Raw genomic sequence first — 137,098 nt, forward strand, 5'->3', positions numbered from 1 at the left:
GGTGGGTTGTGCTGTCATCCTGGACCCCCCTTTGGCTACAAGTAGAAAATATGGCATCAGGTGCTATTTAACCTGAGCTTGCCAGTATCAAACTTTCTGTTTTTTTGTTTTGTTTTGTTAAAGTTGTACTGAAGAAGGCTGCTTTAGTACTTCTTCTGAGAGCAGAAGCAGCTGCTGACTGTAGAGTTTCTGATGTTCCAGTAAAGGAGACTTGGTATCATAAAATCAATTTTGCTGGTCCTCCACTGTTCAGCAATCATTAGTCAGGGCACCCCAAACCCTGTAAACAATTTAAAAATGACCAGTAATGTGTTCTTTTTACTTTTATTACTAGTTTTCAGGTGTCAGGGGCTGGACTTTCCAGGTCTTCTGAGCATCAAAGAGGGACCCAAACTTGCTTCTTTTTTTTTTTTTTTTTTTCCCCCTCCCCTCATAACCTCACTACTGCTGATCCTTGAAAAGAAATGCAAGACTTGGTAACATGGTTCAGTTCATCAGCAAGGCAGTTGTAGATATAATGAAACATCATTGGAGTGACCTGAAACTTTCACCTAACTGGGAAAAAGCTGTGTTGCCTTCACCGAGAATTTTGCTTGACAGACTGCCCCAAAGAGTGACTCTGTGGAGGAAGCTGCTTTTCCGTGAAGAGACAGATATTCTCTTCTCTTGTTTAGGGATAGTAGCTATGTTTCAGTCCCTGATGCTCTTTTTTCAAGATAAAGCTGTGGTTGTGCTGCGTGTGCTTGTTCTTTGGCTGGAGGCTTTTCTGAATTGGTTTTGTTTTCCCTTTCCAGACTTAAGCAGAAAGGCATGTTAAATGCTTTTTATGACTCTCCGGCCATAAGCTGCAGGCATCTGACATCAACCCAAATGGATACATGGGAAGTGGGTTTTCAGAAATAATTCCTATAAAAGCAAAGGCAGAGGCATGTGGAGTTTGAGTCCCTGTAAAGTTCCCTTACTTTCCAGTGTGTGCCAGCTAAACAGGGAGACTTCTTCTTGCTGGGTCCCAGCCAAGATCAGAGGAGTTCAGAGCAAAGCAGGGTGCAGCCTTCTTGCAAAAGGAGACTGAGCTTAGGGCTGCCTGCATGTGGTTCACAGGAAGGGAATTTCCATCCAGTTTTGTTTTTATTGACAATAGTGCAAAGTGCCAGATGAAATTATCTTTGGGTGAAGATGAGGCTAAGTCCTGCTTCATAAACACAGCATCCCAACTTGATTTTAACCTCACTGTGGCTTCTAATAATGTGTCATCATTCAGGGGCCAAGCTATTCTTCCTCTGAAGTGCTGCTTCTGCCTTCAGTATTGCTTGTCTCTGTGCAGGATAATCTCCCTCTTCCTGTGTGAATTAGGAGAAGCAGCAGAGGGGCCCCTAGACCATCCTGACTCCAAACAAAACACCACTGCTAATAACCCTCTCTTCCCTCCCTACCCTGTTTTCTTTCCACTGCTGCAGAACAAATGTTTTCATCTTGGAGAGTGCTTGAGTATTCAGTAACTGTGCAGAAGGAAGTTAGCACTATGCACATCAAAATCCATTTCCAAGATAGTTACCTGGGGGAAGGTAAGAGTGCTTTGCCAGGACCCAGAGGCATTTGAGAAAATATCCAGGCTGTTCTTTTTCTCAGCTGTTTGTCATCTTTTTCTAACAAGACAAACATGACAGATTCCAATCTTATATTTTGTTTCAGTGATCTCCCTGCTTTAATTTAAGGTGTTTTCTGCAGTATGGAAATGCCTTGCCAGGGCAAACCTCAAGGGAAGATGAAAGTAGGAGAGGAATTTTCCAGGTTCTTTGCAATTTGTTCTGGAGCAATTGATTGTAAATGGTTGCTAACTTGCTGGAATTAAAGAAAATTCCTGTTGAAGGCAAGGCCGCAATGAGCACTGAGTTCTTCCATACCTCTTTGTTGAAAACTGTTCTTTGATGCTGTAGGCTTGCAAATAACAGCTCTGTTCCACCTCAGAATTGGCTGCATTTCAGCAGCAGTGGGTGTTATGAAATTCCTGCATTTTTAAAGCTGGTGCATATGCTGTTTTCCACCTAAAGATTTGGCAATTAGCTGAAATTGTAAGGATCGTGTTGTCCCTTTGTCGGACTCTAGGGAGTGTTTCCCATTCAGGGTTGGGAATCTCTGGGCCAGCTGGAACTTGGGAAGTATTAATTTGAGCAAGTGATTCTCTGCAGAGATCTGCAGTGTGTAGGGGGGGCTCCTTCCACAAGGTTTCTAACATTCCTGGGATTCCATGAGAGGGGTCACAGTAAAGAGAATTTCAGATTGTCATGAACAGGAACAGTCACAGCTGGGAGACTTGAAGAAAAATCTTGGTTTCAACTTTACATGAAAATCCAAAATCTACTAAAACAATTTAACTTTTACATTACACTTCCTTTTTTTTTTTTTTTTTAAACAGGGATATTTGCAACCCCTTTATTAATCTTTGGAAAAGCTTCTCTACCAGTTCTCTACTGGGCACCAGAATGTGACCAGATCTGCAGACTGCATCAGATCAGGTTACTCAGCCAAGAGGCTGAGCTGTTCTCCGTATGGGGGCAAGCTGCTCAGTACCCCATGGACCCCTCCTGAACTGGTGCAACCAGAAAGACTCACAGAGCAGTCGAAGGGGGAGGGGGTAGGAGAGGGGGGATGGACACGATGGGTATCTATCTGATCTCCTTGATGTTACCAGTGTTCAGTACTCACTTCCAGCAGTACCACTGTTGGAAGACATATGAGCTCAATCCTTAGAAAGTGCTAGTGTGATACTTTCAGGTGTGACGTGGGGTTTTTTTTTGTTTATTTGTTTTGTGCAGGTAGCATACTCTTGATGATTAAAGAAAGGGTGGGACTATACTGGGCCCAGTCAAACTTCTGTATATCATTAGGTTAGAGACATAAACTAAATGTGCCTCAGTTCCTTCAAATATCCCCAAAATGTGAAAATAAAGAAACAGACTCCCAGACTTCTGTTATGAAGGGAAGTAAAGTTATTTTCTTGATTATATCTAGACAGGGGGTCTAGAAAAATTACTATTATAAAGGCCATGACCTTGAATTCCTAAATATTCTTTCACCTCCCTATGAAACCAGATATTGTCTGTGACAGGCCTACATGAGCCCTGGTGTCATCCAATGTACACTTCTTATGCCCCAACTCTTGTTGGGGACAGAATCACAAACATGCTCCTGACCCTTTATCAGCCCTTGGTGCTACAAACTTGCTGGGTCTGTCTGACATGTTGATCTATTGTGATGAATTGCCGACACTTCTGCTGAAACCAGTTATGCTGGGTGGTTTGCCTGTTTGCTGTGAGTGTTCGATTGTTTATGAACATGTAGCCTCTAAAGTGCTCAGTGAGTGCCGATATGAAACCTTAAAGGCACAAATAAATCAAAAGTATTTTTAGACTGCTGCCATCCCAAACTGCACAGCTGCAGAACACATGTGGTTTTGTAACTGTCTGAAGCCTGTTCAAGCCAGTGATGCTGCCAAATGGTTGCCCTAACCTGGCTTCTCTTTCTCTCTGCTCCGCTGCTTGTGCACCAGTGCACTTAAACCCATTGGTGGCAGCATGAGTACTGGAGCACACCGAAGGGTGGGCAGGGGAAATGTGGGACTGCTTTATTCAGCAGCAGCTTGGGTTTAAATCTCCTTGGCTGGTCTTAAACTAATTGCATAGGCAACAAGCTTATAACTGACTCATGGGAAGGCATAGGATTTGAAGGCAGTGAAAGGCACTTCCTTCAAATTTGCAATGCCTTCTTGTAATTACAGTATTCTTGTAAATCTGTGACCAAGGGGCCTAGTCACTTTGAGTATTCCTGGCTCTCCAAGTCAGGACCTGACTTGATACCTTGCTTGTTCTCTGCTATGAGAAAGCAAGTCTGTTAGAATTTAGATAGCCTAAGAAAGGACTCTGGAATATGTTTGCACAACTTTGTCCTCCATGTATTTCTAAAATGCATATAGAAACCTCTCGAAAAGCCCCTGCGCCTGTGTCTTGTAGATGGCATCACCAGTCGAAAGCGTACAATTTGCAAGAAGGTGATGATTATAGGTTCTTCCTGTGTGTGTGTGTGTGTGGGGGGGGGGGGTGTTGTAGCCTGCATAACTTTCTGGCAGACTTTTCTGACGTGATTTTGGCCTTTTGGGGCTGCAGGACAGAGAAAATACAGGGAGCCTGAGGTAACTTTCACTTTCTGTAGTACTCAGTACTTGCCCCTTTCATATCAGTGGAATTACTGTCTCAGCCTGTCCTATTCATCCATCCTTACTTCTGTCAGTGTTATTAGTGACCTGCTCCCATTTATTGGCTACCCTGCTCTGTTAATGATTCCTCGGGTCTTTGGCCCTATCTCTTTCCCTTTTGTGTCAGGCCCTCTTTGTAAATCTCTTGCCTACTTTACATAACACTGCTTGGCTCTGCCAAGCTCCGTGAAGTATTTGACTGGCAGTAGATCAGGGCTGTGCTTTGTGATAACATTGTTCCTTTGGGAACAGATGATGGTAGGAGGAGGGTGGGAGAATAGGAAATTGGAGTAGAATGGAAATTACTGGGGCCTCTTCAAGATCAGCAGGCACGAATCAAAATGAATGGATGTTGTAAACTTGGTGTTTTTTCCTTCACAATTTATACAGCTGTAGTTTGTTAGCACTAAGTGTACTCATGGTATCTATACAGTACTTAGCAGGTAAGATAATCTTAGTGAGATGTGTCAAGGACCAGCTAGACAGACATATCGAAAGTTTGAGCTCTTTTTCTAGCTTTGGCATCCGTTACACCAGGCTACAGTGAGGAAAACTCTTCTAGTCTGTGCCTCAGTTTCCTTTATGTCTCCTGACATCGTTCCTACATGCTACCATGAAAGCTGTCTTATTCTCCCCTTCTTACCCACCTAGTTCAAGGTTTCTTGTGTTGCACTGGGTAAGTGTGGCTGCTATAGTGGATGTGAGGGCCAGATCCTGACCTAACAGCCTGCTTGGGATGTGAGTATTCAATACTGCATTACAGTTGCCTGGAAAGGGAGCTGTCCCAGGTCAGGCCCTCTTTCCAGATGCTAAGAAAACAGACTTTGCTCCTCTATCAGAGGAGCATGCCTGTTTTTTCAGAGGAAGACCTACTCCACTGCTGCTGTGGAGCAGAGGCTCTGGGGTAGTGGGCAGAGCACGAGTGAGCAGTCACTGTGGGGTGAGCTGGTGCGGTGGCAGCAGTAGGGCCAGAGGATGCCAGCTCTGGCGGAGCAGTGCCGTGCTCATGCTCCTCCTGCCAGCAGTGGGATACCGGCAGATTGGAGCAAACTTGTTCCAGCTAGCACCAGACCAGTCGCTCCAGGACCAGAGGTGCTTGGAAAATGACTCTGGCCTCGATAAAGGAGGCAAGGACTCGGGTTACAGTTCTTGGGTGGATCGTGTCTCCTGTCGGGCCGATGTGTGCGGCCTGGTAAGGCCCGCCTAGGGGAGGGCCCAAGGAGGGACGGGCTCTTCAGGGCTCTTGCAAACTTGCCTCTCAGCAGCAGTGTTTCAGAGCTGTCCGTGACACACTCTGGGGCTGTAACGCTTCTTTTAAACTTTCCTGTAAAGCCCTTGGCTCTCTTGCTTGGAAAGCACCTTTGTCCTCCAGAAATGAGGATCTCCTTGCTGAATAGCTGCCCTGGTTTCCTGTGGTGGGGAGACCAATGCTAAATGTCAGGTTTGGATGCAGTGGTTGTGCTTTCAGGTAAGAATGCTATTCTTTAGAGTAAAACCTTTTACTGTTTATGGCTTAAACAAAAAGAAGGAAAAAAAAGGGGGGGGGGAGCAGGAACTTGAATGTCTGGCCATGTAAATTCGTGTGCAGTGGGCAGTGGTAAAACAAGCTGGATTAGAGTCCCTATGAGCTGAGTTAGCCTCTAGAGATCCATTGTTCTGTTTTGATCAGCACTGATTGTGGTTATTAGTGGGAGAATAAATTCAGCCATTCATCCCTGTTCATTTCCACACTACATTGGCTATCGGTCTGCTCACAAGTATTGAACATCTTCCCAGACCTCAGACAGCTGAGTAGCATTTTACACTTTTGCAAGCAAAGAAATAGAAAAAACAAGGACACTTGCATCTTTACTTTCCGTGTAAAAAGAGTCTGAACTTACTGTGAACCTAGTGCAGTAATTAACTGAGTAGGAAGGAAGATAACTTGTGTATAGGGATAACAGCTCAGGCAAGGAGAAGAGATGCATTCTGCACTCATTTTGTGTGCTCATGCAGAGCAGCGATTCCTATCCAGTACTGCTTTGCAGGCAGTGTTTGGTTTTAAAGAAGAGACGAGCAGAGTTTGAGGCAGTGTGGTTAAAGACTGTGGGTTTGTGTGTTCCTCAGAAAAGGGGCCACTGAATTGTTGCTGCATGTAACTAGTATCTTATTTTACCAGGTAAACAACACTGGTAAGGAAAAATCTTGAGATCTTGAAGAGTGTAAGCCCTTGAAGGGGGGTGCTCAGACACTGAACAATAGATTCATCCAGCTCCTTTGTGCATCATGGCACCAGCCTGACTTTCTATCTGCTTGCTGCTGTGGCTAGGGTTTTTCTTTTCCCCAGCCTGTCTGTTAAATTTTGATTTGTGGCATTGTCTGCCCTTGATGCAGAGCTCCAAGGTCAGTTTTCTAATTGCAGAGTAGCACTGAAATGGCACGCAAGCTCCCAGGACCAGTTGCAGGCTTTTACCTGTCTACCTCCTGGACCCCACCCAGCTTAGTCTTGCAGAGATCTAGTTTGTATCCTCCGTACATTTTGGAGGGATTTGCTAACTCTCAAACTTTTTCCTGCACTCAAACTGGGTGTTGTCTAAAGTAGCATTGAAGACATTGTCATTAGGATTAATGCTGGGGGACTGTTTCTCTAGATTTGAGTATTATACATGCAGAACACTGCTCCTTAGTGGGTTTATACAGCTCACTAATCCCCACCCCCGCTAAAAGTACCATTGAACCAATACTTGTATAGTGTTTTGAACAAAACGTTCACAATTTGCAAGTAAGCATGCAGTCTACGTAGGAAGTTTATGGGGCCTGTCATAACTGCTGAATCCTTAATTTTCACACACACAAAAAAAAGATTGCTCTCCATAATGTTAGATATTAAAGGTAGTTCTTATCCAGATTTAATTTGTCATGGTGCTGGCTTAAAAATGGCTGAGACTAGAAACCCAGATCCATCAACATGTTATTTCATCTTGATATTTCAATACTTGTTTTAATTTAAAAAAAAAGGGGGGGGGAACAATGCATGGTATAAGCTGTCTTCGTGCTACATTGTGCACAGACAAGTGCCTGTTCCCTGATGATCTTCACTGTATCAGATAACTCTTTCTATAAACTGGGGGGATGGGGGTGAGGGGAAGGAAGACACTTATGCCACTCCACAGCAAAAATGTGAACGGGGCTAAATGGCATTTGACACCTGCTTCCTGTTTATACAGCTGGATAATGCATGGGGTGCTCTGTACCCAGATGACACCTTATTCTCTCTTCCTCCAGCCTTCTCTCCCCTGCTGCCCTGCTTTCCTCCCTAGGCATCCACGTGTGTAATCTTAAAAAGTTGAAGTGATTCATCTAACTTCGTCAGCAATTTCCTTCTTGATTTGGAATTTAAACTTTCAAAAGTGGTTAGAGGAAGCTGTTTGCCAATCAGAATAGTATAGCCTTGGATGTTGTGTCTCCACATGAATGGAGATATGACCACTGCCTCCCTGAGATGCTCTGCACTGGTGACCATCTATCTGCCTGCGATTCTTAGTGGTTGTTCTTTCTATTCCTAAACTTCTCTTCCTTCCTTATTCTTCCATCACTTTCCATTGTTCAAGCCAAAAACTCCAGTCATCTGCCAGCTCACCACACTGTATGTCTGCAGAACCTATTTGGTTGCTTTCATCCCCTGAGCTGCACTTGGACCATGTCGTTCTCCTAAACAGTTCTATAGCTTGGGATCTATAGACATCCTATTACCTACTGAGGGCTCAAAGGAGTGGAAGGGTGAATGTGTTGTTACAGTACTAGTTCATGATTGCCCATGAGGCAGGTTGATTCCTCTATCTCCTTTTTCTTTTTCCCACCAGTATTTGTAAGAATAATAGTATTTCCCTAATCTGCAGTAGGGATAGGTTTTTAAAGTAAATTAGTTCATGGCTGTATAGCTTTCTCGTCTCATGGTAAAGATAGCCATATACTAAAGCAGGCTGATAAAGAATCTATTAAACAGCTGAGATCAGAAGTTCAGCTGCAGGTTATGATATGCTTTGCAGGCCCAACCATCTTGTTTGCACAAGCAGGCATGTGTGCAGGCAGAGGTGGGTGCGGTGCAGGTGATAATAAGCTGGCCTGCCTGTGATGACCTCACCTGCCTGTTACTAACAACCATGTTGCTATTGCACCAAGAGTTGCTGCTCAAGTGTCCAGGAAAACTGAGCAGCTGCTGTGTAGCGAATGGAGGAAGGCACAACTAATTAAGATTTCTGAGCAATATTCTGAGTTTTGGGTTCAACTGTGATTAAAGTGAATTGCAAGTCAGGAACCCTGTGATTTCTTCCTGTCTGAAGAGGATGGTACTCTTGCTGCATGGCCTCAATTATGCTTTCTCTAAAATGAGAATGACAGTTGAGCTCATGAAAGGACATGGAGAACCAATGACTTAATGTGCAGAACACACTAGGGTAAGGAAAAAATGTGTCATATTACAGCACCTCATAGTGCTGCGAGGAGGGAGGCTCCAAACTGAGTTTGCCCTTTCTCAGAGGGATTGCAGCCAGCCCTGACTTGAGGTTTCCAAGCTCTTGGTTAGGAAAGGAACATGAGTTTCCGGTATGTTGCAGGGCGTAATGATCAGGGTTGTTCTCATCCCTCTGGTTTGTTCATGGTGCTGCATTTTTTTTTTTATTTTTATTGTTATACAACAAGATTAGTCTGCTCAATGAACTCAATTATTATAACCCATGTGGCAGGGGAAACTCCTGCAGCCAGGTGCCAGGGAGTTCTTTGACTGCAGAACCCAATCACCAGCTCTAAGAAAGCAAATGCTGTGTACTTGCCGACTGTCCTGAAACTGTGATTGGGCCCACTGTTCCCTTCCAGTTCCATTCCCTGGGCTGTGGAAAGAGACATTGTAATTGTGCGGGGTTGCAAGTCATTCGTATATTTACATTTAAAAAAGGTTAGGAGGTTGAAAAGAGATAGAAATGAAGTGATTTAGGCTTGACCAAAAATTGTTTGAGTTCTTTGGGGGAGGTTTTTTTTTGTTTTTGTTTGTTTGTTTTTTGGGGGGGAGGGTTGGAAAACAAAAGGGCAGAAAAGGGGGTAGCTCTGGAGTAATAATTGCATATATGAAGGTTCTTTATCCACAGAAGAAAGGGAAATTCAGCCCCAAATAAGAAGAGGCATACCATGATGAATTGATTTCCTCCTTCTACAGAATCCTGATCACTTTGTTTCACTTGGTGTGGTAGGGTAACTTCACAAAATGTATTTCTGGACAAATAACACAAGTGTCAATGACCATGTTTAAGTTCACACTGTGAATCTGTAAGCTAAAGCATCCTCTAATTTACTATCGCTTCCTGTTTGGTCCTCCACAGGACAGAAAGTTAGATTATCAGAGAGGTATATGGGCTTTGAAAATTAAGCCTTACCATTCCGATAGAGACGAATAGCTCATATGGTCTTGTTTCCAGCAGTGCCTAGTGCTTCAAAGAAATGTGAAAAGCCCTTCTTGATACTTATACATCTTTTCCTATCAAGCTTTTCCAGTGAGTTCAATGAGTTTTGAATTGCAGCCTTGCAATGCCTTCCAGACCTGGAAGGGAAGGAAGGAGTTGCTTTCTGCCCAAGTGATTTACCGGTTGATGCTCTGAAGCATGGGGTGCTGACCCATGCACTGTTGCGTAGCCTAGGATTGCTGCAGATGTTAGAGACTATCCAGCTTTTCCAGAGATCCAGCCCCATGGCAGTATGTGCTGACTTCTTCCTACCGTTTACTATTCTAGGCTAAGGAGTGTTTTCCAGCCCAGCTCTAGATAGTCTCTGCCTCTTGGTCCCAAGTTTGAGAAGTACTTGTCTATTTTGGAAGGATCAGCAAGTACTGCAAGTAGAGCAGTGTTAAGAAGCAGCTGTGAGTTACATTAGACTTTAAGATAAAATTACCCCAAGCAACATAAGATGTGCTCACTGAACCAGGAGCAGCAGTCCTGGGGACTGCAACAGCTGCAAAGACTCATAGTCTTCATCAGAGTAGTGCTTAGTGACTGACTGTCTGATAAACTTCTCTGCTACTGCTTTGTTTTTACATTCCTGAAGTAGGACAGCTGGGACAAATGAAATAGTTATGTCTATCACCCACACAAAACTACTTGGACTGGGGCAGGGAGAATCTTTTATAAGATTGGGGCAAACCTCCTATCCCTCATGAGCGTTCAAGGTTTCACTGCATCCTCAATATAACTTTTAGGACGGATGAGGAGTCTGCCCATGAGATATATAGTTCTGTTGCAAGCACAGAAGTGGTTTCTTGTGGTTCCTGTTGATGTTTCTGTATGCTTCAAGCTCCACCCCCACCTCCATCTGTGTCAAAGGCACTTCTGTTGCTCTGCATCTCCCTGGGTTGTAATAGCTGAGTGTGTGTGTCTATGGACACAACAAGCAAATGAGACTCTCTTCCCTCTTTAGGACGGCAGCGATGAAGCACTGTTTTTACAATGAGACTGTGGGGTTCTTCTACAACAACAGCCGCAAAGAGCTGACTACATACTGGAGGACGAAGGATGTCCTGGTGGTTGCCCTGGGCTTGACAGTGAGTGTCATTGTGCTCCTGACCAACCTGCTGGTCATCACTGCTATTGTCATCAACCGGCGGTTCCACTATCCCATCTACTACCTGCTGGGGAACTTGGCAGCTGCTGACCTCTTTGCTGGCATTGCATACATGTTTCTCATGTTCCACACGGGGCCCAGGACAGCAGAGCTCTCCCTGAAGACCTGGTTCATCCGCCAGAGCCTGCTGGACACCAGCCTGACCGCCTCTGTGGTGAACCTGCTGGCAATTGCTGTAGAAAGGCATCAGACTGTTTTCACTATGCAGTTACACAGCAAAATGTCCAACCAGCGCGTGATGATCCTGATCTTCTGTATTTGGGTCACAGCCCTGCTCCTGGGGCTCATCCCATCCTATGGCTGGCACTGCCTCTGTGCCCTGGAAAAGTGTTCCAGCATGGCACCACTCTACAGCAGGAGCTACCTGACCTTCTGGGCCATCTCCAATCTGGTCATCTTTCTGATCATGGTGGTCGTGTACACACACATCTTCATCTATGTCAAAAGGAAGATGACACGGATGTCCAAGCACACCAGCTTCCACCCCCGCTACAAGGAGACAATGATCAGCCTTGTCAAGACGGTCACTATTATACTCAGTAAGTCCACCTGCTTTATCTAAATTATGCTTTGTGCTTCCATCCTGGGTTGTGGAGGGCTGGAGAGGTGAAGGTGCTCTGGACAACCAGGATGACTGGGAAGCGACTTTCTGCTTTGCTGGTGTCTGAAGCTGCTGGGGTGATGGTTTGGTTTGGCTGTTGGGTAACTCAACAGTTTCAGGACTGCTCTAGCGCATGGGTGGGAGCAGCAGCTCCTAATGGAAGTGTCTTGTGGAATACTGGGTGCCAGCATTTCCCTGGATTCTTTCCCAATGCCTCCATCCTGCCCATGGCATCATCCACAGTGACGCAGGAGTTATGAAGGTGACCAGCTGCTGCAGGGGACACTTCCAGTCCAGGCAAGCTCTCAGCTAGTCAGTCTGCTCGCTTCTGACTCTTTGCAGTAGTGCTATGGAGGATCCTTTTTCTCAGGAAGAGCAAGAAATGTTCTGGACCAGCATTGTAAGTGGGTACTATAGGACATACACCGCAGCTCCGGGGTTGTTAGTTGCTTGCTGGGATAACCAGTTGGTTATCTATCTGTTTCTACTGCTTTGTTTGTATTGGAAACTGTTAATGCGCTGTTAGCCCATCCTATTACTTTCTTGTTGTTGGGGAAATTATCATTGTGTGTTCTTCTCTTCACCACTTGTCAGGTTTATTTCTTAAATGAAGCTGAGCTAAAAACATTGACTTAACTTTCTTGAATTTGTATGAGCTGGAGCTGGAGCAACTGTACAGTTATAGGGGAGTGCAAACTTCTGAATCTCTTCATCTCTTCTCCTCTGACATGGCTGTGCTCAGGAGCTGCTCCTCTGATTAGCAGAGACAAGAGGGACTGTTATTAATTTGACTTCTTAATGTCTCTGGCTACTGAAGTGCAGATGCTTTGGACAAACAAGAGGCTCTTTTATGCATTCTGCTCTCACATGGAGGAGGCACACTAAAGGTTTGCATGGAATTAGGAGCTATAATCAGGCCTTATAAAGAAGCAGCACTTTAAATGTTCTTTAAAGGATGGAAAGCATGATGAGCAGAGGACAGACATTACAAGGTGACAGGAAAAGAATATGGAAGTTGTGTCCAAATTCTATAGACTGTTTACTGGAACAGAGCACTAAACTTCTGTCAGGTGTGGGTGTTTCTTTGGTTTTTTTTTTTAAAACAGCTTAGTACTGGGTCTCAAATCTGCTCTGGTAAATATGTCACTGAAAACTCTAAACTCTTAGTCAAAGCTACTCTCCATGATCACTGGATCTCCAGCAGAGTGCTAACTGCCTGTGAGTTACTCTGTCTACATTAGCAACTCATAGTGCAATAGGAGTAGATCAGTAACTGGAAGTGGTTGGCTTTGAGGCTCTACCTCTCTAGGATATTTAGCTTTGTTCAGATGTATGTTGTTCTGCCCAGTGCTGTGCATCTTAGTAAGCTGGCTAACCTGCTGATATAAATTGGTAAAGCTTCTCTGAAACAAACGGTTCTGCTCCGTGTATCTGAGGAATCTGGCCCCAGTTTTGTCCTTATTTTATAGGTTCTTTGTGTGGAGGCTTCTGCTCTTTAACCCACAAGCAGCAGCATGCCAGTGTAAAGAGCTTGTGGGTGTCTCTGAAAGACGCCGTATGTCTGTGAAATACTAGCAATCTCATAACAACAGAGCCTACTGCACCCCTGCATCGTGCTTTCAGCAGCATATCATTCATGATTTTTCTTAACTGCTTTTGTCTCATGCTTTAATATATAGAAAGTTTTTTTTGTTTGTTTTTAGTGAAATAAATCAGTGTGTTCAGATCTTCTGCAGCCCAGCTCAACTCTGGGCTTATGGTCACAACCCTTTGCTTGCAAATCTTTTCTGATAAGTGCAGAATTTGCTCTGTCAGGAAAACCTCGTAGCTGCAAACAAAGACTACTACTCCCTTGCAAACTCCCGCTGGCAGAGCTGGGCTCGGCGGGGGAGGGGACGGGCGGGGGCAGTGGGGAAAGAGCTGTCTGGCTCCTCTGTGCGTCCCTGTTGGGGGGACATGAGCTCGCGTGTTCTGTCGCAACTTGTGAACAGCGAAACTGGGATATTTGCCTGTTCCTGTCTGTGTGATGTCCTCTTCCCTTCCTTACAATCGCTCCATCTCTCTTGTCAGCAGGGAGTTCATAGCTGCCGTGGAGCTGATCAGATGCAGCCGAGAGGTTCAGCAGAGCTAAAGAATTGCTACTTCATGTATTTTGCATAGTCAAGAGTGGAGGAAAGCTTGTTTTGTTTCCCCTTCCTTCCTGAACAGTATTAGAGGGTCACCCAGTGGGGTCAGCAGGATTGCTTAATTTTATGGGACCTCACAAGATCAACCAGGAGGAGAGGGTCAGCAGGATGGGAATACTGGCCTGGAAGAAAAATCTCCTTGCATCTCCTTGTTCTGGGAGGTCCCTTTCTTCTCGATGCCTATACTCCTGACTTGGCCTGCCTTTGTCTTCTGCCTTGAGCTAGGAAAAAGGCTGGGTCAGAGGAGGTTCAGAACAGCTGCTGTGGTTTTACAAGGAATTGGGACTGGTGGCTGTGGATGGACAGAGCAGGCAGGTACCTGATGTGGAAAGTGGTGAGGGACAATGAGGGGTGGTGGTCAAGCCCTTGTGATTCTTGTAATGTAATCCAAGCTTTTTTTTTTTTTTTTTTTTTTTTTTCCTCCTCCGTGTGGCAGTGTCAGAAGTGGTAGTGAGTTGCGTACAAGTCATTTTGCAGGAGGAAATGCAGGCAGAGGGAGCAAGCGAGAGGGTTTAATTGCTCAATTTGGGAAAATACCTTTCAGTTCAGACTGGGAGTACAGACAACTGTGACTGCAGAGAGTTTCCTTCCTCCTTATGAAAGCCCTGCTGTAATTCTTCCTCCACCCTAGATCCTTGGCCTTCTGCAAAGTTGGACTCTGCACAGAGGAATACTTTGCACCTTATGCATCAGAGGGCGTAGCTGCTGGTGAGTGTGTGAGGAAGCTGAGGGAGCAGCAGAAGCTGTGTGTATGTGTCACCTCATTGGAAGGCAAGGTACCTGCGGTTTATAATCCTGTAGGTCATGAGCATTAAGAATAGGTATGGAAGCCTACCTGAAAATCAATAATAAAAAGTCCAAGGTACATCTAGAAACCAACAGCAAATTTTCCCACAGATTAGTTGTGCAGGACAGGATCTAATGATGAGCAAATAGCACAGCTGAGTCACTAGTGACCACACTGGGCAGAGATTATTAAGAATTTGGATTTCTTTCTGAATACTGTGGCTCCCATTAAGGAGCAAAGAAAACAGCTAGACTTGCAGGCACAAGCCTAAAACTTTAGGTACCTGTCCAGTGCTCCCATCTTTGATGTACTCCTAGCTTTACTTAATGCTGCTGGGAGCCAGTCTGTACAGAATCTGGCTTTCATTGTGGATGCTGAAAACCTGGCTCTAAGTGTTCTTAAGCAAGGAGGTCCCTTTTCTGCAGGCCCGCTCAAATTACAAGTATCAGCATCTCCTTTCATGACAGCCAGAAGTCTATATTTTTGCTAAATTTAAAATGGGAGAAGGCAAAGTCATGTCTGCGAGTGCAGAGAAAAGCTGCCTGGCCCAGATGTGATGGCTGCTGTGCTGGCCCTCTGGGGGCGTGATTGGCTTAAATAAAAAGGGTTACATGATACAGTTGCCTGTAATCAGCAGGGAACATATCCAGAAATTTAGGAGATCCTTTCTCTGTGTTTCTCTGACTTTCCACCAGTGCAGCATTTCATTTAATGAGCGCCTTAAATTCAGCGCCTCATTCTGGTGCAACTCTTCTGGCTGTTTTTCTTTCCTGTCAGCTGTTTTTCAGTAAAGGGTGTAGTTACAAAGTTCCTAGTGAGTCCATTCTTTTACACCCTTTCCCAGCAGACACAGCAGGGTTCAGCTCCTGTGCTTTAAGATATAACCTTATGCATGAGTTCCAGGAGCACTGATGGGTGAGTGCTCAATTTACGTCAGCCTTAAAGTTAAAATCATGACCGTAAAAAGCAGGGTTTTAGGAACTGCAGGCACCTCCCACTCCATCATGCAAAACAGCAATTATCCTTTTGCTAAAGAGCTTTGCAGGTGGTGGCAAGAACATAGTATTGGCCTGACTGACTCAGTCATGGAGCCTTTCCAGCTCAATCTTCATGTTGGCCAGCCCATTGTTTGGTTACTTTCTGCCCAGCATGCAGTGGTACGAAACAGACTTCACTGAGCTGCCCTAAATGTTGGCTAGGACTCTTCTGAACTTGTACTATTAACTGAGAGCCCCATAACTGTATGAACTGGAGAGACGATTCCATTCAAAATGTACTACTTTGACTCTTAACTTTATGACCCATTCTCCTTTTTGGAGGGAGTAGGAAATATGGATGCTTTATCTTCTACTTTGTAAATGGAATAATGGGGATGCGGGGAGGTAAGTGAAGCTACTTGAAACTTATTTTTTCTGACTGAAAGTAGTTTAGACAAAAGAATCAGTGCCTCCATTTTCAATATTTTCTGGTTGAATCCTGTCTTCCTCCTCTAAATTTTTGCTTCATGCTTGGGGAAACCAATTTTTTTCCTTTTCCAAATGGTGTTTCCATTTCCATTGGTGTTTCCAAACAGCAGCGATTCCCTTGAGCATCTCCAAGGTGAGTGGCCAGGCAGGGCCAAGAACCTGCTTGTTCTCTAACAAGGGTTCTTCTCTTCCCAGGTGCCTTTGTTATCTGCTGGACTCCGGGACAAGTTGTACTCCTACTGGATGGCTTGGGCTGCAAGAGCTGCAATGTTCTAGCTGTGGAGAAATACGTCCTTTTGCTGGCAGAGATCAATTCGTTGATAAATGCTATTGTCTACTCTTACAGGGACAATGAGATGCGCAGCACCTTCCGGAGGATCCTCTGCTTCATCTGTTATAGGAATTCCAGATACACCCCTACAGTAGTGAAGTTAAACACTGCAGACCGCAGAACACTTTCTCAGAATGGGCACTTTACTGTGGACTCCTCTATTTAGTTCCTCAGTGCCGTGCTTGTCTCCACTGGTCCACAGCAACCCTTTTCTGACCAAAAGTGCAGAGACTGAGTGACCTGCTTCCAAAGCACTACTGACTTCTTTTATGTTCTCAAGCATAAATATTTGTATAAAATACTTGTCATCCATACGGGGACAAGAAGCTTTTAAGAAACTGAATGGTGCATTATTTAGGACAAACATACTTTGAGTAGTATTCTTATTAAAGACTGCTGTTTTTAATGCAAAATTGATTTAATTTAGCAGCATCTAGAAGTATGCTACATGCAACAAGAATCTCGTGTGGCCTTCTCTCCATGAGCAAGGTATTTTCTTGGTACTTCAGTATTACTGCTTTCAGAAATAGTCATTCCAATGGTAGCATATTCCAGAGTCAAAGCCCAAAGCTCTTAAGCTCTACTCATTGCTTCCTAACCAGAGCTGCTTTCTGTTTCTCGAGGGAGTCTTGTTCAGGTTGTGCTCTACCACTTTCAGAAGTCACATTCTTCTGAAGGCCTCTTCAGAGAGGAATCTGTTTGTGAATTACTTCCTGAGAAGCAGATTATTGCTTTCCCAAGTGTGTGTTACTGAATTTCAAAGTATTTTGGGGCTTCTGTAGGATATATGAGGAGCACTTTCCTAAAATGTGGAGTGGTGCCTCAACTAACTGCAACTGTTTGTTCTGCTAAGTGATTCTAGGTGGTATTCACAAATTGATTGCCTTTTTATAAATGTGGAGTGAGTCATATTCCCATGAAACCATCTTTCTACTCACTGAAAGCCCTTTGGGGACAGGTTTACATTAGATTCCAAGGCAATCAGTATTTTGCCTTAGGTTTTAATGTGCAGTTTGTACCTTAACACTCGACTGTTCAAATAATGTGTTAACAGTCTGTTCAAATGTAATCTTTCTCTCAGCAAAGCATCATAAGAAATTAGCAGTATTATTTAACGTTAGTGCATGTAGGACCTAGTTCTCTGCTGAGTAAATCCATTTACTGCACCTGACATGCAGTGTAAACTGTCACTCTCACTTTTGAGACCATGACTGGAGAAGAGACATTTTGCTGGCAAGAGAATATTCATGACTTGACCAAGAAATTGTAAATACTTCTCCAAGTTCCTTTTACCCTAATGCTTTGTTAACAATGTGAAAGTGCCTGCAACAGCCAAATCCAAAGCTAGTCTTTTACCATGGGCTCCAGTGGGAGCAGAGGGCCAATAGGAAGCAGTTCTTTAAAATTCTAAATTTAAAGGCTTTGGTACAACATTTTCAGTGTTGTGTTTTTGTTTTTGTTTTTTTTAATTTAAAAAAAAAAAAGGCCTGGTTCTGTCAGATGATCAGCTCCCTGACAGATCAGCTCAGCTGACTTTGCAGAAAGAACACACAACTTACCTGGGGGACTGTTGAGTCAACGTGGACTTCTATTCATATATGTCTACAGACTTTCTTGCAGAACATGGTCAGGAAGAGACTATGTTAAGATGACGGTACCCTGGATTGACTAAAACAGTCCTGGAATACGGTCCGTGTTTTGTTGTCCCAGAAACTTTCTTTCAATCTTCCCCCACTAAATCTCCCCATTGTGAAGGCCTGGCTCTGGGGAAGTACTATTTCCCAGTCTTGTGTTGTGATGCTGGAAGGGAGAGATACTGGCCTCGATGCTTGCGCCCATCGTGACTTGCTGTGGAGGGGCCTGCCATGCTGCTGATCTGCCCTTTATGTAGGTTGCCTGTGATGCCACATCACAGGCCTGCGGGAATGTGCACGTGTATCTGGGGGGTGTTAGCCTCTGGGAAGAAGTGGTGAAGAGAAATTGGAGGCAGTAACTCTTTCGGTCAGCTATTTGCAGCCAGAGTAGGGTGTACAACTACAGCCTTGGTCAGCTGTTTTCAAACACTAGACCCAGCTGGTTTTGGAAAATTTCTCACCATTAAAACCTACCAGGTAGTGGAGCTAAGAGAATGGATAATGTTTTCTTTTATTGCCAAAGATTCCTAAATATAAATATTTTCCAGTGAAAACGAATACTCAGGTATCAGGCCATGTGTACACACTGCAGCTGAAGTATGTGGTCAGTCTGTTGTAGCAGGGGGAAGACTGTTGTGGACACCGGGAAAATCATTACTGCGTGGAGCGGTGAAGCTGGCACAGAACAGACCTAGACCTTTTCTTACTGCTTTCATGAACATCCCCAAAGCACAAAGTGTGTAAGTCCTACTTTACGCAAAGCTTATTTTACAAGTAAATACATGTCAAGTTTTTTCTCATTTATTAACAAAGGGAAGGAGGAGAATGTGAGCGTTCCTACTCTCTAGGTGTGGGATCAGTACCAGCATGATTTAGGGTGGTGGTGGGGAGATCTGACTATGCTGTGTTTGCTTGTGAATGAATATTTTTAGTGGGCGAGATGACACATGGCTCGCAAAAGAACTCCAATTGGCTTTTATGCCCAATTGGGCCTTTAATAAGCTGTACACATTCTTCCCAGAGGGCTCTGGTAACTAGCCTGACCTCGCTGTTCTGCTGGGTTGCAGCTGTTGAGCTGTGTTACAGCAATATGATCCTACTCTCCAAGTACTTTTATGTAGGTACCCTCAACATAGGCAGACTTTAAGTCACTAACAATTGGCTTCTGATGTTTTATGAACACCATGTACAGGTGATCTTTGAGGGGTTTTGGGGTATTTTAAATGGTTTATTTAAATTTATGCTGGTTATCAAACTAGTGTGAATACTAAATAACTCTTGTAACACAACTTTGCTGGAAAACTTATCAATGATTTGACCAGTTTGTACCAAGCAGACACTTTCCTGGGAATATCCTCTGGGAAGTCAGGATGTCAATGCTTCCTATATAAAAATGGAGTCTGCTTAATAATGGTAACTGAATGTGCAAATGCAGCTTGTGGTCTAGCCAACTTCAAAATGCATGTTTTTGCAAATGAAAATAGCAACTGATGAGTGTAAGGAAAAGAAAAATCCCAAACCTTTAATGGAGCTTGCCTCCAAGTGATAGCTGCCACCCATGAGGAATGCAGAGAGGTTGCCTGGAATTCTTAAACGTGATTTCTCTTCCTGAGTGACTGCAACCCTTAGAATTCTAGCTGCTTCCAGCTGGCTGTAATAGATGAGAGAGCAGGAAATTAGGAGGCATAGAAAGTAGCCTGAGAAGTGCTGTTTTCAGTGAGATTTTAAAAGAGATGGTGAATTGATGAGGCAGAAGAGATAGGAGGAGGATTTTAACAAACCTCCCAATAATGAAGATGGGGGGGAAGGGAGAGGGAGAGACATAAATGGTGTGTATATAGAACATGCATCACAAAATGAGATGACTAAGTTGTTCAGTATTCCACACGACACCTTTACTTTTTAGTTTTCTCTGGAAACACAAGTCCTTATCTAACTACATGGAAGGAGAAATCACATTGCAGTATGTCTTCTACTCACTTTTGTGTACTAAGCAAGACACTTCGCAGAAAAGGGTGTGTTGTTATCCAATTACATGTTAGCTTTCCAAAACAGCTTAGAAGACCTTAAATATAACTTTATCATTGCATAAAGAGTTGGATGCTGTCAAATTTATGGAGTTTCTGATCTTTTTTTGTTTTTAATTCATGATGTACAGCCTCTGATGCATCTTAGCTTAGTGTGGAAGACACAATGTGGCCATTTCCCTCCTTCTGTTCAGTTTGAGAAGAAAAAAAACTTTTTTTAATCACAGTATGAAACTGCCTTTGAAAGTTCATCGCTGGTTTCTTCAACCTTCTTTTAATGTGCAAATTTCCCTGCAGACTGAAATTAGCATCATTATTATGATTATTTTAATGGCAGAGAGGCATGCAATCATTCTAGATTTACTGTGTGTTGGGTGGGAGGAAGGGAGAGACACCTAGGAACTATTTTTAAGGGATCAAATACGGGACGAGTGAGAACACACAACTTGATCAAAGATAGGGCCGTATGGTTCCAGGAATGAGAGGTCATGCCTTGCTGACTGGTTGAAATTCCTTAAGCAAGCTGCTGCCAAAAGTAATACGGGTTTTGGTGTGTTTGTGGGGAGGGTAACACTTTGGAGATTAATACTGTAGGGACTGATGGACTTTGAAAGGTTTATTGAAAGAAAAAAAAAACACTGCAGGAAGGAAGAAGACAGAATAAGGGCAAACAATGAAATTAGTAGGGGGAAGTTGGTGATGGTAGGGTTTTTTGTTTCGTTTTTAAATTTTGGTTCTTCATCATTCTGACCTTCTGAAACATGGAAAATGGAAACTAAAGTGGCTGATACACTTACTGTAAGTGTAGCCAATGCAAAAGATGAGTTCTTTGGAGGCAGTTGTGCTCTTGTGGGTCTTGAGCAATATTGGAATATCAGGGCTAAGAGTTTATTTTTGATGTGCAATGATCTGGTCTGCATGATATGATAGATAGTTTAGTAGCCCGCCCATTCATTTGAATTGGGCTTCCCCCAGTTTAAAGCCAGCAAGAGCCTAGAAGCTTATGGTATGAGTAATTCTTCCTGACTTGGGGCACGTGTTAATGCAGTGGTGAAGTGAAGCCTGGCGGTTCCCCCCTGCCCTGCAGTGGATGGCACATGTAGCTGAGATAACTTAGGAAAGAAAGGTCACACTGAGGATACAATACTTACTTCCCATGGTACTTCTGGGGAAAAGCTTTTCTACAAAAAACATAAGGCTAATAGCAGAGAGTAGTTTGGTTTCATGAGTCAGTCACTTCACGGTCTACTCTTCTGCAAAATATGTGAATGTGACTTCCCTACTGTGAGCAAAAGTGAGAAAAATCCAAGTGTCATTTCATGTGAAAACTGTTATAGCTCTTAGTCCAGCTTCAAACTAAGTTTCTAGAAGATGCTGCTTCTTTGTTTGGTCTTGACCAGGTTTTGTCCTTATGCTGTGAGTGTCACAGGAGAGAGTCTTAATTACACTGTGACAGTCAGAGGTAGGTCTCCAAGTTAGAGCATTTTTGTGCTAGCTCGAGATCTTTGCTAAATTGAAAATTAGTCTCAGGGTTAATTACCACATTCAGCTCTGGTCATTGACTGGACTCATGTTCAGTGTTCTGTGTGTTCAGCAGCTCTGGAAACTAGGCTTCTTTTTTTGAGTCTGTAGCTGTTCTGCAATCATTAGAGTTAGTAATCTTACATGAATGTTGTATCACAGGTTTTTAGCCAGTTATTTTCATCCTTCTTGGCATAAGCTGATTTCCTTCAGCTGTTGGGATGTTGAAGGGAAATTCATTGCTTCCAGTTGATCCTATAAAAACCCCTGCAGAATGTCTGAGTCTTTCTGAACCTGTTGCTGTTTGTTAGTGTAGCTTTTTGGTCTCAACACCGATTCCTTTTGAACATGAGTGTCTCTTGCATCATTCTCACGGTGTTAATCATTCCTGGAAATTTAATGCATATGTATATGATAGAGCAATATAAACTTTAGATAATGCAACACACAGTGTGCACATTGGATGGAGCTATCCCCCATGCACCCGGCGCTGTAATAAAGAGAATGCCTGCTTCTTAATGCTACATTGGTGTTAAGGAGTTTTTCCTCCCGATTTCGGTGACAGTTTCAGGAAGCTGGTTCTTCTCCAAATGTTGCCAGACACTGATTCCAAAACTAAGTGTTCCCTTTGTGAATACCATTACCAGTATTGCTCACCCGACCCAGGTGGGGAATGACACAGCAAGAGGACCAATAATTTTAGGGTGAGCAGAACAAGATTACAGCAGGCACCAGGAGGAAGTGGTAAGGAGAAGCTCTGATTTGCCTGCATTCCCCAGCAGGGAAAATAACTGTCCTTTAGTAATGCCCATTTGCTGATAAATTTCAGCCTGCAGTTTCCTCAGAGGAACTTGTACTGGTAACAGAGAGCATTTGCCTGACTTCTGCTTGGCTTGTACCCAGAAAGGAGTGAGCGTATAGTTGTGTCCCATGGCCCTTTTAGAACTCAGTCTTACTCTCCAGGTTTTTCCCTCCTTGCTGAAAGCAAGGAATACAAATTGGGGGGATAAACATGCCTATGGCTCCTCAGAAAGATTTGCCTCATATTATGCTAGAACGTGCCTGTAAATGTCTCTAGTACTGTGAAGTGTTCCAGTCATGCCCTTGAGTCCCGAGCACTACGTGGAAAGAAACTCCAAAGACAGTAGGAGAATATCTTTCTTCTAGGTTTCACAGATCATGTGGTCATGTGGATTTAAGTGCCACCAACCAGGGTGTGAGGGGCTTGCACACTGAATTTTGCCCCACTGTCACGAAATGTTTTTTCAGTGCTACCCAACTCCCATGTTGAGCACTTACTACCTGCTTTTGTCTCAGTATGAATAACGCAGCAAAGTAGAGCAGTGGGATCTGGAGATGCCAATAGCTGGCCGACTGTGCTATATGGTGGCACAGAAAGACGAACTTTTGGCACAGCTGCTCTTCTATTCTCCCTGCTTTCTCCATGGCTTAGGGACTTCCACTGAAGTGGGGTTTTTTTTTTCCTCTCTCTCATTTTACTTTATTTATTTATTTTTATCCCTTCCCCTCTCTGGCTGTTTGAACTGTTCAGGGAAATTGCACTCTTTATTACAAAGAGTTCAAAGATACATCCTTGTATCTTGATGCTTTCTGCTATGGGCTGTAGTGAGTGTAATGCAGCTTTCTGTTCTAGAACAGTTTTAATTTACCATTTTCTTAATCTAGATGTAAAAAGCCATTAAGTTCACAGTGCATAGCAGCATTTGGAAATGTTTCTACCAAAAACCCTGACAGATCACTCCAAGCCCAGGAGGCGCTTCAGAAACACAAAGGCTAAAGCCAGAGAACTAGGAGGACGCTGTAAATCTAGCGCGGGTGGGATATACTCAGGGTGCTGAGGGTTAACTGTGCCTTCTGTCACACTGCCAGGAGACAGTGTGTTTTGTCTGACTTAAAGCACAGAGCTGGCTTGAATGGTGAACGAGGCTGCTCAAGAGCCAGCTTAGGCTGCACACTCTTTTTAACCTCTTGCATTATCAGCAGCATGGCTTAGCGCTGCATGGGGTCTGAGGTACAGACTGCAGCCGCCTTCATCCACGCAGTTACTGTATTTGGCATTACTGAGGCTGTTGCAGCAGTAGCAAAGAAATATATAAGCAATTTGAAGTTGAGGCTTCATGAATTAACTACAAGCAGAAGTCAGGAACAGGATAACAGTACGCATGATGGGATGCAGCTCTCCAGAGCCCGCAGAGATCTTTACAAACGACGTTTTTAAATGGTGAGTGTAAGATCCACCTTGGAATTAGCCTGGCAGTCTCCTTACCGGCAGGAAAATCTTAACAGCTGCTACTGGGATGAATCTAGCTGTTCTGCAGTGTGTTGTAGCATGTGTCCACTGGGAGGCAATACAGGTCAGTTTTTTCTTTCACTGTGTGTCTTCCTGTTCTTTGCCTGGTGCTTGGTGTCCCCTTCTCCCCTGAGAAGAGGATGTACAACCTCCCACCAGGAGGCTGTCCTTGAAGTTGGTATGGACAAAGCCAGTGGAGTTCGGCAGCTTTCATATTACCTACGGTGGGTGTTTTCCTGAAACATGTCCCTGTTACTTGAAATGCTGGAGTAAACAGCCACTGGGGGACTTTGTCCACCAGACTTGCTGGGAGCTGAATTTTATAACACAGTAGTGTAATTGCCGACACTACTGCTATTGGCCATATGCTTGCCACCTTGTCTGGTGGCGGGTCGGGGGAAGGCTACTGCAGACTATCAGAGCACTTTGTTGTAGCTGAAGCCCAGGGCCTACAGGAAATTGGCTGTGCTGTTACAAAAGAGCAGACCTTGTTCAACACCATCCATGAGAGGAACCTAATACTGTTCAGTTCCAGCTGAGCAAGGTAGTAAGCAGAGCTGTTTATAAAGCCATCACCAAACACATAGGTCTTTCACAGCACCGGAGAGAGATTTTTATGGGCCAGAAGGGACTGTTGTGGTCATCTGCTATGACCTGCTGCACAGCACAGGCCATCAATTTCCATCTGATGAGTCATTCCACGAATCTGCACCTGCTGCTGGAGTTAGAGCACCTCCATTAGAGAGGGATGCACAGTCTTGGCTTAAGGCGATGCAGGTCTGGTTCACCCTTTGGTAAACTGCTCTGCTTCCATTAACCCTAACTTTCAGCCATCAGCTCTCACTTTGGCTTTGCCTACCTCGTTTAAGCAGGTCTCTCCTATCTTACACCTCAGTGGGAGACAAGACATGTCACTCATTTGCCAACACAGCATTTACATGATTTCTGTATGCTGCTGCCTTGGACTGCAAACACAGTGATCACTGGTCCAGCGGCTAATCTAATCCCATCACAACACAAACATTTATTTTTGAGCTGTAGCTCTTGCTATGGAAATTCCTAGCAGTAAGGCATGGATCATAGTGGAGGTGAATCTCCATGTGAATTTATGCTCTGTAAGCTTCAGACTCGGCTTATAACTTGTCAGTTGGCATCTGAAGTCCTGGCTTTAGTTTCCAAATGAACTCCCCCCCCACACACACACCTTTTTGTGCTGACAGGAGAGAATTCACTTGCTAATTATACCCTAGTCCATTTCCTATCGAAACGTGCAGGGTGATTTATCAGAGGACTGAAGACAGCTCTCCCTATTCCCTTAGCTGCATCAGCAAGAACTTTTGAGAGACAATTTAATTTCTTGTCATCTTTTAATCCAGCTCCCTTTTCCTCTGTAGTCAGTTTGTGAATGAGAAAAGATGGTCTATTAATCATTTTACCAAAAGGCTGAAAAATACAGCATTTCTTCAGTGGTGCTTGCTCTATATCTCATCAGTCAGCATTCCCAGAGTACTCAGCCACAGGGTCATAAACACTCAACCCTTGACATGGGAAAATCAGCTCCTTCACTGTGAAAACCTGACAAGTGTAAACGCATGGAGCCAGATTTTTGCCTTCAGTTACCTTCTTTGGGATTTTAATGCGTGTTACTAGGAATTGGATTAGGCCCACATCTTTTATGAAAGATGCTGCTTAAAAAGTCTGAGAAGACTTATTTGTATGCTCAGCTTCCCAAAGTAGGGGGTCACTACCTTGCTGAGTTCAGTGGGACTACGTACAGCTCGTAAGGCCAGGCATGTGCCTAGGTGAAGGCTCCAAATCTGTGCTATAACATTGTAATAGATGGAAAATTCTAGGGTGGTACAGAACTTCTCCACTAAATGGTTATGAACTAGAATCCTGCCTAAAGCTCCAGGATAAATACTACTGGCATTATCAATTTACTGATGAGCAGGGCAATTTTGCTGATTTCGGCTAGGATAATAGAGGCGGGGAGGGGTTGATTGTTCGGAGCCAAGTCACTATGGAGGGATTGTGGTGTTTATCTGATTCTTCTGCCACTGTCATTTTCTTCCTTGCCTCACTCTGTCTCTCCTGTCTTCATCTTCCCCTCTTCCAGTACGGTGCCTTTGCAAATAAGCCATCCTTTATTTATGAAACTATTTTCTGTATTATTGCTTAGTAATTTTGGCCAGAATTTCTTACCTGAAATAACTAAGGCAAGGCATGTAAATCTGAAATCAAGAACCTAGATAGATTTTGTTATTCCTTGTATGTAGATGTTAAGGCTCAATTATTCATATGTGGAAATTTTAACAGAAAAGCTACAAATCATATTGCTTTCTGAGCTGATAAGAACTAAAGGGTCAAAGTTAATAGCATGGACAAGATTTTGAAAATTTGTGAAGAAACACCCTCTTCATCTCATTCCCATTAATTTTACAGAAATGAAATCTTTCATTGCAACACAGGGCTGAGTAGAACATAGTCATCCATCCTGTTTCTGCTAAACTAATTAGAACAATTTCCCTAAGAGGGAGAGGAGCGAAGTTGCTGCCAAACAGGATTAAGACTGGATGTAAAATACTTGTCACAATTACTGTATCTTTTCTGGAGTTATCTGGTGAAAGAGGATCATTATGTGGTGTCACTTATTTAAAAAAAAAAAAAAAAAAAAGGCAAGAAAGCAATTGCTGCACAAGAGCTATGCTCATTCTGCTCAACTCCAAGAATAAGAAGTCTCTAAATAGGAGACTGATGTAGAAATAAACCTATGTCACAGTCTTTGAAGGCTCAGACGATCAAGGTGTGGTGAACTCAAGTCTCACAGCGGGGTGATAAGAAGGACCCTGCATATTACCATAATTGCCACTTTTAATAAACTTTTTGCTCAAGAACTTCCATGAATTTGCTACAGAAAATGGAAAAGGTGTTTTAATGTTGTCAGAGCACAGTTACTTCAACTGAACAATTGCCCATACGCTGCGCTCATTCTGTGTGGAACATCCCCGGAGGGTAAGCTCCATATCACTTTGCAGCACATTCATCATTCATCATCTTGTCTGGGAGGGAGTGTTTTGCTTTATAAAGATTTTGCTGAGCGGCCAGAGACGCTGATGTGTCTGGTTGGTGCAGAGCCCTGGACCCCAAAGTCTGGGAGAGGGATCAAATCTGAATTTTGTGTTCTGAAGCAGAATGTACATCTGCTTTAGAATATGAATGCAAAAAATAGTTTTTGCAGAATTTGTCATTGTTATGGTAAACAATACTAAAACTGCAATATGGAATATTAAATTACCTTTGCCTAAGAGGTGAAGATTCAAGTGTTGGGTCACTAGCAATCAGGAGCATAGAAGATGCTTCTACTTGAGATGCAGCTGTAAAAAGACATAAATTCTATAAGCATAGTATACTACTGGAAAGTAAAACTTTGAAAGAGAGAAACAAACAATGACTGATGCAGTCAGAGAGAGCACTGCACTTCCACATAGGCACAGAAACTCGTAATATAAATGTTTTTCTCCTTTTTTAAATTATATTTTTTTTCTCAACCGTAGGTCTAGATACATTGCAATAATTTAAAGTAGCAGCTTAGGAAGATATCTAAACTTCATATGAAGCTATCTGGGTGACCCTCCATAAAAAATAACTTTTTCTGTGCTACTTTATGGCTGTGAACCTTATTCAGCTGCAAATGCATGAGAACAAAGAGTCTTCTAATGTTTGTAATGAACAAACTTGGCCTCTGGTAGAGCAGAAAGGCAGTTTTACAGACAAGGACACTTCTCAAACAATGGCTGCAGACAATCCCTTTGCTCTTTAAGCTGGTTATTGATATGCTGCTTAATCACCTGCACTCTGCATTAGCTTTGGTTTTGAAACCTCTGCAAGTGTAGGGCCATGTATAATCACATTAAAGCATTATTTCCAAGGTGATAAAGCAAAGACTGAACATGACAAAGTACAAATTGAGAACACTTGCACTTTATGCCATCTGCAGATGGAATAAAGCACCCTGTGCATGGCAGTTATACAGCCCTTTGGTGTTTGTGGTGTTGCTGTTTCAGGAGACTCGTAGCTCAGCTGCTTTGCTGAGCTGCATCTGGCTGGAATAAAGCAGTTCAAGGTGAGGCAATTTCCTCAAGTCACTCAAAAAAGTGAATAGCTGAACATGTGCAGGTAACAGTAATGAAGGAGAAATATATAGTCTGATTCTTCCCTCACTCGTGTTTCTTACAGATGACATTCCATTAACATTGATCAGAATTATTCTGATCTACTTGAGTGTAAAAAGTGTAGGATCAGGCTGAAGTATAGGGTTTGTTCAATATTTGGCTTGACAGGGGGTAGATCTAAAAAGGACTGGTGTGGCAAAGACGAGAACCCTTGCATCTCACTTAAATGAGGATTTGCATGTTAAGATTGTTATTTTTTCTAGACGAATAAGAAGACTGGAGAATCTCAAAGCTTACTTGAATATAGCTTTACACAATTATTGATTGCAGTGACATTATTCTGCGCGACACGGAATTTGCTGCTGTGAGGTCCTCGCAGATCTCGGGTCATAAAGAACCCACAGCTGCTAAATGCATTACAGGATGGGGCTGCTGACTGAGAGAGAGGCAGAAACAGCGCTGCGACAAGAGCGAGCAGGACCGAGGAGAGCTTTGAGGAACGCGGGTGGCGGGGCAACGCTGGTCCCCGCGGGGTCTGCAGGCCCGGGCACAACGGCGGACCGAGGCGGGAAGCGCAACCCCAGAGCCAGAACCGAAGCCCGCGAGGAGAACAGGCAGCGAAAGGCCGCAGGCGGCCGCGGGCCGGCAGCTCGGAAGAGGGAGCGGCCTCGCGCGGCGCCGCCGAAGGCGGTCGGAACCGGCGCGGGGCGGTCGGTGGCGGCGCGAAGGGCCGCGCGCGCGCTGGGGGCGGAGCCTGGCGGCGCGGCGGGGGCGGGTCACGTGGCGCCGCGCGAGGCGGGCCGGCGCGGGGGGTGGGGCTGCGCGGCGCCGGGCCCTGTTGTGTGCGAGCCGCTCGGGCCGCGCCGGGTGCCCGCGAGAGGCGGTGCGGTGCGGCCCGGCCCGGCCCCGCCGCCGCCCGCCATGGAGGACCCGTCGCGGCTGCTGGCGGCGGCGCACGGCGCCGGGGTCGCCCTACCCGGGGGAATCCCGCCGCCTCCCGCCGCCGGCGACCCGGCCGCCGCCCCCCCGGCTCCCCCGCCGCACCCGCCGGGGCCGCCGCCGGGGCACCACGACACCGGGGACGTCCTGCAGCAGATCATGGCCATCACCGACCAGAGTCTGGACGAGGCGCAGGCCAGGTAGCGGCGGGCGGGCGGCCCGGGGAGAGGCCCGGCCCGGCGGCCCGGCTCCGCCAGAGCGGCCGCGGGGCGGCAGGGCCGCGGGGGAGCCGCGGGGCGGCGGGAGCTCGCCGCAAGCCGCGGGGCCGGCCCGGCGGGGCGGCCGGGGGCCGCGAGGCGCCAGGGGGGCCCCGTGCGCCGGCAGGAGGCGGCGGGGTTCGCCCGGGCCCGGCCGGGGCCGCGCGGCGCCCGGGCACCGGCGCCCTTCCCGGTGCCGCCCGGCGCCGTGACTCAGCTCCGCTCCGCTCCGGGGGGACCCTCGGCTCCGCTCGTCGGGTTGTGCTGCGCTTTGCCGATTGTCTGGCTCCTGCCGGGGGGGCGGTGGGTGAGGACTGCGCGTAGCCAGAGCTGGCACCGCCGGTCCTGCGCGGTAACTGATGCTCATCTCTTGGAAATGACTTTTGCTCACGACTGTGGCTTTGGGGGAGCGAATGATCTTGAGGTGAATAGTTTCAAATTCCTTTCCTGATTTTGTGGGTTTCTGTATCATCACTTCTCTTCAGCTAGGGTAGACTTAAATAGTTAGCCAGGAGGGTATGCTGATTCTTCACAATTAATTTTCAGACTCTCCTTCCTTTTCAATACAGCCCATTAACAAATTGTCTAGGCCGTCTAAATACAGATTCAAATTTTGACCATCTTCCTGAATAAAAGTGATATCGTTTCCGTGTAACGTGACCTAGAACTAGAATTACAAAAGAGTGGCTGTCCCTGAGGACTGAAGTGCTTGGCACTTAGGTTGGTGTTTGCTTGGCAGGGAAAGAGAGATGAGTTAGATGTCGGTCTAGCCCATTACAGTTCAGGTATGAGATGCGTGGGGATGCAGTTGTATGGGAACACTTTTCACAATGCTGCTAGCATTATACTAGATTCTTGTCTGTGCTACCACCTCCTTACTGCTTTAAGAACTAAGTTTCCCTATAATCACATTAAAAGGAAAAAGTTTAAGGACTACATTCACTTTTTTTTTTTGAGGGGGGGGCATGCTGTAAAGTCTACTTGACTTTATTGGGATGTAAATAATTGCAGTGAATGACATAACCTGATGTAAAGATATCAACACAATTCAGCATCTTTTGGCTTATTCTTTTTGCCCTAGAGGTATCTCTGCCCGTGATTGGTTCTGTATAATTACATGCTTTGCTTACTTGGCATGTGCTGATTACAAGAGGAAGGCAGCACAAATGATGAGGTGGTTTGGAAAAAAAAGTGGAGGCTGCAATGGAGTGGGTTTATAAAGTCAGCTAAATGATTTTTCTAGCCCTCATATTCTGGTTAGTGATGTGTGACTTTGGTCGAGTGCCTCTTTGACTTTCTACTGTAAAATCCCTCAAGAGGATGTTTTGCACAGACAACCCCTCCCTGCCTGCCCCCCAAGTCCCCTAACATATCAGATTGTAATGGCACTAATAAAACCATTCCAGTGTGGCTTTTTTTTCTTTTAATCTCTGCGTAAAGTTTAGCCATGTTCAGGTACACCTGTTGCTGTCATATGCTGTCGATGGCTCAAAAAGTGACTAAAGTAGTCAAAGCAGTAAAATGCATCTGTAGAATTACTGAGGACAAATGCTAGACTCATAATGATTCACAGTTTTTCACTCAATCCTTATGTTTTTGGAATACACAATTATTTCTAAAGAAAACTCTTCCAGGTAACTTTCAACTGTCGTTTGCAGGGAAATTAAATCTGTAGATAGGACTTGCTTGGGGTAAAGTATATTACTGACCTACAGAATGCTTTCTGGATAGTCTTCTGTTGTGGAAGGCTGATTAAGAGATTTTCCCCCCCCTCCCCCCCATGTTTCATTACTCTAGAACAATTTTTCTGTATTGGTATAAAAATCCTAGGACCTGTTAGGTTGCTTTTATTTAATATTTTCATTTATTGGTGGTGAAGTAAGTCTTTCCAACACTTACGTATTTTTTCTTTTCCACCTGGCACTATATCTCAGAAATAACTGTCTGCAGTTCCTGTATAGTTTGTATAGGAATAGACTTGCCTGTATCTTGCATAAGAGAAAAGAAAAATGCAGGTCTTAAAATGTCATCTTTAAGATACTTTCAAGCAAAACAAACTTTCCAGGAACTTCAGTTTCAAATAATAGTTGAATAATAGGTTTTGAAAAATGGCTTGAACTTTATGTTTAAACCAAATTACTTTAACTGTGCTCATTGTCTTAAAAAAAAAAAAAAAAAAAAAAAAAAAAAAGCTGTTAAATTCTATTTGAAGCACAGCAGACTTAGGCCCCAAAATTTTAAAGCACCTTTACAATATTTTCATGTACATACATGTTAAATAAGCTCTTGTATTCTAGACAAGAAGTTTGTTTGGTTTACTTTAAGAAACCTATACCTCATTAAGAAGACTTACTGCTGAGAAAGTAAAGCTCAGCCTGGTTTAACAAATAGCACAAATGATTCGGCAACATGGGTAGGGAATCTAGGACTTCCCACCTCTCGGTAAAATCGCAATGCTACAATTAACTGCTTTATTTGTTGGGGGTTAACCTTATTCTTTTGTATAAATAAATAGTTTGTATATTGAATATTAGAGGGTTTCTTTGAATTCCAAGATTCTTTTAGTGCACATAGCTAAAATTTTAAACTATAACCTGAAAATATGTTGAGTGAAAGTTTTATTTAAAGGAAAGTAATCTATCAAGGATTAGTTTAATGTTACTATTAAACATGCTACATCAGCTTACTGTTCTTCACAAGAATAAGTGGCCATAGTAATTATGGAATTATTTCTGGGAAGCTAGCTTCTTAGGACTAGTATCTCTAGCCTACTGCTTTATACATAAAGAACCACTTTTCAAACCCAGGTTGAGAGTATAGTTTTAAGGCTTGCAATTCATTCATTTCTGTCTGTTTCTATTTTTTTTTTTTTTCCTCCTTCCCCCTTCCTCTTCCCCTCATCAGGCAAGGACAATAGACTCCACTAGGCTGTCTTCTCAGCTGCCTTTGTTCTCAGGCTGTTTGTCTTTGGGTTGATATTATCAAATATCTAAGTAGATGTTTTGTTTTTTGGTGTTTTTTTTTAACCTCTTTTGGCTGTGTGCTGAAAGAAACTGGCCAATTGACTTCAACTTCTGCTGCTGTTGTTAAAATCTAGTATTCTGATATTCACTGGCAGTTCAACCCTTGCTGTAAATGTTACTGGTGAAAGCTTGTAAGGAAACTGAACACCTGTATATAAGTGTTTCTCAATCGCTGGAGAACTGATTGGTATGTAAGAATAAAGGCCAATTTGTTTTTATATAAAAGTCATCAATGTACTGAAACCTAGCTATGAAAATGATTTAAATATATATTTTTTTAATTACAGAAGAGGTCACAAGAAGCAAAAGAGGCTTTTTTGAGGCATATGTTACAGCTAGATACCTCTTTCCATTGGAAGTCAGTGGAAGCTGGGCATCTAACTACTAGCTGCCACTGAAAATTGATGGTGGCTCGGTATCTTTGGGAAACACTGCGCACCCTCCTTGAAAAATATCAACTTTTTCATTTATACGCTGATTACCACACTTCAAGTGTGTTTTCAGCTAAGCAAAAGATATTCTCAAAACTTATTTCTGTATTTTGATTAGATATTAAGATGGACTCTATAATAGCTACTCGTGTAACTTACATTGTTTCTTCTTGGAGGAAAAGAAAAAGCAACAAACTAAGAGCTTCAAAAAAGCATTACTAGGAGGTGTTGTAAAACTTGTAATAAAATGCCATTAAATACGGTCTATGCTTTGCATTTCCCATCATACATTCTGTAGTACAAATGAGAAATTCTGGCATTATATTAATCTTCTTGCACTACAGTCTAATCTGATTTAAACAGCCTTCCCTCCCTCCCCAAGATTCCTCTTTTGAAAAGTGTTCTTATTTTTGTCTTGCTGTCAGAAGTATCTGAAAACTTTTTGTTGTTAATTGGTGGGAGTCCCTTAGTTCCCTCTCAGAGGAAAGAGATACTCTTAATCAGACGACTGCTTGTTGTTTAAGTTTGGCAAATCAGTGGTATTTGTATTCTGTTTTGTTCTAATGTTCAGGATCTATATGCTATGAAAATACTGATGTTTTTCTCTTTTTAGATGGATTACATTGTTAGATTATATAGAAGAGTACTAAATCGAGGAGCTTTTTATCCCCGTATATAAAATATGCTTTCAATAAAACTTAAGTTGCTTGCAGTTAGGATAAGCTATGCAGAACTTTGAATTTAAGGCCTGCATGTTTTTATGACAGCTTGCTTCTAGCGGTAACTGATTATGGCACTTAAATGAAATATGTCACCAGAACTTGCAAATGTATTTCTTCATCTTAAGCGCTAACCTGCTATTCCTGAAGCATGCGCCAGTTCTGTGTAAGTTTTGGTGTCTTTCTCTCTGTCTTCATAGTTGGCATTCACTCATTCTTCTTTAATTTCAGAAAACATGCCTTGAATTGTCACAGAATGAAGCCTGCTCTTTTCAGTGTGCTGTGTGAGATCAAGGAAAAAACAGGTTTGTTGATGTCTTTTCTGGTTTCAGCTTTCCAAAAAACCATTCAGTGATAAGCTTGGCATTCATTTAATGTGGCCCATGCCTTCCCTTATATGTTCTATAACTTACGGCTATTTTTTTGGCTTAATATTCTTCTGTAGGCTGCAAATTGTTTTGATTTGCTTTCTACAATACTGTGTGCTGATTTGGAGAAAACAATGCTGCTTATTTAAGCAGGTATTTTGGTTTGGGAGAGGAGAAAAAGAAAACAATTTTTTGTGTGTGTCTGGCTAGACACCTAGAATGACCAGAGTAATGTTGCTATATTGCTGTGGTTTGTTTGGTTTGGTTTGTTTTGAATTGGTACCCAAACTATGGGGGTAGTAAGAGTTTAAAGTCAACAACTATATTATAGAGAAAAATTGACAGTAAGGAGAAAGCTTAGGGAAATTGGAAAAGATAGAATTAGCAGGAAATAAGAGTTGGCGGACAGATGGTGCAACTTGCTTTCTTTTTGAAAAGCGGAAGTATTGGAGGCAAATGGATTTTGATTTTTAACACGCTGTGTATGCTCATATATAAACTCTTGAGCAGTATTATTTGAATGTCTCATTTATATAAACTGTAGTGAATTTGGATGTTTTTTAGAGAATAGCTACTTTCATTATCTGTGACTAAAACTTTTTTACTTACAGTTTGATTAATGTTTGACATCCTAAACCAACTTTTTTTTTTTTAAGTGTATTGAAACTTACGATACTTCCATCATATTGCCAAGTGAATGACCATATAGTTGTGTCCTCTGTGGTGCCCTTGTCATCAAAGGCAGCTTTGAGGCAGACATGACATGTTCCCTTTTTAGAGGGTTTGGTTGCATATATTGCATTCTCATGACAGCAGCTTGCTTTTGAAGAAAAAAGTTGTGGTAATAAAAGTCTGCGTGTGCTGTTTGGATATGCCTTCATGTCTGTCTTTCCTTCAAGCACTTGTATCCTTAAAGAGGATTCTTCAGCTGATTTCTTTTCTACGCTGAAAGCTACTTTCTGTGTTTTATTGATTGAAAATGTAACTTCTCTGAACTAAATATGCTTGCAGGAACAGATTCTGATATCTTGGTTGTGCTGGATTTGTTTTGGTCTCATAGGTTTTTGAATGTCTGATGGTCTGTCTATTCCTTATTTAAATTATGGGGAGCAGATGTTATGGCTTCAAGCAAACAAAAGCCTGGACATACTGTAGCACAAGGTTTTGGGCTTTCTTTGTGACCCAGGCACACAAGCTTCTTTTCTAGCTCTGAATTGGTTTAAAACATGTCTCTTCTCCCCCCCCCCCCCCAAATCTTTCTTTCCTTCTCTTTGTTGGAGTGTTAGTGTCATTCACAATAGCTCAGGATAAGCTGTATGCCTTTGCAATGGGCAGCCATCTGAAGGGTGCAGAAAAATTCTGCCCCACAAAGTGTTTATTAATTAAAAAGGAATTACAAGTGTTTCTTTGTAATTTAAATGAATTCAGCCACATCTAATATTTTATCAGGATACTGTTCAAGTTCTAGATTTTTTTCATAGAAATGTATTTTCATTTTTGATGTAAACCATTCAGTTATGGGGAAAACGGATATTTTCAAGTAAATCTTAAATATATGCCTGGAGCGTATGTAACTATTTGAAGGTACGCTTAACCCAATAATGCCTGCTTCGGTTTTTAGGAGCTCATGCAAGTATTTGGGGCATTTTTAATCTGTGCAGCAAATATAGGTTTGGTATGTTGCTGATTGAGTTATGCTTCAGATAACAATTCAAATTATATGAGTTCAAGCAGGGCATAATTCTGTATTAAAATCAGAATTAAACATCAGTAGTGTTAAAGATGTGTGTGTTTGGTGCTGAATATTAAATTTCAGAGTTCTTCTCAGCTGATTATACTGTGCCAAGAAAATACTGGACCCTAATGGGTTTCAAGTTCCTTGGGGCAGGGAAGGCATATTTCTACATATTCTGTGGAGCATGTTACACAGTGGGAGTCAGATCTTGATTATAGATTTCTGGCCTGTAGTATGGTATATGTTTGTAGGAGAATTGTAACATGGAGCACTATATTTATGTCATTGGGAGCTGCAGTCCACTGTTTTTCCTCTAATATGCTGGCACTCAGCTAGGTTAATTCAGTGGGTACCTTTTCATTTGGTTATAGAACTTGGCAAGTGCTGTGGCTGAAGAACATGCTTTCTCTTTGTTGCTAACTTTGTTGACATTCTTACATAGCTGTGTCTCGTTCCTCAGCACTCAGAGCCCTGCTGGCTTTTGTTTTCCACTTCAATTAGTTTTCTTCTCTTTCTCTGAATGTACAAGAATGACTTGAATTGAAGTCTTGAATTTTAAGAAAGCTCTCTCCTGTTACAGTGCTTTGAGACCAGCTGACCCAACAGGGTTGTCATTCTCTGTAGTGGGACTCTTGGGAAGCTGGTGGATTGCTAACTGAAAAATGTGATCCCTCAAGTGGGTAAGGATAGCTCTTGTGGCTCCTGGGTGAAAAATCTGTTTGGTAGTGCATCTGTGAGGGTTTTATTTTGGTAGCATTGAGAAGTAAGTTAGAAGGGGTTCATGGTTGCTTTAAGCCAGTCTAAAGGTGGCCTGCTACTAAAAAAAAAAAAAAAAAAAAAACAAAAACAAAAATTGTCCTGCCTTCTCACTTAATTGTGTAATTTACTACGTGGACTGCCAAATTCAGGGAACCCTTCTGTCTGACAAAACATCACACAAGTCAGTATTTAGCACTCATTAGATGATAAATACTTGGCAGCACAACATAGGTGACACGATTCCCGTCTGGGAAGGCTCGGCTATAGATGAGGAGGGATGTGGGTCCATGGAACTATCTACATACAACGTTAGTACTAACTATTGTATTGTCTACTTGCACTACTGATGCTCTGATGGTGAAATGTTTTAGTATACTTTGGGGGGGGGGGGCAGGAAGCTAATGTCAATATTGGCCAACACAGAACCCAACTTGACTTCCTTGCACTTTGTGTAGGTATTTTTTACTTTATTAAGTATGGGCTGTTGGCCCTAAGTTTGTGATTTTTTGGTTCCAACTTTGTATATTCTTAACTTATGGATGGATTTATCCTGCTCTTCTGCGCTACTTGCCTTATGAAGGAAAATCTGGAAAGGAGAGCGAGTCTAAGCAAAATTAGTATCACTTATTTTGGTAACAGTGATCTTGTACAGTTCATTACTGAACTGCAAATCTTTAATTAATGATATGTAAATATATTGTAATGATCGCATTTGCATACTGAGTGAAGCTTCAGTACCTTAGGTTGTGATGTATTTTAATTAAAGATTAATTAGAAATGATGGGAATTTCACTTTGCTTAGTGTAATTATTTTACATATTTGATGAATATCTTCTAGCTGATGTGCCAGGAAATACACAATATTATATTAGTACATCTGACAGGAGTGGCTCTTAAGGCTTTTTGATGCACAGTAGGGTTTTTTAAGCTTTCATAAAAGTGATGGATTGCGAAAGATTTAAGCATACTGTTAAGCAAGGGCTTTCTAAATTATGCTTAAAACATTGGCTATGCTATAACCGTTTTAGTGGAAGAGCAAGCACTTATTCAGTGTTTAGCTTTCCTCTCAACAGGTAGGAAATAAAATGGATAATTTAGTCTTAATTTGTATCTTCTTGAAGCTTGTATTAAAAACAGCCAAAGAATTACATAGTTAATGAGTTTCTATAATTCTGTGTGTGAACTGTTGGGAGCGGCTGTATTTTTTTTCTGATGTTTTTACTGTACCCACACTTCAGTGCCTTAGCGTCTTGACTCAAAGCCTGGAATGTTAATTAAGAGTCATCATATGTTATGTTTCTTAAACTATGGTGGGAATTTCAAAAATCTGATTACTTTTTTTTCCTTTTTTTTTTTTTCCTTTTTTCCCCCCTCCTTCCCCTGTTATTAGGGACATGGTCAAAAGGCTACTAAGAGGTATGCTTTCTGGAGAAGCATTCTTTCTGGCCTTCCTCCGAGTATTGTGAGCCAGTAGGTGTTAAACAGTGCTTAAGGGTAGGCATATGTAACATGTTGGCATTAGTTCACATGCTTTTTTTTTTTTTATCCTGGTAACTCTTTTCTTTTGGAATCCTTTTTGTTTAATGAAATCTAGTTCTGACAGAGGCCACATAGACTGCAGACTCCTGTTGGCATAATTATCAGGACCTTATGCAGAAATGTGATGCCTGACCCAGAGAGCATGCCAGAAATTTGTAGGGTAAATGTGGCTACCTCAACAGCATTTGTACCTTTACAGCATATACTTCTGGAATTGTTTTTACTAGACTTTCAAAACGCAGTTTTCTGGTATCTTGTGATGGTGCATGTTCTTGTTTCCTTGCTCACAGTCTATGCATTAGATGGGTCAGTAAGACTACGAAAACTGCAGCCAAAACTTTTAAGCTCTTGATTGGTCTCCAAGGTAAAACGCATACAGTAAGGCCTTCTTAATAACTGCTTTTATTTCAGTAGAAAATGCAGGGAGCTTTAAATATTCTTTTGCTCATTTGTGAATTTTCCTAACCTGAGGTGGAGGGAAGCGCATTGACCAGCAGATTTTTGTGGTGTTTCCATTGAGTGCTGCCCTACAAAGTCGTGAATGCCGACATTGCCTTTAAGCGTTCTGGACAAACAAATGTGTGTGGTGAGCACTGGTGGCAGGGGGTGAGACTGGCCTACATTTAAGCAACAACAAAAAAGAGAAGTACCTGCTGCTTAACAAATAACAGCAAAGGGAACGAGTACTGCTAATATTTTGGTAGTTTGTTTTGAAGAATTTCTGACTTCTGCACTAACAAATGGACTGTTTGTTACGTCCAGACAGCATCATTGACTGAAGGGACTCAAAGGCTGTAGCTAGCTAAATAGCCTTGCACAAGCTGCTTTGAACTTAGCACTCCTCAGTGGCTATAGTTTTTCACTCCCGTTTTGTCATCTTTTGGTAAAGAAATGAATATAGCCGTTGTACTTGAAAATTTGAACGGGATACTAGTTACAGCAAACAAAGTTATGAATTCATTGAAAGGTAGTTTTAAGTGAATCGATAGTAACTTGTCATCTGTACAAATATCATTAGTTGAAAAGAAGATATGAGGAGTAAAAATAAAGTTCAAGCCAAAGTATCCTTCAGGGAGTTAATAGCTTTAATTTAAAAGTAATATCTGTGGCAATGATTCTTATAGAACCTGTATTTTAACTACAATGTAAATTAAGGTATAATTATGCCAAAAAATGCTTAAAATCAACCTGACGCAGTCAGTTAAAAATACTGAGCTGCTTATACTCATTGATTCTTAGATCCGTTCATCTTCATAGTGTTCCCCTAAATAAATGTTTGAACTACTAGGTTGGAAATGCAGTTTACAAGGTGTTAGTGGTAGTTAACTCCTCTTTAGTTACTTGTGACTTACTAGAGCTAGCCAACCAGATTCGTCCTCCCGAGATGGTAGAAGTGTTTTTATACGTGCTTTTCAACAGTCAACTTGAGATGAGCTTATGTGTAATTGATGATAACTAATGTCTAATTACCATAATTAGACAAGTGACATAAAATTAAGCTGCAGCTGGGAGCTTGACTTCAACATGAGGTACTCTGATATGCATCATAATGTGCATAAAAAGAGGGTTGGCAGAAGTGCATTCAAATAAGAATGTGAAACAAAAATATCTGTTCCATTTTATACTTGCCAGTCCAAATAGTTTAATGTGAATTTTATTAAAAAGACTAAGCAGCAAATGACCTCTGGCATGCTCTTTAATGGGTCAAGGCCTTTCTGAAAATGGCAACTGGCAATTTAAAATGTAAGACATTTTCTACATTTGTTTTGTTTCCTTAAGTGTTCATTCAGTAAGGTACTATGAGATGTATGTTATTTTTTAAGATATATTAGTTTTAACTCCATAATGACTTAGAAAAGCCACTAACTTTTTAAATACTCAACAGTTCCCTTATTATCTTGAGTTGAACAGTTGTACGTAATGGAGATTCCATTTACTACATTGTACCTACCTTTGCTTTACCTTCTTCTATTTGCAATAAGACTGGGGATGTTTTGGAGAAGACCTTGATTACTGTGACAGAGCAAAAGTCTGTAGCCGTCCCAAATTACCTCTTCAGAACTGTGTAGCAACTTCTGTAGAGCCTGCAAAACGTCAGAGTTCAACAATGTAATTGTAAGTTTAGTCTGTTTGTGTGTTCAAAACTGTGTAGCATCTGGTGTATTACTTCTTAGATGAGCTATTCTTTTGCCTGTAAAATGCTGAAATTTGTTATAAATGTAAACGTTAAGCGTCTCTGTACATACGCATTGTTCTCCTGCCCTCATACTAGAATCTGTACGTAGCAGAAAACATCTTTTTCTTATCTTTGTAGGGAATAAAATATCCTGTTAGCTTGATAATTAAAATTTGAAGAAGGTCATTGGAACTCTGTGGCTTCACAAGATTAAGACCAACTAGTTCTTCAAACTAAAACTGTATAGCAATTAAAATTAAAAAGCTGAAAAGCTTTTGGCATTTTTTGTATTAATTGAATATGTTGTCCGCCCCCTCCCCCCTTTTTTTAAAGGGAATTCGTAATAAATTGGCTAAAACAAGGCTTAATTTGGAAAATACAATTTTTTAAAACAAATTTACTTAGAATCAGCCATGAATAATCTGAGCATACAAACTGTTTTTGCTGGATATAAGCATAAGAAAGCCAGCTTCTAGGACATTTTTCAAATCATATTGTTCTGATTTTTAATAGTTTTGTTGTATATTGCTACATAGTATAGTTGTATCCTTAGCATATAAAGCAGACTAGGTCAAATTCATCCCTTTGTAGAGATTTCAATGGGATCTTACAATAGTGTGTTGTTCTTTTCAGTTCCTGGACACTTAGAAATACAGCATTTGGCATAGTGGATCAGACCTTTTGTCTGTCTACTGTAGACTGTCTTGGCAATCTGGTACTGATTACTGTTGAGGACCGTGCAATAAGCCGTGCAGTAGGCTGATACATGGTAATCTGCTCTGTAAGAATCTTGTTCTAATCTTCACAGACTGCCTGGAGTGCTAGTGTGAGGTTTTAAATCTCCTCTAAACTTGTATGTAGTGTAAACTATAGTGACTCTGAGTAGTCTTTTTATTGGTATGCATTTGAAAACTCTCCTTGCACTTTGGTGTGTCTTGATTTCAGTAATATCCTCCGTTTCTTTTGATGCATTGTCTTATGGCTTCATTAACCCTTTTTCTAGACCTCAAGGCAGAACTCTGCTAAAGCCTACAAAGGGCATTTAAATGCTTTACCAGAATTAAAGCTGATGGTCTTTCCTGTTTCAGAAATAATCTCTTGATTCCCTCTTTATATTCATCTAGTGTTAAGTATTCGCGGTATTCAGGAAGAAGATCCCCCAGATGCTCAACTAATGAGACTAGATAACATGTTGCTGGCAGAGGGTGTCTCCGGGCCCGAGAAAAGAGGAAGAGGAGGACCAATGGCTGTAGCAGCAACATCAGGTGGCTGTCCAAATGACAATAGCATTGAACACTCTGACTACAGGGCCAAGCTGTCACAGATCCGACAGATATACCACTCTGAGCTAGAGAAATATGAACAGGTGATCTTTCTGCATGGAAGAGTTTTTATCATCTCAATTAAAAATAACCGTTTTTTCCTTTGGTGTTGGTTTTAAGAACAGAACAGGAAGTATAATAAATTCAGATGAATGTAAGGATATCAAATTCAATTAAAAACTTAATTTCAGTGTTATAGATGTAAGGTGAAGATAGAGGGACTTGACATCAAACCGAAGATAATGAATGTCTGATTTATCTTTGTTGCAGTATTTTTGGAGTAAATAGAGTAAAGCTGAAACATGGGAACTCCTAAAGTTTTTTGGGTATATATTCTTGTTGGGGAAATTAATTCTGGGGTATTTTATTGTTTGTCGATACAAATGTATTTATTTTCAGGCCTGTAGCGAGTTCACTACCCACGTTATGAACCTGCTTAGGGAACAGAGTAGAACAAGACCAATTTCGCCAAAAGAAATAGAGCGCATGGTGAACATAATCCATGGTAAATTCAGTACCATCCAGATGCAACTGAAACAGAGCACGTGTGAGGCAGTAATGATCCTGCGTTCACGATTTCTTGATGCAAGGTACTAAGAAAATACAATCTAGTGATAACAGCTGTGAAGTCTGAACCTTTTTGTTGCTTGATGCCAATGATTATATAAGAAAACTTAAGTCTGTCATCCCCAGTGTTGATCTAGTTTAAATATTTAGAACTCACCACCTGTTACGCTTGCTAAGGTATGCTTATTTTATCATCAACATCTATTTAATGCCATTCAATCCTTATGTTCTCCTTAATACATTTTAGAGGAGAAAGAGAAGCCCATGGTGTACTCTCTGGTGTTCTCTATAACACTGTATAAATAGGAATAACTGCTATGTTTTTAAAGGCGTAAACGACGTAATTTCAGCAAGCAGGCGACAGAAGTACTGAATGAGTATTTTTATTCGCACCTGAGTAATCCGTACCCCAGTGAAGAGGCCAAAGAAGAGCTAGCAAAGAAAGGTGGCATCACCGTTTCACAGGTATGAAGTGTTTTATCTGAAATTACTTTATCACTTTTTTTTGACGATATTGTTTGTCCCCTGTAATTAGCAGTAGGCTTCAGTTACTGGTTCTTAGAACTAAACAGGCTTTAGTTTATTTTGAAGAGTTTGGTAGTGGGTATTTTCTGCTTGAAGACTAGTTTAAAATGTACTTCTGCTAGTAACTTCAGAATATAGTGGGAAATGGTAATAGTTTGATCAAATACTAACAGGGATATCCTTCTCTAGGTTTCCAACTGGTTTGGTAACAAAAGAATTCGATACAAAAAAAACATGGGGAAGTTTCAAGAAGAAGCCAATATTTACGCTGCAAAAACTGCAGTGGATGCAACAAATGTAGTGGCTCAAGGCAACCAGGCAAATTCTCCATCTACACCAAATTCAGGCAAGTGAGGATGCCAATGAAGAGCGACTGGGCTTGAAAGTCTCAAATTATTTCTCGTAACAATATGTACCACAGACTACCAGAGTACAAAACTGTCCTAAAATTTATTTTTCTTTTAAACTTAGATATGTAATACTCCTAGAAGAACTAGGGGTGGTGGGTGGTGGATGTGTAGGTATGTGTGTTTGGGTTTTTTTGTTGTTGTTTGTTTTTCATTTAGCAAAACTTGTTCTTTCTCTTTCAGCTTCCTCTGGCTCTTTTAAGATGACAAATTCCGGGGACTCGTTTATAAATTTGCAGTCATTGACTTCCTACCAGAGCTCCCCAGTGGGAGCCAATGTGCAGTCACAGGTGAGTATTGTAAGAAAAAAAATACATACTTTCAACAGTGAGATAAATGTTAAAAGCCCACCTCTGTACTGTTACTGTCCTTTATATGTGAGGAACAGGTTGCCCAATAGAGGTGGTGGAGTCTCTATCCTTGGAGGTACTCAAAACCAAACTGGACACAGTCCTGAGCATCCTGCTGTAATTGACCCTGCTTTGGGCAGGGAGGTTGGATTAGACAATCTCCAGGGATCCCTCCCAACCTTAACCATTCTGTGAATGTACGGGGGGTGGGTGTGGGGGGGTGGGGGATGACAATTGTTCAAAGTAGATTCTATTAATATTGGAGAGGGATGGATTTTTCTGTCTTCAGCTTGCACTGGCTAGGATGCAAGAAATGGATGGAGTCAAATTTCTCAAACTAGAGACTAGAAACAAACAGACTCAGCTGTATGTTCTGTCTTGGAACTAGAGTCTTAAATTGAGTGAGACACCTAAATTAACCTACTGGTATTCTTCTGTGGCTTCAGTTTACATTAATGAATCTTTTTCTTTTTTCCTCTCATTTTAGAGTCAGTCCTGCTCTAAGTAGAACTTTGCTTAGGATTTGTGGTTAACAGTACTGTCAAACACATTTTAAGCTTTCTGCTGAATTTCTAAACACATTTAAACTGCACAGAATCTGTTCCTCTACAGTAAAAGCTATATGCTGTAGCAGGCTTGAGACTAGGTTCTAATTCTGTTTGATAATGAACTAGTTAGGCATAGCTCAGTTAATAGTGAGTAGTCATAAGGAACTCTGCTTAAACCTGTGTAGATCTAACCTTATCTAAGGCTTCCTGGATAAATATCTTAAATGTTTCTAAATGCTAGAGAATCATCTCTTTAAAAAGGACCAGCTAGTATTTTTCTGTGGAGAAAATATTCAGAGCCATAAAAAAACTTGTCTTCCTACAAGAAAACATGCCTCTTGTTTAAAGAATTTTTGGCCCAATAGATATGTACCACTCATACTACTTAATTTTTAACTTGACTTTTTCCCTTATCATTCTCATTCTGTGGGATCTTGTTATAGATGGATTCCTTACATCATGTCATACATCAGACAGGAAGATATGACACAATTGTGGGGAATCCTTTGTATACGACGCAGCGCATAGATGTAAGATGTACTGAGGTATTACTTTACTAGCAACAAAACTTCTGCCTGAGATTGGTTAATGATCTGTGAATAAATGTCTTTTTTTTTTTCCCCCCTGAAATGTTTGATGTGGGGATAGGAAAAAGTTGGGGGGGGGGGGGTTTAATATACCAGCCTTTCATTCCTGGAGACTTGATTTAAAACCTTGGCTTCAATCACCAAAAAAATTTTGTCTATCTTCAGTTTATTCTTCCCATAAGTAGATGGTACTAGGAGCAAGAGTGCTACCATAAAATCTGTGGAGGAGGAAGTCTTACAGTATGTTCCTGGACTGTGCTTTCCTAGAGCTGATATTTAGTTACTTGCTTTCATAAGCACTGTCACTTGTAATGTGTAAACATGTAAACACATGCTTTGTTGTCTGCAAGTAGTTTCTTAAAGATTTAATGAAATGATATATTTATTTTCCCTTCAGGCTAATGGCAGCTGGCAGGATGCTACCACCCCTTCATCAATCACTTCACCTGCTGGAGACCCTGGAAGTGTTAATTCGGATGCGTCTAATTAAGTTTTTAGGACCTATTGATGAGAGGAAAGAGGTCATTAGTGTAATTTGTCAATGTTGCTCTTTTGCCAATACTATTGTTTATACAACTTGACACACAGCTAATTACCTCAGAAAAACCCTGGAACCAATAGAAGATTGTGATTACAATGATACCTCTCTACCTCTCAGCCTCACGCAGTTGAGTTCTTTTTACTTATGCCCATTGGGATGTGAAATTGTTTTAAAAGAACTTGCTTCATTTTCCTAACCAAATTCATTTTTTTTAAATATCAATTTTATGGTAAGAATCTGAAAGTGTCTCTTCTAGAACTTGGCATTTGTCTCAAGTTTTGCAGTTTAAAAAAAGACTTATTTTAATTTCCATAAAATTTTTTACTATGAAACTTCTGTTCTAGTTGATAGATACTAACAATTAACCCCCCTGTATTGTAATTGTATGCGTTCTCTGTATTGTAATTTTGTATAGGAAAATAAGCTTTTCTTAACTAGAGTTCATTCTGAGCTTAATTAATCAGAACATTGCTTTACCAAAACTTTCATTGGGCTTTGCTCTTGGATAGGACCTTCCATCCTGTGTCATTTCATGTGATTCTAATTTAATGTCTAGTGTAAAACTGACTTCCCTATGAATAGATTTTTTTTTTGATGCATTTATGCAACTGTTAATACAAAGTTCACCATTTTCCGTTGAAATTTTATCAAAGATAATAAACTTCCAAAGCCTTTTTTTCCTTCCTGCCTTTCTATGAGCCTCTCTCAGCCCCAGGGCACTTACGCGGTGGTAGCAGACGAGTCGCAGCTTGGCGCCGCGGCCCCTCTAAAGAGGAGCCATGAGGCGGGAAAGGGGTCGTGTGGGGGGGGGGGGGGGAGGGCGGAGAGGTCGTCGCGTCGGCTGCGCATGCGTCTCGCGCCCGCCCCGGGGCAGCGGCGGCCCGAACTACACTTCCCGGCGTGCCCCGCGCTCACTTCCTGGCGCGCACCGATGGAGGCGGGGCCGCCGCGGCTCTGGTGAGCGAGCAGGCGGGCGGGTGTGGGGACGGCGGGCCGCGCTGGCCGCGCCGCCGCGAGCCGAGCGCCGCTGTCTTGCAGGTCCGAGGAGAGGCGGGCGGCGCGGCAGGAGGTGAGAGACGGGGAGGCCACGGGGGCGCGCGGCGCGGCTGCGGGGGCCGCGGCGGGAGCGGCCCGGCCCCGCCGGCGAGGCCGCGGGGCGCGCTGGCTCCTCGGCGCGGGGTCTGGGCCCGGTTTCCTCGCAGAGCGGCCCCGGCGGAAGGCCAGGTAGAGGTGGCCGCGGCCGGGCGGCGCGGGGTCCCGGCATCGGCGGGGTTTTGCTGGCCGGGGCGGTTCCGCTGCGCTTCGCTCCCCTCGGGCCGCCGGGCTCTGCTGCGGTGCTGCCCTCCTCGGGCCCAGAAGAAGGGTCTCTGTGACAGAGGCAAGCGGGAGGATCTAACCTTCACGGCTCTGCACTGCTGCTGCCCCGAGCTAGGCGGCAAAGCAGCAGTAACAGATTCCGTACCTGCATTTTGAATCCCTGGGAAAGCCCCTCTCCTCTGTTTTTCCCTCATGCCAGAGCATTACTAATACGTCCATTATGTGCATTTTTTCTTAGATTCTGAGCTCAGAGAGAAGAAGGCAGAGACTGAGCTATTTCTAAAGCTAACTGACATAACTACTGTCAGCAAGAAAAACGTTAGTCCCTGTGAGAAGACTGCAGGAGCTATGAGGAAAAGATCCTACAGAAGTCCTAGCCCCAAGAAAAGCCCCCTTGGGCCTAGTCCCGAGAGGATATCTCCATGCAAAAGCAGTCCCAGGAAAGACCATACATTAAGTTCTTTTAACTTGTCTCCAAGACCACTTATCATCAGTCCTCAAGCCAGGCGTCGCTCTTGGCGTCGTTCGAGCCTAAAGGGGACAAAACGCCGAAAATCACTGCCTCCTTTTCACCAAGATGTTACTGGTAAGTGCTGTACTTCTTCCTTTAATCAAACTCTCTTGAGAAACTTGCATGATAATCTACGAGTGGAAATTTGATTTCATAGCACAGTCTTTAGTATACAGTGTAACTACATTGTTCCAGACCTCTAGCCATTGATGTCCATCTTGGCAGCTCTCTCAGAGGTTCAGATACTTGAGATTAAAAGGAGGTGCTGGGTTAACATGTTCTGTACACCAGTGGTATGCGGTGTTTGTGTCTTTACTTTCATGTTTGAGGCTTAAGCATGGCTTTCCTTGTTATGAAGTCTCTTTCTTCCTCTTCCCTGCTCCCATCAAATCTTGGAAACAGCTGTCACGTACAAAAACATGAACTCTTAGTGTCTTTCAAGAACATTTCAACTGTTTGTAATTTGGTATAAGTTTACTTGTTTTTAAATAATTTTGTTTTGATTTTTCAGAATTAAGCAAATCAATTAGCCTAGATCTGCAAGAGACAGATAGGCTTTCCATGCTATTGCTGTCCAGTTTCCAGGTAAGCTATTCTGTTATAAAAGTGAACTATTTTTCTCTTATTTTTCTTCTGACATTAAATGTGTGTTACACATGTATTTAAATGAATGAAAAAAGCAATCATATGACATGTAGAAATTAGGAAGTGACATGTTTATCTTTGTCATATAATTCAAAAAGGGGTGATAAGACCTTCTTTTTTACATTCTCTTAGTTTTCTGCCCAAAAGCTTGAATATGTCTTGAAGCAGACTGATGGCTTTAGCCCTGAGGCTTTCAAAGCTAATGGTAAGTTGCATTATATGTATCACAAAATGAAGATAAGGCTATAACTTAAAAGTATTCATCCTTCACTGTCATCCTGTCAACGTGAAATCAGCTGTATTGTAGAAAAAGGGGCTGGTGCATCCAAAAATATTTGAATGCTGGAATGATGTTTTTAAGATCCTGTGCATGATCACAACTTCTGGGAGGAAGAACAAATAGACACACTAAACTAAACCTTGGTCACTTCTTCAGAGACAGTATAAATGATAACTAGAATGCCATCTAATAAGGAATCAAACTAGTGTTCTATTGGCTAGATAACATCTTTCTTTGTCAATATTAGTAATCTTACAGGCAGCTGGCACAAGCATTGTTTTATCCTCTTTTGTCTTCATCTCCAGTGAACTCAGTTTCAGAAGAGCTGAAGCGATACGTGCAGAAATTGAAACTAGATGGAACACTAAAGAACTGTGTAGAAGAGCCTAAAGGGTAAAGATTTGTCTTGCCCATCACTTGTGGAGGGAAAGTTTAATATTTTTCTATTTCTCCTTTATGGCCTGTCTAATCATCTAAATTTGCAAACAGTAAAACGTGTTGCCTGTGGGTCCAATGTTTTCATAGCTAATGACATTATTGGACAAATGGTATAGTGAATACTTGGAGGGACATTCTTTTTATGAATGCTGAGGACATCAGAAATGACTTCTCTTTCATATTCTGCAATTCTAAGTATTTACCCAGCATTGCAGCATAAGGACTGAACAGTCATCAGAGCCCTGTGTGACATATAAATGGTACGAGAATGCTACGTGGAGTCTCATTGATTTTCTGCTTCTGTGTTTTAGGATTTTATTGGACTCTGCTTTAGATGAGTCATTGGCCCAAATTAAGGAGTATATAGCCAGGTGAGATTGTGTGCATGGTCTGAGGCTGTCTAAGACCAATATGGGTTTGGACCCTTATTGTCCTTATAGAGGGTTAGAGTGTATTTGTGGTCGACCTGGGGCAGAGCTTCTGATTTAGTTTCTTCTGGAAGTAGTTTTGTTCACATAAATTCTGTGAGCTAAACTTACGTGGGGTAAGTAGGAATAACAGGGAATTTGCTTCAGAAGTGTACTGCTGCTTTGAACCAAAATGTTAATGTAGACACAGGCACATGTGAATAACTCCATCCAACTCAGATCTTATTTTATAGAGAGATCTGTCCTTTGCACTTGTGTCTATAAATCATAAAGAAGTCTGACCCACAATAAAAGTATATACTCGGCTGTTCTTTCTATGAGCTTTTACTGGGGTTTAGCATTAGAGAGGTGGTAATGCCTCTCACCACATACTAAAACAGACCTGTCTCTGATCTTTCGTAGGTTTACTACTGAATGTCAGTCTTGGGATCAACTTTTACTGGGCTACCAGAAAAGTGCTGAAGAAATGTCCAGGTGTAGACTGTTATTCTATATCTTATGTCTGTTCCCTTTTTGAAGACTTCCCGTCAGAAAAAGAAAAGTAAAAGTCTGCTTCAAATGATGCCTTGAGCCATACATAATAGTTAAATGACTTTTGTTTTCCAGACAACTAGAGGAATGCAAGACTAATCAAGGCTACACGGAGCCTCAGAATTGTCTAGGAACATCTCAGGCCAAAGTTCTCAGCAGCAAGCCCAACTATCAAAACATATTAGATGACCAGGGGGAAGTCTTTGCCTGCATGGAGCTTGTGGTGAGCTAGCCTGAACTGTTTTAGAGAAAAAATGTTCTATACAATGATGTTATAGATTTTTAATTAAATTGAATTTATAAATTAATTATAATAATTTAATTAAAGCAGAATTGTCACCTGCTTTTATGGTGTTGAAGATACTCGTCTTCACAATATGGGAGCTAGCTTGTATCACTTAGGGAAGGCATAAGGAAAAGATGATACTGGATCTGTTGTTTACAAACAAGTTTTTTGAGTGAAAATGAAGAAGCACCTGTAATTTCAGTAATTGTTTTACAGCATTGCATGTCCTAAAGCCTAAGAGAGAGCAGTTAAAAGAAATAATCCCTAGTGCTTTGGCAGCATCATCTCCTTATTCCCTCAGTTTGCTCCCCAGGCATTTGCATTTCTTTCCTTCCACTTTTTCATCGAACTCTTTGCTTTGTAGCTCGATGAACTGCAGCAAGCAGTGAAGTTATTGCAGGCTTTCGCTGCAGACGGCACGCAGCACCTCCGGGGCCTGTCGGAGAAGCTCGGTAAGCGGGCTGCCCAGGCGGAGACCTCCGCCCACACGGGGACGCCGGCTCCGGCCCGCTGCCGGGGCTAACGGGAGGCTTCTGCTGCTTTCTTCCAGCTGCCAGGACCTTCCGCCGCCTGGAGAGCTCCCCGGCCCGCCGGCTCCTGGGGGCGGCGCAGAGGACGACGCCCGCCGACGGCTGAGCGCGGCCGCCGGGCCGGGCCCCGCCCCCGCCGCGGGGCTCCACCGGGGGGGGGAGGGGGCGGTGATCGTGCGCGCGCGGGCAATAAAGGCGCGGCACTGGGCGCCCGGCCGGCAGTGCGCACGCGCAGAGCCGTCTCCCGCTTCCGCATTTGAACGCGATCGCCGGCCTCGGGAACAATAGTCCCTCATTGGCCACTGTGCCCGTCGCTCAGAGCGCAGCAGCGAATGGGGAGGGGCCAGGGCCGGCGGCGGCTAGTGGCCGCCGCGGCGCGGGGTGGTGGTGGCGGTGGCTGAGCTCCGCCTCCCGGAAGCGGCGGCGCAGGGAGCATGGCGGCGGAGGAGACCCAGCCGCTCACCGGCGTGGCCTGGGCCTCCGTCCCCAGCGCGGCCCCCGCCGGCTGGACCGTGGTGAGCGCCGCACGGGGGGGGTGGTGGCCCGGCCCAGCCCGCTCCGCTCCCGGCGCCGCCTCACGCTGCCTGTGTTCGCAGATCACCGCCACCGTGGAGGGCGCCGCGGCCAACCTGGGCAGGGGCCTCGGGCACAAGGGCGGCGGGTTCCTGTGCGTCAGCGCCAGCGCCGAGGTGGGTGAGCGGCGGCGGCGGCTCGGGGCGGCCCCGGCGGGGGCGGCCGCGGGCCGCTGCTGAGTCCTGTCGTGCGCAGGCGGCGCCCGGGGCCGTAGTGGCCGACGTGCAGGTGCTGAGCGACCGGAGCCCGCTGCCCGCCGGCTACGTCCGCGCCCGCGAGTTCCCGGAGCCGCGTAAGTGCCGGGGCCGGCGGGCGAGGCGGCGCCGGGAAGGGCGGCGGCGGGGCCCGGCCCCAGCGCCCCGCTCCCGCCGCCCGCTTCCCTGCAGGCCCCGCCGGCTCCCGCAGGAAGCGGCTCTGCGTGAGGCTGCTGCCGCGCGCCGTCGCGGGCGCCGCCGTGCTGGACATCAAGCTGAGCGGCAAGAGCAAGGCCGTGCCCGGCTACCTGCGGATAGGGTAGGGCTGCCGCCTCCCCGCCCCCCGCCCGCCCTCACCCGCCTCTTGCTGGGCAACGCTGTTCTTCTTCCAGGGAAATCGGTAGCTTCGCTGTTTGGTGTAAAAAAGGGCCAGTTCCGAACTCCCCCCCTCCGCCCGTTCCCACGCCGAGGACGGTTAGCCTAGGGCTGAAGCAGCTTTCATTACAGCCAGCTGACACAGACCAAAAGTATGTATGCCTTAACCTTCTCCGCTCTTACCTGAACCGGTGCTGGTGCCACCTCGTGGTTTCCACTCTGCAGCACCTGGGCTGTGGTTTGTTACCTGTTACACAAGGAGCAGCTGAATCCCAAAAGGAAAGGCGCTATCCCGTCTCCTCATTCCTGAAACTTTATGGAGGGACGGATCGTCTGGTCAATTGTGATGTGTGGTGCTAATGTGTAATGCAGTGTTCACAGACAGGAGTAGTATCCAGGTGAAAGGCATTAGTTAATGCTGATGTCTACAGGTCACCAGAGAAGTCTGTGGCTCCATTTGGCTCAAAAAGTGCTTCTTTCACCCGGCATGCATCTGTATACGATACTTCCAACATCTATGGCCTCTCAGGTAAGCTATTTCTTCATTTGTCATAAAATAAGGAAGCTGTGTAAAGCAACCATATCCATACTTAAATAGTACTTTGATTGGAGTTAAAATGTAAGCTTATAGTTGGTTCACACAAAACTCTTTCTCTGCAGGTGCTCCCTTTAAATAGTGGAATTGACCTAAGTTTTTAGAGGGAGATTTTTCTCTTGAGAGTTATTCCTTGCTTGTTTTAAAAGAAGCCATTCATAACTTGGTCAAACTCTTTCTTCTCTAGGTGCTAAACCGTCCCAATCTGCTCATCTACTATATGTAGGAATTAATTAAGTACTCGTGTTTTCAGAGTGTCTCCTTTTGGCATTATCAAAGCATCTGACAGTCACTTCTCTTTTCAGCTATGGATGGAGTACCTTTTACACTACATCCCAAATTTGAAAGCAACATCAATTCTGGCAGTAGTGTGAGTATTCCTCCAAGCTGCTGCCATGCTGCTGTTCTTACTCCCAGCTCATAACTAGTCTTAATTAGAAACATTTTATGCCTTTTTCAGGCTATCCTTGCAGACCTGAATGTTAAGTCTCTTGCTGAGATTGAGAAAGAGGTAGGCAGTCTGCTCTTGTCATACCTGTTTTGGGGTGGGTAGTAGCAGGATTCTGAATTTCTAGAATATCAGTGTCTTGTCTTGACTGTTTTTTGTTTTCAGTATGACTATGCTTTTGTGGTTGAAAGAACTGCAGCTGCCAGACTCCCACCCGGCATTTGTTAGCATTGGAGCCTTCCATTCCCTTGAGGATGTAAACTACTGCCACACATCCTGATGGTCTTTCACAGATTAAAGTTCAGAGTACCTGAAGAAATCTAATCAATATATGAGTACAGGAGTTGCCTAGGGAGAAAATAAATGTTTCTCTTCTCACCTGCCAAAATATTTTTGTAACGTTTCTGTAATACAGAGCTTCAATTTGGCACGTACAGCAGCATAAGTCAATGTATAGATGTTCTTGGCAGTGTTTGTTCTCCTATGCTTTGTCAAAACTACAGCTCTATTCTGAACATTACCTCCTGCAAGAATGTTTAGTGTTTCAGTCACGTAAGAACTCCTGTCAGCCTAGTCTTTATAAAGTTTGTTGCTTTTCTAATCCTGCACTTTTAAGTCTCATTGCCTATTAAAAACATCATAAAGCTTTTAACCCCACAAAGGAAGTTCCAAACATGTTTTAAAATACATTGATTCTGATTTAGTTACTAAACTCTGTAAACGCTTCCTCAAGTGTAGGGCAGTACAAAACTCCCAACAGGTGGTGGCGTGTCCTGGAAACATTGAAAAAATCAGTGGCCTTGATTGTTACACAGAGGTGGTTTCCATGTGATAAGGAGGAATGCTTCCCCATGCCTGCTCCTGCACAGGATTAGAGTTATTGTCAAAAGAATAAAGATGATTCTTGTGATGCGGAAACATGGCTCTGGGTGCTGTCCTTCTTGGAGCACTGCTGGGGTCAAGGACCTTGAAATTGGTTTCAGGAAGGCACTTTAAGCTTTGCACTCCCCAGCAGAAACTGAAGAATTCGGTCCACTAACAAGGCGAGGAAGAAGTCAGCCAGCAACACTTGAGTGATCACAATCTTAAACTAGAAGACAAATGCAACTGATTAGTCCCCCTCCGCCCCCACTTCAATTATGCTCTCCCAGCAGAACAAAGCCTCTGTCATATTAGGTGCTTATTAGAGTACTAGTGTCATGTACAGTAACTGCTGCACTAGGGACCTAGCCTTCTCGCTTTCACAGCTTGCTACAGTTACCTCAGTGTTTCAGCAGGATTGCTGCTGTACGCTCTCCTTTTAAAGCTACTTAGGTAGTTAGTGCTCCTATATGAGTTTTGATATGCCTTACATTCTGCTGAAAGCCTTGAGATTCCTCCAGATTTCCTCAGACAGACTTATGCTGTGTTTCCATTGGGAAAACAGGAGTGTAATTCAGTGGGCCCACATGGGTAATGTTTCATACGGTGATCCCAGAGAAGTGCTGCCTGCTCACCTCAGTAGGGATTTCTACCAAGCCAAACTGTTCATTGAATTCTGGCGAAGAGCCTGTGAGAAGGCCCACGATGGCAAGTCCTGAAAGGATGATGCTCCACAGCAGAGGCTTGTTCTCCTGGAGACTCTCCATAAAGGGATGGCCCTAAAACACAAAAGGGAGAAACTGTGAGCAGAGGTGCTGCTGCGCACATGCTCAGGAGGCACGTTCAGACCAGAGGGTAGCAATTCATGAAACAGTTGGGGATGCTTGTCTCAGCTCATTCCAACTTGGTACAAAAAGACAAAGCTTTTCTCTATAGAGCCCTGACAAACTGAAGTTTGGGATTAGGGAAGAAGGTCTGTTTAGTACTATTGCATATTAAGTGTAAAATTGCCTTTCTAGTCCCATTGGAGATGTGACTTAAACATGTCTTGCCTTGTAGTTGATAGCAAATGTAGCCATCTGCATTGCCATTGACATGATGTAAACAGTGCTGTTCACAAGGCTGGGCTCAAACTCCTTGTACAGATCCACAAACTCTTCCCGCCTGAAAAGGAACAGAGCTGGAGATTAGTAGACCAGAGACAACATCACCAGGAAAGTTTAGCTTACCTTGCATAACCCCACCAACCCTTACTTAAACTACACACAAGTTCTGTTGGGCAACAGCAGCTGTTCCCAAACTTTGTGTCCACCATTAGCAGCAGCCCTGACTCTGACAAAAGTAGCATGCATATACAGGTAGTAGTGGAGCTGCAGATGCTGCAAGAATAGGTAAATGTATTCACTGGGCTCTTTGTAACGAAATAAAAATTAAGTGAAAAATTAGGTCCTCCTTTTTAAAAAAGGCATCCAGTAGTCTGTCTCCTTGCTGTTACTGTTATTTCCCCTTCGCACACAGTTTGGGGGCCAGCAGACCATTAGACCTGCTACATATCACAGACCAAGTCCAGCATTCCCACTAGTTCTCTCCGTCACATTCTTACCATGCTGGGCTGCCTGCTGATACGTTTAATGTATAGCTCAAATGCTTTCCTTGTGCATGTCTAACATGTTAAACTCCTAATGCTCAGCGTGCTCAAGAGAGCATTCAAAGGAAGAGCACAGTGGTGAGGGAGGACTCCCTCCACCCTCCTGCTTAGCAGCAACTGGAGAAAACATGTTAGTGTGTTGGAGGAACAGACACTTACTTGGAATCGCTGCGCACCTGGGCACCGTGGTACAGATAAACCAGGCTGAGGAAATGGACAAGGAACTGCAGCAGCACTGTCAGGACTGTGTAGAGGTTAAAGATGTTTGGCAGCGGGCGCTCCTTGGAAAGTGTCTTCAAAGGCTGGGAACAAAAAGCAAGCAGGATTGACTAGAATAGAAAAGTGTGGAGATGGTAAAAAACAGCAAAATCTCACACTCATCCATAATTCCCATGAGCTTTTTTGGAGAGGGGCAGTCCTTCAGTAATCCCAATATGATGGGCATTGATCAGCAACTGCCCCAATGCACTTCCCTCTCCTTACCTTTGACCTGGAGATGAAAAGGAAGCAGCCCGCCAACAACAGACCCTGCAGAGTTGCCTGGAAATCACTGAACTTCACCCCTTCCAAATAGAGGACACTCTGGCTGTAGGCAAGGATCAGGGCATTCAGGGCAAGGATCTTGAACATTTGGAGTGTTGTCACTAGTGTGCAACGACCTTGCTTGATCACGTGGCAGACTGAGGAGCAAGAGGAAGCAGCATTTGGAAACAAACCAAGCCAAACAGGTTCTGGGGCTTTGTCCCTCAGTCCTCTCCTTTTCTGAAGTAGGACAGAGGGAGTATAACCCCGCACTGTGCAACTCCTCCCCAGCTGAGAAACCCACACAAATTCCACACAAACATCTGACAAAGCCATGGGTTTGGAGCGTTTCTCAACATCCCAAGCCCTCTGTCTTGGCTTCTCTCAGATCTAGACTGATCCATTTGGGAATCTGTACACGTGCAGATCCACAATAACTTCAACTCCCACCATGCACTTACTGCACTGAATGGAGGAGAGCTTGGAGGTAAAGGGGGCTGCAATGCTGGCATCACCCAGCTTCACAACTGGCACACGCTCCTCTTCCAAATCCTTCAAGACCTGACTGATCCGCTCCTGCAGGCCAGCAAGAGAAAGAAATACATGCACACTTCGTTATCACAACCTGGACTCAGAGAATATCATACTATCCTCTCCCACACCACCAATCCAAGATGGGATTGAGAAGCCTTCATGCTTAGAGCATTAGCTTGACGGCTGTCTGAAAAAGCAGCACCTCCTCTGATCAAATCTATTCCGTCACTTCAGGATAACAAACAGTAAGGCTGGTCTTTTCCCAGTACATCCTGCCATTTCCAGTTCTCATGAATTAACAGTAAACCAGAGGAGGAAAGAAGAACAAGGATAAGTTAAATGGCTTTTAAACCCTCAAAATCCCAAGAATGGGCACAGGCAGATCTAGTTACCAACCCTCTGGATGGCCAGTTGTTCCTCTCTTTGGGACATGACTCTGTGCTTTGCACCACGGGAGGTGGGCTTCACAGTCCCACTTCCCATCGGCAGCAAAGCAGGCCTGCCATCACTGAGTCCATCTCGAGGTCTCTTCTTCCGTTCAGGCAGTCTTTCAGGAGCATTTGCCAGCAGTGCCACTCCTGTAAGACCAAAACATTAGCTGCAGGGAAAAGTGCTGTAATCCCTTTGCTGGCAGAGCATTTTCACTAAGTAGGAATCCCAGTTGCCAGCTACTCCTGAAGCCAGATGGGAGTTCGGACATGTTACACTTCCTAAGACAAAGCTTAGGAGAATTAGGAAGAATCTCTCTCCAAGGAAAATGTGTTTGCAGCCAATTCATGCTGCCTGCTGGTGCACACACCCCGTATTCCACCAGCACAGACATCCTTCTGCTTTATGTTAGTTTCTGCCACCAGATGAAGCTAGCTAGATCAATCCTAACCAACTCTAGCCCCAAAATCACCAGAGAAATGAATACCAACTTTGTGTTTAGGAACACTAACCAAACTTGGGGGCACATGTGAGCATCCTGCATTTGGACTCACCCACATCTGCATGCTTCAGAGCTCCAACATCATTGGTTCCATCCCCACACATCAGCGTGATGTAGCCCAGACTTTTCAAAGTAGTGATCACAAACTCCTGCAACAAGACTTGCCTAGTCAGAATTGACAGTCTTTGCGTTCTGATACACTGCAGTCTGGACATGAGAACCTGCAGGTGGCAAAACTGTACTGGTCTTCAGCCCAGCACATCACCGGAGACCGAGTGCTGGGTCATGTGTCTTGGTCAAGCGCTTCTTTTCTGCAAGAATTCAGTGGCCTGACACCTAGACTCCAGAAGGTTCACCTTCAGGCTCCGTTTTAGGAAAGCTGAGCCAGAGTGGGCCACCAAGCTCAGGATGCTTTAGGATAACAGTGTGGCACACCCTGAGCTCCGGTTCTTGCTGCCTGCTAGCTTGGGTATCAGAAGAGGTTGTGCCGGTTTGTTGAGAACAGCCTTAGCATTAATCATGTGCTAGCGTCTATGCTGCTCCCAGACACCAGATGAGCCCTGATGGGAACCCTGCAAAAGCTGGATTTTACCACTAGCTGAAATCTCTCACCTTTTGCTTTGGGACCACTCTGGCAAACACCTGGATGTGTGGTATAAGCTTCAGCATCTGCTGCCTGTTCACAGACTGAAGGTGAGAGAGACCTTCCCCAGTAACACACAGGTCGTATTGCTGCGTCAGCTCTTGCAAGGTGGTTGGAAAGATGGGGAGCATGACAGCACCATCGATGGACTGCCATTGCCAGCTGGAGTCTGGAAAGAACGGCATGGGTTTGACATGAACATGCCAGCGAGGTGCCTGGCTGCGAGACATGCTCCCAGCCACGCAGCATACACTAACCCTGCTGTTTGCAGCCCCTCACCGTTATGGACATAAGGCTCCCACTTACCATGACAGAGACAGCAGACCAGCATCTGAGACACTGCCACCTCCCATTTAGTTATAGTCTTTATGTGAACTCCTGTCCTTTCAGCTTTGCAGGCCCTGGCAGTCAGTAACATTGCTCTCTCAGCTTCCCTGCATGGCAGGACTGCACCATGGTTTACATCGAATGGATCGATGATCCCACTTGCACTGTGTCAGCTCTGACCTCTGATCCCGCACAGGGAGGAGGCCTTGAAACTGTTGTTATTTTGGTGCTCATACGGCTTGGTTATGAATTGGCAGAGGAATGTACATAGTTCTCACAGTACTCAAAGCCAGAGAAGAGAGGGGCAGAGGACAGAGGGTTAGCCAGGACTCTGGAAAGCAGGTGAGTAACTTCCGTTATCAGCATCAAACAGCCATGCTAATAGCAAGCGGCTGGCTTTGATGCAGAGCCCTAGTTCTCTGGCTGCTCTCTTTCAAGATACAGAACCTGCTTGCTGCATGGGATCAGTTACCTTTGCTTACAGGAGGCTGCAGAATGAGGGTATGCTCCCGCTGGAGGAAGTGGAGCTCCCGGGCCACATGGCAGGCAGTGAGAGGATTGTCTCCTGTGATCATCACTACCTGAGGGGGAAGCAAGAGATGTCAAATCAGTTCTGGGTAGACAGGCATCACAATGAGCCTCCTTTGCACTACAAAGAGAGAATTATTCTTAGCCTGGGTGCTGGTGACATCCCCTATAAGATGCAGCTCTGTGCAGCACCTTGTTCAGAAAGGCTTTCTCTCTGGGCCAAGGCAAATCCCACTGCAAAAATAACATCACATCTGAAAGGCCTCACCACCTTTACCATGGGGAAGCCTTTCACCCTCACTCCACAAAGGCTCCTGGTACTGAAATTCCACATTCCTAATGCAATGGCTGCCAGAGAGGCTAAGATGCTGCTGGCACTTACATGGTGTGATGCATTCTGAATCTCCCTGATGACTGATTTGGAGTCAGCTTTGAGAGGACAGGAAACCACAATGAATCCAACAAACCTAAGATCGCACTCCAAAACGTCACGCTTCATCTCTCGCACCTGCCAAAGCAAAGCAGTATACTGGAGTGTTACCTGCTGCTTCATAGCAAAAATCTTGCCTTCTCGTGGGTGCATCCTTGCAGTCAAAGCATCAGTTGGAAACACAATCGGTGCTTTGAGATGAACTGAACAACTCTGGACTGTCCCTGGCTGCTCTAGAAGAAAGGCTTCTTTGGGACAAAGCTCCACAGGGACAGCCCTTAGAATATTTACACTTCCCCATCCCCACATACAAACACTTTCACAGCTAAATTCAGTGCTAAGCCTGCTGCAAGAGAAGAGTTGACTCTGGTTTACAAACAAAGAAACAGAAGTATCTATCAATGTGGCACAGGAAGACAAAGCTGGGGGCAGAATACAGAAGCTGCAATCTTCCCAGAAGTTTCAGGGTTTAAGAGTAACATAGTTATTGCAGCTTTTGGCAACCACCATCTCAAAAAGATTCCCTCTCTCCTCCAGCCCTGCTCACCCACCCCCATTTCCTTTAACAGCTGCTGAACATCAAGGCATAAACAGACAGGTATACCTGCTGGTGAGTGAGGTGCCCCAGTTCTTTGTAGCCAAGGGCCAGTACTCTTGCCCCCTCGTGTGAAATTTCCGTGTGGACAGTGTGATAGTTGCTCGGGCACTGAGACAACTAGAGAAGCAGTGGGGAGAAGTGTCGTATTAATACAATTCCATACACAATTCAGTAGCACATTCAAGTATTTTCCATTAAATATGCTGATGCGGGAAAGAAGCATCTTTGGGAGGGTCCCTCACCATCAAGGGCAAAAGAGTAGATCCAATCATATCCATTCTTCTGCTGTCAGCAGAAGCAACAGGGGTGGAACTCATATGGTGAAATATTCACTGGGATTAAACTGAAAATCCTCAGTGGAGTCTGTTTTCAGGCATGAGTTGGTGGTGCTCTTTTGCAGAAAAAAAATCCCCTATCATCCAGGCTCCAGACTCAGGAATGACAAGCAGAGATTTGGGGGGAAGAGCACACGCGTTAGAGAATGCCCTTCATCTCCTAGAGAGCCACGCTCACCATTTTGTGCAGCGTCTCTGGGGCCCCTTTCACAGCTGCAATGTAACAGAGATCAGTTGAGCCGATCTTCTCGTACGACGCCAAGACAGACATTCTTTTCAGGGCACTGGCAAAATGAAAGCGCTGGTGAATTTTCAGTCCCTGAGTTTTAATACTTCTGGGGAAAACTTTCTCATCTGGAAACAAACAGATCAGGAAATCCTGAAAGGTTTCTCGGTATCAAAAGCAACATCACTCCCTTTGGGTCACAAGGAACCCACAGGTCACCGAGATTATATGAATTTCCTCTCCTTAGATACAAGCATACAAAGCTGGAAGTTCTCTTACCAAGAACTAAGGGACATAACTGATCAGATTGCCTATGTGCATCAGTATGAATAGCTACACAGCAAGTTGAAGGTACATTTATAGCATGTATTATCTCAAGTAAAAATCCAGAGCCAAAAACACAATAGCATGAGTTTCAGTGGGATATGTATGCAACGCCTTTGGAAGATTTCTACTTTAGTTACCTGCACCTGTTAGAGCCAAGCGAACAGAGCAAAAACCCTCCAGAGAGACTGTGCACGGACCATGCTAAAACCCACATTTGTCATGTTTCCACTACTGCGACCTGCGCTAGCTAGTCACACCCTGATTTTACTGAGCCTGCATAATCAGAACCAAAAGATACCAACCTGATCATGCCAATTGCAGAATGCAGTATTTCTGCAGCCTTGAGAACAGATTTTTACTATTTATTGTCCCACAGACATCCAGTGCAAGGATTTCCACTGCCCCAAACTAGTTCTGGGTCATACCAGATGAAATTCACTCCTTGCAAAAAGCTGGCATGAAGCACAGGAAATCTCCATAGTACAGACAATTTCATACTCAGAAGAACTGACAAAAGCAGTGTTATCATCATCAAAAAAAAAAAATCAAGATGTATAACAGGGTTCAGGTACCAACTTGTGCATAAGGGCAGGGAGGAGCTGGAAACTGCTTTTACCTTTAGTCAGGGTCCAGTCCACAGCCATCAACATCGCCTTCTCTAATGGATCTCCCACCAAGGTCCCATCATCCAACTGTACAAGTGAGTGGCAAGTAGCAATTGCTCGGTGGGTTTCTACAGGAATGTCAGATACTGGTGTCACTTCCTTCCCGTCCCTGCAGCACAAAAAGACTGCCTGTGTTAACAGGCCCAGAGAGGCCATTCACATTATCTCAGACAAATTCTGGATGTTTTCCCAGAAGGAAAAAAAAAAAAAAAAGTCTAATATAGTAAACAGTAGAACTTCTCATAGCAACATCAAAGCTATAGGAAAGCTGGCACTGTCTCAACTGCAAGCAGAGCCAAAGCCAGTAATTTTTGTCAGTCCTCCAGAGCAAACTTGATTCAAGCTGAACACTCAAAGTAGAGGCCTTAAGTAACAGATTTGAGTAACTGTAACATCAAACAGCCATGAGATCTCTCTGCTATGTCGTCTACCATTCAAGACAGTTAGTCTTACAGTAGGGGAACAAGAAGGCAGGATGCTACTGCACAGGGAGGCAACAAAGATCTCATATACATAAAAACTCTATGTAAGAAATCCCCCAAGACAATTAAAGTTACAAGTGCTGTGGCCATAAACTGTTCTTCTAAGTGCCGCTGCTACAGAGACTAACAAACCTTTCCTCTTCCAGTTCAGTCCGCTTCTTTCACTCTCTGAATCTCTGGTTATCTCCCCACACTGGTCTAGCATTTCACTTGCATCTAAAGAGTTCCCACGTGCCCAAAGCCCAGAACATGGCAAATCATTGAATATGATGAAAATACCCCAGGACCTACCCGAGCCCAGCTACTCCTCTCACTACAAGGTGATCACTGGTCAATGTGCCAGTTTTGTCAAAACAGCAAACTTCAACTTTGCCAGCAAAGGGGATTCGGAAGGGTTCTGTACAGTACACATCTAAAAGAGAGGAGAGGAAATCCCATGACAGATCAGCTATGACAAAACAAGGACAGAACGCTCAGTGACTTTTATCCCAACACAGAAGCTGTAAGTGAGGTGCTCAGCTAGAGTAGTTTATTTAATGAACCCTAAACCCTCCAGTCTGAATTTTTGTGGCATTTGAAACCAGAATGGACACCAAAGTGTAGCAATAAACTAATCAAGCATAGAAGCCATTGACCTCCCTAATCCACAGTTAGGAATCTACTCACTGTAGAACTGTATGACTGTTGAGCAAACAGGCTTTCATGCCAAAATCTTGGTTCAGCTATCTTCCCTCATACACTCAATTTAGGACTCATTTCAAAGTACATGCCCTTTACATTCTTGTATTTGGGGTTTACATCCCACTCATAGACCCCATTTCCAACACCCATGTCAGTTGCTGTTACCGTGTAGAAACAAAGAAGATTGCAGTAATTTTGCACGCTTTTCCGCAGCCATGTCTCCACAGTTCCAGATGCAAGAAAACATTACTATTTTTGTTTCTGCGTTTAGACTTGATACTTACAAAGCTTGGCCAAGGCAATGAGAGAGGTGTTGACAGCCAGAGAGAGTTCAATGGGAAGTTCAGGTGGAACAACTGAAGTCAGTATTAAAGTACACTCCAGGAAGAGCTTGTAACGATTCCTGCTTGGATCCTTGGTGCCTACAGGATGAGACAGGAGACCTGTACCTTCTCATCCTTAGATTGCATGCTCCACAGAACTAAGATGAGTAATGCAAAGGAGCACACCTGTCTAAGAACAGCTGTGGGAGGGCAAGAAAAGCATCCAGAATGCAGCATGGGACCCTACACTGCAACACTGGAGCAGCCCAACCCAGCTATTGTAATTCTCACAAATTAGGTCAACTGTCCTTCCCACAAGCTTTGGTACAAGTCCTGTATAGAGAGCTAGAAGAGGCGAGAAGAAAGCTCACCTTCGATCCAGACGTATGCTGCAGCAGCAATGGCAAAGACCAGCAGGAACAGGATAAAAATGAAGGTCTCTAAGTTATTGGCTGTCACTCTCTTCACTCCAAAGAGGATTGTACGTAGCAATTTCCCCTGAGGAGAACATCCTTCAGTGCAAGAAACTATCTCTGTAGCATGCAGTATTTCGTTAAAAATATGTTAGAAAGCCCAATTTTAAAGTTATATTCTGGTGATTTGGTGCCACAGCCTTAAACTTATCCTCATTTCTTTGATCCTCTTAATGGCTAGCAGCCTAGAACCACCCATGATTAGTCTCTATTTAAGTAGTCTTGAATTTTCAACTGGCTTTCAAAAAGCTTATGTTCAAATCTCTAGCACATACACACACACTCTATCACTTTTTCTGACAATTATTATTACACAAAACAGGAATAACTAGGAGCTGAACTATATTCACAGCGGGGTCAGTCACAATGGAAACTCTGAATCCTGACTCCCAGGCTTCTGCATCAAACAGCAGACTACTTATCTGACACAAAGAACAGCATACCAGAAACCAACCTCAAAATTACTTGCTAGTTTGGAAGAGGAAAAAACGATGCCCCAACTTATATTTTCTCACTGCTGTGTTTGATAACGATTTCCTTACAGCAAAGCACTCAACAATGCAACCAACATCATTAACAAGACAGAAGTGAGAAGGCATGTTCATATCTTACCTGAGATGTGTTGAAACCAGTCCTCAGAGCATATGCCACACATCCATTATCGACAGCTGGAACGGGAGCAGGAGTGAGGTCAGTAAGCTTATTGTAAATCTTTTATGAGCTTATCAAAGACAGAATACACTTGAGGCTTCACCCTTACAAGAGGACACAGTCACCTTTGGTAGAAGATCACGCAGTCTAATAATCACAGTAAACTCTTAGCAACAGAGCCAAGGAGACTGACTCAATGACCCCATACAAAAGTTGCATCAAGCAATCTAAAATGAATCTCTGAGTGTAAACTTGAACAAGTACGTACGTTTCAGTCCTGTGCTGGCTTTCTGGGGTGGAATGTGCTGCACCACTTTTGTTCCCCCAAATATGATGTGCAGCCGGGAATCAGTCTGCATGTCCAAGACGTGTTCTGGATTGAGATCCTCCACAGGCTCCTGCATGACAATGTTCAGGTCTCAGATTCACAGCCTGTGTACAGTTAGCTGTCAACAAGTAAACTTCAAGTGTTCCTTTCTGTTCTTATTCCACATGAGATGCTCTCAGCTCCACTTCAGCCAAAGGTGGCCTGAACTGAATCTAGATGTTAACATGTCATTCAGCTCCTGATCAGTCTGAGTTTAGAGCCTGGCACCTGTGAAAATTCCGGTTTCAGGGGACTTGTTCACCCTTGGCACACTGAATTCAGCAAGGGAGGCTCTGTAGGCATATTACTTTATCCTTTTTAAGTCACCCACTGGCACAAAAACAAGTGGGATTCAGGGTTTTGAAGTACTTTACACTTGTTCCTCCCATGTCTGACCAGCCAAAGGAATCCAGACTGGGGAATGCGTAGGAGGGCAATGCCATACCCACACGATGCAGTTCAGGCCCAAAGGCTATAGACACAGCCAGGCAAAACAGACATTCTATTTCTCATTTACCAGAGACCATCAATCACTGGTAGGGAGCCAACAACAGACAGGCCAGTTCCCTGGGCCAGCATTTATACAAAGAGATTAATTTCCACTTGCAAATGCTGCAGTGGCTTGAACGTTTTTACTTTTCCAGGCTGCTATGAAGGGACAATATAGAGGACATTTCACACAGACCTTCATCTGTGGTACAGACTCTCCTGTCAGCATAGCTTCATCTACAATACACCTCCCACGTAAGAGCAGCACATCACATGGCACTAGGTTTTCATGAGGAGATCGGCCTGCAATTAATAGATTAAAACTCAGAAGACGCTCAGAGGCAGGAGTGACTATTGCTTGGCCAGTTGTCTGGCAGGGCACAGTTCTCCTTCAGTTTAGCTGAATACAGAAGATTCCTGAAGGGCAAATCTCTCATGGGCTGTTGAGTCTATCACATGACTCCACAGCATATATCCACTAAAACAAAAGCATTGCTGAGGACTAAAGGGGCTTGAAGGTTATCAAGACTCTACTAAGACCGGGAAAGTTCCAAAATCAAGTCACTTAGTTCTCATTGCCATTCAAACTTTGAAGACTAGGACATCCTGGGACAATACAAACTAAAAAATGAGAACAGTTAAGACAGAGACCTGCCTTTCCCCCTTTCATTCTAAGAAGATATTGTCAGGAGAAAGGGAACTCTTCATCTTCAAAATCCTGAGCTGAAGTAGGAATCTGAGGCTGATTTATCTAGGCATTTACATTTCTTCAAGACAGCTAGAAGATCCAAGAGATTTGTCTCAAGGATCGGTTTCTTGGATCCTTAAATTGTGACATCTATAAATCAAATGAAGTCCTCAGAAGCATCCAATCAAGACCATTGGAATTTAATACCTAGCTCAACTCACTGTGCAAGTTAACACACTAGAAGGAATCTCATTTTAAAAGAGCATTTGTTTATGAACCTCATGCAAGCCATTACCAATGGAAACGATATCCCCCGGAATAATCTCATCACTTGAAATGGGGCGCCACTTCCGGTTTCTGTAAACCTGTAGACAAAAGCACTTTGAGAAGCCTTGCATGCATCAGTGTAGTAGAAAAGGATCAGAGGAAAAAGGATGGGAAAAAAATGACAGCACGCCAGCCAAAAAGACTGCCATACCAAAAACTTTAGGCTAATGCCAAAAAAACACCATAAAAAGATAATAGAAAATACAGTTAGAGCTGTAAGAATTACTGGAAGGAAGAGATCAAAAACTTAGAATTAAACAAGCAAGAATTTATTAAGTACATACTGGACAGAATGGCTGAATTTGAAAGAAAGGGACAGGGAAAAGCCCAAAGTCTTTTCAAGTTCTGCCTCTTTTAGAAAGAAGATTCTGCCTCATTTGACAGCCAGTGTAAAAGCATCTTTCTCATTTCTAGGCTCTCTTGTCAAGCATTGCTAACTATTCAGTTTCTCAGACAGCATTATGTTTATGACTCTTTCCTCTCTGATTCTGTTTACCTGGATCATGTACGGCTTGTTGCCCATTTTTCGAATCTCTGACATGTTCCTCATTTGCTGCTGGACCAGAGAAGCTTCAAATGCCACTAACATGGAGAGGGTGAAGACACTGTAATACCAGTATTCATCCAGGCACCACAAACCCACGCAGAACACCTGGTAAGGAGAACATGATGTGGAAGTCATTCTAACATCCATCTCACTCAGAAAACAAAAGCCCTCAATTTTCAGGGATGTTTTCAGCTGGATTGGTATGTATTCAATTGTATCAAGCTGCAAAAACAGAAAATCACAATAACCTATTAGGGAGAAAACAAGGTTGCTCCTGCAACAGTCAACTAAAACACCAATAATACACTGAAAGAGCAGCAACTACTCTTGGTATTAGAAAGCCATCAGCTGATTTTTGACTCTCAAACCGGGACTGTAAGGAATTCTTATTGGGGAAAAGTATTTACAGCTCTTTTTGTTTGTTTGTTTTACCTGAAAGACGAAGAATGGGGCTGTGGCTCTTTCTTTAAAGAGTTCCAAGAACTCTGGCACCACCATCTCAGCCCTGGGAAAGAATTGAATCCTTATTAACCTGAGAGTTCAGTCTTCTCAGCAACAGCCCAACCCAAAAAACACCTACAGCTTCTGGTGCAAGACCAGGTTTTATTCCAGAACATCTACATACAATCTCTCTCTTCTTTCCAAATACTGTAACAAGCAATTGCTTTCCATCTAAGCCCACTCTGGAGAAACTGCCCTGCCCTGGTACTGTTCTCTGTCCTTAGAAGACTCTGACATCTGGGAAGCAAGTGCTGGGAGTGAGCATTTAAAAAAAACAGAGCACTGATTGCCATTCCACTTCTAGGACCTTTGTTACTGACACATTGGGACACTTTGGACCTCTCCCACTCTGGCAAACAGAGATCTGTGCCCGGAAAACTTACTTGTTTGTACCGTATTTCTTCTCAGCTGCTCGGATATCTTTGTCCTCCTGATAGCCTCGGGCATTCTGGTAATAAGAAAGGGGATGCTCCACAGGGAAAGCTACAGGAAGAAACTGTTTCTTGCCATCTACTTCATATGAGTATTTGATTTTCTGAAATTCAAATGAAAGAGCCTCCTGCCCATCCTCACCCTGCAGAGAGAGGAGGGGGAAAAAAAAAGGCAACTGAACACATTCCAAAAACCTCACTTCACACGTAATCTGACCTGAAGGAAAAAAAATAGAGAAACCAACCAGTCACTTGCATCTCTAGCTCTTTTATCACTCTGCCCATGATAACATGCAATAGGAAACATTGCGCAATCTCTAACATCCCCACCTGTGACTGACTGCAGCTGACTTTCCCTAAATACTTAAGTTAAAAACTAAGAAACTACAGCCTAAAGATCTGTATGTCTGACACGAAACAGCAGTTCCCAGACATGTGACAGATGCCAATTCTGTTTGCAGTGGCCATGTCCTTACCTGATCTCTGTGGAGTGGCACTAGTTCTACAGATCCGTTATTTGGGGTTGGCACAACTTTAGCCAATGTGGCTTTCTTAGGACTAGGTTCCTGAAACACAAACAGCATATGCCACGTGAAACAGATTACAGACCCTGAAATTCAGTAACAGTCAAGAAGAATCCTTACAGGATCACATTAAGACACGCAGAGAAAAGAGATTTTTTCAGCTGGGGCTTCTGCAGAGCCACTGCGAGAGGTAAGGATGCTCTGACTAACACATCCCATCCGCGAACGAGGATCGCCATGGAAATCATACCCCCCCCCCAACAAAGGAACTGTAGTCAATACGTGACTTGCAGTTAGGACGCGCATAACTACCGGAAAGACAAGCTACAATGGTTACTTCAGAAAGGAAGAGCTGGCACGGCGCTGCCGCGTCGCGCGGAGCAGCCTCCACACCCCCGGACACCGAGCGCCCCCCGCACCGCCAGCGGCCCCCGGGGGCGGCCCGGCCAGCCGCTACCCGCCGCCGCCGCACTCACCCGCACGCAAGTGAGCGCGCAGTGCGCGTGCACCGACCACAGCCCCGAGAGCGCCGTCAGCAGGTGCGCGACGCCGATGGCGGCGAGCGCCAGCAGCGCGGCCTCGGGGGGCGCGCGGCCCGCGCTCGCTTCCCCCCAGGCGGCCCACACGCGCGGCCCCCACAGCCACAGCCAGGCCGGGTAGAGCCCGGCCACGAAAGGCAGCACGGTGCCGTGGAGAAGCCGCGGCCGCCGGCGGTACAGCGTCACCGTCGAGACCAGCTCGTCCACGGCGCCCGGAGCCCCGCCGGCCGCCGCCATCTTCCGGGAGACCGCCTGGCAACAGCGCGCTTCCGCTTCCGAGTGGCGCCGGGCCCGAGGCGGCCGCGCGCCTGCGCCGTGGCCGGCGAGAGCATGGCGCAGGGGTCGCGGCGCCGCTGTGTCGAGGCGTCGGCGGCCGCGCATGCGCACAGCGGAGGCGGCGCGCGGCCGGCGCGGCGGCCGCGGGCGCCATGTGAGTAAGGGGCCGCGGGGGGGGAGGGGGCGCGGACCGGGCTGGCTTGAGCCGGACCGAACCGGCTCGCGCCGCCGCGCTACCTTGCTGTCGTCCCGCAGGCAGGCGGCCCTGGAGATCACGGCGCGCTACTGCCGCAGCGAGATGGAGCAGTACGGGCGGTGCGTGGCCGCCAGCCCGGCCTCCTGGCAGCGCGACTGCCACCGCCTGCGCCTCAGCATGTCCCGCTGCGCCGCCGCCCAGTGAGTGCGGGCGGGCGGGAGCGGGGCCGGCGCCGGCCGCCGCCGCGGGGGGGCCCCGGGGCTGGGGCCCGCGCGGTGCGCTGCAGTCTGGGCCTGGGCGGAGACGGGGCTGGGTCGGTTGGTCTGCCGGGTCCCGGCTGCGGGGCGGTGGGGAGCTGAAAGCCCTGTGCTGTCTCGCAGCCCGATCGTGCAGCAGATCCGGCAGGACTGTGCCGAGCCCTTCGCCGCTTTCGAGCAGTGCCTGAAGGAGAACCAAGCCTCCGTCACCAACTGCACTGACCACGTCAACCAGTTCCTGCTCTGCGCTGATCAGGTGAAGCTCTCCACATGAGGTGAGCATCTGGCTGCAGAGAGGGCTCGTTTGCGCTTGGGAACTGCAGTCTGCAGCCTTTGTGTTCACAGACACCCTCCACGCACCACATCTGCTTGGGAGCTGCTAATTTAAACAGCTGGAGTGGGGACGTTACAGCCTGGAATACAAACATGCCAGTGTTTCTTGCCCCTCTCCTTCCCTTCCCTTCCTGTCTTCATAAATTCTGCCCTAACTTTCTCACAAAAAGATATAAAGCACAGCCAGTGAGTACATATGCTGAAAGTGTGGTAATCCATGGACATGGATTGTCAAGGGAAGTATTTCACATGCGTGTAGCCATTATGGAAGTGAATGCAACAGCTTTTTTCTCCAAGGCCTCTAAATGGGTGCCTGAGGGTAACTGCTTGGTCATTTTTAGTACTGGCTTGAGCTGATAACCATGTGGTAAATTGCTCTGGATGAAAGCAGTTGTGCTGACTTAAAGTCATAATTTTCATCCAACTCTGTTAACCAATCTGTTTTGTATAGTAATGTATACAGAACAGGTTTGTTAAGGTAGGTCAGCTTGTAACACTCAACACTGCTGAATGTCTTATAAACTTCTATGGAGCAACATTAACATAAATAACATGTTACTAAGCATATGGAAATGGCCTGAATGTGACAGATGCCCATGTACCTCATAATTAGGGTGCTGCATACACACAAAGCCTATCTGATTCTTTTATTTGTGCTGTTTTTTCATAGGGGATCCTTGGAATTAAAATTCATCTTCAGGAATGAATGAAAACTATTTCTGTGTTCTGGAGTATCATTCCTATGCTCGCTTTGTTTCTTTTTCCTCTGAAAAATGGAGAACAGCCCATGCCCTGTGATGTGGTTCTCTTGTTTCTGTTCACACTTGTCTTCAACAAACAGCTGGATTCTGATCAGGATGTCAGAACATTCCTAATCCGTCAGCACTTCTGCAGAGTGCTGTTAACGCTGGGTTTTGCCTGCTGATGCCCCATGCTCTTAGCAACATCGTGAGTGAATAAATTACAGAACTGTATTGAAGTGGTACTAAAGGATCAGCAGCAACCTGCAGATATGCTTGAATAGGAACAGAAGGCTGAAATCAGACCTTATCTCTGTTTCTGCAGCCTGTATTCTTCAACAGTTTCTTCAATAATTAATCACAATGGTTTTTTTCACCCCCCTCCCAAAAAAAAAAAAAAAAGAAACAACAGTTTTTGAAGCTCAAAAGCCAGATCTGGCTTTGCCCGCTGATGATGGGAGGTGCCTTCTGACCTGGGCCAACTACAGTGAAAGTTCTTGATGGGACCCATGAAGGTCCCAGCCTGACCCACCTGAAAACTTGCTGTGTTGGGAGGTGCTGTGAGGGGCTGTAGTCTGGTGCCTTGTGCTGTTTTAGAACCAGCAGAGGGAGTCTTCCTGCCAGCAGAGATGCAGAGTAACTATGAACTTAGCACTGCACAAAACCTGACTGCTCTATCAACAGCCCAACAAACAGGGATCTTTAAATGCAAGGTGGGGGGTGACCACCAGTGTTCTTACATGGGGAAACAAAGAGCCCAGGTAGAAGGAGAGATTGTTTCTGGGCTATAACTAATGGAAGGAAAATTAAAACAATACAAGAAACAATAGATTGTCTTAAGAGGAATGAATTAAGAACAAGGACTCGAGACCTATGAGCATCTCCAACTGCATGCACTGATGGCAGAGGGAGAGCTGCAAGGCACTGCAAACTAGCTCTGTTCCTGTCTGCCAGTGTCTGAAAATCTCTATAGTTCTGTTTAATGTGCCGTATATTAAGTGGGACTGAGAACCTCTCCCAGGGGAAGCTGGGCCTTCATAAACTCTGAAGAATCCTTTAGGATACTTGCAGGCCAGGTATAAAGGAGGAGAGATGAGCCTTCTCTAACCTAGTTATACAAACACAGCATGTGCTAAGCTTGAGAGCAAAGGCTTTGCTGCTGCTGAGAGCAGGAACTTTGACTTTCAGAACAGTGATGGGGAACCATAAACCAAACCTTTTCCAAAAAGTGCAGCACCAAACCACATGCAGAAACTGTATTATGTACAGCACCAGCAGAGTCTTTGCCTGAAAGTCTAGCATAGTTTTGCTGTGTTTTCAGTATGAGGCTTTTGTGCCTCTAAGAGAGGGTGAGGCCTGAACCAGGAAACTTGGCTTTGACCTGCATCCCAGGGGGTTCATACCCCCTGCCCAGGACACATTGATCCTTATTTGTGTTTCAGCCAGGCACAAGTCCAAGCTTTTGCTTTTGAGCATGTGGTGTTTGGCAAACATTACTCGACATTCTGCAGTTGGGCAGAGTTTAACTCCTTTGGGGAGAGGGGCAGCAGATTGAAGTTTATCTGTTCCAGCTTCTAGCAGAGCCTGAAGCATGACACTGGCTGTCAGTGCTGCTGTCATCTATCTCACAGAGGTGGCTGCATTTCAGCAGTGATGGGATTTGCTGCATACCTAGATGCCAGGGTCATGTCTAACAACATGTATGCACCCTTGCAGAAAACGCTTTGTTTCTCACCTTCTGTAAAATGCTGTGCATTGAAACATGTGAAGAGCTGTTTGATCTACTGGCAGGAAAGTTGGGGGGAAAAGACGATGGTAGCTTTGCTTCAAAGTGAATTTAGAGAGGAGGCACCTGCTACCAGAAAAAGAGGGGAAATCTATTTTTAGTCTGTCTCTTGAGATTATTTATACCAGGCAGCACCTGATTAGTCATAAATGTCTGTGGTGTGAATAGCTTTATTAAGGATGCCATTATACAGGAGTGAAGGTGCTTTACATGTTGTTGACATTGTATTGAAATGTCAGCCTGTCAGCAGAAAAGCCATTTTTCATTATGTTTAAGGTGCATTGGGCCCCCTCTTAAGCCCAGTTATGTCTCCTCCTTCTCAGGAGCCTGAACCACTCTGTTATTACTTGCTCAGTCTAACACATTAACCACTGAGCTGCCAGGCACTTGCTGTTGCCATTGATGAGCCGAACTCTCACAGGGTTCAGTTAACTTGTTACTAGGGAGAGGTGGGAGAGGTAGATGTTGCTCTATCCTGTTCCCATGTGCAATCAAGGACAGAAATTACTTCTGCAGGTTTAATTCCGAATAAAGAATGTTCTCACATCTTTCACTAGACAAATGTAACATAACTTCACGTGGCATAGAATCAGGACAGAACCTTCCCTTATAGGGAATTATTGTGGTGATGGCCACTACTTGAAATTGTTGCCTTCCTCAGTGGTGTAAATCAGCTTGTAGCCTTATCAAGTTTGGCAAGTACCTTTGTGAAAAGTGAAAGGAAATACTCTTATAATGTGAAGGAAACACCAGCAATCTTCTTTCCTTAAACTGGATCTGCCAGATAATGGCTGGCAGGAGCCAAGGAATGTTCTCTTGCTCTCTTCTTAGCCTCGAAGGAATCTGTAGCTGTATGTGTAGTACTACCTGATTAATCAGTTTCACTCTCACAGCTGAGGGGCTAAGACCTCCTCCAAGTGAGAAGCATGTTAACAGCAGCAATTTTGCATCTATTTTTCCTTTTCTTTCTAGCTTCCTGGGCTACCTGCTCTTGCTTGTTCCTGGGATAAAGTTGGAGTGGCAATTACAGCAATTGCTGGCATTGACAAATATGAGGGAAGGGCTGCTGTATCTGACTTGCTTGGATGCATGTTAGCAGCTGGAAATAAGGCAAAGCCAGATACACAGGGCTAACAAGTACGCTGAAGCATAAGCTATTGGCTCCTGTGGGTGTCAGAGATCTAGATTAGACAGCCTAGTGCTCTGATCTGGCAATGCAAAGCTTTTATTTCCAAATCCAGCTGTTGTTTTTTGGTCCTGTCATTGGAAACATATTCAGTGATAAAAACATTTCCTGAAAGGAGCACTGATTGCTCCAATATCTTTCACAAGTTGTAAATTGGCAAGAGAGACCTCTGAAAACCTGAGAATGAAACAAGAATTAAAAACCCAAGAAGTGTTCTCTTCATTCCTGTACCACAGAATTATGATACTGTTGCATGCATATTCAGAGCCAACGCACAGGATAACTCTAAGTTCAATTAGGACAGGCTCATAGAAACAAATGCAGGAAGCTGTTAGAAGTAGGATGGTTACTGGCATCAGGCTGAACAAGGGAAAAAAGTCCTCAGGCAGTCAGTCGAACTGGTAGGTTCAGCTTTATCTCCAAAGGCTGCAGAGAGATTCAGCTAAATTAATGCCAAGTGACTGAAATCAATAAGTGAATAAGCTTATGTTTCCCAGAGTGGGAGACTCAGGAGAAAAAAAAAAAAAAAAAAAGACCAGGATTCAGGTAGATTGGTTCTCTCACATTCTCACAAACACAGAACAGACCAGAAATAAGCGCTCAAGCCCTGCAGTATCAAGAACTCAAAGGACCGAATTCTAAGATGCCTGAGAACTGTTAAGAAAGCAGTGTCATAAACCTTTATAGGTCTTCTCACTCGGGTGTTAATTGGTCTAAAATATCCTTCATCCACACAAAAATCTTTTTGTATCACTATAGTAGTTTTGTTTCAAATCACTTGGCTTCTAGCATGGGCTTTCCCATGCCCATGGGCTCTGCTTGGTAAAAATCTCCTGTGTTCTATGTTTTCTCCTCTTTTAATTGTTCTGGACTCTGTTTTCAGTCATATGTGCATTTTGGCTGGTAGTTAAGCGAACCTGATGCCAATTTTTCTGTTTGGACTTCTCCATTGCCTGTCTGTGTGGCCTTGGAAAGCTAGTCATTCTATGTTCTATGTCTCTGCTTACTCATCTCTGAAACAAATAACACCTAATTGTATGCGGAGTAATGAGGGATAATTAATTAATGTATGCAAGGGGTTCTGAGATCCTGAACTAAGAGAAAGCCAAGGATCATTAGTTTAGGTAATTCTCTGCTTTGTTTTTCCTCCTTTTTTTTTTTTGGTTTAGGTCTCTCAGAATATGAAGTTAAGTGTGTCAGGATTTTTTTCAGCCTGTTGCTTTAACTTCTGTTGATGTCACTTTTCCTTTCAAGTGGAACTTTAAAACCAATAAGGTAAATTACACATGATCTTAGAATGAGGAACTAACAAAAACATCTCTTTAATTTTTCACCCAGAAAATGCTCTCATTTTACACTCTGCTTCTCTTACTTAAAGGAACCATAAATCAGCATGTTCCTTTGGTGTTTGCAGTCACAGGGAGAGATTTAGTGCTGCTGGCAGGCCTAGGTCTGAAATGGGCAACTGTAGAGGGCAGAGAGCTGTGCAGAACCACATTCCATTCACACACACATTTGCTTTACTTGGCTGTTGTCCAGATGATTCTGAGTCACTTGTAAGCATAAGGGAAGTTGGATGGACAAAGGGGAGTGCTTTTCATCTTGTCATCACTCTAGCACCTTTATTCACTTTTATTCACCTTTATTCTCCTTTCTGGAGAGACAGGGGAGAAACACATCTGGGCATTTCAGTGTGCAATGGGGATTCCTAAACCCTCTTTCTCAGCAAATATTGATATGTTCCAGCCAAGAACCTGCATCTTCCTGCTTGATGGCAACAATTCTCCTGTCTCTCAACAATGCAGAGCAAAATGTGAAAGCTAAAAAGCGTGGGTGTTGCCCACAGTGCATGTGATTCTGCGTTCCTACCTCTGCTGCTGAGTGGGCTTCGCCTCTTTGTGGTATTATTTCCTAACAGATAAACATTCTCCAAGTCCTGTGATAGCCATGAGATTTAACTCACTGATGTCCATTGGTACTTTGGAGTGTATCCCTTCTGCACCATGACATGCAAGGGATTATGTAGCACACACTCACAAAGCTACTTCTGCTTTCCCATTTATCAGAGCTGCTGCTCAGTGCAAGAACAGAAGACTTGCTGATGCAAAACAGAGTGGGGAATAGATTCACCTGCAGTCACTGAACTGATACATGGTTATACTGTTGATGCTAAAAGCCTCTCTGTCCCTCTGAATGATGCTTCTCTTCTAAGAGTTGTCTATGCCTGTTTCAGGCAGAATCTGGGCTCATAACTGGAGAGCAGCTGTAACCTAACAGGTGCTCATTTCCTTCCTTAGTTACAAGAAACAAATCTCATAAGTGGCTTCTGTACTTGAACTGTACTTGAATATCAGACTCCTTTGCATCAGTAGCTCCATGTCTAACATAGCTCTTCACAACAGTTACCATATTTAATTATTCATGCTGGGATTCCTGTTCCTCTTCCAACTAACTGTAACTCCTCCTCTTGAGTTTACTGACTCTCTATTAAAGGATGAACAGCTGCCAACACTAGTTCCTCAATTGCTCCAGGATACCTAGTTCCTGGGAAAGGTAATGGTCTGATGGGCTGTCCGCCTGAGAAGCCCAGGCCAGGTTTCACTGCAACTGCACATAGTTAGATGGACCTGCTTGCATGGGTGTGGTCTGCACTGGCCACTCGTGCGTGCAGTTTGTCTGACTGTGCTGAGGCAAGCTTCAGATTTCCACTTCAAGTTTGCTTTTTATTTTCAAATGTACATGCAAAAAACATTGGCACATCACAGCACTAGATCACAATGAAGAGAGGGTAGGGTTTCAGTGGGTGAAGCTGGCTCCAGTATTTGGAAGAAACATAAATTTGCACATAGTTCACTGTAACATTCTCTTAAAACTTAATCTAAACTGAGACCATCTCTAGTGCAAGAGCCACCAAAAGAAACGTACAGCTTTAGGAGTTTTCAGTCTCTTTTCTTATGGGCGGATGACCACACAACAAAGGTGGAAAGCAACCAACTGCAGCAGCTTGGTCTGGAATGAATGGGTAAAGCCTACCCTAGAACTTATCTATCTGGGTAAATATATGTTATAAATTGCTGTTTCTGCAGGAGGCTCCCCCTTCCCTCTGGAAAAGTAATGTCAAAGTGTCTGTAAGCTACACAACTGCCACCTGGGGAAAAACATCTGATACTGACAGCAAAGGAAAGTCCAGCTACAGAACTCGGCTCTGTAAACACAAGGGCAAGTGACTGCACATCAGCAAGTGTCACATTCACACAGCTTTATTAAAGGTGAAGCAGTGGTGGAGTGAGCTTTATAAGGATTGCAGTTCTGTTACACATCATTCTTTATGTCAGTTCTCTATGAGTTGTCTTGAGAAGGTGAAGAATTCCTGATAAAAAGCAAAATGTATCAGGATTATGTCTCCTTTCATCCAAAATCCAGGATTATATAGTTCCTGTGTATCTTCCTCCATAACCACAGTAACAACAATAATTAGCCATTTCTTCCTTTTAATTTGAGAGGCTGCACATCTTTAAAATCAGACTGGCAAGCCTGTGGAGGCTTAGAAGTAACATACGCCACATACAGAAACATCAGTCAGCCAGCTTCTCTGGTAGCACTGCTGGACTCAACTCTTGAGATCAAGATTTAAAAATAGGTCATTATTTCCTTTTGGAGTTGTCTGCAAGTCAGTCAGTCTGTTCAAACAGACAAGGGAAAGTTAGTTCTGGAGGACCTTATTCCTTCAGCTGGCATGCTGCAAGTAGGCTCATGGGAACACCTGTCCTTTCTAGGAATACCAGCTTTCCTTCACATATATGAAGAACCAAATCCCAGACTTGGGTCCTGGGCAGGAGAATAAAGAATTTCCTTTCGGTAATAACTCGGACTTCCATTCTCTGCTCTCTCTTGCCTGTTTTACCTTTTATGGGTACTCACACTGGTGTCCATCTGCTTCTTGTAACTCTCAGCTGTACCATGCAGAAGGACGTCATGATGGGTGGAGAAAATGTATTGTTCCTTTCCACCCACAGAGGAGGCATGCCTTTCTCTTGGATGAATTCTGATGTCACCACTGAGTTGCCCTCAAAGCAAAAACCAAGTGTCCAGCCTGTTGGAGTGAAATGACTTGACATGGACACATCATGAGATAATGCAATTCCATTTCTTTCATCACCTGTTGGAGGGAAGCAAACTGCTAGGATGCCTTCAATGAACTGAAAGCATAGTCAGGGTAGGAAGTCCTGCTGTAGACAGAAGTTATAGAGGAAGGCTTTTCTAGCAGCAATATTTTTAGACTAAAATTGTTTCATTCTACTATTTTGAAAAAGAAACAAACAGAAACTAGTGTGGCTGGCAATTGTGGTTTTGTGAGGATAAGTCTTTGTTCCATCCTTAAAGGGAATAAAATTGCCCCTTTAGAGAAAGAAGGACATAAAGGCAATAGAGAGCACACTCTGGATGTGTTACACTTGTTTTGACATCCTTGGATAAGACAGAGGATATATATTTTTTTGTTCCTTTAAGTGGATCCCCGAGCACCACCATTTCACTCAGGGGCCAAGCTATCATGCATTTCTGAGATGTCAAACTATTCATCCTGTGCCAATTAATTGACAACCATGAAGAAGGTCTCTGAGGCAGCAGTGTCATCCATTAGAGATGCCTCAGGACTTTGGCTTTTACTGTTGAAAATTAACCTTGTCCCATGAAGCCTGCGTCTGGATCGGGAAGAGGGGCAAAACAGCACAGCAAACAGCTCGGCTGCAGCCAAGACTTAAATAAACATAGTTGGCAGGGGAAGGAGACCTGCTACTTCTAGGGGCAACTCTGGTTGGCTTGACCAGTCTTTGTTTGAAGGCCATACGCTCAAAAGCTTAAACACTGGACAAACTGCTAAAGTTACAGCTAAACAACATCATACCATCCATCTACTTGTGGCTAGAAAAAAAAGGAGAGAAGCAATCCAAAGTCCTCCAGGCAGCGTGGACGGTCTCCATGAATTAGTGCTTATATGCTTGACAAACTCAGTTGCTTCCTCCGTTGTGCAGTGTTCAGTGAGTGTCTCTGAAGGTCTCAGTCTTGTTTCTTCTCCCTCACCCTTATTCAGAATTTGGAGCAGCATTTATTCAAGACACTCGTGAAGAGCTGGGAGCTTTTCTATGGTCAGGATGTGAAGTAGGAGCTCTGCATGGAGTAGAGTCGGTCGATGGGATTACCTACTCGGGCCTGGAGGAGGTTGGCTTCAGCTGTTGACAGCAGGCAGTCTCCCAGGTGGCTGATACTGTCACTGTCCATGTCATGAAAAACTCCTTCTGAGTCTAGAAGAGGAAGAAAAGGGAAATAAGTGCGAATGTAACATGAGCTCCTCTTGTGAGGAGCGGTTGTGTCACTGTTGCACAGAGAAAGAATAACCACAGGGCCATGTTTCACCTGGAGTGACAGTCATTCTGAGTAGGGCCCAGCATGAGGCGAGCCCCACACACATGGCCAGCAGTAGGCTTAACTGTTTCCTCCCTCAGCAAGACATTTCACCTTGGACAAAAGTAAGATCCCAGCCTCACTCCCCAGCCCTTAGCAGAGCTCAGTCTGAGGCCTAGGCCTCACCCAGCTTCCTCTGACAAAGGCTTTGCACAAAATCCAAGTTCACGAACTGTTCACTACTGTTGGCTTCAGCAGCAGCAGGAACAGTAGAGTTGGATTTTCATGACTTGGACTGTTTAAATGCAGCCTTGACGCAAAGACATGACAATCTCCACACCGCTCTCCTACCGTAGGGGTGCAGATGGTCTCCTGGCAGCTGGGGTGGTGTAAGCCCTTGTCTGTACAAGTCTGTGCTGTAGCCATTCTGGTCCAGGGGCAGCAGCTGCTGCTGGGGGATCCTGGGGTAGGGGACCATGAGCCCATCCAGGCCATGAACACTTGCACCATCTAAAGACACAATCAGTGGGATGCGTTGAAGCAGAGGATGCACAGCATGTAGTGGGCCACAGGAGTGTTGCAATAACATACTATTCACATTGCTGCAGCAGTGTCTTGGCAGTCTAAATCTGGATCAGCACTGCACTGTGCTAGGCTCTGCGCAAACATGCAACAGAAGAAAACCCATCATCTTCCCAAGAAGAGGAGATCTGTGCTGCATCATGAGTACCCATGAGTCTTGCTGAACACAGCCTAGTTATTCCAGCTTGCTGTTACCCCAGCGTATAGACAGTCTGCACATCAAGTCAGGTACAGCCTGCATCCTTTTCGCTAATCTGTTCATGTGCACATTTTCTCTCAAATACATACAACTCCCACCAATCCCCTCCAACCCAGCCTGCAGCCCCCAGAGCTGCCACAGTGCACAGCTGCTCCTCACCTTCGCTATCATCATTACTCTGCCTGCTGCTGCGACCAGTCCCTCTCCCGGTCCCTAAGCGAGGGTTGCCCAGCTGGTCTTGCTCCTGCTGTTGCTGCTGCTGCTGTTGCTGTCTGCGAGCAATCTTCTTCATCTGCAGGGAGAATGAGACCCCAGATTTGCTCTTAGGCTCTGACTTTGAGAGGAGGAGAATGGGCTGCATTTAACACAGCCGCGGACACCTGCCACCTGCCTTTCACAGCGACCCAGCACTTTCATGATATAATGCTGCTTAGATTCCTCTGGGCAACTCTTCATGCAGCACCTGCAATCACTGTTCCCTGAAGTTGGCCAATACAATCCATGGGAGAAATGGGAGTGACAGAAAAGGCTGTATTTTCTTTGTGGGGGATGCCATTTGCAATTTGAAAATGAAGAACTTTGTTTACTACAAAGTGAAGTTTTTCAAAGCCACACATTTTCTGTTTTCACTCTTTGAATTCTGCAAAATTAGAAATGGTTTTCCCTGAAACTTCTAAAAGAAAGAAGTGGCAAATGCTTCTAATCTTTCTGATCTCACACAGTGGGGGGAGAGGAAAAAAAGCAAGTGGGAAAAATAATTAAAAATCAACACATGAAAAAATTTAAACTCTGCAAACTTCTATGCATAATTGGTTTCTTATATTCCTCCCTAAGCTTGTGCTACTGTTAGACACAGATTATAGGACTAAATGGACCTGTGGTTTGATCCTGCATAGCTGTTCTATTCCTTTAACCATTTTCTCATTTTCTAAGTTTGCGTGATATCCCACATGAATCCAGAGCTCAGTTGCGGAGTGGGAACTGTCACTCACCTTGGCTCTTTGATTCTGGAACCAGACCTGTACCACCCGCACAGTCAGGCCTGTCTCAGCCGCAAGGGTCTCTCTCACCTGCCCACAAAATGAAGATGGGATGGAGAATTGAATTAGAACTTAGTTACACTCAAAAGGATTCAGGCCAGTGGTTGTGCTGAGTTGCTTCCTTATACCTTTCTGCAAGGTTTTGAGGAAACCTCAAATGAGGCCTTGAATGCTCGCCGCTGCTGTGTGGTAAGGATGGTGCGTGGACGCTTGGAGCGCTTGTGGTCTTTGTTCTCCTCGCTGCCTTTGCTGTGTGAATGGCTACCATCTTCATCCTCACTTTTTACTGCAATGGAAGATCAGTAGCAGTGATTCAGCAAATAGTGCCCTTTCTGGGCCAGCTCTCAGGGCAGGGATTCAGAGAAACTGTCGGAATTTTGTTCCTTCCCAGGTACAACTTAGATCAGAAGCACAGAACGAAGCCAGGAGAGTCCCTGTACAGAGCTGTGGCACTCGGGAGCACTCTGTCAGTTCGGAGACAGTACTGATGGGCCCACCTGGCCCTGTATCTTCCTTTTGATAATGTCTCAAGTCAGCCCATCCAAACCTCCCCGTATCAGGCTAGTGGATCTATGCAGCCTGGTACCCTATTCCCTGCCAACCGAAGATCCACCCCTTGGCTACCTATCTGCCATCACCAAAGGGAAAGGATGCTACAACCCCACCCCTGACCACATCTCCTGTCTCTGAAACCTCCCCCTTGGTCCTTGTGGACCAGGCAGTACCTGTCCTCTGCAAGGCCCACCCTGCCTGCCTGGTTGTCCACCCTCAGCACCGTTCCAGCCCCAGCCCCTCACCAGACTCAGTGGGTGCAGGACTGATAGCACTCAGCATCTCCTTCTCCTTCTCATAGTCGCTGCGGCACAGCAGCTGCCCCTCCTTGAGTACAAACTCATCCCCCCGCTGCAGGCGGCGCTCACACTCGCAGCAGTAGAAGCAGTGAACGTGGTAGACGTTCTCCAGCACCCGCATGATGAGCTCAGAGGGGGCGATGGCCTTCAAGCAGCTGCTGCACTTGGTCTGGAACAGCCTGCAAAGAAGCTCCCTGCAGTTAGGCAGTTGGACAGGGCTCACGAGGCAGTGAAGATCAGCCTTGGGTTGGGGCTCAGGGAGCCAAAGGAAGAGGGGGGCGGCTATGTGGAGCTGGGCTAGCACATCCCAGCAAGAGGTGTACAACTGTGCTTTGGTGCTTGCAGACCTTCTGTAGCCCCAGGGAGGAATAAAAACTTGTCTGGCCCAACAGTACAGAGCTCTATGTCTCCCCTTTCTGGCTAGGGCTGTTCACTTCTTGGCCTTATGTTAGGCTGGTCTTAGTGACAGGGCTTTCTTTATGACTCCTCCAGGTCAGTCCCCAGGGCCTGAATGGGCCTTGAACAGGGAATCCCATGAGGGAGGCTGTTTGTGCCCCACGCCATGTCCAGAGAGAGAAATAAACAACTGCTGAGCACCCAGCGTACAGAGCAGATGGTTCTGATGAAGTAATTTGGGATCTAAACAAATGTGAGCGGTGGTGGCTGCCGGCTGACAGCTTCTATTTAGCCACTTGACAAGAGAAAGTAATAAAATGGGGATTAATTAGGCTGTTGTTTAAACACACAGGATCTTCCCCACCAGCAGGGAACTCATAAACTGGGATTGAGAACAAGACTGGGTTAATCCTCCTGGCAAACTCTGTGGAGCAGGATGAAGAGGCTTACAGGGGTGGGCTCATCCCTTCCAAATACCACCATGGATTTGTGCTGTGCAGTGGCTTTCGGCTGAAGTGTCTGGGACATTCCAACTGGAATGGTGTGGGATTTCTCTCTCCTTTGTGTGAGTGTGTGTTTGCATGCGTGTTCCTCTCTCTCCCCGCCCCCCCCCCCTTCTTTGTCTTTCTGTAATTCACACTTGGAAAATAATAATTGAATTTGAGATGAAAAAGCTGAGAGTAAAAAGCAACCTTTTAGCCACAACCTCTCACTATCTCATCAAGGAGCAAACTGGAAGCATGTTCCAGGTACAGTCCCAGTCCAAATCTGGGGTGAGTCCAAATCTAATCTTTTCCTAACACCAACATCCTTCTGCTACAGCAGAAGTAGGGGGCGGGGGGAAATGTTCCATGATCATGGCTATCTGGGATCAGTCAGGAATATGTGACTTATTACTAAGCATTAGGTTATTAATGTTCCTAAACTTTAAGCCCAGATGGAACATAATGATCATTTTGTCTGACCTCCTGTTCATTGCAACCCAGAGAATCTCACCCAGGGATTCCTATCTCAAGCCTGTTTGCTGGTAGTGGAGATACAGCACCCTGCTTAGGCAGAGACAGCTGGTTGCAGTTTGAAGGCTCCAAGTGAAGGAGAATCCGTCACATCCGTTTAGAAGAGGTTCCAGAGGCTAACTACCAGCTAATTTCTTATTTCCAATTTGAATATTACTAAACTCAGTGCCCAGCAACTGGACTTTGTCATGCCTTTATTTTTTTTAAGAACTTATTATTATTAGTTATGCCAATTGTGGGAAGTCAGACCATTCTTCTTTCAAAGTTTCTGTCCTTTATCCTCTGAACAATCCATTTGAAAGTGAGTACTGAATTTTCTTTTCATCTTGGCTGGGAGAATTACTGTCCCCAAAAGAAAGTCTGTCTTGCTTCTTTGTATGTTGCTGTGTAGCTGAATCTACTGACATGAATATCATTTGACTTAGAGACAAGCCAGCCCCAGATTCCCATCTGGTCTTTTTTTTTTTTTCTGAGACATGTTTACTCCTGTAACACACCCAGGCCAAGCTGGTTCAGCACCAGAGCCACAGTTCCAGAGACAGAAACATTAAGAACATAGGCCTGACAAACAGAAGCTTTACTTAATTCAGTGTCCTGACCCAACTGTTTCCAAGTAAGGAACAGAATACTTTAGGAGGACACTGACAGGAAAACTCCCTGTCTTATTTCACACTTCCTTTAGAAGTGTTTAGATCTATTATCAAACTTTGCCATTTTATTAATTCTTTTTATCCATATAAATGCCTGAAGCTTCCTTGGGCCTTTTTATATTTCTAGCCTCAATTATATTGTTGGCTGCTTGGGCAAAATGTCCAGAGTGCTGCTTAGGCAGGGCAGATGATAAAAGAAAGCTTTGAGTGTGGTATCTGGCAGAGACTAGTACAGAGGCAGGTGACATCTGAGTGTATGTATTGTTTCTAACTGTGGGGGCTGCAGTGGACATGCTGACAGTGAGAGGTATGGAGCAGAACAAGGAAACGTGGAAACAGATTGCGGAGCTGGGAAAAGAGACCTGTTCACCTGCAAGGCAACAAGCCTATTCATCCCACTGCTGTTAGGATGAGGCAGTTAGCAAGCCTTGCTTAAAGATCCTGTCATATGCCAGATTTCCACGAAAAGGGCTTCTTTGCAGCTATCAGGTGAGGGAAGCACAGTTACTGCAGCATAACTTAATAATGCTTTTGGCATTGCAAGGCCCACACCCTCCATCTCCCAGCTAAGCCCCGAAAACAAATCCACTCTGCTTTGTACTAATTGAAGAAAACATTCAGCAAGCAGCTCATAAACACGGTGTCAGCTCGCATTACACAAAATTAAAATTCTCAGCCCCTCCAACACCAGGAATTCCTAAAGAGGCTGGTTTTAATATTGCCTGAATCCGTTTAAGTCAAGGTAATATTGTTTGGGTTGCCATAGGAACAAAATACATCTCAGTGCTGGTAGTGGGTTACAAGGAGGCTTGGGAGACCGTGCTGTGAACACAGTTACACGATGTCTAGAAGCAGTTGCCTAAAGAAACTACATTGAGAGACAATCTAAAAACTAACTGTGTTCCCAGGTTCATAATGACAAATGCATTTCGTGCCAGCAGAGACACAAGTAAGATCTCTGCATGCCCATGGAGAAGAGAACAGCCTATGCAGCACTGGGAGCACTTCTAAATGCCTGTTACTCACTACAAATATATCTGACTTCCTTTGGAAGGACCCATCTGCAGCTTAAGCTCCACAGTTCATGTGCCTCCATTTCTCCTAGAATCCCACAGTTGACCCAACTTTTTGACCAAGTCCCCACACTCCCACATCCTTACATAACATCCTTCTTTCCTCTAGATCCCAGCTGAATTTGATTTTTGTTACAGACTTCCTTACAGGAATTGTGATAAGGTTGTCAACTTTTATTCCTGCAAAAGTTCAGAAACCATGCAGCAAGCAGAGGGAGGTGCATATACGGAGAATTCGTAATATGGATACAGATATATCTCCCACATCCTTCATACCAGCTTGCCTCAAATTAATTACTTTTGCAAATGATAGAATTCAATTTTCCTGCTGGAGAAGGGCTCAGCTTGGTGGAACAAGTGTCAGTAGAAGGAAGGCAGATGGGCTTGTAAGCGGGAACATCTTTGGGAATTGCAAAGAACACAGCTCTGGAGCAAGCTGAACAACTGATCAGAAGTCAGCATCATGAGAGAGGCTTGGGACCACAGGCACAGCTTTCATTAGCCTTTTCCTCATGCTGTTGGACACTGCAACACAAGAGGACCAGCGGTGCAGGCAGAATAGCAGCTTGGCAACTGCCCAATAGAGGGCAAGCACATCTGTACCACTTGCCGACTCTGAGGCAACATATGTCACCCAAGCAAGGATGAAGATATACCCTGTCTTGAGAGTAACTCTGATGCTGGGCTGGAGGCTAAATTCACCGACTGCCTACACTGTTTCTGACGGGAGATATTTGAGGCCAGCTCTGGGGCCAAATGGCTGGTAATCTGCAGAAAATGCTGAATGCTGCCTACCTACGGGAACATATGCAACAGTGCGCTTATTTTCAGCGTGGCAAGTCCCAATACCGTTTCTCTATGGCTACTTTTATGTCTGGACACTACTACAGACTATAGAAAGGCCCAGTACCTTTTTGAAGCTGGCTAAGTCTTTGTCCCAACAGTATCTTGTAGCGAGGAGTTACACACTTTGTGAAAAATTTGCTTCTTTCCATTATTCTATTCCCTCACTCTACCTACAGCTTCACTCAAGTGTCCTTACTCTCTTTTTTACCATTAACAATTTTCTTCTATTTTAATAACAACATTCACCAGTGAAACAGTGGGGAAGGGCCCAGAATGTAATTCATTTTTCTCCTAGAAATTCAGTAAAGTTTCTAACTGTGGAGCAATGGGAAGAGGAATCACAGCTAAGTGTACATCTGTGTCTGGCTTTTGCACACAGAGAGCTGAGGAGCTAGGGCCTTGGTCTGAGTTCCTTGTACTTCTTTTCAGACATTTCATGGACTTACATCTATCAGATTCAAGTCCTGGTAAAACACCCCAACTCCTAATTCTCTATTAGTCCTTGCAGAGCAGTCCTGTCACAGCTCAGGGCACCACTCTCCATGCAGATGGCTTTGCAGGAGGAATCGCAGCCCAGCTAGGGGCTCTGCCCCTCCCAGCTCTCCAGATGGGGATGAGCTGAGCAGCAAGTTATTTGGAAACTTCTCTGACCTGTAGTGGCAGCACAGCAGACCCTGACCCAAGCCTGGGAAGGGTAATTTGGAGTGCATACAGTTGTACCGATGGGATTAAAAGGTGTTAATGAAGCAAGGAATAAGCTGGGAGGCCTGTGCTTCATGAAACTGGCTTATTTAGTTAGGATTTAGTCAAAATGAAGCAGTCCAGGCTTAAGCAAGGTCTGTTTACTTAACATTGAGCTGCAAAATCCATTGTAGCTGTCTGAAATATTGAAGTGGAACTTGCAAAGCCTCTTTCTACATTTCAGGCCAGGGCTGGAGACTAGGGGTGTGATGGGGATGGGGATACACAAGGGAAATGAGGAGGTAGTCACAACACAATATGCTCTTTTATTCCCTACCACCGTAGCCAGTTCCCCCAATTCAGTGATACAGAATGGCACTAGGAGGTTAAGGGGAAATTTTTCCTTCTGCTTAATTTCTGACTTCTTCCAGCAACATTTAGATCAGAGTGAGGGAGTGATTTGGGGGCAACAGTTATCTTTGCCTTCAGTTCCCTCCAAAGCTCTTTGTAGGTGTTACATGAATAGATTCACCTCCAGAAAGTAACTTCCACATGCTCTTTACAGCTGGGGACATTGGGGTGTGCAAGCTGCAGACCTTCTCACAGAACAGTCAGTGCTATTAGGACGCTCAGCTACCCGGGCCCAGGGTGGCCACGAGTCAACAACTCCAGAAGGAAGTTCAGAGTCAACACATTTTCCTCCCACCTCCATGTAATCTTCCACAGAATTCTACCTCTTGTCAGAGATGGCCAAGGCTCAGACGTACTCAAACCATCCAAATGCCTTGTCTCCTCTAATGTGAACAGACGGGAGCATGTACATTGGAAAAAAAATCTTCAAGACCAAAAGCTTACCAAAGCCAAACTCTCTGCTGCATGCAGAGTTCTCCCCTGGGGAGAGGAGAAACAAATTTGAAATAACAGGTGTTGGCCACCTCACTTAAATGTTTCACTAAAAGGCACAAGGGCAGGATAAGAATCAGCAAAGAGCCACCACTGGACTATTTCTGTTGAATCATCGTGGTCACATTGAATTTATGCTGCTAGAGGAACGACCTTCTACATCCATTGCTAGAAATAATTACTTATGAAAATGAGGGCAACACCACATTCTTGTAGAACAAAAGAACTTCGGGACAGGGACAGGGCACACAGCAGAGAGGTCTCCCCAGGGCTTTACATCTAGTACCACCAGCAGCATTAAATGTGACTGACCTTGCTTATAAAAAGTAACCAAAAACTGCACCTTGCAAGTGTGGTCCTGCTTGGCTATACTCTCTAAATGCCCTTGGCATCCATCCAGAACGTAAGAGGTGTTACCAGCTCTGCTACCGGACTTGATTCTGTTAATGTCAGAGATGAAAACTGATGCTGAAAAAAAACACTGCCAAAAACCCAAATCACAAGCAAAACAAAAAAACAAAACAACACCAAAGAGGTTCCCAAAGCCACAGAGATTCATAAATATTAAAGTGACACGAGTGAAATGCTACTGAAAGATTTAATACTGTGCTGCCGCTCTGTCCCTCAAGGGGTTAAACCCCCCACTGTGAGGATATTACTGCCAGCGAGGTGGCACTGAGCCATCACCATATAATCTGATGAACTCTTTTATTAAATTTCACAGGCCTGTCTTCTTTATTAAAATCTCCCAGAATTCATAGGGCGCCTGTCATATCACTGCTGAATGCTAACAAAAAATGTGTTTTTTTTTTCTCTGAGTACTGCCAGCGAGGGATTGTGTTGCAGTGAGTATCTCTGTCAGGTGAAGGAGAGGTGGGAGGGAAGGTGCTACTGTCTAAAGAGCAGTGGGAAAAGTGGGATATATATGCCTTTGCAAGCAAGGATTCTCTCCCAGACCTTTTCCTTCCACACTCCACAGCAACATCCTGCAGGTATAGCATAGGGGCAGGGAAAACTGGTCCCAAAAATGAGTTTTATCTGCAAGAGGTTTCCATGGGTCTCTGTACAGACAGCCCTCAGGCTGCTGGTGTACCTGCACATGCCTCCTTTCCTCTCTGGGAGCCTGGAGGGACAGCCCCCAGCTTCACGCCGAGGTGCAGCCCTTCCTGAGCCGTGCTGTGACACAAGCATGCTGCCTGGCATGCCTGCAGCACAGCTGCAGCATGGAAGGGGGACTGCAGAGCCACACCTTGCCAGGTATCTGGGTTCTGACAGGAGCCAGCATTAACTGCTGCTTCTGAGGAAGAAAGTGAGCAGACTCCTTCCAAACAGATACAGTACAGAGGGATGACAGTAGTATCTGCACCTCAAACAGTTCCCTCCTGCCCTTCATTTTGAGCTGCTAACACCCCATTTAACATCCAAGCTGCCTTGCACTCACGGCTGTGCAAGAGCTATCCTGAGCTGAAAACACTCTTTGTCACCAAGGGAGTGCGGTGAAGGAGTATTCAGCTGGTCTTGAGTTTCCACAATCACTCTCACCTCTGCAAAGTAGAGGCAAAAAAGTTCCTGCTCTGCTTTAATCCCACATTATGCTGTCTCTGAGTTGTAGGAAGGTGGAATTCAGCTGTCGAATCTCTACAGACCTGGGCTGGACTGGAATTAGCTTGCAGCTTTGCTTTTATGTTCTTTAGAGTATGTTGTAAATGTTTTTTAATATTTCCAATAGGAAATTGTAGGAGCTCTGCCCTGAGATGACTAGGGACAGGCACAGCAAACTATTGGGCACACAGAGGTACCATGAGCAAGTACAGCATTTATTTTTCTTTAGCCCATTTGAAGTTATCTCTGTAATTCAAATGCTCTTGTGGGGTCCTGTGCTTGGTGCTTTTTAAAAGACCCTCTGCAAGCTGTCAGAAACAAAAGAGCAAAGCCTGTTGCTATTGCAGCATAGTGGAGAAAAGGTGTGCCCAGTCCCAGGCCAGCCACCTTTGCACACCTGCCCAGGAAAGGGAATTGTCCTCACCCTTTTGAAATTACTTTCTATTCCAAATGCAAACAGCTGGCATAGGACCTAGGCAGTCTGCCCCACTTTTGGGCTCAAGCTGGCTCTCGCTCAGCACTAATCTCTTAGGACGCTCTGATCGCTGGTTCAAAAAAAATTGGAATTGCACCCCTTTTTATGGGAACTCTCCTTCTGAGAAAAGATAACGGGTCCCATACCTGCATGGCCAAGAAAATATTTCTCTGTTCTTTCTCCTGTCCCTAAAGAAGAGAACCTTCAGCTGGTTACTCCCTCCTCCTGTTTTTCCCTCTCCACTCTCTTGCCAGTCAACAAGGCACAATCCTAAAGCTTGCTCCAGGTATGCGAATTTAAAGTTGGAGTTATCAATTCATATTGATTTTGTGCTGCCTTATTGCATGGCTCTGTGAAGCCTCCGCAGCTCCATTAGTATGCCTAGCAGGAGAAGGGTTCCTTCTCTAGTAGCTAGGGGTGATATTACCGATCCAGATAGTATCCAAACTCAATATCCTGTTTCTCCTTTTCTCATTTCCTGTTTGCAGGTCTGAATGCCAGCGTTGTCACAGTAAGAGGGGAGAAGACAGGGAAAGAGAGAGACAGCAGGACAGTGTGTGTACGAGAGAGGGAGGGGTGACAGTAGGGGTATTAATGGGGGAAGTGAGGGGGAGGGAGGTAGAGGGGCTGCAGACACTTTTTTATTACAGATTTAATAATGACAAAAGAACATCATTAAACATTCATTAGAATTATTTAATTAAATTTTACTTTGGAGAAAAAAAAGAGATTAGATATGATGTAAAAAGCAATATTGATTGAGAAAGGAACAAGCTTGGGAGATGTGATTTAAATTAAACTCCATGCACTCTCCCTCTTCTCTCTGTTTTAAACAAGGAAAGGGGCATGTGGTGGCACAGAGGAAGATTCAGTAGCATGCAGCAATAATGTGGCACTGTGTCTGTTGGCTGTGTCGTTGGGTAAGGCTACTGCCTGCCACCAGGAGTGACATTTGGTTTCGCACCCCAACTGTAGCCAACTTTCCTGGCAAAATGCCTCCATTACCTCTGAATGGTTTAAGAGCTCTGCACCCTGTGGCTGAGCTAGCTGTCACTAGGTGACAAGCAGGAGACAGACAAGTGGCAATTAGAAACTGTAGTTGACATCCATGCCTTGCTAGACTTTTTGTGTAGCTCTGGGCACATCCCTTAACCACTCTTTGCCATGGCTCCCTTTTTGGAATAGGGATAGCAGAACTGCCCCACTGCAAGGGCTGAGAATAAGGACTTTAAAGCAGGACTAATTTTGGAAGGAATGAAACACTTACACAAAGCAGCCATGGCCTGAGAGATGGTCAGGGCAGTATTTCAGCAGAAAACTAAGTCTGTCTTAAGGACTGAGAGGAGAAAAGGTACATGTTTACTAATGGCTGCATTAGATAGGAAAACTTTAATGTAAAACTGCTGTAATGAGTGATCTACTACAGAGATCATGCCAAGCTAATGCAGTCAATTTCTGAATCCCTTTCTGTGGATGCACTTAAGTGGCAGATGCTAGTTAAACATAATACAGCTTGTATTAGACATCTAAAAGGGATTTTTTTAAACCATGAAAGCTGTTAAGCTGTCACATAATAGGAACCCACCTGTTTAACTCACAAAACTGACTTATTTACAGTGAGGGAGAGCGCCATATACAGACCAGCCTGACTTATTATGCAGGGGATAGAAAGAAAGAAAAGGGAATATAAAAGTTGTGAGAAGAAAGAAAATAAAAGGCAGGCCAAAGCCCCAGGGAACAGGTCACAAACTGCAGCATAGGCTCTCCTGATCCACAAGGGCACTAGCAAGCTCTACACAAGCAGACTATGATCCAAAAGTAGTGTAGTAGTTTTATTGCATTTCCAAGACTAACCGTTTCTCCTCTGGGATTATTGGTTTGAACCCAAGTCTAAATTAACTGTGCAGCTTCCATTTTGACAGTAGCCTAGCAAAGGCTACACAGCTATGCACAAGCTCATTAAACTGGTGCAAGGCTGTATGGCTGCTCTTAAGTCTGCTTACACTAGTTATTAATAGCTTAATTAGGGCTGTGGCCCTAAATTTACCAAGGTGTTAACAGTGAATTACACTGTTTTTAGAGTGGATTAACGCAACCAGTTTAAAAGCATATTGTTAGTTAAACTTGTGGATCTTTTGTACAGGCCAGGCTTCCTTCTAGCTTCACCTTTCCCCTTGCACCAGCAAAAACCACACCCAGGAATCAGGAAAGGGATTTTGGATGGTGCTTCTCAGTGTAAGGCTGAGTGACCCTGATATTACCATGGCTGTATCAGCAAGACCCCAATACTGGAAAAACTGCACGAGCAGTCGAAGATGTGTGAAGCTGCCACCAAGCTAGTTAGAATAAACTTTAATTAACCAAATTTAAGCTTAATCGCATTAAGGGGGGGGGGAGAGTGAAAGCTGGAAGCGGTTTATGGATCTGGCTTATAATTCAATTTGTGTATCAACTAGGAAAGAAGGGGCCATGTTCTCCAGCAGCATGTTAGCAACGCATGAGGCTTAGAGTTGCCAGGCCTCTGGAGAAGACGAGTGAGCAGAAACAGCAGAGTAAAAGAGAGTGGGGACTGGAAAAGAGAAGGCAGGAGAATACTGACCTTGGAAGAAGCAAGGGAGAAGGAGCAACATAACCCCTCTGCCCATGCATGCATGCGTTATATGGCCTCCTCTGTGCCCAACCTACAAAGCATGAGACTCTGCTATGATGCTCACTAAGGACTTTGTGATAGCTCGTGGATTTAGCTCCATGTATCCCTGGTGCAGTCCCTGTGTTTTAGAAAAGATGACAAGCATTGGCCATCAGGGATGAAGAGCTGAGCAGAGACCTGTCAAGTGGAAGAGAACTGGAAGCCCCAGGAGGACAGGTCAGTGGATCTCGTTTTCAGGGTACTATGTGACAATAGCAGCACTCATTCAACATTGCCAGCTGTCACCCATGTTTCTTTAGCATCTTGTTTCATACGGACTTTCCAAAGAAGGAAATACAGCATGAAGAGACTGCATGATAGATTGTAAGTGCTACATTTCCAGCATTTTCCTTATTGCAGCCAAGTTTAGAAATGAAAGGAATGTGGTAATGCAAGGACAGAAGCACCTCTACATTTCATAGATCACCTTCCCTTAAATCCTTGCAATCAGTGTCACCAGCCCTGGGCCCTCCAGGTTAATGCAAAATCTTTGCTGAGCCTGAGTGTCCTGTAACTACCTTCTAGTAAATCCTCTCTAAATCACTGCTGATTGTAAGAGAGAAGGACTAGGACCAAGCTCCCCTTGCCAGGCTCTGCTGCAGCTGTTGGAGTTCTGGATCGTGGAGGAATCTGGTTTCTCAAAGCACAAACAGACATTTCATTCAGGACTCCCCTTTGTCCATGAGGAGGTTCATGCGGCGTTGGAACAGCTCCTGCCCACCTGTCTGCCTGCTATTTCCACTGCTGCAGCCCCTGGCACTGCTAGAAGCTGGCTCTCACTTCTGGCTACTCAGGAGTTTGTTTCTGGCACACCTTTGCCTTCGCGGCTGCCCTCTGGTGGTCCCTGGATAAGGACCGAGGGAGATGCAGCGTCCAGAGACTGGAACATGGTACAGCCTCAAACCCACGTGAGGTTTTCAGTGCCCTCAAAATCATATGTCAAAGACTGTTCCAGAGCCCTTCCTGTGACAAAAGCCCAGAGAAGCAGACTAGCGCACTGTTTTAGGAGCTGACACTGGGAAACTCAATGGAGCAGTGCAGTGCCTTTCCTGCAAATGAGCTGCAGCAGTACTCACTGTGTACGTGTAACATCCTGACTCCTCCACCTTGTGCTACGCACACCTGCTGCAAGGGGCAAGTGGTACTCTGGGGGTGCAGGACAGGGAATCGGGGCACTTATAGGGAAACCGATGTGCCAAGATGAAAATACCACCAGCATCCAGAGCTCCAGTCCAGCTCCTTGCCTACTAGCCCAGCCTTGTAGACCTACAGCCATCACACCAGTCTGCACCCAGACTACAGTTGTCTCAGGGTGAGAACCTGCAGGCCCAGCTGGAATTGTACTGCGTCTAAACCCAGTTCGTCTCGGGAAATATTGCCAGCCATGCTGTCAGAATACAACCAGGTAAAGCTGTGTCCTGTACACGTCCTCTCCCTTAGAGCCAGCATTGACCTGAGTGAAATTTTTCTGACACAACCCTCCTCCTTCCCCAGCCAAGTGAACTGCAGCCAACCTTAGAGGTAGCCTTGGGAGGCCTGCAAGCAAGACTATATATAAGGATATAAGCATGGAAAGACAGAGCTGTGGCTCATCTATCAGCACCACCTTAATAAGCTTAGCCCTGAAGAGCAGCCTCTGTGCTGCTCTGAGATTGCCTGCCTGCTGGACCATGTCCACCTCCCAAAACCCAGGTGCCAGAGGGTAGCATCCTTGAAGGGAAGAAATGTCTGTCTCATGCCTGCAGCCTGAAAGGGATAAGAAGTGTGTCTCTCACCGGAAGTGCCAAGGAGTCAAAGCATTTACAACCGCACACGTTAAGGTACATCTGGGCTCTGTCCTGGGGGGGCTGCTACCTTGAATTATTGTTATTTACATTCTGATTTCTAAGTCCTTATGGGTTCATGTTTTCCTTTTCCTCATTAGGCAGAAAGGGAAAGAAAATTATTTTTACAAGCAGGAGTAGCTGACTATGATCACAGAGCTCCAAGAGCTGGGTTTTTAAGTAAACTGTGCCCATTAACTGTATGAAAGCTAGTGATATGGGTCCAAGAGAGACTCAAAGCCAGGGGACACAAAGAAAGGAAGGAAAAAACAGCCCAAAAGAGAAAGAGATCTATCAAAGTAAATTACATTTAATTAAACTAGGAAAATAATGTGCCATGCAAAAAAAAAAAAAAGTTCTTCCTCCCCCATGTATTCCCCCATTAGAAAAGCAATCCAACAGCGATTGGGAACAGACAACACGTGGTGGCTGGTTTCTTAATCATGCTCAAGGCACATCTGCATATTTCTTTCATTTTGCAGTGATTATAGAGTTAGTGTTTAATTTCCTGGGCCCTGTGAACAAACCAATGCAAGGAACAGTGAGAACTGGGGTAGGAATAGCTTTGTGTAATTAACATCATTAATCATGACACAGGCTTCTCTCTCAGTGGGAGACAGGGCCCAGCTACCCACCTGACTAGGAAGAATGAAATGTTTGGGACAAGGAAAAGACACAAGTTGGAGTCCAGCTCTTGCAATTGTGGACAAGAGTCCTGCCTGTTACTTGGGCCATTTACCTAAGCTTTGGGGAATCAATTCTGCTTAACACCAAATTCACAATTGCAAAACAGAGACATAAAGCTGCAAACACACCATGAGCTCTGGTGTTCTAAAAACAGGCCCGGGAGCAGGTTCCCTTCCAGGTTTGTGCTGCTGAGTCTCTACAGAGCCAACTGAGTTCCCACTAGCGCTGCAGTACCCTCACTGGCAGAATGGGGATAGCTGCAATGACCTCCCCAGCATGGGCCTGTTTGGAGGAGAAAGGTGTCTCAAGACAACAGCTGTGGCTGCATCTCTGAGGCCCAGTGAAGGTGGTTAATAAGTGCAAGTCACCCTCAACGCTATGAACACTAATTGAGGGTGTCCAGACTTGCTCCCCTGACCCAGCCTAGGAAAGCTGGAAGGTGTAGAGAGATGTTTCCTTTCCACCTCCTTCATCAACTCATCTCCCTTTGTGCTTACTGGTGGAGGTACCCGCAGGGTCTCTCAGCTGGTGATGTGGGCTCCATTCATCACTGCCTTGTCAAGGGTGCTCATTATCTCATTTGTTTGCTCACTTTTCAGAGCACTGTCACTTTTCATTACCTCCCTCCAGCCTGATGGGCAGGGAGGAGGTAAGGGACAGGAGAAGACATGAATGGGGGGGGGGGGGGGGGGAATGCCGTTGCTCAGCAGACAGAGAAGCAGGACTTGGCTGAATAGGGTGGGAGTGCTGGAGTCCCTGCCTCCTGCAGCACCGGGGATGCTGTGTGCATTCACAGCAACAGGATTGGGAAGCACAGCACAGTCAGAATCAGCAGCACTTGGTGAAGCAAGGTTGGACAGACAACCAGAAGCCCATTTTCAAGAGCAGCCACAATCATCAGCTCTTGCAGTTTGTCACATTTTGGCACTGTTTTGTCCTTGAGTCCCTGTTGGTTGGGTTGTGTCATTATATCTCAAATATCATTTCTTAACTTCCTTGTACCTAGGAAGGGCAATAATAATTTCAAACAGCACAAATCCAGCAAAGGGGAAGGAGGAGTTTTTATATTTAAAACCCCAAGAAGCCCACCACAACAAAAAATCCCAAATCCTTTTGGTTTTAGCACCAATTTCATCATTTTTAGGACCTGACTCCTGAGTCTGGAATGTGTGTGGTTTGCACAGAGTGTCTGGGCTCATTCTGCTGTCAAACTCCTGTCCTGGCTTCTCCTACCCAGGAGATCTTTGCTTAGAGGAGAGTCCTCCCACATGGTTTTAAACATTAACCAGCCTGCTCAGAAGAGTTGCCAAGGCGCTCAGCCTGGGTCAGTCGCCTATAGTCAGGCAGGGAGGGTCACCGTATCGCTCCGAGCCTGTTGTGCAGGGAGGAGCAGGGCTGCTGGCATGGTGCGTGTACTGCTGGCTAACTCCTTGCCTCCACTGTACTGCTTCTCTGGCACACAACACACAACTTTCAGTCCACTCTGCCCTCCCTCCACATGCCAGCCACCTCCTGATCCCAGGAAGTTGCACACATTTTTAACCTGGTTATTCTACCTGATGAAAAAAAATCAGCTCACTGTCACTCAAAGCAGATTTGCCCTCCCTGAGAGTGTACTGCACATCCTCTTTTCCATTTCTCAGGCAACTCTGTTCTTACCTGTCACCATGGCTGCCAGACTTTTCCTAACCTGCACTATCCAGAAAATTGCCCCAAGTGGCAACAGGTCACAACAGGACAATGGCAATGCTGGATGTTACTGCAGAGTACCAAAATAGCTATTTAGCAGACGTGCACCAAACACTCTGGCCTCAGACCATTACTGCAAAGCACAAGTTTCCTATCTCTGCTCTCACCGTGTCCCTACCTGACACTCATGGGTATTTGCAGTTTTCTGCAGTGGATTTTGAAAGGACAAATGAGCAGTTGTTGCTCTCAGTTCAAAAGGATCTCCCTCAACAAGGCTGGATGTACACAGCTCCACACAGCCTTCTGAGGGGCAGCCTGCTTCCAAGCAGCCCTTTTGGAAGCTTTAAAACCCTTGTGGCTATGAATGTTATCTAGACTTATCGGAAGTGCAATAGAAGGTGGGGAAGAGACTGGTAAAGCAGCAGAGATGGGATCATCTGTCAAAACAAAAGTTGATGTGAAGAAGATTGAGAAGAGGAAATTTTGGAATGCAGAGAAAGATAAACATGTTCAACCGCTGGAAGATACCAGGGTCTTGGGAGGGCCAAAGAGCTCATCCATAAGGTGAGATGGGGTTGTGCTGGCAGCCTCTGGCTGCCCTGCCCCAGCACCAGGCCAGCTGCATGATGCCCTGCAAAGATGAGAATAGCTCAGAGAAGAATCCAAGAGGGGATCCAGGCAGAACCGATGGCTGGAATGTGCTATCAGCCCCTCCTCAACCCTCTCACCTTTACAGCCAGCCAGAGAAACCAGAGAGATTTGTGCAAAGACTAGGGACTGCCAGGGCACTCGGAGTACTTGGTCTGTGCTCAGCTGCACCGATCACGTGGTAGCAGCCACTCAGCAATGGAGAGCCTGCAAGTCAGGTTCGAGCCGAGTTCACCCCGTATCTCTGCAGAGGACGAGCAAATCATCTCCACATGGGCAAAAGGAGAGTGTGGAGGAGAGGGGGAAGGCTGCCAGCGCAAGGCTGCGGTTCAGATCCCTCTTGACAGCTCCCCAGCAGCCCCCGCATTGCCTGTCATTCCACAAAACAAACTTCAAAGTAAACAAGGCGCCCAGGACTGGGCCATTGCAGCCACTCTATCATCGTTCAGGAGTATTTTCCTTCCTCCCCCCTCCTGAGCCATTGCTGTTTGATAGCATTTACACGAGCTGCCCAGAGCAGGATTTACAGGGCAGGTGCCTGAGCAAAGCACAGGAGAGCTGGCTGGGCCCCAGGCAAAAGGGGAAGAGGAGAGTTTCACAAAAGCCTTCAGATTGTGGTTTTATATGATAGGGACCGCAGAGCAACATCCATCTTCAGGCTTAACATTTCATCTCTAGATCAACAGTCCGTTCCTTCCCCCACGTTCAGCTGCAGCTGCTGGCTTATCTCTCCATTAAAGCATTTTCCTCTTATTGCGCAGTTCACATGAGGAGGAATAAATGCCAGATGGGTCTCCCCTCCAGGTCACCATGCTGCAGCCGCGGTCTAAGCTGCGGCCCAGGGCGACACTGGATTCTGCAGTCTTGGATTAATCACTGGCCAAAAACAGGAACTTTGGGAGAGTCAAGGCCAAGAATGTATACTCTGGGGGACAAGATTTCCAAACAGGAGGACTGAGAGTTTGCCTCCCTGGAAATTCCCATCCTGGAAGCACAAAGGTGCTGAGAGCAGAAGCCTCCAGAAGTGCCTGCAGGACCAACTTTCAAAAGCACTTAGGAAACCAGACACCCTAAGGCGTGTTTTCAAAATTGGCTAGGGTACTTAGGAGCACAGCACTAAAGTGAAACAGAGCAGACTGTGCCAGGGTCCTACAGACCAGCTCTGAACAGCGTCCGCACGGCTGAATTCAGCACTTCACCAGAGAAAGCAGTGTATCCATGTTATCCTGTTGCTGTGCTGAGAAGGCTGCACAGCCTCCATTTCTGGAGAAATCTGGGGACTGTTCATCCTGTAGATACGGCCTCGGGAGCCTAAAGGTCTAGGGCAGTTCTGAATATGGCCCTGTATTTCAAGACATCCTTAGAGGCTTGTTGCATTGGCTAAAAACAATGTCTAAGGCTGAGGTCTCCCCAGCACTTATTCAGAAGTCCCATCATTAGCTTTTGTTCAAGCAGCCAACTCCAGCTGTTTAGAGGAGCAGAAGGTGCTCTTTATAGATCAGTTTTGAAAACATGTTTGTATCTGAGTACACATAACTACACTGGTCAAATCCACTCCAACAACTGACTTCGGTCTGTCTGCACAGCAACCAAACTCAAGACCTTGCTGAGGTCCATCTCGTTTGGTTTGGTACCTGCTACAAAGCATCCCGTGATGCCCACCCTCACAAAAGGGTGGTGTGCACCCTATGCTATGGTCACATTGCCTGTCCTTCCTTCCCCCGTCAAGCTGTGGTTGTGCCTTCCTGGCTCTTTGTTTGTGCCCTGGGGAAGTGGGCAAGCCCTGGTATTTTTATTACCATTCCCAATGCTGCCAAGTGCTTGCGTCACTGGCAGGGAGGAGGCTGTGCTCTCTCTTATGAAACACAGAGAAGATAAGATTGGACAGTGAAGAAAAGTCTTTAGAGGATTCTGCCAAACTTCAGGAAACTGGTGGAGTGCCTTCCCAGCAGCTTCCTTGGATGCCTGTGTACTCTGTCACCACTTGCTTTTCCCAGCGGCAGCAGCCACAAGAGGTCACAACCAGACACAAGGACCCTGGCTTTCCAGACAGCAGTACAGTGCCCCCACCCCCAGGCCATAAACCAGACACCCCAAATGTTATGCCATGTGTTCATATCGCAATGGAGGTCTCAGCATGTGAGCGCTGAGCCAGGAGAGTGTGTAGGAAGTAGTTTGTATTGTGCCAACAGGAGGTCCCTATTAGACAGAGGAAGAGAACCAAGGAATCATCAACGTCAGCATCAGCCCTTCCTGCAAACACCAGCTGACCCTGGTCAGGTCTCCGTAGTTCCTCATGCCGTGTTGTGACTGCCCGGCAGTAATGGCATTGCTAGTTGCTGTGGCGACAAGCAGGGAAGTCAGGGAGGCTGGGGGAGCTGGCTAGCTCCAAAGAGCTCCCCATCCCAGACAGGGCAGGGAGAAACTTACAGCATCTTCTGGTGTGTCTGAAGTTTGCCAGAGTGCCACTGTGGTTATTTAACTCTCTTGTCAGAGGCAAAAAGAAATTCTGCAGCCTTTGAGCCATCCCTTGCCACACTGCAAGGCAGGGGGAGCCAGCAGTCAGCATGGAGCAATTTCAGTTGTTACAGACACGATCAAAGTGCTTCATGCTGGGAGAAAACCTCCTGCAGGATCTACCCCGACCCACTCTGTGGAGCTGTGCCACTTGGCTGGTGCAAAAAGACACGAGGTTGTGGTGCTGGCTAATCATTCAAAGCCCTGCTACGATGAGCAAACCCTGCACTCCCTTCAGGCTCTTCCAGCTTATCTCTGTTTCTGATATATTGAAGGAAATGCATGAAGGGGACGGCCAGTGGAGGGATCCCTCACCACTCCAGCTCAGAGCTGTCAGGGCCAGGGATCAGCCTTGGGGAAACCAGTGGCCAGTTGTGCCACATTATACAAAAAAAAATCTGGTCATCTGCAACCTGGGTGCCTGGTGGCTGCCAGGGGAAGACAGAACTGGGGAGATAAGGCTGCGCTTACGGGGCAGCCCCTCTTCCTGTCCTCCATGCCTCATTTCCAGCTGCAACGCTCTTCCGGGCTAAAAGAAATGTGAATTCACAAAAAGCAGCCCATTGGCAAGGCTGGCAGCCAAGAGCTGAGAGATGGGGTCACAGGCTGCCTAGACTTCCTGATGCCCATTCTGAAAGGAAATCACCATCGTTTGGACAGAAACAACGGGCAAAGGCTTCATTTTTCCATCAGAGGGAGTTACAGTGGAAGGGAAAGGATTTGCCTAAGGTCACAGAGCCAGTCAGTGGCAGAGGAATGAGATTTTCAATCCTGTGTTTACCTTCCAACGCTATCCTGATAGTGTGAGAAAAGCTAACAGAAGTATGTGTGACTGTTAATGAAAGTACGTTTATGACCAGATAGTGTTTCTAAAAGGCAAGAAAAGCTTCACTACTTCAGTGCTGGGGCAGGGTGCTACCACATTGCCATCTAAGGCATTGCTGAAATTCAGGGATGTCTCCCCAACACTGCGGGAGACACTGTACTTTGAGTCTTGCAAGCAGTGCTGAGTTTGGGGTAATTACAATGCTCTTGAAAATATGGCCGAGATAGATGTCTTTACTTGCTAATTGCAGAGCCTACACCCTTTCTTTGGCTTCATTTTTCTCTTTTTCTGTTTCTATGCTCTTTTAATATTGTGGGTGCAATATTTCTAATGAGTTGGAGTAACCATTTTGGCTGTGATGTTATTACGCTGGATGGCAAAACCAGAAATGGGTGTAAGCAGGCTACCCAGGGACTGTCAGGCATGTAGACATTTACAGGTGACAAAGCATGACTTATGACCTTTATCATCCCACTTTAGCATCTGCCCTAGCTGATCAAGTCAATCCAAAAAACTGTTTTCAATCCAGATTTTTCTGAGAATTTAGCAATGACTATATCTTATCAAATCACATAGCACAGAGCATTGCCCAGCGATACACAGGAAGGCTGTTTCACCAGCTATCCTACAGCCCCCCCAGGGACCTTCCATACTTTAATTTTAGGGATGTCTTCTTCCATATTGCACAACTACACCTGAGCTTTACACATACAAAATGCCTTTAGTGCTACCAGCTACACAGGCCACTTCCCTGTGTTCAGGTCTGTCCGGATTCACTGACACTTGGACACCTAATTTGATCTACACAACTAAAATCATACAAGAACCAGAGGAGCAGAGCAGCCCTGTCTTCTTCTCCTGGCAGCTCTAGCGAGTTGCTCAAAAGCCACAATTCGGGGGCTTACACCCCTGTTGAGAGGATATGATCACAACCACAAACAAAGCAGAGCAGAACCCAGCACCCTGGACACAGCAAGAAGCCTGTGCAAAGACAGGCACAGCCACCCAGCAGATCCGCAAACTTGTGCTCCCTTGCATCAAAGAGTGGGAGCTGGCTCCTGAGCTCTGAAACATCCAGATGCAAAAGCACACATTGCTTTTCAGCAGCTCCCACTGTAATCTTTATGGGAGAGCATGCCTTCTGCCCCCACACGTTCTGTTCTTCTTGAGCCACCCTATGTTCAGGGACTTTGCTGCAAAGTGTCTGAGTTCCCTGCTGACAGCCGCTCCTCCTCAGTTTAAATCTTGCTATCTGATGGACCGCATGTCCCATGCTGAGACAAGGCAATGAGCTGGGTGCTGTCACCGCCTGGCTGCACAGGCAGTCTCTAAGACTCAGTCTCTGACTTCCCTCATTTCTTGAAAAAGTGTCCCAATAGCCCAGGAAAGCTGTGAACTACTTTCTGTCTCTTTGCCCCTTCCATGTCACCGAGTTAAGGATAATACTTCTGTCCCTGTGTTTGGGCAGCATCTCCTTCTAGGACGCCTCTGTTGTACATCTGGTGCTTTCCAGCCTATGTGACACTTATACCATGGTGCCCTTTCTCAGTCCACCCTTCCAGGAATCCACCTTGCAAGTGCTCTCTCCCTACCTCGAACATGAAAAGCTGCAGCTGAGCCAGGAGGGAAGCAAAAATCAGAGAAAGCTGGAGGGCACTTACTTTTCATAGTCGTGTTTGCAGTACAGCTGCCGGTTGCGACAGTAGCAGGTGCCAGAAAGCGGCTGCAGGCAGACAGCACATTTCACACAGCCTTCGTGCCAGGAGCGCTCATTGACTCGCAGGAGGAACCGGTCAGAGATGGGGGTGTCACAGCCAGCACACACCTCCCGCATTTTGGAGTCTGAACCTGGGCAGCAGTGAAAAGATGGCTTGAGAAGGTTTCCTTTGCCCAGGGGCATGTTCTGAAGGAATGGTGTCTGCCTTTGGGGAGGGGGCTACGCTCAGCCTCACAGAACTGTGTGCTTGCAATTATCTACTGGTTTTTTTTAAAGCCACGTGGTGTTAGTGTCAGTCACCAAACATGCACAGGAGAGTAAAAAGGGAGGCTCTGCATGGAGTTCATTGTAACAACCTTGAAAATAAATGCAAAAGTTTGCTCTATAAAACATGAGAAAGCAGCATGTTCTGGGCTTCTCTGCAGTTTCCAGATGGTAAATTACAGGTGAACCAAAAGTCCACAGCTATCACATTATTTATGTTGCAGAGGATGTGAATAGGAAGATTTTAGAGAACACACATGCTTGGGAACTGGAGAAAAATGTGAAGCAGATCCATTTATGTGTGTCTCGGCAGGACACAGTGAGTGCTGAACTCCTTGGAAACCTTGGCCCAGGTCAGAGGATAGATCTGGATCTGAATTCTACCCAATTTCACTCTGGACTTGGTGCTAAGCTGCTTAAAATAGAAAAAGCTCCAGAGATTTGGGATTTTTCCCCCACTCAATGTTATCAACGTGCAAATCTATGGCTGCCCTTCAAAGGCTTCTTAATGATAACTTCAAGGTAAGGAGTGAGTAATAAACACACTATCTGGTGCACTGGATCTAGGTCGTGGGCTGAGCCAGGTAGAGACACCATCGTTGATGTGCACAATCTCTACGACCATTGTGCCAAGCTCCTCAGGTTTTATGAGCGCTTACCTCTGTCCTCTCCCTCTCCAACCTCTCGATTCTTTTATACTTGTGTAAGCTTGTGGATCCTGGGGTAACACCTGCCCAGGCCCTCTTGCAGGGCTAGGAGGGATGATGGTTGGTTACGTGGGTGAAGCTTATATCTATTTTAAAAGGCAGGGTGAGGTGTAGGGCACCAGCAGCTCCATGCCTGGCAGTGAACTGTCAAGGGAAGCCAGTTGTGCTGGGTCTTTGAGGAATGGGGAATTGATGGGCCCAGGCCCTTAGGGAACACTAAGCCTAGCCCTAATATTGGTCAGTGTCCCAGTGCAAAGAGTCAGGAAGGCTTGTGCTGGCCTCTGCGCAAACAGGAATTCATCTGCATCAAAGACAACAAGCGACAGTGGCAGATGTACATGGCAGAAGGCGTGTTCCAGATGGAGAGCCTTGTACTCCCACACAAGGCTGGAAAACACACAGGAGCCCTGCCCCAGCAGGGTCTCTGTAGAGACCACAGTAGCAAGGAGAATTTCCTGCTTCTACAACAGTGTATGCAACCTGCAGAGGTTTCCCAGGCCTGCAGAACTCTCGTCCAAGGCTTGGCGAGGCAGCCCTTACACCTGACCACAGCCCTCCAGTGATTAAGATGCCATCCAGACCCCAAATCAGCCCATCAGCAACTTGCCTTCAGGCTTCTTGGACTCAGCAGATTCAAATTGTCTGCCACAGGTGACAGGAGGACTGCAGACTGGAGCATCAAACAGGCAGGGCGAAATGCAAGATGCGGGAAGTCAGAAGGGATCCACTAATAAGAAGCTTTCTAAACACCTGCCTTGTCCAAGTTTCGCTGCAGCCAAAGACAGACAACTTCTCAATGCCCTGAATTCATTTGAAGACATAGCAAATATAAGTGAAAGTAGCTCTAAGAAGTTTGGACAAAGGCAGGTGCTCCTCTCTACCTTTAAGGGCACTGCTGTTACATCAAAGCAGGAGGAACTGTTTGCAGTAAGTAAATTTGGCTAATCTGGGCTTGCTACTCTAGTGAGTGCCTCGGGAAACCAGGGTGTCTTGCGTGAAGGCAGCTCTTGCCACATTTTACTGCTGCACTTGGGTTTGGACTCTGCCTCACCAGGATCCCAGCCAGCTCCCCCAGCTGAACCTGCAGACATGCTGCCTGGGTAGCACAGCGAGGGGCAAGGTTGCCCGCTTGGCTGCTCAGCATCTTTGCCAACGGCAGCTTGTGCTTAGTGGCAACCCAAGCCCTTTGCAGCTTCCAGATTCAGCACCGGTTATTAACTAAATGCTGGGGCCTGGAAATCAGAGGAGCAGACCCTGGGAACCCTCCTGCACTCTTCACAGCATCAGGCCGATCCCCTTGGAAACCCAAGGGGAATGGCTGAGGCTGTATGGCCAGAGCCAGGGCTCCGGGCGTGGCCTTGCAGTGCACAGCAGCCGTGGGGAGAATGTGGTGAGACTCGCACTTGAGTAAGTGCAGAGACACCCCACTGAGACATGCTCCAGCCACGACTGCTGTGTGACCCTGTGCAAGTCACCTCTAGACTAGGTCTTTTCCATTTTATCTAGACAGTCTGGGGCATTTTTGACAAAATCAGTTCTATTTGCAGTGTTTTTTGGCCAGTGTAACCATCAGTGAACAAAGCAGGGTTCTATCCCTGTAGTTATAAAAGCCTTGCACTACCTCAGAAAGGAAGGACAATAAATGTCCCTGTTGTTTTAAGGGAACTTGGTGGGGGTCCCCCACCAGCATCATTCTCATCAGAATCCCTCGCCTTCAGGCACCAAGTCACTTCAGTCCTAACAACTCCAATCCAGATCGAAAGTGCCAAGCCATAGCAGCTGGGAGAAGATTCACTGGAAGGGCAGTTTTCAAATGAGGGGGCTTATAAAGAAAGTAATGTTTTAAGAGGTTTATTTGTTTTGCATTCCTCTAATGCAAAGGTGCTGATTTTTCCTTATTAAGGAGCAGCAACTGCAAGCTTTTCATGAGAGGAAATGGGGATTTTAGCACAGTGACAAAAAAAAAAGAATGTGACCCAGCCCTGGACCTGCCTATTCAGCTAACTTTCTCCAAGCTGCAGGAGGCTGTCCCTGCCATTCATGGATGTTTGTTTGTGCTAGAGCAGCAGCACACTGGTACCAGAGCTATTACAGGAGAGCTGTAATTGTATAGCATGTAACGGGACAGCATAAATGTCCAAGGTAATAAGCAGTCAAGTCCCGGATTAGCAGTGGGCATGTGCAGAAGTTCTCTGCAGAAGGCAGATGCTTTCCCACCTTAGTCAAACCTCCACTTTTAACTTTTCTTTTTTTAAACTCTGCTACTAATTTTTTCAATCAATCATTTTCACCCTGCTTGACTTTTACCCCATGGGCTGCATAACATCACAGGACCAATCAAACCTCCACTGGGTGAGTTTAGGGGCATCTGTAGCTCTAACAATCCAAAACTCCTCTTTAATTTGGGGGGGGGGGGGAGTAGGGAATAATTTAATACAGAATTAGTCTGACAGCAGAAAGCAGATATTGAAATAGCCAAGGAAGGGGGAGAGCTGTAAATCTGGGATAATTCTAAAAGCTTTAGGGAGAGTCACAAAACTTCAGACCCAGGGAGGGTTGCCCCCCCGGTCAAAACACACTTTACGTTATATTCAGTAACCAGGCGAGGTGGTTGCCAGGGATTATGGCTTGTGGAATGCAACAGAATCCTGCCCACTGCCAGCGCATACTGTGACTTGCCAGCACGGGATGCACCGGCAGCGCCTGGGTCTAGGGCCCAGGTTTATTGCTGGGCAGTAATGCACACCTGGAGTCTTGCTCAGCACAAGACCAAGAACCCAGCGATACCTTAACAAAACGCAAGACGAGCGAATGATGCTGTCAGTCCAGGGAGGATAAGGGATGCAAAAAGTCTTGGGAAAATTGCTGGTTTGCATGACATCCTACCACAACTAGCGCAGCAGAAAGACTTGAAACTGAAAGTAAAGGAGGTTCTGCCTAACACTGGCCGAAAGACGTCAGGCTTTGGAATCAATATAATAAAAATACAACAGCTTGATCTAACAAATACACTAAAAACGAGCAATTTCAACCAACCATGTTGCAGCTCTCCAAGAAAGGGAAAAGGCATGAAGAGGGGGCTAAGAATCAGGGAGTCGCACAGCATCGATATGAAAGGGAGTTTGCTTTCAGAGGCTTCATTTCAGTATTGTTCTAAATCAAACCGTCACTGAATTGCACTACCTCACAACCAGACCCTCCCAGTGCTCACACACACCAGAGCAGCCTGCCCCAGCACAGCCTTGGTGTGGCAACTTCACAACTGGTCTGCAGACAGATATCCCCGCTCTAGTTTACAACGTGGGTCAGCAATCCCAGCTATCGTCCATATTTGGGTTGGTCGAAGGCCTACAGACAACAGCCTCACTGTGCATGGTGGAACTGCGTAAAAAGAGCAAAAGGGAACAGGATGAACTGAGGCACAGAGGATCAAAAGGGACTTGTCCAGGAGGTCCAGGCAGACTAGGGATTGCAGTGTCGGCCTTCCCTGTCCCTTCACTCAGGGCTCCTGCTAAATCCAGACGCTGCGCACTGTAAGGACAGCACCAGCCCACATAGCCCCAGCTGCTTTGAGGTTGCAAAGATGGCACTTTGCAACATGCCAGTATCTTGCCAGGGCTTTATCTCCCTCAAAACTGGCAGCACAGAGCCAATCTGAGCAAGGTGGTGCTCCCTGTCCCTTTGTCACATGGATAAGGCCAGGGGAAGGAATTGCCTTCCCAAGCCGGGAAGAAATAAGGTAGAGGAGCAGGGAGTGCAGCCGGGGGCACCCGGGCAGTGCAGGGAGCACTCAGGCAGGGCCACGTGGTCCCTGAGCAACTTATGGGCACAGAGAAACCCCCGGAGCAGACCGGGCGTAGCAACGACGAGGGCTGACAAGCAGCCCTGAGCACAGCCTGGCTACCCCGGGCTGGAACCGAGCCCGAGGGTTTGGTCCCCGCACACCGGGGGGCTCCGGAGGCCGGGCCCGGCGTGAGCGTCCCGCTGCCGGGTCCCGCTCCCCTTCTCTCCAGCACTCACCAAAGCCCAGGACCGGCGTAGCCTGCTGCAGGCAGGACGGAGCCTCTTCCGTCTTCATGCCGGCGGCCAGCGCGGGGGCTGCGGGGCGGAGAGGCGCGTTAGAGCTAGCGGAGCCCGGTGGGGCCAGAGCCGAGCCGCAGGGTCCGGCCCCGGCGGGTCGGAGCTGCCCGCGGTCCTCCGGCGCCGCGGGCGTTTTCCGCGACCCGGAGCCCCGGCGAGCCCCGGCTAACGAACGGCAACGAAATCGTCGCGGTGGTGGCGTGCATCCGCCCCACTCCGCCCGCTCCCGTTGGGGTAAATACCGACCTCGCCCCCGGCACCCGCCCCGGGCGCCGTGCCCACGCGGAGCCGCGACGACGGCGCCCCGGCCGCGCTGCCCCCGTCCCGTCGGGACACGGCGGCCCGACGGGGCCCCCCGGTGCCGCGCTCCCGCCGCGCCGCTGCCAGCTCGGGGCAGGTTCGGCGCGGACGGACGGGGCGCACGGGGCAGCCCTCGCCAGCCGGGCACCGGCGCCGCGTCCCCGCTCGCCCCGTCCGCGCGCGGCACCTACCGGGGGCGCGGCTGCCCCGCGCCGGCAGCGGCGGCAGCGGCGGCGGCAGCGGCGGCAGTGGCGCGGCGGGGAGCGGAGCGGGGCGCGACTGTGCGCGGGGCAGAGCGCGCAGCCCCCGCCCGTGTCCGCGCCCGCGCCCGTGAGCGCCGCCGCCCCCCGCCTCCCCCGGGAGCGCGCCTGAGCCGGCAGCGCGTCGGGGGCCCCATCAAGGCGGGACCCCCGCGGGCCCCGTCCCCCCCCCGCCCCCGCGCTGGAGCCGGCGGAGCCCGGTGCGCAAAGAGCCCCTGGAGAGGCGATACCGACGGCGCCCCGGCAGCGGCAGCGCTCCCAAGACAGGGGCTGTCTCCGGCGGCGAGGACGGGGGCCGGCCCGCGGGGCTCCACGGGGACCGGGCCGTCGTGGGGCTTCGCGTCGCCGGTGCCGTTAACCCGCCGCCGGTTCAGGGTGCACCGCGGGGCTCCCGGGATCCGCAACAGCAGCCGAGGGTTTGCCGCCTCGCCGACAGGGCGGGCGGCGGCGGCGCGTCCTCCCGCCGTCGGGGCGGCCGTGGCCCCGCTCGGCCCCGGGGGCCCGTTCCGCGGCAGCGGTGGCGGCCCCGGCACGGCGCGGCCGGCCCCGTCGGCGGGTGGCTGGAGCCCCGCGGCCCCTGGCCCGGGCTCGGCCCGGTTCGATGCCTTTGTCTCTCCCCGGGTTTCGCAAACGAATCCGCCCGCGGCATCGTCCGGGGAGCGGGGAGAAAACGGGGGGGCGCGGGCTGGAGCGGCGGCCGGGTCTGGCCGGCCGGGCTCGCCTCTGCGAGCCGAAGCGGGCCGGGCCGGGCTGGACGGGGCGCCACGCTCCCCCGCTTCCAACGCCGCTTCCCGGGACGGGGCCGGGGGCACCCGCGCCTGGGCCGGCGGCAGGTCCGGAGCTCCGGCCGGGCCCGGGGCCCCGGGCTGGGCCGGGCCCCCGGACCGGGCCGGGCCCCCGGACCGCGCCTGCCCCCGCGGGCCCCATGCGGGCCGGAGGCCGAGGCTCGCGTTGCGGGAGCGCCCGGTTTAGGCGGCCCCGGTGGGTGCCCGTGGGGTGCGCGGCCGGGGGGTGCCCGCGGCGTTTGCAGGTGCGGGGCCGGGGTGGGCTGGTGCTTCTGCCCCGCCGGGCCCCAGCGCGGCCCGGCTGGGCAAGTCTGTCTGCCCCGAGTGAAAGGGGGGGAAAGGCAGGGGCTGCCCCGAGCTGCCCGCAGGCAGGTCTGAAACCGGCTGACATCCGCTCCCTGCAGTGCGCACACCCGTGCACACACCTCGCACACCTTGCAGTGTGCATGCACACGTACACACATCCACTCTCTGCGGTGTGCATGCACACATATGCATACATACACACACACACACACACTCTGTCTCTGGCTTCTTTAGACCAGGGGCCCATCAGAGCTCTCCACCTCCCAGCATGGTTCAAGCAGAGCCACAGAAGAGCCTGTGCCTGAAACCTGTTTGGCATCACTTTATGCAGCAGCTTGTCTGAGCCGGAACGCTCCAGGCACCCTTGTGCAAGCGGAGACGGGCAGTGGTGGGCATGCTGCAGGACAGTCAGTGGGGAACTGTGATGGGAGCGCCCTTCGCCAGGGGCTTGCTCACACCTGTGTTGGGGAAAGGGGAGTCCAGCCCAGGATCTGGGTGCCGGGGATATGGGAGTCTGACTTAGGCATCTCCATACATCAAAGATGAGCTCAACATCTCTGAAGAGAGACCGCTGAGGGATTTCAGTACCAAGGTTCAGCATAAGCCTGTCTCATCTTACTAGGTGAATAGACTTGCTTTTATTGCAGATGTAATAACTCTCGTTTGGATGCTGGGAATGCTGTGATACAATAGGGAAAAAAATGTTCCTTGCAAAAGGCTTTGAGATGGATGGAAGCACAGCTCAAGAATTGGGTGTCGTTAACTGCTATTAGTCCTTCCCCAGCATTTGCTGTACCTTTGCCAGTCACCAGTGAAGTGACAGGGAGTTGAACGATGATCAAGTTTTGTCTGGTGACAAACAAGTACTGGGCAATTTTGTAATGTGAAATCCAAACTGGAAAAAAAAAAAAAAGGAAAAACTATGAAAATGATTTTTTTTTCCTCTGCAGGAAAACCAAATCTCATTTCCTGTCCAGCTGCTGCTGTCGCCAGCTCCCGAGACAAACCCTCAGTGTCCTGTGGCTGCCTGGCCTGGATGCTTTGCTTGGCGGCAGGGACCTGATCCAGGAGGGAGCAGAATCTTTGGGTAAGAGCAGCCCCAACTCCAAGGGAGGCAACAGCAGGCTGCGGAGCTAGTGCGGCAGAGTTGCAGTTCGAGATGCAGCTCTGTCGCTAACACCAAACCCCTTTCGGAGCAGGAGGGGTTCACGGTGGAGGCACCTCTGCTGTCCCCCCCCCTCAGATGCGGTTCGGCAATGTCATAGCCTGTTCCAAGCTGCCAGCCCCTGATGCTCCCGAGGGAGAGCTGCCCCAGGCCTGTCCCAAGGACTCTGCATTGGGTGACACCCCCCCCAACACACTCTGCCCCACTTGCGCCCAGCCTGCTGCGTGCTCCTGCCAAGGGTGCTGTCCTTCAGCTTGGCTGCTGACGCACGTGACATCTGTGTCTGCTGCAGTCCCAGCTCCCCCCCACCCCACTCGCACATGCAAGCACACCTAGAAACAAAGAGGCCATTTTAACCAGTGCTCCAGAGCAATAATTGTCCTTTATTAAGCTGAGCTCCTTGTGGAGAACCAGGACTCCTCCGATGTTGCTTAGGACCATTAAAGTCCATCTTTGTCCTTCCTCATGACAGAGTGGTTCCCACTGGCTGAGAGGAGCCAGCAGAAAATGGACACTTGGATAGCATAAATTAAGAAGAGAAAGGAACATCCATGGTGTTGGAGCAGAGGATGTTGCCTTCAGGCGCAGCTCGGGTTGGGTGCAGCATGCTGGCTTTGCTCAACACCCTTCAGGTGGGCACAGGCTTTTCGCAGATGTAGTAGCACTCATAGGTGCAGTAGACATCGTTCCACTGCCCGAAGTTCCAGAGGTGGGCACAGTTCTCGTTGCTGCCGCTGTTGTTGGGCTCTCCTTCCTTCCAGAATCTGAGAAGAGAGGGAACCACAGGGAGCAGGGGCAGACATCCCAGAGCTTGGCCTAAGTGGTGCTGCTTTCCCTGCCACTGGGAGGGGGGGTGGGCACTAGCTAAAATAATCCAATTTTAGACGGCTTTAGATGCCAGTTCATGTCTCTGATACCACATGAGACCTGGTGTAAGTGCCTGTCCCACACTGCTTCCCAAGGCTTCCCTTGGTGGGCACAGAGCAAAGCAGGGAAACCCAGGCTGCAAGTGCCTTTGAGCTGATATGGAGGTGTGCACAGGTGGGGACGGTGCCTGCTGTTCTAGGGTGCGGGCATGGCAGAGTGGGTCAGGCTGGCACTCACGTGAATGTGGTTTTGTAGTCAGTCCCGTCAATCCATTCCCATTCCCCTTCCAAGTTCTCATCTGTGAGCCCAATCCAGAAGCGTTCGTTCCTTGTCCTGAACATGACAAAATTCTGCAGCAGGGAGACGGATCAGGAGGGAAAGCTCCAGGAAACAGTTCCTCATGTGAACAGGCTCAGGGCAGTGGGAGCTCTGCATTTGGCTATTCATTTGCAATGTGGAGGAGTGGGAAGGTACCGGCGGGACAGGATCTTTGCTGTGTCTAAGCATCCCGCACGTGAGAGAAACCTGGGACGCCCAAGCTGGGCATGCAGCAGGCAGGCGGAGCGAGTTGTGCCTGCTCTCTGCTGGCTGCTGCAGAGGATAACAGCAGGCACCTGCTGTGGGCTGCTCCAGCCGCCCGGCGAGAGGCTGAAGCCAGTGTGCACAGGGTGAGAGCACCAAACAAGGATGGTACTGGGGGGTTCTGCAGGAGGCCAGGGCTGCAGACAGGACTCGGGCGAGCCTGGGCCTTCTTGGCTAGTGCTGGGGTGTTTACCTGCTTGGCGTGGCTGTCAATGATAGCCAGCTGTGAATGCATCTCTTCACACTGAGCCTTTGCCTTGTGCCAGCTCATTCTACGCAGGGAGAAGTAGTAACATTTTCTGTCAAAGTATTCCCACTCTCTGGATCCAGGACCACAGGGAAACACTGGAAAAAGGAAGGAGTGAGGGAAATCAGAGAGCCTGCTGCAGGCAGTTGTTTCGATCCTCACCAGACTCACCCCAACATGAGGGTTTTCCTAGCTGTGTTGCATTGCCGAACACTGACTGGTATAGACACAATGGCATGACCCTGAAGCCTGATATATATTGGATTCCCGTGAATGTGGCAACTGGCACCAAAAAAGGCTCCTACTGCAGGGAAGATTTGCTTTTTTCTAAAACATAATAGTGTAAGATGTCTGGAAACCAGACTCCAAAGCAAACAAACATAGCTGAAGCCAGAAGCCCTTGTGCTGGTCTGTGAGGCCATGCAAATCAGAAGAGATGATCACAGAGCCCTCTTAGCAGCTGCTAGAAGACCCCTCAGCAAGGGAGCCAGAGGACGTCTGCAAGACAGCGCAGGTGCTGCTTGGCACCAGCGAATCCAGAAGGGACAAGCACTGTGCACAGCCTTAGCAAAGGAAATGCAGAGCAGGAACACTACATTGGCAATTTAGGGGGATTGCAGAAGGGAGAAAGCTTGGAAGAAGCAGATTGTAAGCAGGATCCCTTTGTGGTCTTAGGTAGCACTCAGGACTTACACAGGAAATCCGTGCCAGAATAGTTCCGTTTCCGTTCCAGGTGCACCTCATGGAGTTTAGAAGAAAGGGCTGAAACTGTTATGAGAAAGAGAGAGAGAGAGAGATGCTGGGTTATTGGTTGCATTGTTTGCATTACCCGTGCATTGACTACCTGCAAGCACATCACCCATCAAGACTAGAGACCTATTCTGTTCTGGCTTGTTTAACCTGCTGGGGATGCTTCCTTCCGGCAGGCTGCAGGGCAAAGGAATCTCAGGACACAACGCACTGGCTTGTAGCCTGGAGTAGCTGGAGACTGCAGCATGGACTTCAGCAGTCCCTGCATGGGACAGTCTGGGTGTCCCTCTCCTTACACAACCCTCTCCTATGCGAGCTAAGGCATGCTCTGCCTCGCTGCAGATCTGCAAACACCCTTGTGGGGCTGTGCTCGAATGACCACGTGTCTGAGCTGGCAGCTGTCCTTCCTGTGCACCTTCTTGCTCAGGTCTCAGCAAAGCCTGTGAGCCCCTGTCAGGTGGTGATAGCACCATGCACGTGCACAAGGCTGTCTCCCATCCTTCAAGGGAGGCTCTGTCCCATCACGGGTCCATACAGAGTCTGTGCACAGTGACTCCTGGTTTGGGCTGTTGCAATATGGGTTACAAGGACCTACAGGGATCTATAGTGCGTAAGTGTGCACTTAGACCTCATATATCTTTTGGTCCTACCTGTCTAATTAATTAGCATGAGATTAAACACCCCTTCAAAGACGTCACAGTACCTCTGGAGAGTGACACAGCAAACAGGGTGATGATCAGCAAGAAAGAGAGTGCCAGTAGCAAGTATACTGTGAAAAAGGATCTCAGCTTCTGCTGGAAAAAGTTTCTGTCTTTAAAACAAACACAGAAACAGATGTGAAAATATTCCTTCCGATAACTGGATTAGTTTGAGTTTCATAGCTTCTGTGGTTCCATTTATAAGAGGGTTAATAAATAACCTGCAATGGTTTACTGTTTGCTATAGAAACCAAGAATTTGATTATAATGCTCAAAACCATCTATAGCACAGCGGACTAATAGCTATCATAGACTTGCACTGTATGTGCAAGGGATGTGGCCTTGTTAAAGGGAAGGGCAGATGATCTGCCAATTGCCACACAAACAAAACAAAAAGCCAAAGCTTCCTCCAAAGAAATTATAACCTTACACCACATATTTCAAAACATAACATGTTTCTAAACCCTACTGGCTATCTATTAACCCTTTTCAAAAGGGAGGACTCTTCCCTATCCCTAGCTGATGTCAGGTGCCCTTCTCTCCCCTTGGGGGGGCGTTAAACCTTGGACCCATCCTTGGAAGATTTGCAAGGGTGCTAGGTCACTCAATTTAGGGAGCTCAACTTGGGAAGCCTCTAGGAGTCCAGTTTTACTCTGGTCCAGGGCACTTCTGGGCTGAATGCTCACACTCTCAGCCATCGCTTGTTGGGCACCCAAGTCACCAACAGCTTCACAACAGCTGCAGACCTTCACATCAGCACCACCCCACACCTGCAGCAAAGCCCTCTTTACCCATCTTCTGTCTGAGTCTTTACCCCAGGGACAATCCTGCACTACAGCTCTTACTGGATGGGGTTCTTCATCCCAACCAATCAACCCCATTAGAGTTAATTAGCCAAGCTGCCTAAGGAGACAAGGACTTGGTTAGGTAGGAATAGCGAGGCTTTCCTCTCATCTAGAAGTTAAGCACATGGGCAGATCAAGAAAGAAAGAAAGACTGTGCTACAGGATCCAGCTTTGCTGCCCTCATTGCTCCTGCCTCTCTCCTGGAGGCAGTGGCTTGAAGGGAGAGCCTGGCAGAAATTTACCTTTAAAAATATGCAGCTCATCGTGAAGACGCTCCTCATCCATCCTGGTAAACTGGCTGGGAGAGACAGAGACAGTTTTGTTTAGCCTTGGGATGTGGACCAAGTAAATGGAACCTTGTTCACTAGAACATCTAGACTAGAAAATCTGCAATACCTCTAGAGGTGCTCACTCCAAACGTTAAAATTTAACTAGCGGTTTTTAGACTGTATCCCATTGGCTTGTCTTCTCAAATCACTGTTTTGGATTGTGTCGACTTCCAATAATTCACCTGCCTGAAAGTTCTCGTCTGGCGAAACTGAATGTCCTTTTTGTTTGTAATGCTTCTGGTCACTTTGGAGTACAAAGTGCAAATTCACAGTTTCTGAACCCGTTCCCTCTAGTATAAAAGAGTAAAAATACTACTTTAGAAAATAGGAAGTGTTCTTCTGTTTGGAAAAACTGCTACTTGGCAACTGCTGAAGGCAAAACAAGCCTCCCAATAGATGCACTCGCACAAGAATATAAAATGGATTCAGGGCTGATAAAGCATCTGTGCCTTATAAATCGATGCATGATGGATGTGCAGTATCTACTTTCTAATTAAGTGGAGCTCCCTGCACTAATTGATAATCCACAAGTTCCACAAACCTCCCACAGTTTTCTGTATAATGGAAACTTAGCTTTTTCACTTTGACAGTTGTGAATTTTCACTCCTCTCAACTCCAATATGACTTTGAGACCTACTTTATGCACTGGTTTCACTGTAAGACACACAGGTTTTAGCCATTTTTTTCTAAGTATTTTGTTCTGTATTAAAAAAAAACCCCAAAACTCTGGGCTTTGATTTCATGATATGTTTATAGACAGCAGTAAGACAGGGTTGGGAGAAGAACCATTTATGTTAAAGGATAATGCTGGCAAAAGGTGAAATGGAGATAAACAGTCCAGGAAACTGCTTAGGCTAGAAATTGGAAGCAATAAGGCTCTAGGACAGTCCTCCAAAAGCTTGCCAAAATAAAATACTTCAGAAAATGTATGAAAGTAGGGACAGAAACAGAACTGATGTTTTAAGAGGACCCTTTCAGTTCTTTATTTCTATCATCTGCCCAAGGTCATCTGATATTGAAGTTTGTAACTTGCAGTACCCAGATTCCAAAACTTAGTGCAATGAAAAGCCCACTTTATGGCATATAGAACTTGTAATTGCTGTTTCCTGCTACTCCATGTTTAGTAATTACAAGCTCTGCAGAGACAATGGAAAACTGGCAAGTTGGGATCGACAGATATTAAATTACGTTGTTCAGTACACTGTGCTATCGGGCTTGCAAACATCCCACTGCAAACATTGAAAGAGAACATTTAGATTCTTGCCGCATCAAACTGCATTTTGATTGACTGAATGATTTTGCTGTGTTTTTAATTTTTACTTCTGCTGATTTGCCTTCACTTTCCGAGTCCAGAGAGTGCTGGGACAGATGATGCTGAAGTTTTAATAATGATAATTACTCCAGCATAAACCTCTGTACCTGTGGTAAACGTGTAGCAGTAGTTATTAAGCCAGCAGCCTTGGGATGCTTTCCAAAGCAGAGCTGGGGCATTTACTGTTGTTTATTTGCCCCAGAGCAACACTGAGATTGTTTGTATATAGGAAGAGCAAGCCAGAATGAGGCCAGGGCACAAAGACCAGCTGTTAGCAAGATGCACAGCATTTCATCACAGAGGGTCACTGCCATCCAGGTCTGTCTGAAACCGAAGATCTTATTGCATAACCTGCAGTTGAATGGAAGGTGGGGGGTGAGGCCTGGTGAAAACAGCCATATCTAGAAACAGAGCCTGGGAGAGGACAGGAGACTGGGCGAGGCAGCAATCCTGCTGCTGCATTTCCTAGGAGAATGCTCTACGCAGTCTCCACTAGCTCCTGAAGGGAAAAAGCTGAGCAGCTATGGTGCTGCAGGAATCGTCGGTTCACCTCCCTGTCAATCTGGATTAGGGAGGAAGCAAATGGCACAAAAGAGTCTCTTGGGTAGGGGACCAGGATGTTAGAGGATTCAGGACTTGTGTATTTGTTTTAGCTCTTTGTAATTCCACATGTGTGCCTTCAATAAGGGAAAAGCTTTGCTAAGACAGAAGGGTCAACTAAGCTGGAAGAAAAAATCCATGGGTCTCCCTGAGGGAGTCTTGCAGTCCTGTGCCAAGCTTTCCATCGGGTCTGTATCACTGCATTTTGATTAGTGTGCTAATTGTGTGCAACTCTCCACTTGTACTTTTATCCCAGGACAGCAGGTCTTGAGCTGTTAGTGCCTGCGCACACTGACTGTGCAGAGTCAAAGGCTGCCTGACTTGCATATTTTAACAAAGAAAGACATTTATGACAGTTCAGTCAAAATCTTGCAGCACAAGGAAGGCTAACAGTCAAAAACATTTTTATTTAACAAATACAGTATTTGATTAAAAATAACATCCTTGGGTAACTCAACAGTCCAGAACAGCAATGTCACAAAACTTCAGTTGCAATGTCAGGTAAGGTTTTTCTGTCATGTACTGGTGTTACAAAGTTTGAGTAAGAGGAGTATGTGAACAATAAAAGACAATAAGGCAAGGTGGCTGCTCGTGGTAGCACAGCCCAGCAAAACAAGGAGAGGTAACGGCAGCCCCCTCTAATGCCCAGGAGCACATATGGGTGCCCTTTCTCTACACAAATAGAAGGTGATGCTTTTAGGAACAAGCAATTAGGAAGATCTGTGACCAAACTTTTCTGCATTTTGAAAAATAACTTTCAGAACTGAACTTGGCAGGAAGATAAAAGCAAGAAGACAGCCCAGACTACAAAAACTCAGTGTCTGGGCAGCAGGTCACCCGAACTCTTCCAAGAACAAACCAGCTTTGGCAGCACATGTCTGAAGCACAGCCTTTTAAGTGTTTCTTCCTAGGCAAAGTTGGGAATGTACACACAGGGTGGTTGAGTAATCAGAGTTAGATATTAACTGGAGTTCTAGGTTTGGGGCAGCCCAACCTCCTCCTGTGGCAGGAGAGCATCTCACTTAGTCTCCTGAATTCTGTGCTGGCTGAACTGCTGCCTGATGTTTAGCACAGGGGGTGAAACAGGGGCAGAGAAAGAGGTTAAACTTGTAATATGGACATGCGCACATGCTTGCTCACTTGCTGTAATCTTGGTCAGCCCTTAGTCAGTTCACCACTAGGGTTCCCAAATGTCAACAGCTGTGTATTCACTGACTTTCTGATTTGCCTGATTCATGGAAGGATCCCACCAGAAGCAGGTTCCCACCAAGCCATTTTACATTACACATTTGTGTAATGTGAAAATTGGCTCTTTTTGCATGACTATTTCAGCCCCAATGAAAATTCTGTTCCCAAACATGCATACAACTGCTACCAGAAAAAAAAAAAAAAAAAAAAGCGTTGCCCAAAAAGGAGCATTTGAAACTTAGTGATGAAGGCTGATTGTCCTGTCACCTTAGACTGTTAACATCTTACTTCAGAATCTGTATCAAGGAGTATGTGAAAAGCTACAGTTAGGCAAACTTGCCTGAATTTTACGTATTGCCTCGTCTTCAAAATGAGCCCCATCTAAATTGAGATTCCTCAGCTGGGGGAGTGCTTGGCACAAAGCAACAATGGCATCAGGGGAGAACTTATCACAGAGGTCAAGACACAGCGTTTCTAGGCACTTCAGGGTCACTAGGCAAGCCAAACCTGCGTTTGTCAAGGAATAAGCATTGCTGATCTCCAGAAGTTGGAGACATTTCATATGGTGCCCAATAAAGTGAACAGCGGAGTCAGTAATAACACAGTGGCGCAGCACTAGGCGCTCCAACCCCCCCAAGTACACAGCCGCTCTCTGAATTCCTGCATCTGTTACCCGGTAGGTCCCAGAGAGGGTCAGTGTCTTCAGAGGAGCCTGGGAGGAGACGTTCAGCAGATGTTGATCGCAAAAGGCAGAGACATTACGCACGATGAGATGCTGCAGCTGCGGCAGGGCATTTGCGGCAGTCCCCTGGAACCACGCAGTGGGGATTTCGCAGTGACTCAGCTCCAACATCCTCAGGGAAGCGGGCATGCTCTGGTAAGGGAGCAGGCGGAGGTCAGCCTCAGCCAGGCACAGCCGGCCCAGGTGGGGACACTGCTTCCCGAGGGCGGCCAGCAGCGCGGGGGAGAGAATCTCATGCTTCCTGGTGGAGCGCAGCGCACCCTTCACCTTCAGCGTCCGCAGGCCGTCGCGCAGGTGCCGCCGCAGCAAGTGCCACAGGGTCCGGGAGCTGAGCTGGGCGAGAAGGAAGCAGCCGATCCCTCGCGCGCGCCCGGACGGACCAGCGGGCCCCGCCCCGGCCCCGGGCCACCACCGGGCGACCCGGTTCCCCCCCGCCCCGACCCGGCTCCGTACCCGGTGCGGGCTCAGGTCCACGTGTCTCCAGAGCGCCCGGTCCTGCCCCAGCCGCCGCCACCGCCGGCAGACCCTGCGGGGAGAGAGAAGACCGGTCACCGCCGGGCCAGGCCCGCTGCCCCCGGCCCGGCCCCGGTCCAGTCCGGCCCCACCTGCCCGCGCGCAGCCGGTCCCGCAGTGGCAGCAGCGCCAGGACCTCCAGGAGCACCGAGTCGGGCAGCGCCGCCAGCCCCGCGCCCGGCGCCGCCTCCGCCGCCTCCGCCATCTCCGCCGCGGCAACAGGCCGCTTCCGCCGGCCGCCGCCAATGAGGGGCCGCGCTTCCGCCCCGTCCCCCCGCTTCCGCATCCGGGCCGCGCCGGTGGCCGTTGTCCGGGCGGCTTCCGCTTCCGGTGGGGTAGTCGTCGGCGGAGCTGCGCAGGGCTGGGAGAGCGGCGCGGCCGGGCTCGGTGGGTGGCAGCGCGGCGCCGGGGCCTCCCCGGTGCCCCCGGGGTCTCTTCTTCTCCCCGGTCCCCCCCCCCCGGCATTCCTCGCCTCCCGGCCCGTTCCCCCGGGTGTCTTTGGTTCCCCGGTGCCCCCCTCGCCCCCTGCGACCCCCGCTCCCGATAACGGCTCTCTTCCCTCAGGAACGATGATCGAAGTCGTCTGCAACGACCGTCTGGGAAAGAAGGTGCGGGTAAAATGCAAGTATCCCCGCGCGGGGGCTGGGGCGGAGGTGGTGGTGGTGGTGGTGGGGCGGGGGGAGGCTCCTCCCGGTTCCGCTTTCCTTAACGGCGCCGCCAGCACCGAGGACTCCATCCGCGACCTGAAGAAGCTGATCGCGGCGCAGACGGGGACCCGCTGGGACAAGATCGTGCTCAAGAAGTGGTGAGCGGCCCGGCCATGGCAGGAGGGAGCAGGCGAACGGGCTGAGGGCTCCCGGGATGCGGTATCTGGCTCTGGCAGCCCCCGGTCCTCAGGGAATGGCTCTGCTGCTGCCGTGCCCTCGCCAGCGTACCGTGAAGTGGCCAGGATCGAACTCCTGGGGGTGGCCCCGAATGAAAGCACCCCACTGCATCCTGGCACTAGTTGATTCGGGAGAAAAATCCTGGCCTGTTTTCAGGCTCCCTCAGCTCCAGAGTGTGTAGCGCTACTGTTTCTCATATCGCAGTCTGCGGTGTTGCTTTGTGAATGCTGCTGTTGAGAGTGTGCTGTCAGGGGTAGCTTAAAAACCATGTTAAGTTTCAGCTGCTGTTCTTCCATGGGGCGGCTGATAGAAGAAGAAGAGCTATTGATGGTACTGTCGTTGCACCACCCTAAGGGCATTTTCTTTTGCTTTAATTTCTGTTGGATCACATGTGCTGGACTGATCTCTGTTTTACGATAACTGCAGGTACACGATCTTCAAGGACCACGTCACGCTGGGAGACTGTATCCTTCTTGCTGTGATAGTCTCGGTAAAATTTCTGTGGGGAAACTGCCCAGTTAAATAAGTGCTGAGATCTTGTATGTTTACAAGATGCACAGCCTAAATGCTGGACCAACACTCATCAAAACCCAAGCAGACAGCATGAGGAGAGGTGAACTTGTTGAGCTCAGGCAGAGCTTATACTCTTTCCACGGTACTGGCAGCCTTGGTTATAGAACACGCCTCTGATAAACGTTTTTTGTTTCGTGACATTGGGAGAAAGCTGAAATATTGTACAAGGAACCAAAGAACAGTGTGTGATGCAGCTAAGCGCTGGGGGAGGCTTGTCTGGGGCCCTCTCCCTGTGCGAGAACCGCCTTAACTCACTGCTTCAGATGAGATCCATGATGGCATGAACCTGGAGCTCTACTACCAGTAGCCGCAGCTGCAGCGCCATCCCCCTTCCCTTCCCTTCCCTTCCCTTCCCTTCCCTTCCCTTCCCTTCCCTTCCCTTCCCTTCCCTTCCCTTCCCTTCCCTTCCCTTCCCTTCCCTTCCCTTCCCTTCCCTTCCCTTCCCTTCCCTTCCCTTCCCACGTCGTGTAGCTGATGCCTTCCCTCTCGTGTGGCCAGAAAGCCTGGAGCCCCGGCTGTACCAGCACCCCCAGATTCACGCATGGAGGCAATAAACGCGCTGCAGCCTCTTGGGGCTGTTTTCACTAGTTTGTAATAAACATGTCCCTCGACTCCTGTTGTGCTGTGGCTCGAGGGGCCGGTAGGGGTTGTGAGCGGTTCCCGGGGCCGGTGTCGCCCCGGGGAGGCCGGGGAGCGGGAAGATGAGGGCGGGTGGGCGCTCTCTCGCCTCTTTTGTGTCTCGGCGGCCGCCGTCCAACCTCCTGTCACGTGCCCCGCGATCGCTTCCGGATCAATGCGGCCTCCCGCCCGTAGCCAATCTGCCGGAATGGCGTGTGCTTCCGCCAATGGTGCCGAGAGCTCGCGCACGAAGGCGGGACGTGGCCTCCCCCTGGGCCAATGGGGGCAGAGCGGGGGCGGGGAAGCCCCGCCCCTCGCGCCAATGGGGGCCGGGTCGGGAGAGGTCGGTGCGGGAGGTGCAGCTGCCGCGGCTGAGGGAAGATGGCGGAGGAGGAGAAGCTGCCCGCGGGCTGGGAGAAGCGCATGAGCCGCAGCTCCGGTACGGGCGGCGGTGGCGCCGAGCCCCCGCGGGGTGGGGAGGGGTCTTGGGGGTGGTGAGGGCTGGGCCGGGGGGAGGCCTGGCCGGGGGGAGCTCTTGGGCGCGTTGAGGGCCCGGCCGGGGGGTGTGATGGGGCCTGGCCGGGGGGGACGTTGGATTTTGGGGTCTTTTGGGGGTGTTAAGGCCTGGTCTGGGTGTCTGAGGGTAGCCTGGCAAAGGGGGGTTAGATTTTGGGGGGCTTTTGGGGGTATTGAGGGCCTGGCTGGGTTTTGTGGGCGTTAGGGGCCTGGTCTGGGTGTCTGAGGGGAGGTGTTGGGTTTGGGGGGCGTTGGGGGCCTGGCCTGGAGGGAGGGTGTTGTGTTTTGGGCCGTTGGGGGCCTGGCCTGGATGCGTGTGTTGGGAGGGTGGGTTGAGGGACAGAGCGCTCTGGGGCAGGTGGTGTGAGCTGGGCTTTGGGGTGGGTCTTGGGGGGTTCTCACGGTGCTGAAGTTCAGGCTTTTGAGGGGGTCCTGAGGGGTGCTAGACTCTGGGGCTGCTTTGGCTGAGGGGGTGTCTGACCCATGGGGAGAGTTCGGGCTTTTGGGGGTGGGGGGCATCTCCTGTGTCCGGTGGGGTGGTGGTCTGCAAAGGGGGATGGAGTCTGATTTCTGGGTACTGGGTTATGGGGGGGGAGCTGCGCTGTCCCTGCACCCCTGGGGGAGAGGGTGGTGCTGGCGGCTGCTCTGTCCCTACGTAGCAGGCGGGGAGGCCTGGGGATGGGGAGATTGAGCCTAGAGAGACCCTTGTCTAAAAGACCCTGTCAGAGCATGGCAGGCTCTTGCTTTCAGTGTGGCTGCTGTGACTGTAGCTCGGGAAGAGAAGTCCTTGATCAGGATGGTGTTTTCATCAGGGCTTCGTCCTTTCTAATTAGAGCTTCCCATGTTACGGAACTTAATGCCTCAAGGCAGTTTCTAGGATGTCGTGTTCTTGTGTTTGACTGTGGAGGGAGATGAGCCCAGGGAGGCAAAGTGTGCAGAAAGAAGAGTTGTCTGTGTGAACCCTTCTTTGCTAAAACTACCGTGGTTGACGTGTCTTGGAGACAGAGAGCTTTGTGATTGTGTGGCGTTGTCAGATCCGGGTTGTTAGTGGCCTCCTGGATGAAGAAACAGGAATGATTGTAGGGCGCTGGTTGGGACTGCAATGGGGGAATTGGGTCCTTTGTCGTTACAGCATAACTTTTTGCTGCATAGTAAGTTACCTGCTGCTGCTGCTGCATTCCCCCTGCCTTGATTTACTGGCAGAATGGGCTTTTTTTTGTGAGTCTAGTGTGGCTCTGGTTTCAGTGGAATACTTTGAGATGAATGATGCAATAGAAGAAGTCAGAAATCATCTTGATTAATGTTGTGAGTTAATGCAGGTAAATGAACATGTAGCTCTGAGCCAGCACTGGAAGGCCTTTAAGCAGGTGGTGTGTCCCTGTCACTGGGTGACAGTATTACCTGGCTTTATTTTAGTGCTGAATGTGTGGTTTTCATAGCTGACTTAATCAGAACTTTGCTTTCTACTATGAGGGGGAAGGCATGAGTGTTTTGTGCAGGGAGGTCCTATTTTATGGTAGAAATAAAAAGTGATTTTGGAATCAGGCTTTTCTGTGCGGTACAAAGACATGATCTTTGTTAACAGTGATTTATTGCATTTGCTGCAGCCTATATTAAGTGATGTACTTAGAGGGGCTTTATACTGTTTCACCCTTGCAAATAGCGCTCGAGTGAAATGCAACCTTATATCCACACATGAGAAATCTAGCACCGTTCCCCACCCCAGCAGGGGCAGAAGGGGCAGTGTTCCACTGTGTCACCGCGCGCTTCCTTAGAGGATGTGTTGCCACCACGTGACTGGGAGCTCACTGCGCTCCTTGCTTTCTCAGGAATAATCAAACGCTTCACGTATGTGAACGTGTAGTTTAACCCTGGCCGCGATGGCAGGGTGTTATGCGGGAATGTTAATTTCTCTGACGGGATCAGTGGGTGGTTTTGAGCCTGATCCATGGGAGCTTTGTGACTTGCCCTGAATGGGAAGGGCTGCTGGAGTCTGCTTGTGTGAGGAACTGTTTCTTTGACTAAACTCTTGTTTTCTGACAAAACCATTTGTGTAGAAAATGGTGTGTATGTAGAGCTATAAACTACTGTTTTCTGTACTGTGTCTTTACTGTGCTTGCACTGATAATCTGGACGTGGCCAACTGCAGTCTCACCCACTTGCAGAAATCCAGTCTTATCTGTCTACTGGGCCATGAAAGGAGCTAATTCTAGGGGTCTGACAGGAGCTTTTTGTAACCCTAACCCTCTCTTTCTGTCTGCAGGCCGTGTGTATTACTTCAACCACATCACAAATGCCAGCCAGTGGGAGCGCCCCAGCGGCACTGGAAAGAATGGCCAAGGGGAGCCCACCAAAGTGCGATGTTCACATCTCTTGGTGAAACACAACCAGTCCAGAAGACCCTCATCGTGGAGGCAGGAAAAGATCACGCGGACCAAAGATGAGGCACTGGAGCTTATAAATGGCAAGTAAATGCAGGAGAGAGAAAGAGTGATACTATTGTAGGGGAAAAGTCATTTTAAGGCCTAGAACTGAACCCTGAGATGAATGGTTCAGTGTGTCCTGAACTCTCTAAAGCAAAGTTTTTGAGCCAAGTGGTTTGAACATGGACTTTCGTGTAGCATAGCCACTTGGAGAAACAATTTTGCTGTATGATTTGCTGGTTATGATTAAATGACATAAAGACAGGTCCCACCCCATGTGCCTTCTTCCCCTTGTGTTTTTTGTAATGTTATTTCAGAGGTTTGTTTGTATTTTATTTGTAAATGTGTATTTTTATATTAAAAATAAAGTAATCATTTAAAGCTAAAACAAATGTTCTTTAAACATCTCTTTTTGTTTAATATGTCATTTGACTCTTTGCCCTAATGGCAGTTGCTGTAAGTTCTGATTAACCTCTGCTTGAAATCAAGTTGCTTGTATAGACATCTTGCACAAGGCCGTACAGACGACCTGATCTGCTCAGGCTTTTCCCCAGGCGTTGTGGCTAGGAATCAGGTCTGTGTGCATGCCTTCCACAATATGCATTGTGACTTCTCGCAGCATAGATCCTTCCTTGCAATCCTGGCAGTAGAATTGAACTGATGTCATGTTTCTTGAACACTGAGGTTTTGATCTTGCAGAAATAAGCTCAAAGTCCAGCTGTTACTGTTGACTTTTTCCTCTTAGAATAAGGAATTCAGGGCTTGAGATCAATTTTAAACCAGTCCCACTGATTAGTTAATGAAATCAAGACCATGTCCTTTAAGAGGCAGTTCTGTCCTTCCTGGCAGTGCTGTTGCAAAGGCTAGCTGCTGTGCTGTCCAGGATCTGTGAGCACACACAGATACATACTACTGATCTGGAACTGTTTTGTTGTCTCTATGGCCTCAGCCATGAAGGGGAGAGGATAGGAAGGCAATTGCCTTGAGCCTGACAAACAAACTTAAGGCCTCTCTTTTTTGAAAAAACTGGGAGGGGAAATCGCTGAATAATTGGAAGCACTTAGGTAGTGACCAGCAGGTGGTGTGCAGGCCTTTTGAAAGGGAAGTTGAATTAATTAGTACAAATGGGCCTTTTCTCAGGGAATTGTCTCGTTTGGATTAGATAAGTGCAACTGGGGGCAGTAAAGCAGGAGGCATGCGTCGTGTGGAGCTCTTGTGCCAAGACAGTTGAGCATGACATAAATAGATTGAAATGTTTCAATCAAGTCGCAAATTGTCTTTGGAGAAATCCTTCAAGGCTGTGTTAGAACCATCTCTTGGAGTGATGTTCGTCCTCCAAAGGCCAGCACAGAACTTCCTACAGACCAGAGCTTAAACAATTCGTGAAGCTTGTCCTAGTCTCTTGAGTAATGGTGAGATGCTGAGGAAAACACCCAGCCGCTTTCATCTGGAAGTGGAGCCCGGGTGGGTTGAAGAATTGCGCCAGTGCTATTGGAGGAATGGCCGGCTGGAGCCGCAGTAGAGTTCCCACTGCTAAAACAGGAATGCAATGCTGCAGGCATGCTTTAGGCAGACATTGATAAGCTTGGACCTACAGAAGAGGGAATCATTTAAATTTTGGAAGGGAAGGTTCTCTTGGGCAGACTTGCCGATGCAGAAGTGTTTCAGGAGTTTGTGACCTGGCAGGCTGTTTGCTGTTTACAAGTCCTGTAAACTGGTTATCTTTAGCAGCCTGAATAACATTATTTGGCCTAAGCAAATGTCATCTTTTTTTATTTTGTTTGGGTGCTTTTCTTTATCTTAGGTGCCAGAGGTCTTTGCTACCTGTAAGGCTATGGAGGGAAACATTTTAATCTGTTCTTTCTCAAATATAGGTGCAAGTTAAACAATTTTTTTTTCTTTAGCTCGGAAATATGAAATTTAGATTGACAGCTTCAGAGCCCTCTCATTATCGGATAAATTTTATGTCAGTCATTTCTCTGTGGTGTCTGAGGAGGAGAAAGTTGTGACTGGAGCTTACATCATGTAAATGCCATGCTTGTGTTCTCGATAAAGGCCATTAGGGATTTATTCTTTTGTCACTTTCATTTCCATTGCTTTTTTTTGGTCTTCCTGAGAATGAAATACTATTACCAAAAAAAAAAAAAAAATCTTTCTGTGAACATCCCCACTTGTCCTTGATAAACACTAATCCTGGGAAGATCATAGGGACCACTAACTTATGATTAATTATTTTGTGGTGGCTCTCTTGCCACTGATGCTGCTGATCTGGGATTATCTTCTTGAAAATTATTATTATTATTATTATTATTTTTAACAGCTAGAGTTTATTGCATGGATGCACAGCTTAGCTCTGCTACCATTTTTGACAGTCAGGCATCACTGAACTTCTCTGAACAGACATACTGTACCTGATGAATGTAATTGTAGCGTAGAATTGTCTAAGTAGATCTCTGGGGAGGAATCTGTTTGACAGCCATAGTACACACATTTTCATGTTTCGTTTAGAGATCAGTTATGTTTGGCTTATTTCCTTCAGAATCAAGCTCTGGTGTTTGTTCTTAGAATTTTTTTTTTTGTTTGTTTGTTTGTTTGTTTGTTTGTTGTGTAAAGCATTGCATTTGTTTAGGGAGTTCTTAGTTATGTTCCCATGGAAGGGAGGGCTATCCTAAAGATGAACAGTTCAGTAAATTTTGGTTAATTGTTAATATTTGGCTAGTTGTAGATATTCCATTTGATGGCTTTTCTCCAATAATAAGGGAGGAGATTCAAGACAGCTGGAAGGGTGTGTTGCCCATGAATAATTTTTAATTTACTAAGAAAGTTGCAGTGGAGGATTAGAAGTAGGTTAGCTCTCGCTTTGTGTTACAGCATGGTTTGGGTGACCTGGCTTGCTGTGTGCTGTTCTCATAGGTGATGACGTTGTAGGGAGCGCAGGGCTAGAAAGAAACTCCTGATCTGAGTCTAACCCTGGCTATTAAAGGGAGCGATACCTCTTAATCCCATTTGTGAGAGTGATTGATCTTCATCTAAAAGGAGGTTTTATTTCTCCTCGCTGTGCCTGCTGCGAAGGCTGTTCCAGAACATCTCTGGTCTGATGTGTAGAAACCCAGTTTCCAGCTAAATGCTGCTCATGGCTAATTTTTATGTGTTGTTTTGTGCATTAGTGTTGTTGAAGTGACTTTTCTTTCTGATGTTGACCTCCCAGTGGATTTATAAAGAGTCCTGCTCTTTCCCAGCCTTTTTTGTTGATTAAACCAACCAGGCTTTTAGTTTCTAGTAATGTAGGTCATGCGTTCTGCTGCTTCTACTCTTAGCCCTTCTTTGCACTTACTTCAGTTTCTATTAATCTTTCTTGAGCATTGCTTCTTTGTGGTACACAGTATTACAGATTAGCTCTTGGCTGTGCCTTACACCGTGGCATTTACTATTACTCTTCTTTCTACTGAAGATAGCATGACTTCTCAGTGCTGCATTTCTCACTTGAAAAGTCTGTTTTGTAGCTATTTCTAATTCCGCACTGGTTTCCTTCACCTTCTGATTGAGCTCTCGGCATATAGAAGAAATTCTCGTTGGTTTTGTAAATGCATGTAAGTGACTTCGCTTGATGTTGTTTAACTCTTTTCTTCAGTTCTTGGTCATCTAGTTCACGTTTAATATTCTGGTCCTCCCTTCTGCTGACAGTGCTTCCAAGCCTTCCAGCCTCTTGTTGCACTTTTCATTAGTATACCCCAGTTTCCTGCTGCAGAGTCATCTCATCAAAGACTAAGAGTCATCTCAAAGTTTCTCTTCCCTGATATTCCCCATTTTAGCACAACCCACTGCCATTTTTCATCTTACTATTTTTGTATTAATCTCCCATTATTCAATTTCACTTATGTCTGGAGATTTTTACAGGTGGTTTATTAAAATCTAGACAGTATCTGCACTGAATAATTTGTTCTAAATAGTTGAGATCATTGGGGAAAAGGCTTATTAATCCCACTTCTCGGAGCCAAAGTTCAGACACTCGGAGCAAATGTCTTGTTCTGGGGTAGGTGACTTGAAACTATTATCTCAGTCCTGGGTTTTATCCATAAAAGCATTCATCTAGCTGACAAGCAGATTTTGCTCTCAGGCTGGTCACTGTCATAAAATTAGAAAGTTTTAATAACTGAATTGTAATTCAGTGTGTTGTTGATTGGTTCATTTAGCAAGCTTGAGAGACCTTTTTTTTTTTACCCCTAGGAGCCTGTTGATGTGACTAGTGCAGGCAATCTAGGACATAAAGGTAAACAGTTTGATCCTTAATTTGGATGCTTTGTTACTTTAACATCAGCGTGTATCTTCAGGCTGTAATTCCTGACGCTTCTGGATGTGATGTGTACCAATGTGCCAGGTACTTGCTAGGGGCTGGCAGCTATGTGTAATTAGATATGCACTTATTGTGATGCAAATATGTATTTTAGGATAAACTCTGTTTTGTCAGCAAATAGACTGTTTATGCTCAAGCAGCTTAGTTTAATCGGATGAACAGTATCTGTTCCTGTTCTAAAACATGCATATGTGAATGCTATGAACAGCCTCCTACCCAGATACACAATTTTTTTCCAGATTAATGCAAGATAAGTAGCTGTTCTCTTAAGTTTTATAGAACTTCAGAATTTTATGTAGTCTTCTGACTTTCTCCACCTGTACACAATAAGCAGAAGGTAGGATAAGTGTGTATAATCTCACTTATGCAACAATATTGCTGATGGTGTTTTCTATTAAAGCAGGTTAACTACTTCAGGAGTTAAGATAACTTTCTCTGGCTTTTGAGTTATATTCAGAACTACTTTTTAAAAAAGCAAGTCTGAGCCAGATGTAATCTCCTATACCCCTTTTTAATAGTCTTTTTCCTGGCCTGGTTCATACAGTAGTCACATTCAGCTGAAAATGCAAACCAAACTATTGTGAACTCTGTGCTGAATTGCAAAGATCTAGGTTAGTGGCAGGCAGTTTAAAAAGATATGATTGACTGGGGGAGGAAAAGTGGGCTGTAGGGCAGAAGACCAATTTGAAGACTTAAAATCACTTAGTTTTGGTCTTGCTAGAATTAAACTGCAATAAAAGTATTCATCTAAAAATTGGTAGCCTCCTGCTTCAGTTGCTGCTGCTTCCTGTCTCGAAAACATGGGTCTGTGAACTACTGAGAAGCAAGCCAGGCTGTGGCTTAGTAAGGTGGCAGCTCCATTTGACCTCTTTCAGGCAGAGAGAAGGTAAAGGTTGCTTCTGTCACCTGGCACTAAATATGTGTGTCTACAGGCAGGTTCCTCCTTCCTGCTATCCAGTGGCACCTGCTTAGTGTGTCTGTGCTCTCAGAAGGATATGACGTTCTTTCTAGTGATGAGCAAAATTGATCATAAGTATTTTTTGACATTTCAGCTTGACTGCAACTAGGAAAAATTTTCAGAAAAGTCATTGCAATTATTTGGTCTTCAGTAGTGATTTGGAAAACACCGTGCACTTTGCAATTATGCCATAAAGTCACAGATTTAATTTGCAGATGAGCTTCACCTAAGTTCCCTCTTTAAGAAGTATTTTCTCATCTCTTGGGGCTGGTATTTCCTCAGGTATGTAGAGGTATATAGCGTTAAAACTAACTGGGAACTGCTTATTTCCTCATACTTTGCATCAGACACTGCCTCCTTCCATTTCTGAGAGCATCCCTCGAATTTATGAGATTAATTCTTTACTTATGCATGTGACGCTTTCAGCTAGGGCTCTTCCCCTGCTTGTGGCTGGAATCAACCATGCCCAGCCCAACTTGGTTTTTTAGAGGCTTATCTAGCAAAATCCAAGCTCTCATACATTCAGGCTACAGTGCTTAAATGGCAGTGACCTTCACTAGGAAGTTCAGTTATTGAAACCAGGAGACTTAATAGTTTCAGTGTGAAAAACATCCCCATTCACTTGATTTCTCTGAGCATATAAAGAAAGTCAGCTGCTATTGCTGTCTTGTTCAAGGGCAAGTGCCAGACTCCGACGCAACCAGAATTTTAGCAAGCGGCACAAACGGCACGGGTACCGGGCATGTGCGTGATCAAGCCGTCCTTGTGCTTGCGATTCTTGCTGTGGCAGGGGTTCTCGCTGGTGGGGTAAGACCGCTTTGCTTTGGGATGGGAGACACTCAGGCTTTGATGCTTCCCCAAGCTGAAAGGAGGTTTCTGGAAAGAGTGATTTTGCGAGTGAATAAACGAAGCTCCAATGAGAGCTCTGATGAGTTCATGTGACCTTGTTGTTGGCCTGTTAAGTGTTATGGTCCCCGGTTCCTCAGCCATGGAGAGTAGCTTCGGTTTGGGGCGCTGCTGCCGGAAGTGGCCGCGTGTGGCGCTTTTGAGGCCGTTCCTCGGATCCGGGTGAAGCCTGGGTGCGTTCCCTTTGGTGCATTCCCCTCCCTCGCTTGAAATGGGTGGGTGAATGTGATTCTCTCCACATCATTTAGACTTAATTTGTCTGCTGTGGCCCAAGGGTTAGGCCGGGGGTGCCTCCAGTGCGCCTTGGTGACCACAGGCGGACTTTCCCCATCGAGCGAGCTGCCTGGGGTGGGTGCTCCTGCAGGGAACACACCGCTTCTCGCCTCGGGCCAAGGGCGGAGGTGGTCCTCCCGCGCTGCACCCTCTCCCTCCTCTGCTCCGGGGTGGCTTCTCAGCTCCGCGTGCTCTTTCACGGCAGGAAGCAAGCTCCCTCTGGCGGGAGCAGGCAGCTTTCCAGGCGTCGGGGCGCCGGGTGGCTTTGCTGGCGGCCCGACTGGCAGCAGGAGCGTCGCCGCGTCCGGAGGTGCCCCGTTGTTCGCAGGCTTTGAGCTGAGCTTTTGTAACCATCTCTCCGCAGAAGCGTTTCCTGCTGCTGGCATTAAGTTACGGTTTGGTGGGAGGTGGTTGCTGGTTGGGGCCAGCGGCTGCTGGGGCTTTTGATCAGTACTTCTTTTAGTGAATGAGCTGAAGAAAACCGGGATAAGATCCTTGCATTAAACTGTCCGTGTGGAATTTCCTAGTTGTCTCCGGGATCTGTGCAAAGCTGCCTCATGGTCTCGAGGCACGTTGGTGATGTTTGCGATTTTGCTTGTCTCTGAGAGCCATCGCTAGCCATCGTTAGTGGCTTCCCTTTTTCCCCCATCCCCAATCATGGTGTCAAGTTGTTGACTGGAAAATGTGATCTAAAAGGTGAGCTATCTTCTGGATTATCTTGTTACACGGCTTCAGGAGTTGGCCGGAGCTGCTCCGCTGGTGCAAAAGAAAGTCCAGAACAGTGAGGCAGAACTCTTGGTTAAGACTGTGACTACTTCTTTACTGACCTTTTAAGAAGCTGTCTTTATAAATAATTCACTTGTCTGGGATTCTTCATGCTTGGTCGTTTATCAAGGTGAACCCTTCTACAGTCAAAAACTCCTACATTTTGAAGCCCAACAATAAATTTCCCTACTTTAGGGGTACTAATAGGTGAAATAGACTTTTTTTTTTTTTTTTTTTTTTAAGAAGCTTAAATAGAAATGGCCTATGGCACAAAGATTGGAATTACACGATGCGCTGCATGGCGAGGCCGGTGTGCTGTGGGGCAGTAAGCCCCGCGTGAGCCGTCGGTGGGTTCAGGGTGGAGCTGGGCCATGGCTTTGGTGGGAGAGCTGGTAAAGAGTAAAATCTTGCACTGCTGTGCTAATGTTCCAGATCTGTGCGATGGTGTTTGTGCCCTTTTTGTCGTGGGATGCAATGCTTAAGGCATCTCTTGAAATGTGATGACCTGCTCCCCTTTATTCATCTTCCTCTTTTGCTGGGAACATTCCCCTTGCTACCATGCTTCATCTGTGGCTTTTTTTTTCTTCTCTCCTGACTGTGAATTATTCCCTGTATCTACAGGCTACATCCAGAAGATAAAATCGGGAGAAGAGGATTTTGAATCTCTTGCTTCCCAGTTTAGTGACTGCAGCTCAGCAAAAGCGGGAGGTGATCTGGGTGCATTTGGAAGAGGTAAGTCAAGCTCAGCATGGCAACGTGAGCACGAGATCAAGATTACAGAGCTGACGCTGATATTCTTGGCAGGAGGTGGGGTTTAATAATGCACCCTGCTGTTGGGGGAATGAATATGAAAATGGGTTTGTGTGCTAGGCAGCCTGCTGTGCAGGAAACGTAGTTTGCTGCCTAGAAGTTAAACCAATTAAGAATGCAACCATAATATTATTCTAGGCAGAGTGGATGTTGTGCAAGTGCCCTTCATGAAATTGGCTTTTCCCTCTGGAAAAGGATTTTCCAGCTACATTGAATGGAAATCCAGTTGCACAGTGTAATGGACCATGAATAAGGAAGAAGTGGATAAGTCTTGCTAATGGCTCACCAGATAAATGATTTGGCATTCTAATCTTAAATCAGAAAGCTATTAACAAGTTGTAGAAATAGGAGTAATTTACAGTCCACCAAAATAATGTTGCTGGTGAGAGAGTTTGTTACAGAATTATTGATCAGTGCAGTGAGGGATTGATAACAAAAAGCTCTTGGATGCTTCCTCATTAATGAGATTTGCTAGGACAGAAGAAAGAACCTTTGAGATGGGAAAGTGAGAGAGAGAAACCTGGTTTACATTGTCTCACAAATGCTTTTTGGAATAGCTTAATTTCCAACTAGGAGCAAAATATAAAGCAATGATGCCATATGAGTGTGGCTACAGTATTTAAAGAACAAACCAAAATCTTAATAGCAAGGGTGCACGTGCATATTTTATTTGAAGAGGATCAAGAAAGGTTCCTGTCAGAGATAAAATGCTATATTTATCTTTATGGTCTGTGCCCCAAAGTCATCGGAGCGTGCAGCAAACTTAAAGGAAGATCTGTAGTGAGAGCTGCTTGCATCTGAAACAGGGAAAAGCGGTCTGACTTGTTTAAGCCTGTCAGTTTTGGTGGAAATGTTTTTCCTAAACTCATGATTGTGGTTGGTAGGAAGCAGACTGAAGTGTTCAGGAGCTCATCTTGGGATGCAGACATTCACCCTGCAGCAAATATACAAATTTTGCAGTAGAAATCTGTGCAGCTGCCTAAGCATACAAGGATGTTAGACCAGGCAGCCTGTAGGGCCATCTGCACAGTTGTGAATTGCAGTGCTGCTTCTGATTGATTTTTGGTAGGATGTTTCTGGAATAAATAAAACAATAGTTGGCTTGATCTGCAGCCGTTAACTGTGGAAGGGGCCGCTGGGTCACTGCTTTTGCCCCTGCTAGCTGGAGACCACCAGGCTTTGGCTGCTGAAACTGCCTTCAGCAATGCAGATTGTGGTCTTTCACCAAGATACTGTTTTTAATTACTGTTCCTTTCTGGGGTCTAATTTTGCTACGGTTAAAGCAGCAGTTGCTTCCTCAAGTATCTCCTTTCAGATAGTGCTGAACAGTAATATTTTATAGATTCCTATATAATGAAACATTAATCTTAGGATGCTGTGGCTGCTATTTTGTGTTCATTAGAAACTGTGAGTTTACTGTGGTCTTTGGAGACATGTGGAAAGAGATTTCTCCTGGCTATAGCAAAAAGTAAAGAAATGTTGCAAGAACCAGTCTCCACTAGATGACACTAGAGCTATGAGTGGCGGCCCTGCTCCTGAGCTGTCACTCTCCGTCTCCATCTCTGCCTCTTTTCTTATTGGGCTGAAAATGTAATTTATTGGAACTTGGAGCACTGGTTACTTTGGAGGTGAAGTTGTTAAAACATTTCGATTTATCTTCATGAAAAACTTCAAATAAGCCATGTCTTTGCTTGAGAAAGACCACTGTGGTGTAGCAGAGAGACTGTTCCTCATCTGAAGTAAAGAATTTGGGTCCTAGCAGAAAAAATAACTGAAAACCTAAGGTGAAAGGTTTCCACAACGCGGTTCTGTCTGACAGTGAATGACACCAGCTATGTAACTGGAACTTGAGACGGGCAGGCAGTCTGCATCTCCAGCAATTAATCTAAATGCTAAGGTGAGAGAAATGAAACTCTGGAAAGTCTTATGTATCAGGTCACTTCAGTAATAAAACACTTTTTTTTGGAAGGGGAAAATATCAAGCTGAAGTTATTATGACTAATCCTGAAAGAGAGGAATTGAGCTTTTGTGACATCTAACTGCCTTGGTAGAGAAATGGATACGGATAGATTTAGATCCTAGAGTAAAATATAAATTCTGGAGATGCTGCTTAGCTACATGTGATGCATCCAGGATGTATGGTCTTTGAAGGGGCTGGGAAGCTGAGGTCCCAAAGAGATTAGTATATCACTGCGATGTCTGCTGCTGATCCATCCGTCACACTGCCTATAAGCTTTCTGTAGCCGTCTCCTAATGTGCTGTGGAGTCCAAAGCTACCGCACGGTCTTGAAACCTGGAGACGAGGGTTGTAAACGTACAGGAGATTTACGCTGCATTTTTGGCAAGACGCTGATCTATACATCTCCTCTGGCATCTTGAGGCGAGCGCAGTCAGTGCAGAGAGCGAAGGCTCCCTGTGTGCGCAGGGCGCTGTCCCCACTGGCCTTCCCTTGCCAGCATCTTGTCCTTTCGCTGAAGCTTTTGGTGGGAGTCCCGCAAGGAGACTTTGGCCTGTCAGCAATAGCAGAGCCTTGGTATTTCAGCTGGGGTTGGCAGTTTCTCTGCTCCAACTTCTGTCAGAGTAAATTGGGCAAAAATACTGTCCCTCTTGAACCCTCTATAGCAGGCTGGTATCTTGGCTTGAATTCTTCTGGCTGAGCCCTTGTCATTGCTTATTCTTCATGGCCCATTGCAGAATTGCTTTAGTTCTGCTCATTATTCCCTGTGCAGGGGACTTCCTCTTATCACCTCTGGCTTTCCTGAGCCTTGATTACTAAACCTCCTGGAACTCAGCAATTTGGAGACCAGAGCCTTAAGAGCAGTTCTTATCTAGGTCATGACATTAGCCACGTGTGCCTTGTAAATTATTTAGTGCAGCTTGTAATGCGCACCACATCCATTGCCTCTGTGTACCTTGAGGGCACATGAGACTGAAAGACTAACATCCACTTGTGCCAGTGAATCTGCAGAACAGATTTCCTCTGCCTTTTGAGTCCACAGTCTTTCCCTGCTGCAGCAATGTTTACAGGATCTGAACAAAATCTCTATTTTAGAAAAAGTTCATCTGTGTACACGGATGTGTGAATGAGTTGTTTTGGATTGTCTTCTGAGAATATTTGAAAACAAACACCTCCTGCAAGTTATTAATTGGTGACTTTGTTGTTTGCCTGGAAGCTGCCTTCGTTTGAGGCTTGCTTGCTCAGAAAGAGCTTCCACTCTTTGCTGTGCTTAATTGAACTTTCTCATTGCTGCTCTCTGCAGGTCAGATGCAGAAGCCTTTTGAAGATGCCTCATTTGCACTGAGGGCTGGCGAGATGAGCGGACCAGTTTTTACAGAATCAGGGATCCACATCATCCTACGCACAGAGTGAAGTGCCTTGGAGACATGTAGAAAGGAAAGGGCGAGGGGAAGAAAGGAAAAAAAAAACCTACTCCAACCCTGCACTCTCCCAAATGAACTTCATATCCAGTTTAAAAAAAAAAAGCTCATTTCATATCTCAATATCTTCTGTGGCACCTGACACAATGTTTTTAACCTGCAGAGATGCATGGTTAGCCAAAGGTGAGAACGTAATCAAAATAAGACAGTAGCATCTTTCATAAACAGAGAGAATGTTAAAAACAAAATTTCTGGCATGCCACAGCTGCTTGAGTTATATTGACATGCCTCCTAAGCTGAGGAATTGTCGATGCTAAAGGTCACACTTCAGTGCTTCCCACATCCACCCTGTTAGAGATACGGAGTATTTATTGCAGTGCAGCACTGATGATGGTGAAGTTGACTTGTGAACTCTGGTGCTATGATGGAATGAACTCCCAACCCTCTGCATGTTTGTTTAAATACCATTTATTCTGAATAAAATGTATTTGCTCTGCAGCCCAGTTCACTGGTTTGTAGAAATGATTTACTAAAGCCATTCATAAATTGACCGTAAGATATCAAACAATGAGCCATCTTGGCATGGGGCATCTGTTGGTGCCTGCCTGTAGCTTCCCTTAATGCAGTTGTCTTGGTGAGGATCGTTACTCTGTCCTGTCATGCAGTGGCGCGTGGAGCTCTCTCCAGCTTGACCATTGCTTGGACTCCAAAACTTGAAGATGCCTTTTGGTTCTGAGTACAAACAAGAGAGGTTAATGGCCAGTAGTTCCCACTGCAGGAAGGTCAGTAGCCAGTCGAAGCTGTGTAGCGGTACGTAGGATGCTGTGTGTTATCCATTCCAGCGTGAGGTCACTCCATTATTTAGACATGACCGTGCCATTCAGTAGGACGGACTGTATTGTGGATTTTCAGTTTTAGCTAGAAGGCTGTTTTCTCAAGCTCCTCTCGATCCACTTGTGGTTTAAACACTGTAAGTCATTGTTTTCCAGTTACACTGCATTGCTTATGTTTAGTAAAATAAAACCAGAAAAAAATCCCAGCTTTCGTCCAATGCAAACAAGCTGTATAGTTCCAGTTCTCTTAAGCAGAAAATAAAGCCCTCTCCAATTAAACATTTCAAGAGCTCTGGTATTGATTATTTCTCCTCCTCTGACTGTAGAGGTCCTGTGGCTTCTATTAGAACAAATGCAAACCTCTGCAGTATGTGCTGAGGTGGCTATAGCTGATGTTTTTTTCATCATAAAATGGAAGTGTGATTTGTATTAAGAAAACTCTCTTTATTCTCAAAATTTCTCTGTCTTAAGCTGTAACCTGATATCCTTAATTCTCTTTCATGGTTGGGTTTTCCTGTTTTGCATTGAGTTGGTGCCTCATTCCATAAGTACTATTTAAATTGTGGTATAAGGTGTTACTTCAGGTAAGGTAAAAACAGTACTTCTGGCTCTCTAGTGCAATTCAATAACTATTTCTTCCCTCTTTTCAGTTTTGCAAATTTGGATGTTCCATTTATTGTATGAAATCAGCCATTACTGAGAGTGACTCTGCAGCATGTGTTTTTTCTAAAAACTCCCATCTTTCTTAGAACTGGGGAAAAGCAACATCTCTTAAATACTCTCTACGATTAAGGTGATAGCCTAAAAAAACCCAGACACCTGAATACGGTTTGCATTTCTGCTTCTGCTTTTACCTTTGCTAGTTATGCTGGGTAAATGGAAGGCTCTCGTGCATCAGATAAAAGTTGGTTTCCGTAGCAACTCATTGATTAAAAAAAGAAGAAGAAGAAAAAAAATATGCTAGCTCTGGGGTGACAAGCAGGTGAAAACTTAGAAAAGGAAAATTGCCTCAAGTAACTGTGTAGCATCGTGAAAGCGGGATCAAAGGTAAATAAAGGAAAGCAGAGATGTCATCTCTGTCTTGAAATGTGGCAACATAGCAAAAGTAGTGGCAGCCGAGGGTCTTCCTGACTGTACAGTCTGCTTGCTTCCCGGCCGTTCGTGCTGCAGTGGTGTGGGCCCAGCACCAGATTCCCATCTGTATCTTCATCAGAAGGTTGCAAGCACCAGGAAAGCAGGGTGGGGAGAGCCTTGGACTGCTCGTAAAACTGTGACAAGACTTCCACAATAATGAGGGAAAGAGCATGTGAGACTGCCTGCAGTGGGAGCTGTTCTTACACTGGCACAGGCGGCAGGCTTCCAGCGGGTACAGCAGTCCTGGTGGACACTGTCAGAAGATGCTGCCTTCTACAAAGTACTTGCAGATGATTGTGGATGTCCCCTTTCTCACGTGGACAGCAGACAGGATATTTGCTACCACTGAAAGTGCCTGAAAGCATAACATTTGTGAATCTGCTGTGCTGTATGCAGAGCTCCAACTAGCCACCTAATGAAGACTGGGAGAAAATAAATGCCCTTGAGGTACCCTGTTGGTGCTGCTCAAGGTGGAAACTGCACAGTAGGCCTAATGGTTCTCAGGTCTCAGCGTCTTGGGCCATGGTTGTGAATTGGCCGTACTCAGGCCCATGTGGTGCTGGTGGAAAGCTGTCCTGTGCTGCCGCCTCTCGGTGGCAGCTCATCAAAGGCCACTTTGTCCAGTGATGCAGTGGGGCTCAGCCCTGCTGCATGCTGGCAGTGGGACTCTGCTAAAGCATTTAGCAGAGCAGATGGGATCCCTGGGAGGAGGAGGATCTTCTCCCCGTGCTGGCGGGCCACGGGCTCTGCTCACGGTTTTGTTGTTGGCTATCTTGGAACTCGGGTTCTGCTCTCCTTGGAAACTCTGTTGTAGCAGGAAAGAATGAGGCTGGGAGCACACTTGGTAGAAGACATTTCCACAGGTGGAGCTGAGGTGACTCAAGTCTGTGTTTATACCTCCGGGAGCCATATTATTTTCCACTAGCATTACCCCACCTGCAGAGATGACTCAAGGCTGAGACCCCAGAGGGTCGGTCATGCCTGCCGCAACCCATTAATGTGCGGCAGAGCTTCAAGGGAAGCAGCCCTTGGTGAAACAAGCCTTGCGTTGTGGTTTCCTGCAGCAGCAGTTGAGGGTGCACCTGGCTGGGCTGGTCACTGGTAGCTCCCCCCGCCGTGCTCCCGCAAGCAATGCTGTGCTGCGAAGTTCTCTGCTCTGTATGCATAGAGCAGCTGCTATCTCAGACCAGCAGGATTTGGGAAAGAGCTAATTGATACCTGGACTATGGACTGCTCTCTTGCACCTTCAGGTGCAGGATTGGCATTTCTGCTCTTCAGGGGTCTTATGATGAGGTGTTTTTTCCACATTTGCTCTCTTTCAGCTGGTAGTATTTCTTGCCTTTAAGAGCAGGGATTTTCAGAGCAGGAAGGCTATGATGAGATTAGGAGGAGGGGTGTACAACTGGTTCAGACGTGCTAGCAAAGCAAGATGAGCAGGTGAGCTAGGAAACTGCCTGTCTTTGAGTGCCTCTCTGCTGAAAACCCTGCTGACTGCTGCTGCGGGAATGGCTTTCGTGTTGCTGCTTCTCCTTTTCCCTTGGCTGGTATCTCTCCCATTACAGCCTTGGTTT

At 46.2% G+C, this 137,098-nt stretch overlaps 10 protein-coding genes and 1 long non-coding RNA gene across 19 annotated transcripts; 6 read left to right on the plus strand and 5 right to left on the minus strand.

Moving 5' to 3' along the window:
• The first annotated feature begins 5,527 nt into the window (after positions 1–5,527).
• LPAR2 (lysophosphatidic acid receptor 2) lies at positions 5,528–17,722 on the plus strand. 3 transcript variants are annotated; one of them, XM_013961899.1, is made up of 4 exons: positions 5,528–5,720; positions 10,694–11,436; positions 14,316–14,392; positions 16,133–16,193. In XM_013961899.1, the coding sequence occupies exons 1-3, from the start codon at positions 5,680–5,682 to the stop codon at positions 14,384–14,386; spliced, it is 855 nt and encodes a 284-aa protein (XP_013817353.1). In that variant the 5' UTR covers positions 5,528–5,679; the 3' UTR covers positions 14,387–14,392; positions 16,133–16,193. The 3 variants fall into 3 exon arrangements, with proteins under 3 accessions (XP_013817353.1, XP_013817351.1, XP_013817352.1); XM_013961897.2 differs by lacking the exon at positions 14,316–14,392 and having other exon boundaries at positions 16,133–17,722; XM_013961898.2 differs by lacking the exons at positions 14,316–14,392; positions 16,133–16,193 and adding an exon at positions 16,284–17,722.
• Positions 9,015–39,814, minus strand: LOC136995043 (uncharacterized). The gene is made up of 5 exons (XR_010886730.1): positions 39,655–39,814; positions 33,438–33,582; positions 27,057–27,135; positions 19,423–19,553; positions 9,015–9,120 (listed from the first exon to the last, which is right to left on the minus strand). It is a non-coding gene; the product is annotated as an uncharacterized lncRNA (long non-coding RNA).
• On the plus strand, positions 28,817–45,406 carry PBX4 (PBX homeobox 4). 2 transcript variants are annotated; one of them, XM_067314718.1, is made up of 9 exons: positions 28,817–29,072; positions 33,534–33,607; positions 41,004–41,245; positions 41,601–41,791; positions 42,098–42,233; positions 42,483–42,639; positions 42,884–42,990; positions 44,042–44,128; positions 44,583–45,406. In XM_067314718.1, the coding sequence occupies exons 1-9, from the start codon at positions 28,855–28,857 to the stop codon at positions 44,673–44,675; spliced, it is 1,305 nt and encodes a 434-aa protein (XP_067170819.1). In that variant the 5' UTR covers positions 28,817–28,854; the 3' UTR covers positions 44,676–45,406. The 2 variants fall into 2 exon arrangements, with proteins under 2 accessions (XP_067170819.1, XP_067170818.1); XM_067314717.1 differs by having other exon boundaries at positions 28,818–29,072; positions 44,042–44,143.
• A 285-nt stretch (positions 45,407–45,691) lies between these two features.
• DSN1 (DSN1 component of MIS12 kinetochore complex) lies at positions 45,692–49,932 on the plus strand. Its single transcript, XM_067314703.1, has 10 exons — positions 45,692–45,795; positions 46,282–46,629; positions 47,066–47,139; positions 47,332–47,404; positions 47,785–47,872; positions 48,229–48,288; positions 48,748–48,819; positions 48,952–49,099; positions 49,527–49,614; positions 49,713–49,932. The coding sequence occupies exons 2-10, from the start codon at positions 46,392–46,394 to the stop codon at positions 49,796–49,798; spliced, it is 927 nt and encodes a 308-aa protein (XP_067170804.1). The 5' UTR covers positions 45,692–45,795; positions 46,282–46,391; the 3' UTR covers positions 49,799–49,932.
• A 94-nt stretch (positions 49,933–50,026) lies between these two features.
• On the plus strand, positions 50,027–52,550 carry MVB12A (multivesicular body subunit 12A). Of its 2 annotated transcripts, XM_067314705.1 has the most exons (9): positions 50,027–50,207; positions 50,289–50,381; positions 50,461–50,557; positions 50,652–50,778; positions 50,852–50,986; positions 51,266–51,363; positions 51,735–51,799; positions 51,890–51,940; positions 52,043–52,550. In XM_067314705.1, the coding sequence occupies exons 1-9, from the start codon at positions 50,127–50,129 to the stop codon at positions 52,103–52,105; spliced, it is 810 nt and encodes a 269-aa protein (XP_067170806.1). In that variant the 5' UTR covers positions 50,027–50,126; the 3' UTR covers positions 52,106–52,550. The 2 variants fall into 2 exon arrangements, with proteins under 2 accessions (XP_067170806.1, XP_067170805.1); XM_067314704.1 differs by having other exon boundaries at positions 50,027–50,381.
• A 2-nt stretch (positions 52,551–52,552) lies between these two features.
• ATP13A1 (ATPase 13A1) lies at positions 52,553–67,712 on the minus strand. Of its 4 annotated transcripts, XM_067314699.1 has the most exons (26): positions 67,413–67,712; positions 66,889–66,978; positions 66,365–66,555; positions 65,913–65,985; positions 65,430–65,585; positions 64,902–64,971; positions 64,115–64,221; positions 63,331–63,460; positions 63,024–63,079; positions 62,310–62,436; positions 61,900–62,037; positions 61,226–61,346; positions 60,404–60,561; positions 59,413–59,588; positions 58,906–59,016; positions 58,254–58,379; positions 57,816–57,924; positions 56,986–57,185; positions 56,426–56,522; positions 55,839–56,020; positions 55,370–55,484; positions 54,870–55,066; positions 54,546–54,688; positions 53,791–53,902; positions 53,374–53,517; positions 52,553–52,967 (listed from the first exon to the last, which is right to left on the minus strand). In XM_067314699.1, exons 1-26 carry the CDS (start codon positions 67,710–67,712, stop codon positions 52,857–52,859), a joined length of 3,540 nt encoding a protein of 1,179 aa, XP_067170800.1. In that variant the 3' UTR covers positions 52,553–52,856. The 4 variants fall into 4 exon arrangements, with proteins under 4 accessions (XP_067170800.1, XP_067170801.1, XP_067170802.1 ...); XM_067314700.1 differs by lacking the exon at positions 67,413–67,712 and having other exon boundaries at positions 65,430–65,702; positions 66,889–67,203; XM_067314701.1 differs by lacking the exons at positions 65,913–65,985; positions 66,889–66,978; positions 67,413–67,712 and having other exon boundaries at positions 66,375–66,519.
• A 105-nt stretch (positions 67,713–67,817) lies between these two features.
• CHCHD5 (coiled-coil-helix-coiled-coil-helix domain containing 5) lies at positions 67,818–69,253 on the plus strand. The gene is made up of 4 exons (XM_067314686.1): positions 67,818–67,905; positions 68,007–68,147; positions 68,328–68,479; positions 69,208–69,253. Coding segments are annotated over exons 1-3 (294 nt in total). The 5' UTR covers positions 67,818–67,903; the 3' UTR covers position 68,479; positions 69,208–69,253.
• A 7,882-nt stretch (positions 69,254–77,135) lies between these two features.
• On the minus strand, positions 77,136–105,614 carry LOC106500195 (LIM homeobox transcription factor 1-alpha-like). Its single transcript, XM_067314642.1, has 8 exons — positions 105,554–105,614; positions 100,507–100,693; positions 80,271–80,503; positions 79,602–79,759; positions 79,426–79,503; positions 78,593–78,725; positions 78,004–78,162; positions 77,136–77,552 (listed from the first exon to the last, which is right to left on the minus strand). The coding sequence occupies exons 1-8, from the start codon at positions 105,609–105,611 to the stop codon at positions 77,398–77,400; spliced, it is 1,161 nt and encodes a 386-aa protein (XP_067170743.1). The 5' UTR covers positions 105,612–105,614; the 3' UTR covers positions 77,136–77,397.
• Positions 105,615–109,057: 3,443 nt separating this feature from the next.
• Positions 109,058–112,703, minus strand: LOC106500198 (hepatic lectin-like). Its single transcript, XM_067314585.1, has 6 exons — positions 112,661–112,703; positions 111,579–111,686; positions 110,819–110,893; positions 110,072–110,223; positions 109,534–109,646; positions 109,058–109,193 (listed from the first exon to the last, which is right to left on the minus strand). Exons 1-6 carry the CDS (start codon positions 112,701–112,703, stop codon positions 109,058–109,060), a joined length of 627 nt encoding a protein of 208 aa, XP_067170686.1.
• Positions 112,704–115,046: 2,343 nt separating this feature from the next.
• On the minus strand, positions 115,047–117,352 carry FBXL12 (F-box and leucine rich repeat protein 12). Of its 2 annotated transcripts, XM_067314650.1 has the most exons (4): positions 117,195–117,352; positions 117,043–117,115; positions 116,857–116,922; positions 115,047–116,721 (listed from the first exon to the last, which is right to left on the minus strand). In XM_067314650.1, exons 1-4 carry the CDS (start codon positions 117,305–117,307, stop codon positions 116,149–116,151), a joined length of 825 nt encoding a protein of 274 aa, XP_067170751.1. In that variant the 5' UTR covers positions 117,308–117,352; the 3' UTR covers positions 115,047–116,148. The 2 variants fall into 2 exon arrangements, with proteins under 2 accessions (XP_067170751.1, XP_067170750.1); XM_067314649.1 differs by having other exon boundaries at positions 115,047–116,922.
• A 2,153-nt stretch (positions 117,353–119,505) lies between these two features.
• Positions 119,506–134,672, plus strand: PIN1 (peptidylprolyl cis/trans isomerase, NIMA-interacting 1). Its single transcript, XM_067314635.1, has 4 exons — positions 119,506–119,616; positions 121,957–122,157; positions 129,994–130,104; positions 133,443–134,672. The coding sequence occupies exons 1-4, from the start codon at positions 119,559–119,561 to the stop codon at positions 133,550–133,552; spliced, it is 480 nt and encodes a 159-aa protein (XP_067170736.1). The 5' UTR covers positions 119,506–119,558; the 3' UTR covers positions 133,553–134,672.
• Positions 134,673–137,098: the final 2,426 nt, after the last annotated feature.

The sequence above is a fragment of the Apteryx mantelli genome, chromosome 36 (assembly GCF_036417845.1).
Source record: "Apteryx mantelli isolate bAptMan1 chromosome 36, bAptMan1.hap1, whole genome shotgun sequence".
Classification (NCBI taxonomy): Eukaryota; Metazoa; Chordata; class Aves; order Apterygiformes; family Apterygidae; genus Apteryx; species Apteryx mantelli.

What these genes read in the sequence shown, in the direction of transcription:
- ATP13A1 (XM_067314699.1), bottom strand. Translation starts at nt 67,712, where the DNA reads ATGGCGGCGGCCGGCGGGGCTCCGGGCGCCGTGGACGAGCTGGTCTCG. An exon ending in CATTGCCTTGGCCAAGCTTT is followed by an intron (nt 61,347 to 61,899) that starts GTAAGTATCAAG and finishes CCTCTCTTTTAG; the next exon opens with ATGTGTACTGTACAGAACCC. An exon ending in TTTTCATCTCCAGGTCAAAG is followed by an intron (nt 54,689 to 54,869) that starts GTAAGGAGAGGG and finishes TTTTGTTCCCAG; the next exon opens with CCTTTGAAGACACTTTCCAA.
- LOC106500195 (XM_067314642.1), bottom strand. Translation starts at nt 105,611, where the DNA reads ATGAAGACGGAAGAGGCTCCGTCCTGCCTGCAGCAGGCTACGCCGGTC. An exon ending in GAGTAATGATGATAGCGAAG is followed by an intron (nt 78,163 to 78,592) that starts GTGAGGAGCAGC and finishes TTGTGTCTTTAG; the next exon opens with ATGGTGCAAGTGTTCATGGC. An exon ending in AGACCATCTGCACCCCTACG is followed by an intron (nt 77,553 to 78,003) that starts GTAGGAGAGCGG and finishes TTCCTCTTCTAG; the next exon opens with ACTCAGAAGGAGTTTTTCAT.
- MVB12A (XM_067314704.1), top strand. Translation starts at nt 50,127, where the DNA reads ATGGCGGCGGAGGAGACCCAGCCGCTCACCGGCGTGGCCTGGGCCTCC. An exon ending in CCGCGAGTTCCCGGAGCCGC is followed by an intron (nt 50,558 to 50,651) that starts GTAAGTGCCGGG and finishes GCTTCCCTGCAG; the next exon opens with GCCCCGCCGGCTCCCGCAGG. An exon ending in CCCGGCTACCTGCGGATAGG is followed by an intron (nt 50,779 to 50,851) that starts GTAGGGCTGCCG and finishes TTCTTCTTCCAG; the next exon opens with GGAAATCGGTAGCTTCGCTG.
- CHCHD5 (XM_067314686.1), top strand. An exon ending in TCCCGCTGCGCCGCCGCCCA is followed by an intron (nt 68,148 to 68,327) that starts GTGAGTGCGGGC and finishes GCTGTCTCGCAG; the next exon opens with CCCGATCGTGCAGCAGATCC.
- FBXL12 (XM_067314649.1), bottom strand. Translation starts at nt 117,307, where the DNA reads ATGGCGGAGGCGGCGGAGGCGGCGCCGGGCGCGGGGCTGGCGGCGCTG. An exon ending in GACCGGCTGCGCGCGGGCAG is followed by an intron (nt 117,116 to 117,194) that starts GTGGGGCCGGAC and finishes CTCTCCCCGCAG; the next exon opens with GGTCTGCCGGCGGTGGCGGC. An exon ending in TGGACCTGAGCCCGCACCGG is followed by an intron (nt 116,923 to 117,042) that starts GTACGGAGCCGG and finishes CTTCTCGCCCAG; the next exon opens with CTCAGCTCCCGGACCCTGTG.
- LOC106500198 (XM_067314585.1), bottom strand. Translation starts at nt 112,703, where the DNA reads ATGGATGAGGAGCGTCTTCACGATGAGCTGCATATTTTTAAAG. An exon ending in TGCTGTGTCACTCTCCAGAG is followed by an intron (nt 110,894 to 111,578) that starts GTACTGTGACGT and finishes TTCTCATAACAG; the next exon opens with TTTCAGCCCTTTCTTCTAAA. An exon ending in GACTACAAAACCACATTCAC is followed by an intron (nt 109,194 to 109,533) that starts GTGAGTGCCAGC and finishes CTCTCTTCTCAG; the next exon opens with ATTCTGGAAGGAAGGAGAGC.
- DSN1 (XM_067314703.1), top strand. Translation starts at nt 46,392, where the DNA reads ATGAGGAAAAGATCCTACAGAAGTCCTAGCCCCAAGAAAAGCCCCCTT. An exon ending in TTTTCACCAAGATGTTACTG is followed by an intron (nt 46,630 to 47,065) that starts GTAAGTGCTGTA and finishes TTGATTTTTCAG; the next exon opens with AATTAAGCAAATCAATTAGC. An exon ending in AGTGCTGAAGAAATGTCCAG is followed by an intron (nt 48,820 to 48,951) that starts GTGTAGACTGTT and finishes TTTGTTTTCCAG; the next exon opens with ACAACTAGAGGAATGCAAGA.
- LPAR2 (XM_013961897.2), top strand. Translation starts at nt 5,680, where the DNA reads ATGCTAAATGTCAGGTTTGGATGCAGTGGTTGTGCTTTCAG. An exon ending in TGCAGTGGTTGTGCTTTCAG is followed by an intron (nt 5,721 to 10,693) that starts GTAAGAATGCTA and finishes TTCCCTCTTTAG; the next exon opens with GACGGCAGCGATGAAGCACT. An exon ending in GACGGTCACTATTATACTCA is followed by an intron (nt 11,437 to 16,132) that starts GTAAGTCCACCT and finishes TTCTCTTCCCAG; the next exon opens with GTGCCTTTGTTATCTGCTGG.
- PBX4 (XM_067314717.1), top strand. Translation starts at nt 28,855, where the DNA reads ATGGAGGACCCGTCGCGGCTGCTGGCGGCGGCGCACGGCGCCGGGGTC. An exon ending in GTGGCATCACCGTTTCACAG is followed by an intron (nt 42,234 to 42,482) that starts GTATGAAGTGTT and finishes ATCCTTCTCTAG; the next exon opens with GTTTCCAACTGGTTTGGTAA. An exon ending in TCCATCTACACCAAATTCAG is followed by an intron (nt 42,640 to 42,883) that starts GCAAGTGAGGAT and finishes TTTCTCTTTCAG; the next exon opens with CTTCCTCTGGCTCTTTTAAG.
- PIN1 (XM_067314635.1), top strand. Translation starts at nt 119,559, where the DNA reads ATGGCGGAGGAGGAGAAGCTGCCCGCGGGCTGGGAGAAGCGCATGAGC. An exon ending in GGCACTGGAGCTTATAAATG is followed by an intron (nt 122,158 to 129,993) that starts GCAAGTAAATGC and finishes CTGTATCTACAG; the next exon opens with GCTACATCCAGAAGATAAAA. An exon ending in TCTGGGTGCATTTGGAAGAG is followed by an intron (nt 130,105 to 133,442) that starts GTAAGTCAAGCT and finishes TGCTCTCTGCAG; the next exon opens with GTCAGATGCAGAAGCCTTTT.